This window comes from Lagenorhynchus albirostris, chromosome 2 (genome assembly GCF_949774975.1).
Source record: "Lagenorhynchus albirostris chromosome 2, mLagAlb1.1, whole genome shotgun sequence".
Lineage (NCBI taxonomy): Eukaryota > Metazoa > Chordata > Mammalia > Artiodactyla > Delphinidae > Lagenorhynchus > Lagenorhynchus albirostris.
In genome coordinates this window covers 77,291,192-77,408,318 of record NC_083096.1, presented here as the reverse complement: position 1 = coordinate 77,408,318, position 117,127 = coordinate 77,291,192, and the positions used below count along the sequence as shown (strand labels likewise).

The following is a 117,127-nucleotide window of genomic DNA, read 5'->3' as shown; positions in this document are numbered from 1 at the left end:
GACTTCCAAAGAAAATACTTCCCTGGACTTTCCAAGGAAATTTTGGGAATCTCCACACTTTCCACTCAAGGCTTATACCTAATCAAAAGGGGAACCTCATGCCACAGGCCAGATGGTGAGGCCCAATGGCACCAACGACTGATATTGGAACAAAGGCATCAAAATGGCACTCGTTCTTCTTCACGAGACATTCGGTCAGGTAGCTTTAAGTGAAGAACTTTTAAAAGCCATTTTTACCCTGAACCCTTCTGGATTCTGGAAGGAAGTCACCCATGATTGCTTATTAAGGTAGTTCATGTATGGAAACTTTTTTGAGATGAATAGACTCAGCAGAGATCTTCAATTCAAAGAAACTGTAGACTCCACAATTGTGCTTTTTGCTCCAATCAAGGCTGAGGTGGACTGGCCCAAAGAAATTGCTCTGTCCATTAAAGACTATCCTCCTGTTATTTTTCCTCAAACAAAAACTAACCTCTTTTCCAAGTAACTAAGAAATTTTTTCCTTTATTACCTCCTGAAGTGATGATAAAATTTTAGTATTTTCCTTAGATATTTGAGGATATTGTTGCTCTTTAAGCAATACGCAAATATTTGCTCCAACCCAAATGCTAAATCAAGGTACTTGGTGCAAGACTGGGGAGATGCACAACCACATTTATTCCTTCTCTAGGTACACACTCCAAACCACCAGACGATAAAAATAGGCAGTGGAGGTAAGCATTCCAAATTGTGCACCTGTGGGCATGCACACACCACCACCCATTTTCATCATCCCATTTCATACATCTCAAAAACATGAGAAGGATTTCAACTAGTCATTCTTAGGAAGAACTTTATTACTTGAATTGGAAGAACCACTGAGCCTTCTGAAAATTCTTCTGAAACCGTTCCAGACCTGATCTGGAAAAGCCCATGCTGGGATTATGGAATCAATCATCAAAAGACATTCTGCATGAAGCTCTAATCCTATTTTATGCTTTCCTGCAATAATTCAATTCATTATAATGTCATTTGCCTCTGAAATATTCTTGGTGAAAAATATTTTGGCATGCTCTAAGTGCCAGCTTATGCTCTCTGCCAATGAGCTGCAGCCCAGCAGATTGTACCTTCTACCACTGACCAATCACCATTAGCATACCATACTGAAAATGCATCATGCATGTATTCATTTATTCGACAAATATTTATTGAATACTTGCTATATGCCAGGCACTGTTCTAGATGCTGGGAATGCAACGACAAAGAAAACAAAGTCCCTGAATTCATGAAACTTATACTCTAGTGAGGAGAGACATACAATATACACATAAATTGTTCCAATATCTATTACAGAATAACAAACGGTCCCAAAACTTGGTGGGTTAGCACAACAATTTTATTATTATCTCTCACGGTTCTGGGAGGTGATTAGACTAAGCTAAACAGTTCTCACTTGGAGTCTCATGCAGTGGCTGAGGCTGAAGTCATCTCAAAAGCTTCCTCAAAAGTCTAGAAGTTGATGATGACTATTGGCTTGGACTGAAGCTGGGGCTGTTGGTCAAAACAGTGAGCTGTTGGCCTCTCCATGTGGCCTAGGCTTCCTCATATTATAGTGACTGAGTTCCAAGATTTAGTGCCCCAAGAGGACCAGGCAGAAGTTGTCTGGCTTTTTGTGACCTAGCCTCAGATGTCACATAGCATCGCTTCCACCACAGTTACAGGCCCACTTCGATTCAAGAGGGATGGGAAACATCTCTCAAAGGGAAACATCACATTGTAAGAAAAGTATGTGGAATGTGAAATCTTGTTGTGGTCATCTTGGAGAATACAATCTGCCACACAAATAAATGAATATATAATATGTGATATGGTGATAGGTGCTATGATGGGGAAAAGGGCAGGACAGGGAATTGGGAGTGTGGTACAGGGGTAGAGGGTGGTTGGAGAAGGCTTTGTCATTAAGGAGACATTTGAGCACAGACCTGAAGAAGGTGAAGCCAAGTTCAGGTTTTACTGTTAGTGAAAGTGAAGTCCCTGGAGGATTTTGAGCCAAGGAGTGACATGACCTGAGAAACATCTTTAAAGGAACACTGTGGCCGCTTGGAGAGAATAACTGGTAGGGGCAAGTTTAGCAAGCTATTGCAATTTTCAGGTGAGAGATGATGGTGGCCTGGACCACGGTGGGAGCTGTGGAGCTGCTGAGTGAGTTCTGCAATATGTTGTCTACTTCTCTGTGACCTATTTTTCTGTAGTTGAGTTTGTGCCCTGGGAGACAGTTTTGACCCATAATGGCTAACAAAATGTGTGTGAGTGATGGTGCTATGCCTGCCACAAAAAAATAAAGGAAGGATATCCTGCTGAATGTTAAAATGGGAGTTTTGCAGGGATTGGAGGCATCTTTGAGGAAAGAATTCAGGAAACAAGGGTAAAGATCAACAGATAATCAGGGAATGGAATAAGTTCTTTGACACTGAAAAGATTTCCTAACTATGCCACAGCCTGGGAGGATTGATCAACAGTTGAATGACTGATAGCTGGAAGAAATCGGGGGCAGAGACGTCTATAAGTTCAGAGCATTTGAAGAAAACTCTACCACCTTGCAACACCAGAGCAACATCTCAAAAAAGGCTTTATAGCTAGCGTTCCCATTTCCAGAAACGTATTCTCCTAGCTGAAGAGGGAGAGCCTGTATTCATTTGGACAGTCTTAGAACATTTTGTTGTCATCTGCTAACACACAAGTTTCTAGAGTGAAATAATAGAACTGATACTTGTGGTCTCCTGTATTTGAACCATCTTGATGATGATGGGAGAACCGAAGCAGCAGAACAAATAACCTGGATTAAATCCCTAGAAATCAATTCACATGTACCTGTATAACATATTGGGCTGGGGTCTGAAAGCCAATCCAGTGTGGTATATTGAAGAAATTGGGACCCTAATACTGCTGCTAAAAAGCTACCCAAGTCTTCGGTAGCCAACTTAGAAAAACTGAATCCTCTCCATATGGGTTTCTAAGAAAGGTCAAAAGTTAATGGAAGTCCCAAGTTGGGCATTTCACAGGTAGCAGGAGAGTGTTTCTTTTCAACAGTTTATAGAAACACTTATTTGCTTCCTTGGCTTATGGTTTCTGCCACGAGCTGAAAATTGGAACCATCTGTAACTTGGAGAGTGTCAAGGCAGAGACACAAATGATTTCAACATGTCTTCTGAAGTAGTGAGCCATGGGTGCTCCTCTGCTGTCAGTTTGTTAATGTACAGACCCAATCTCTGACTCCTTCATGGGGGCCAATGCCAGGTTCCCTTAAAAATGAGCATCCCGCTCTTACAGAACACACTTAGGGTCATTAAAACCAAGAGCTCAAAGGGAGCTACTCATTTTGGAAAAGGTAGAAAAACAGTGGAAACATTTTCACCACCTGAGCATCTCCCAGCTCAAAAAGATTGACAACTGATTGCACTGAGCCTGGGAGTCTAAAGAAGTCAACATGTGGAGTGGGAAGGAGACATGGAAATGCCTAGCTTGCAGGGAAATCATCGTGAAATAAAGGACAAATGAAGATCTATGTTTGACAAGTGTCAAATAAAAAATGGGGAACTTGGAGGCTGTTGTAGATTGTATTTAAGAATATTGTTTGTTAACTCCTTATGTTTAGAGGAGCTGAGGACTCTCCTAGGGGCTCAGAAAATTCTAGGGAGGTGAGAAATAGCTGGAGGAAGTTTTCAGCCTGGGTTTCTCAAAGAATTCCTCATTAGCTTTCAGCAAGAAGCAATTGAAGTTCTCTGTCTTCAAAATATATTTTTCAAGAAATGCATAAGCAGCAATCTCATCTGTCATCAAGACTTCTCAGTGAGTTGCTATATGATTTCATGGAAGATAATAATTTAGTTAAACTTTGAATTAAATTAATATTATTTAAGAGATACTCAGAAGCAAACCTATACTTGTTTCATCTAGGTTGTTGCTCTGGAGTTGAGCAGGTATGATTATCAAGTAATTAAACTGATTCCATAAAACTTCATGGAAAAATGAATTGGATTATTTTATGGACACACTTGTTTATGTGGCTTGTTCATTATAAGAGATTGCAAAATTTTTTTTGTCTAGGATACATTCTTTTTCTAATTTAGCGGTGTTTGTATTTTACTGTAGTCATTAATAATTTCCAGAACACAACTGTGGACATTAAACAATGAGTCATTCTTTTGAAGGACGTGAGGATTAATATCATTGTTTTACAGATGAGGAGACTGAGGTATCCTCCAGAATTAAATTAAAAAAAATTTCTGGTGTAGTTAAGTGGTCAGATCCTTTTGGGTCTCTTCTTATTGTTGAGTATGTACAGTAAGAGTTAGGGGTAGCAAGGAGGCTATCTTCTGTGATAGCCAAGGATTCATTTTTTAATGCCGTTTCTATTGCCTGAAACATAAAGGTAATAAAATCTGAAAATGTGAGAGTGCCAAGATTCACCAATTTAAAATCATTTAATAGGAGGAAAATGATTTAACCTTCATTCATCCAGGAAATAATTCTCGCTTCTAGGTTTGTGTGTAAATGCATTGGTGTGTAAGTACTATGAGTCAAGTGCGAATATGAGTTTCCTCTTTCCTATGCACCTGCTTCCTGGCAGCCTCTGATCTCTGCTTCTCCTATTCAGAGAACTTATTCCTAGTCTAGAGAAGTGACTCTTAACCTTTTCCGCATTATGAACCCCTTGAAAATCTCTATGAAAGCTATGGATAATCTGCCCCAGAAAGATGCACATTTGTGCATATACACAAAATTTTGCAAACACTTTCAGGCTTAAAGCCCATTCATGTGCCTGTGCATGAACCCCAGGGAAAGAACCTCAGGCCTGGGCTCATTGGACAAGATGCTTCACTTCCTGTGTTCCCAAAGAAATGATAGCCTCTCAATAATCATATGAACATGTGTGCCCAAAGAACTAGAGATTCTTCTCATTCTGACAAGTGGCTTATTATTATTAATTACTATTGTTACTATTATAATTTTATTTCTTCCTTTACCTTTGCCCAAAATGTTATTCAATACCTGTGAAAGTCCAATAACCTCTAAGACCTGAAAGATTATCAGATAGTCTAGCTACCTCAGCCAGTTGAATTGATACCTTTGGAAATGAGGAAGTTATCTCTGATTCTCCAACACTGCAAATATAGTGACCCTCATGGGATGCCTGGCCCCATTTACCTGATTCATTGGCTGTGGCTCATTGAATATTCATGTACTCTCTGCATTTCCCAGCCTTGAGGTAGGGCTTCAAGATTGAGTCCTGACAAATGGGAATATGAGTGTGATTGGTGACTCCCAGCCCACTTAAAGCACTTAAAGGTTGATGTGGCTCTTCTCTTCCCATTTAGAGAAACGGTAGGACCACAAGATGGAAACAGCCTAGATCCCTGAGTCACCCCAGGGAGGAGAGCTGAATTAGTGAGTTTCCCAAAATACATTGGACTTAACCAGAACAACAACAAAAAACCTTTATTGTGCTAAGTCATTGAGATTCCAGGATTAATTTGTTAATTCAGCATGGCCTAACTATACTGATAAATACATTGGTATAAAGACTGGATTTAAAAAAAAGAAAGAAATTACCCCAGAACACTTTTTTTTTTTTGCGGTATGTGGGCCTCTCACTGCTGTGGCCTCTCACATTGTGGAGCACAGGCTCTGGACGCGCAAGCTCAGCGGCATGGCTCACGGGCCCAGCCGCTCCGCAGCATGTGGGATCCTCCCGGACCGGGGCACGAACCTGTGTACCCTGCATCGGCAGGCGGACTCTCAACCACTGCGCCACCAGGGAAGCTCCCCCCAGAACACTTTTATGGCTAAGAATGGGAATCATTATGGTTAACTGGATAGAGCTTGATATTACCTACATTGCAGGGTTATTGTATAATAGATATGATAGTATATAAAATACCTAGGAGGGCACCTGGCTTATATTAGTTACTCCATAAATAGTGGCTTTTATTATTAGTTCTTTTAAAAAAATATTTATGTTTTTTATTTATTTGGCTGCACCGGGTCTCAGTTGTGGCATGCAAACTCTTAGTTGCAGCATGTGGGATCTAGTTCCCTGACCAGGGATTGAACCTGGGCCCCTTGCATTGGGAACGTGGAGTCTTAGCCACTGGACCACCAGGGACATCCCTATTATTAGTTCTTAAGATATCCTATAGCATACTATAAGTATTTTATGGGACATGATAAAACTGGACTACACTCATGGATGATAGGATCCCTATTCTGATTCTTTTCCAGATTCTCCCCTTAAGGTATCTCTCCTAAATAGTTTGGGTGTTGGGTTCAAGCATCTTTTATAAAATTACTGGAACTAATAACTTCCAAGAAATAAGCTGTATATTGTCTTTAATCCACCAACATTGAGTCAAATCCTTTTATTTCTTCCACACATTAATTAAGAAAACAGCATAACAGGTAACATAATATCGCCAAGTGCTAATTCATGTGATCCAGACAATGAAAGAATATGACATATAAAATTATGCTGTGTGAGACAGTACTTTCTAGGAAGAAAAAGGAAAGCTCTATGCAGGCTCAAGTCTTCAGTGAAAACTTCTTGAAAGGAGTAGGGCTCAGATCTTGTCTTGAAGCACAGGTAGGATGTGGTTAAGTAAGAGAAAGGAAGAAAAACATTCTAAGTGGGCAACAGAATGATCAAGGTACTGATCAAATCCATAAAGGATAAATATCAGGTTGAAACATATAACATTACTGGGGGTTTTTTTGTAGGTACAAAACAATCAAATATTGGCAATTTCATATTGTTCAACCTAATAAAAGTGGCATTTGTGGAGTGATACACTGGAAATTTTAACTGTATTTGTAATGTTTTATTTTTTGTCCTGAGTGGTAGGTACATAGGTTCCTTATATGACTTCTTACTTCTTGTGGTTCTTAAGTATTTCACAATTATTAAAATAATTTAATGAAAAGCAAAAGAGAAAGTAAAGTCTCATCAAATAATTTAAATGATTCCTTTAGGTAACACTCATTCTGTTGATGAAGATAACACTCAGTTTTCTCAGCATTCTCAGACTTTCACCCTCTTCCCCAGCTTTTCTCCAAGTATATCAGGGGACAGCATAGCTTATGCAAACACATGACAAAGGAGAGAATCCAGAGATCCCCCAAGTGTTCTTTGACTCCTCTGGCCTTTGGGGCAATGTGCCTCTCCACCTGGCCACTGCTTGCCCTGCTGGTGTTTGCAGCTGAAATTTGTGGTTCAAGACCATGTGGATATAAGGGACCTGGCCTCCCTTAGAGTGCTCAGGCCTTGTGGCTCTTCCTCTACTCCCCCTCAGCTCTCTGACTCTATGGGTCCTTCTCCCATTTGTCTATGAGGCTCATCTGGCCGTGGCCCCAGTGTGGCAGAGGGGGGTGTTCCCTTTGCAGTCTTCACTGCAGTGTCACCTTGCCCCTTAAGGTCACCCCTCCAGCCAGCTCCTCAGTCAGACATTCAGCCACTATGGCTCTCACTGTGGCTTTCCCAAGAAAGCTACACCTCAAGGCCTCCTGCCTGACTACACCTTTACCTGGTGTGACAGAGGAGAATACAGCGTTCTGGGCCTCCTCACAGGGGCCCAAATAGGATCAGTCCCTGTTATTCCCTCCAAATATACGATACACCTCTGTCATCTCTACACAGAAGCCTGGAGAGGAGAAATTGGGACACACATCTGACAGTTTTCCCCTTCCCCCTATTTCTCGATTCCCCTTCTTCTTCCCAGAATCCCCCCAGGGCCCAAAACACAGGCTTGCCTGCCTTCATCTCCTTCATGTCCTTCTACCACTGAGCACAGGCAACATGACCTGGCAGTCATACCCTTTGGGAGAACTCCCTGGGTTAAGTTCCCCAAGCTGGGCTCTTCAGGGAGGTACAGGAATTTTTTTTTAAAGGGAATTTAGGAAATCCTCTTTCAAGCCACTAACCTGGCTTAGAAAGTTCTTGTCTTGCTATAAAATCCTATGTTGAATGTCAGAAGCCAAATATCTCACTATTTTTTCCCCATTCCTTCTGTAACAAATCGTTATTTCCCCCCGGGGCGGATGGATGCCAAGGGCCAACTAAGGATAAAGTCATTTTCTGAGAAAGGGAAAAAGGAAAGCATGCTATTTTTCAAAAGAGTACTTTTCTGGGCTTCCCTTGTTGCGCAGTGGTTGAGAGTCTGCCTGCCGATGCAGGGGATGCGGGTTCGTGCCCCGGTCCAGGAAGATCCCACATGCCGCGGAGCGGTTGGGCCCGTAAGCCATGGCTGCTGGACCTGCGCGTCCGGAGCCTGTGCTCCGCAGTGGGAGAGGCCACAACAGTGAGAGGCCCGCGTACTGAATAAAAAAAAAAAAAAGAGAAAAAAAAAGATTACTTTTCTAATTGCACTAAAATTCTTCCCATCCCCTGTTCCTCTCCTTCATAGAGCTCCAACCCCGACATGGGTCATGCCCCATGACCCCGACAGGTCAAATGCCAAGGTTTACTGCCAGGGTTGATACTCAGAATGTTGAACAACTAGCTGAATAGCAACCCTGACCCATGATGAACATGTAGAGGAAATAACAACCAGTTAAGTAAGTTCGCAGTGTTTGCTCTTCTTCTCTCCCAAAGCATATCTGTGCACAGCTTTGTAAACAATTTACCCAGGGGCTCCCCTTCCTCCATCCACGTTTGCAATGACCCCCCCCTTGCCTGGTAAACAAGATCTGTGGAGTGTGTCTGGTGCACTTCAGATGCCAGTTAACAAGGCATGACTTCAAGGAACATAAACTATCTCATTGATATCACAATCGCCTTTTAGGCAAGAGGTCTTTGGAGGAAAACACTCAGATCCAATATTCAGGGAGTCAGTGAAACAAAATGAAAGGAGAGACGGGCAGTGGGTAAAGAGTCCTGCCAGGCACTAACTAGCACGTTACTTACCCTTGTCTAAGCTCAGTTTCTTCAACTATGAGGTAGGGTTATTAGGAGAATTCACTGACCTAATGCATGTAATTTGCTTAGCACAGAAAAGTGTTGATAAATAAATGTTGATAAATATAAGTGTTAATAATAATTCTTTTTATTATTATTTTATTGTTGTTATTACTGGGCCAGTGGCCCACTATTGACAATGAAAAGTGTTTCCCTACCATCAGCACCTTCACCTGCATATTCACGTGGGCCTTCTGATCCAACTGCTGAACAAATGAAAATGGCAGGAATGAAGTGAGTGTGTGTAATGGGGGCAAAGATGGAAAATTCAGTCACAGACCACAGCCCTGATTAGCACAAAAGAGAGCTTCCCCTACTGAGAAGGGACAAAGTCAAATTCAATCACTTCAGGCTTTCATATGACCTAAATAGGATGATAAAAAATTTTTAATAAATAATTAGGGAAAAGAGAAAAATGTTTATTTTATTTTATTTTTAAATGTTTATTTTAAAGTAAACATAAATAAAAATAAAATAGATCCACAGGAGTACTTGAGTACATGATATTCCAGCAACCCAAGCTTCCAGGACTGCACTGCAGACAGTGCTTTCAGACACATGTGGAATGTGTCCATGGCCCTGGGGTCACAGGGTAATAGAGGAGCCATAGAGAAAAGAGGAGCTTGGCAGAATTGCCTTCATATTTTAAGCTATAGCTTTCTTTACTGAAATAATAGCTTTCAAGAAACAAATTATTCACAAACCATTAATAGCATATGTTGAGATGGGAAGATGATAGGCAAGAAGGATAATTAATTCTGGCCTATTCTTTAAATAAAATACTGTCTAAGTATAGAGGAATAAATTAGATGACTTTTCAAACCTTTCTAATCAAAGCCTCCTAAAATAATCCCATTGTCTAGTGCAGTGGTTTTCAAACATTTTTTGACCATAACACACAGTAAGAAATATATTCTACATCTAGACTCGGTACATGCACACAGACAGTATTCTTTCTTAATACTGGTTTCACGAAAGAATATATATATAATTTTTATAAATTTCTTTATTTTACTTTTGGCTGCGTTGGGTCTTCATTGCTGCACGCAGGCTTTCTCTTGTTGCAGCGAGCGGGGCCTACTCTTCCTTGAGGTGCGCAGGCTTCTCACTGTGGTGGCTTCTCTTGTTGTGGAGCACAGGCTCTAGGCGCGCGGGCTTCAGTAGTTGTAGCACGCAGGGTCAGTAGTTGTGGTTCGTGGGCTCTAGAGCACAGACTCAGTAGTTGTGGCTCACGGGCTCTAGTCACGCAGGCTCCACCGCATGTGGGATCTTCCTGGACCAGGGCTCAAACCCGTGTTCCCTGCATTGGCAGGCAGAGTCTTAACCACTGTGACACCAGGGAAGCTCCCATGAAAGAATATTGATCCTTAGTTATGTAATGTTTTTCTATTGTTTTATGCCGGTTCCTTCCTTTCTTTTCCTTCCTTTCTTCCCTTGTCCCTTCTTCCCTTTCTTTCTTCCTCCCTTCCTCCCTCCCTAATACTCCTTGCCAAACTGATTTTGCCACTCATAATCTGAAAAATACAGGCCTATTGGGTTTTCCTAATCATTAAATATTTCTGCAGGTGAGTTTACCCATCCAGAATATGGACAGAATTCAGCCAACTTCCCAGAAGAGCAGTTTCTAGGTTTGACTTTTGTCTCTAGGATTTAAGAAGTCATTCCCAGGGGATCATCCCAGTTATGATCTAGCTGAACATAAGGATTTGGGAGGGGGCGGGAAGGAAGGGGACAGATGAGAATCAATAGAAAGAACTGCAAGGTCCGAAGACAAGAACCATTTGTCTAGTGCAATCTATTTTACTATATATTAATAAAAAAAAAAACTCATCTTAAATATTTAGCATCATCGTGCACCTTTTACAATTGACCCAACAAACCAAGCTCTGGCTTGGAGGCGCAATTATTCATTTTCACGGAAGAGTGAACTCTTTTTTAAAATCCAGGACCCCCGCAGCGTCCCAGCCCTTCTCCGGCCTCCAACTTTTCCCTCCAGTTTGGTGGAAGGTTACATTAGAAGAAAATAGTCCCTATAGTGTTGAAACTTTTCAGGGGAAAAGAGGGCGTTTGACGTGTGGGTGGGTGGGCAGCGCCGGCCGGTGCAGCTGGTGCGGCGAACGCCCGGGGCTGGGCGGCACGCGGACGCGGAGGCGCCAGCGGCGGGGGCAGGACGGGGCAGGAGGGACCCGGAGGCGGGGGTGGGAAGAAAGCCCTGAAGTCCTGCAAAGGACAGAGGCCGCCTGCGCTCCTTTGCTGCGCACCCGCCGCCCGGGAGGGGGCGCTGGCTGCCGGGGAGTTGAGGATGGGGCCTTGGTCTCCCGAACCCTAGAGTCGGCTTGGGTTGTCAAGAACCGTCTTTTTTATTGATCATTTCTTTTTGTCATGATGCTCTCTTGGCCTCAGACTGCGTGAAGGGAGCCATATTAAGAGTGCAGAAGAAGAGGTGACCTGGAGGAAAAATTAAAATGCGATATAAAAAAAGAGTTTTTCTTACTTCCTTTCTCTCTCAAATTAATTTAGATGTAAATTACATTTTGAAAGGTCCCAAGATCAGTCTCCAAGGCTGTGTCCTCTACCCTCACCAGATACATAGAATAAGATTTTGATGTGATAGTAATTTTGCCAGTGGAGGCCGACTCCCCAAACCATCACCCTGGTAAGTAATGAACAATTTCCATGGGTTATGACTTTGAGGTTTTGTTTTACTTCATTCTAATAGATGTCCCGTCTAAAAGTGGGTAAGATTATACCTAACTCAGCCCAGGTTTAATTCGGATTATTTTTGAAAACTCTTGATGGGTAGGTAATTTACCTAGTTTCTCCTTATTCAGATTTAGGAAATATTGCTTTATTGCTACATGCATTTTAAGTGTCTTTTGCCATGCTGTTCTTAGTGTGGGTAGAATGTCTCTCTCTTTCCCCGTTGGTACTGTCAACAAACATTCGAGGAGTGCTTAGCTCAGAATACTGTTGGGTATTACAGATTAAACAATCTGACATACCTGTCAATTTCATCAGAAACAGCATTTATGTATACGTATAGTCTGTACCATGCTATATACTAGAAATCTTTGTGAAATGTAAACTCCTCATATGTAGAGACCCTATTTTATTCTGCAGTGAAATGGAGTCGATCTCCTTGCAGTGTTGTGTATTTTAAAGGATCTAGGATTTAATAGGGACTATTAAATGATAGCCATTAGTATTATTTACCTTGATATCCTCCAAAGTGCTTTGCTCATGGCAAACACTCAATAAATATTGGTTAAATGAATGAACATGGCATGTTCCTTACTATGCACATAAGGAAAATACCAGGATACCCTGTAGCACAATGACTTCATTTCACCAATGAAGCTTAGTGTGGAGGTGTCTATCCTACAGCCCTTTTACCAGACGCAGGCTCTCTTGACCTTGGAATGTGGATCACTTAAGATTTTCGGGGGAAAAAAAGTGTACTTACTTAACTAGTAGGCCCTAACCTCTTGTCAGTGTGGAGCTTGAGAAGTTTGCTTAAATATGGAAAAGCTAAGCTTACTTGACACAAATCAGGGGGAAAAAAAGGTTTCTACATGTTATTCAAGTTATTCATGTCAAAAGTGATTAGTGGGCCCCAGCTTCCATTACATCATTCATTAGGAGAGTGTGGGCTGGGAGCTCTGCAAGTCACATGATTCGATGGAGGAATTAAGACTGAATTTTCTTTTGTGTTTCTGCCCTTAACCATATTCAGTGGTAAGCATGTTTGGAAAAGGTTAAAGCAGAACATGGAGATCTAGTTTATTTTAATGCTGTCAGACTGCTAAGCAGTGGAAACTTGTTGAAGAGATTTACCAAGCTGTTTCCTTAGATTAAAGACTTTAGTGAATTAATTAAAAGGGTTCTGAGAGATACAACATGCCAGACCCCTACTGGCTCATAAAATTGTTCTTTCTGATTGATGTGACGTGACAGCTGAGCACAGTGCATGTAAAGCTGCAGGAGAATAAAACAAGAGTAGCGCTGATGTGTTCAAAGACATGTAAGAGTTCCACGTGAACTGGCTGTGACCACGGAGTTAGCTGGACACCGTGCTTATTTCCTTTGGCTCAGGCACCTGAGCTCAGTAGAAGCACAGATTTGGCAAGGTGCTGAACTACTGGGGGAAAATGAAGTCACAGCTTCAGAAGAGCTTCACAGATTGTGATGTGTTGGTATTACGTTTCATGTTTTAGTCATTGCTTTTAGGATGCACGCTTGAAGATGGTCCTCAATTATGGAGTCATGGCTGCGCCACTTGGTTTCCCGAGTGACTGACTGAGCTGAAAGTGAACTACGTTTTTAAGGAGACAGATATCCAAGACAAGTAGATGAATTGCAGAAGTATTCTAAAATTTTTAGCCAGATTCTAGGCAATGTTGGGTCTAACTGGTTTAGAAAATACATTCTTTTTTAGCCAACAGTGTCAACAATATCAACCAACACTGAAGCTGAGAGCCGTCAGCGTTAATACATACCTGCAGTCAGAATTTGAATGTGCCTTGGCCAAATACATTTATTCATTCAACGCATATTTATTAAGTGCTAGGCCTTGGAGATACCTCAGTTCTTATACTGTCTAATAGTGTTGTTCAATAGGAATATAATGTGAGCCCCGTATGTAATTTAAAATTTTCTAGTAGCCATATTAAGACATTTAAGAGAAATCAATGAAATTAATTTTAATAAGATATTTTATTTCCACCAAATATAGCTAAACTATAATTTTAATATGTAATTAATATAGGAGTTATTAATACAATATTTTACATTGTTTATTTTGAATTGTTGTTCTAATTCAGTGTGTATTTTACGCTTAGAGCACATCTCACATTGCACTAGACACATTTCAGCTGCTCAAATGCCACTAGTGATTACCGTATTGGGCAGTGCAGGTCTAGAGGGAAATACAGATGAGTAAAAAGGTAATTTCAATAAGATGGAATAAAGACAATGATGAGAGAAGTATAAGGTACAACGAGAACATGTAAAAAGGGCTTAGTTCCTTCAGTTCTTCCGCCTAAAAATCCCATACTTCTCTCTGCTCCTCTGCATTCTTCCTGCCACCACTCTAATCCAAGCCAGCATCATCTCTCTCCTTGACTTCCGTAACAGCATCCAAAATTGTCTACCTGCATCCGCCCATGGCCCTCTCTGCAGCTAGAGTGATCTTTTAAAAATGCCCATCCAGGTGCTTCCCTGGTGGCGCAGTGGTTGAGAGTCTGCCTGCCGATGCAGGGAACACGGGTTCGTGCCCCGGTCCGGGAAGATCCCACATGCCGCGGAGCGGCTAGGCCCGTGAGCCACGGCCGCTGAGCCTGTGCGTCCGGAGCCTGTGCTCTACAACAGGAGAGGCCACAACAGTGAGAGGCCCACGTACTGCAAAAAAAAATAAAAAATTTAAAAAACAAATAAAAATGCCCATCTGATCATATCACTCCCCTGATTTAAACCTTAACTAGATGATGAATTGAGCAAATGTGAAATGATGGACGTAAAGCACCTGGCACAAGACTTCTGCTCACTAAGTTTACTTCTCCCCACGTCTCCCTTCACTTTCTTGTTTCTGCCTTCCTCTTCCCTCTCTGGCTCTGGAAAAAGCATCTGCCTCCCACCCCCTCCTTCCTCTTATCACCACTTATCAGTCTCTTATTATCTGAATTTTTTTTTCTTGCTTTCCCCTTTCTTCTTTCTTGTCTCTCCTTCATGATCTAGTTTATTACAACATAGAATTTAAATGGTTTAAAATTTTGTGCTGTAGGGAGTTCCCTGGTGGCCTAGTGGTTAGGATTCTGGGCTTTCACTGTCATGGCCTGGGTTCAATCCCTGGTGTTGGAACTGAGATCCCATTCCATAAGCTGCACAGAGCAGCCGACAAAAACAAACAAGCAAACAAAATCTGTGCTATAGTTATGCACTTCTGTGGTTCAAGTTCTTCATTTTTTAAGAAGATGTTGGGGCTAGGAGTTTATTACTTATTTACTTTTGCTGTGTTGGGTCTTTGTTTCTGTGTGAGGGCTTTCTCTAGTTGTGGCAAGCGGGGGCCACTCTTCATCGCGGTGCGCGGGCCTCTCACTATCGCGGTCTCTCTTGTTGTGGAGCACAGGCTCCAGATGCGCAGGCTCAGTAGTTGTGGCTCACGGGCCTAGTTGCTCTGCGGCATGTGGGAGCCTCCCAGACCAGGGCTCAAGCCCATGTCCCCTGCATTAGCAGGCAGATTCTCAACCACTGCGCCACCAGGGAAGCCCCAAGTTCTTCATTTTAAAAGTCAGAAAAGCTTGACCTTGTATCAGGATTAAATTAAAATGCTTTTTACTTCAGCATGGTCTTCAGTTAACTCTTCTTATAGAAAGCTTCTATACAAAAGTACGTATTATCTTCTTTGGGGAGGAAAACAATCCCCTTTCATGTTCTGTAGAGGAGAAAATGGTGCAGCTGTTTACACAGCATCCTCCTCTAGTGATGTGAAACATGTCAGAAGAACCCAGGTACCTGCCCATAGCTGTGCCTCTCTTAGGTGGATTGCTGCTGCCTCTTGGCAGTAGGGCAGTGAGGCAAGTTAATTATTCAGTGTCAGTGGAAGTAAATAAATAAATGAATTACCTAATTAAATAAACCTTCAGGCTGCTGAAAGCTGGCAGTTTCCTTAACTGCACACTTTCTTTGGAGGATCAGATCTCTTGTTTGAAGGAACAGCCAACCCAGGCATATGGGCTCTTCCCTTGTACTTCTGAGAAAGTGGATTTACGACCGTCTGTGTACTCATCTTTCTGTTTACATCTCTGACATAGACAACTCTGCCAGTTGCCAACACTCTTTCTACCTCCACTGAGAACAAGGAGAGATCCTGCCACTGCAGAAGGAAGAAAGTAAGTTATAATTCAAGAAGGATTTCCTGCTGTCAAGACATAATCAACACCCACACAAAACAAGTGAGGGAGTATCTTAGCCTAGAAAAGATGTTTCTGTTATAGAAAAGACCCCCCCTCATCCCAGGCCTGGCCTGAGGGAGGCCCTGCCCCTGGAAAGGCTTGGGCATTCAGAGTCAGAATCAGCAAGCATTTGTTGAATAGATAGATACTACATAATACAAGGCAGCTCCATGTACATCTTTCTACTACACCATTTTACTATTTTAATTTAAGAGAAACCGTTCAGCTTTTTCCCAAATGGAATTTTATCCTGAAATGAGATCCTGCAGCATGAGGACCAGCTACAGAAATACTTTAGTATTAAGGGACCTCCACAACCTGAAACATTTTTCCTAACTTTGACCACTGTTCCATGGGCTTCCAGAGGCTGTACCACATTCTATCCTAACAGCTTGTTCTTAACCTCCCACTACAAAGATTTACTGAGAATTTCTTTCTGAACAGAATTACTCTCATGAAATAAATAGTAGAAGCATGTTGTATTTATTAGGATAAGTGCTATAACAGATCCAAATAAGGAAAATGGCTCCCATACAGTAGTTTATTTCTTGCTTCTAGGGTGGCAGAGCAGCCCTCCTCCATGTAGCCGTTTAGGAACCCAGGTTAATGACGGCCTGCAGAAGGCACGGAGGAGACACATGGGAGGTTTTATGGGCCTTGAAGGAGGGTTCATCCCCCTAAATGGGCTCCACTGATGGGTGTCAGTTTGCAAACAGTTTGTTACTGATGCCTGACAAGATAAGTACGGAAATGGAGAGTAAGCCTTTAGAAAATTTTGTAGCAATTTTGGTAGAGTAATTTTATGTCTGCTGAATTTAATAAAAAATTGGGGCTTAATTTATATCTTTGTTTTTTTTTTTTTTGCGGTACGTGGGCCTCTCACCGTTGTGGCCTCTCCCGTTGCGGAGCACAGGCTCCGGACGCGCAGGCTCAGTGGCCATGGCTCACGGGCCCAGCCTCTCCGCGGCATGTGGGATCTTCCCAGACCGGGGCACGAACCCGTGTCCCCTGCATCGGCAGGCGGACCCTCAACCACTGTGCCACCAGGGAAGCCCTATATCTTCATTTTTAAATTTCATTTTTCCATTAACTTATTGCTAGTATATTTTTTCAAAAGTTCTGATCCACAATGGATTAGAAAGAAAAAAAATCTTGTCTTTTTTGCCACATATGTTATGAGAAGCACTAGTGTACATTCCTTCCCTCTGTGTACCTTCTGCTAGAACTTAGTCTCATGGTCATGTCTCACCGTAGTGGAGGTTGGGAACGTGGTCTAGCTGTATGCAAAGGGAAAAGAGGAGAAGGCAGATGTTGGTGAGCACTAGAAGACTCTGGTACATGTAGCTCACACACCTGGAAACACAACTTGAAGTTTGTAACGGAGAGAGAGGACTGAGCCCCCAGTATGAGGGTGAGCTATGGGGAATGTATCCATCCTGCTTTCGTCCAGGCTGGAGACCACTGACGGCTACTGGCATTAGTTACAATTCAGAAGGATTTGGCTGCTAAGGTCAGAAGGAAAAATGTTGTCTTTATTTGCTAGGCTCATTTCTCTCACACTCGAACTTTTCTTTCCATTCTCCCTGCCATGCCTTACTTAGTTCGTTATTTCTTAAACTATCGAAATAGCCTCCTAACAGAGGCCCCTACATCTATCTTTACCCACCTCAGCCCCATCTAACATGTGAGTCTCACTGTGTTATGCTTCAGTAGTTTCCCTGTCACTCACAGGCCTGAGTTAACTTTTGTCATAAAAATCCCACGAGGGCATTCACATTCCAGTCCCTTCCTACCTCTTAGGCCTCATCTCCTGGCACTGTGCTCTGGGCATTCTGTGCCCAGCCTTACCGACTTCCTCTATTCCTGGCACACTCCATGCACTAACATGCCTCCTTGCCTTGGACGTGCAGCCTCCCTGGGCCCACTCCCACCTGTCCTTCAGCTCTCAGTTTAATGTTACTTCATCTGTGAAACCTTCCTTGATTCTTTTCAGCCTGGTGATGTACCCCTTCCTTCAGGAAAATCATAATTGTTTGGTAAAAAATAGCTATCGCTCTAAAAAATGTATTTCTCCCCATCTTAGACTATAAGCTAAATGAGGCCCAAGAACATGTGTTCTCATTTATGTATCTCAAGTGCCTCCTATGGTTTCTGATAAAGAGTTGGTACTCAGTGAAGATTTGTCAAGTGAATGAGTGAATGGTTTTCGACCTTTGGACAATTCAAGGATGAACCTTTGGACCATTTAAGCTCCTTCTTGTCTGCCCCCTGTCTAAGAATAAAGGGTTTGAGGAAGATAGGACAAGAAGTTGACACAAAAACGGAAGAAACGAAAGTTAGATCTCAGAAAGACTGTCAAATGAGAGGACTCTGAAATGTTGGTGTTGGACTGGATGTGACATCTCAATGCCTAGAGAGGAGACTGCTAGTTGCCTACTCAGCACCCAATATTTCATCCTTCCTTACTAACAGAGCCCTTATGTTATTGAAAGTGGCAATGGGCCTAGCTGAGAAACGACATCTCTTAGACCGTTGTCGCTAGGAGGAGCCATGAGATGTGATGGAATTTCTTGGAAAAGACCTTTAAAGGTGGCTGACTTCGCTGAGAGGTCTCCCTTTCTACCTTTGCCTCAGCCTCATTTCTGCTGCTTAGAATATGGATGTGGTATCTGCAGCTGCAAATCTTGCTACCAGGAGGCAACCTTGAGGATGGAAGCTGTGAGCTAAGGAGAGCAGGATAGAAATGTAGAAGCAGCCTGAGTCCCTAATAGGATGGAGCCACCCTACCTGGCCTGTCTTGCCTATTTTGTATAAATTTATTTATTTATGTATTTTTGGCTGCGTTGGGTCTTTGTTGCTGCGCACAGGCTTTCTCCAGTTGAGGCGAGCGGGGGCTACTCTTCGTTGTGGTGCGCAGGCTTCTCGTTGCGGTGGCTCCTCTTGTTGCGGAGCTCATGGGTTCAGTAGTTGTGGCTTGCGGACTCTAGAGTGCAGGCTCAGTAGTTGTGGCGCACGGGCTTAGTTGCTCCGCGGCATGTGGGATCTTCCCAGACCAGGGCTCGAACCCATGTCCCCTGCATTGGCAGGCGCCACCAGGGAAGTCCCAGTACCCACTCTTAGCCATTACCATATTAGCATATTAGCAATAACATAATCGCATTCAGAGGCCTGACTGTAGTTCAGAAAGCTTCGGTAACTTGTTTAAGGTGACACAGTAAGCGGTAGAGCCAAGATTCAGACCCGGGCCCCCATGAATCTTAAAACTGTGCATTTCTGGGAATTCCCTGACAGTTTAGTGGTTAGGACTCCACGCTTTCACTGCCGGGGTTCGATCCCTGGTCGGAGAATTAAGATCCCGCAAGTCGCATGGTGAGGCCGGAAAAACAAACAAACAAACAAAAACAAAACAAAAACCTAAACTGTGCATTTCCCCATGCATTTTGGAAGGACCCAATGTGGGTAGACTACAGGGTGAAGGGGCGGGATACCAGATGGATAAATGAAATCCTGCCTTTTACTCTCCTGTAACCCTGAGTCTTACCCATGGAGCCGACATCCATCTCGCCTTCTTGTGGCCACATGACCCACTGCTCTTGGCAAGCAGTTAATAGGAAGTCCCACGTGGAGGGCTCAAGTCAACAAAGGGCTTAGCTCAGCCGACCCATGGGAGAAAGATGGGGTATTCAAGAAGGAGGAAGGCAGCTACCAAATAAGGGAACCATGCTTAGCCTGACTTCCCAGTACCAAGTCCATCCCCAGAGCTAGGAGTGTCAGCCTCCCATAAAAATAAGGGCCAAAAAACTCTAGGCAGTTGATAAGACTTTCTTAATCATGATATGGGGCTCTCAAGAGAAGAAATGGAAGATATAGTCCCCTCCCTCAAGGAGCTCATCATATAATTTATCCATTTGCGCAATCAGCAGACAGAATTTTATATGGTTAAGAGCAAGACTCTAGAGTCTGACTGTCTGGGTGTGAATTCTGCCTCTGCTACTTACTGTGTGACCTTGAGCAACTCACTTTACTTCTCTGTGCTCTGATTTCCACGCTTAAAACGAGGGTGATAATACCACCTACTTTATAAGATCATCATGAAGATTAAATGAAGTAATATTTGTAAAGTGATTAGAATAGTGTCTGGCATATAGTAAATGCTTAAGAGACTTATAGATAACCTGTAAATGAAACACTCCTTTTGTGGTTTAACTCCATAACAATTCAGAAATGGGGAAAGTCATAGGAGAAAAGAAATTAAGAAGGGTGTCACTAAAATAGTGAAGCCAAATAATGGACAGGATTTGGGAAGATGCAGAGGTGTGGCCCGGATCCAGGCAAAAATATGGAGGCAGAAACTGGCATGGTCAGGGTTACAGATGAGGTGGGGAGTGAGAAGGCATGCCAGACAGTAGACAGGGTAGGTGCTTGCAAGCCTCTGATCAGAGCATTTTCAACTGATAAATTCATAACCTTGTGTGTGTTTCTGTTTAAAGACACCTTATTTAATATCTATTGTTGATTCATTAACACTGAACTCATGACAAACAGCACTCTAAATCATGCCTGCAAGAAGCTTATCTAACACCCTTTTCCTCTGTAGGGCACATCCCAGCCTTCTTGCACCTGGGAAGCACTTCAGCACTGCAGTTGGGGGCCATTGTAAACAGCGAAATCACCAACAAAAAGCATACACACAAAAGCAAAACACATAGCACTAAACAGACCATGAATAGGACACTTGTTTACCGGATGAGAGCTGAAACAAGGAGGTAGAGCGCTGCCCTGTTGGACCTCAGTTGGTAACGTCACTATCCCATGACTCAAATTTTTTGCTGCTCTGAACACATCTGTGAATGACCATGAAAGCCTTATGATTACTGATTGGGGGGTTACAGATAAATTTTAGCAAGTAGGCAAAATTGACAAATATAGAAACTGTAAATCATGAGGATGAACCATACATAGAGGACCAGCTTCTTGGTCATGTGACCTGTCCAGTCACACAGAGACAACATTCAGAAGGGCCCCAAGCTTGGTTTAATGCTCTGCTGTTGTTACTGTCCTGAATTATTCCTAACTTTTTTTTAAATTGAAGTATAGTTGATTTACAATATTGTTAGTTTCAGATGTACAGTGAAGTGATTTGGTTATATATATATATGTTTTTTTCAGATTATTTTCCATTATAGGTTATTATAAGATATCAAATATAGTTCCCTGTGCTATACAGTAAACCCTTGTTGCTTATCTATTTTATATATAGTAGTATGTACCTGTTAATGCCATACCTTCCCCCCACCCCTCGAAATTCTTAACTTTTGAACAAGGGACCACACATCATTTTCATTTTGCACTAGGCTACAAATTATGTATCTGGTCCTGTATATGTTTGTGTAGGCATATTTTATTTCATAAATGAGATATTATAAATACTCTTCCTTTTTTCTTATATTTTCCTTTTTTAAAAACTCAGTATTATATCTTTGGAGATATTTTCATATTGACATATAGAAGTCTACTTTCCTCCTTTTAACATCCATAGTATAGGTGTATCATGATTTATTTTTCAAGCCTCCTATTGCTGGACATTACTTTATGAATTTTTAAAAATTATACTGAAAAGACCATCCTTGTTATACATACACAAACGCTTTGGCATATCTTCAAATTATATTCATACAGTATACTAGCAGTAGAATTGCTGCTACATCAAAGGATATTTGTATTTCAAATAATGATCATTATTGCCTTGTTGCTCTCTAAAAAGTTTGTGCTGATTTTCACTCATACCAAGAAAGTTTGAGAATGCCTGTTCTCAAATACAGCTTGCCGATTCCATAAGTTTCCAAACTTAAAAAGAATTTGCCAGTCTGATCAGCAAAAAAAGGTATTTTGTAGTTGTTTTAATTTGCATGTATTTAATCATGTGTGAAGTTGAACATTTTTTCTGTATGTTTATTTATTAATCATTTTTTCTCTGTTTTTGAATTTCCTGTTGCTATCCTTTGTTCATTTTCCTATTAGGCTGTCTTTAGTACTTCTTTATATAAATGAAAGAAATTAACCCTTTGCTTATTATATGAATTATAAGTATTATCCCTGACTTATGACTCTTTTGATTTTATTTGCAGCATTGCTTTATTTCCAATACAGGAACAAAGCTTTTCATGTTATACACTGAAACTTCTAGATGAGAGATATTTTAAATTTCAATCAGGGAATTCCCTGGCGGTCCAGTGGTTAGGACTTGGCGCTTTCACTGCAGGGGCCTGGGTTCGATCCCTGGTCGGGGAACTAAGATCCTGCAAGCTGTGCAGTGTGGCCAAAAAAAAAAAAAAAAAAAATTAAATCAATATCACTTCATGATAGCTTAGATATAAAGGGCCTGGGAGAGGAAGACATCAAAGATAACACCAGTGTTTCTAGGTTTGGGGAATAATAATAGTGTCCATACCAGGCTCCTCCAGCAGGAATCCTCCCAGTGATAGGTCTTCCCTGTGAGCTTAGGGAGCCAAAGTTTCAAAATCAAGAATTCATTAGAGTTTACTGCTTTTATTTTTTAATAAATGATTTAGGAATAATTTTAGATTCACAGAATAGTTGCAGAGATAGTAAGCAGAGAGGGTTCTCAGATACCCTACACCCAGTTTTCCCTACTATATATTAAAATACTACATTAACATGGTATATTTATCACAATTAATGAGCCAATATTGACACATTACTATTAACTAAAGTCCATACTTTCTTCAGATTTCCTTAGTTTTTAGTCTCATAACCTTTTTCTATTCCAGCATACCATATAATATTTATTAGTAATGTCTTCTTAGCCTCCTCTTGACTGTGACAATTGAGTTTCCTGCTTTTTGTCATTATCATTCCACATCAATTCACTAACGGGAGCAAAACCCTATCTGAACTAGCCATGCCCAGGATACAGAATCAGCAAATAGCTGACTCTAGATCCTTATCCCCACTCTCCTCCTGCTTCCAATCCCCCTTTTCTGAGTCTCTCAGGCACCCTCCACTTCCCCTACATTCACTCCAGTGCCCTGCGCATTCCTTCTGTGCCCTCTGACTTAACCTCTGACAACTTAGCAATGGTTAAGTCTTCCACTGAAATCAAAGGCTGTTTTCTACCTTCTTTGCCAAAGGTAGGGATTAACCCCCACATAGTCCCATAAATTTGCCTTATTTGTTTAGTTATATAATTATTTGTTTGTTTATCCCTCAATCAGAGTAGCTGGCTGGTTTTCTTAGTAGCTAGTCTCTGGTACAATTCTAAGAAAGAAGGTGCGGGCTTCCCTGGTGGCACAGCGGTTGAGAGTCCGCCTGCCGATGCAGGGGACACGGGTTCGCGCCCCGGTCCGGGAGGATCCCACATGTGAGCCTGCGCGTCCGGAGCCTGTGCTCCGCAACGGGAGAGGCCACAACAGTGAGAGGCGTGTACCGCAAAAAAAAAAAAAAAGAAAGAAAAAAAGAAAGGGGGTGCTCCTGATATTGGAGAGAATGAGGACTACGATCAGTAGAGGCAGGGAAGTTGGGAAGCAGAGCTGGGGTACTGGGGAACTTCGTGCACCTGGTTTGTATGTGTCCTAAGTAAAGGTGAGTTGCACAAGTGCAGAAGTCCTGGAAAAATTTAGAAATACAGATTTCATATACTAATGAGAGGTCAGTGTTTAAAATGGAGCTTGGAGAGATGTCTGCTTTTGGAGGTGGCAGTAGAAAGCATGAGAGTGAGGGAGAAGAGTAGGGGGCAGAGGAAAGAACCTTGTCCACAATTAGGAAACAGGGGAAGAAGTTCCCATGAAGGAGGCAGGGGAGGGGCTGGAGCTATGGAAGACCATGGACAGAGCAGTGGTGTAGGAACCCAAGGAGAAAAGAGTGTGGAAAACCAGGAAGCAGAGGAAGAAAAGCCACTCAGTAAAGGGAGGACTGAGACAAGGTCTTCAGTTTCTCAGCTCACGTGCAGAGGAGGGACGAGAGGACTTGGAACCCTCGTGTGATAAACTGCTTGACTCAGACGTCGTAAATAGAAAGGAAAGAAATCGGAGGGCAGCTTCAAGTTGCAAAAGGATGAGGATAAGTTTCTCTTATACATTTTCAGGGCATAAGGAAAGTAACTCAGGGAGGGAATTATTGAAGATGATAAAGAGGAAAGGGAGATTGGTGGAAGTAAGATTCTAGCTTTTAGTTTCCCTGCTTCACTTAGGATGAAGCTCATGAAGGCAGGGATTTCTGTCTGTTTCGACTTCTGTTATATTCCAGGAGCCTAGAACAGTGTCTGGTACCTGGTAGGTAGTCAATAAATATTGATGAATAGTGGAGAGGAACAGGAATTATTAAGTCTAGACACTAAGAGGAGAGGCTGGTTTTAGAATGAAGGATAAATAAATATCTCTTCCTCTGAGATCATAGGGAAAACTGAGGAGCCAGAGGGGGAGAAGGAACTCATGCCTGACGCCCTAGGCTGAATAATAAGGTACCTAGTGGAGGTGGACTGCAGGAAGGCGGGTCTGGCAGGGAACTGAGGGCAAAAATCCCCTCCTGCTCCCATGCAGGGCAGCCAAGAGCTGGCCTGGGACACCAGCTGGGCACTTTTCCCAGCCCTTGCATTCCAGCCGAGTCCCATACACAATGAAGAAATGGAGCTGACAGTGCAGTGACATGATTTAGGTTAATGAACCTAAATCACCTGCCAAGTGGGTGGGAAGTTGTTTTTCTGTCTGCCCACTTTTATAGAAAACATTTTTTTATGAATGATTCATGTCTTATTACTCAGAGCACAAACTTGTGAGCTGATAACAAGAGGTTAAAACCCAGAGAGAACATAGCTACCCCCACCCCATCCCATTCCCCCCAATTTCTGGTGTATGGGTATGCTCACCCTCTTGATTTTGGTGAGGATTTCACAGATGTGTATATATATATATATATATATATATATACACACACACACATACATATATATATGTGTGTGTGTGTGTGTCAAAACTATCAAATTATATATTTACGTGTGTGCAGTTCACTGTATGTCAATTATACCTCAATCAAGCTGTTTAGAAAAAGGAAAACAGAATCTTTTTATTTTTACCATTAAAAAAAATTTTTTTATTGGGGTATCGTTGATTTACAATGTCGTGTTAGTTTCAGGTATACAGCAAAGTGAATCAGCTATACATATATCCACTCTTTTTTGTTAAATTCTTTTCCCATATAGGCCATTACAGAGTATTCAGTAGAATCCCCTGTGCTATATAATAGCTCCTTATTAGTTACCTTTTTTATATGTAGTAGCATGTATGTGTCAATCCTAATCTTCCAATTTATCCCCCTCCCCATCTTTACCACTTTTAAGCATAAGGTTCAGTGGTAACAAACACATTCATCACATTGAGCAACCATCACCACCATCCATCCCTGTGAACACTTTTCATCTTCTAAAATGGAAACTATACCCATTAAACAGTAACTCTTCATTTCCTCATTCCCTGCCCCTGGCAACCACCAGTATATTCTTTTAAAATATATCTGGACAACCTATGTTTTCACCAATTGATCAAAAGGCAAATTGGATGTCTGTGTTAATGGCATAATAAAAACCTCAAATATAAGAATACTACCACAATCAATCTAGAAATCCTTAACATTGGTGTCAATATGTGGCGAATCTACTTTTTGTATGTGGCTGCAAAGAGGTACAGCTAGACGTCAACTGTGATGCTCATTCACTGGTGGTTAACCTTTCATGTCCCTAAACCTTTCTGTACCATCTTGTTTTCACTGAGACCAATCTACTTTTTATTTGCTTTAAAATATTTTATTGGAATCCTTTGGGTAAGACGAAGTAAAGGCCACCTAATTGATTTTGGTCCCCAAATTTCTAGGCAGTCCCCTCCCTCCACCCCAGGAGATTGACAGCTGCTCACGCGGGTTAATACAGGAAAGACGTGAAGTTCCAAGGATCTGTCCAACACCAGGTAGAGAACATCCTTTGTGTCAGCAAAATTCACAGTACCCAGGTAGAAGGCATGCTACTCTCCACTTCTTGTCACTCTCCACTTCTTGTCACAGCTTGTTGATGAAGTGGCAGGTACCATTACCTGGGCATCGCAGCTATCCCAACAGCACTTCTCCAAGAGGAAAATTCCAAACTTTAGGCCTTCAGCCACCAGACTATCCCTGAATCTCTGTGAAGGGGCACTGCCCCTGCTGGGCTTCCAAAGCTCTCACGCTTTATTCAAAAATAACACACTGGTGAACGTCTTAAACCCCTTTGAGGCGCTGCGGACCCTCCTTCGAGAATCAGGGGCCTGTACGCCGGCAGCTGTGCAAAGATGGCGCAGGCGGTCGCCTTCCTCTTGGAAGGTTGCACAACTGCCGCCAGGCGGATCCCAAAGCCACCATCTTCCCCATTCACGAGTTCACTGCACAAAGACGGAAAACAGAATTTTAAATGTAAATTTTTTTTGATCACAGAGTTTGGAATATATATATATATATATACACACACACATACACACACATATACACAGGTTTATATATATATATATTTTTTTAATTTTTTCAATTGCATATATAAATTTATCTAATTTATCTTTACAATCAAAGAAAAATTTATTTTGAAATAAAATAATTATTTGGGGGGAAAACAAAGGTCAACCCAGGGAGATGAGATACAAAGAGGGTCATTGTAAGATTTCCAGCCACATCTCAGGATAAACTAGCCACTCCCTCTCCTCGGGTGAAAACTGAAGAGGAAAAAGTCTTTGGTTAGCTGGGGTGAGAATGTTGTGTTCCTTTTATAAACTTTTTATAATTCTTTATTTAGCTCTCCTTGAGGCCATGGTCTCTTTGTAACCTTCAATCTATAGAAAACCCTCCCTTTCACAGCCTGGAGAGAAAGATGGCTTTTTCCTAGGGAAGCCAGTTGCTCTGCCATTCTGCTGGTGCCAAGGGTCCCATTTCTTCATCCTCCTGATACACTACAGAACTTGAGAGACACCAGTACAACTTACCGAATAGAGGGATCTGGGACCTGGTTTCCCTGCCCCCAGGACTCAGTGTTGAACCAAATCCTAGCTGAGGCCAGTTTACTTTAAACTTTTCTGAAGAGGTTTTGAAAATCATTTCCAAAGGAATGAAATTTAATTGGGTCAGGACTGAAATTACTCCCACTTTGGGTTCTGCCATCACATTGCAGCCTTAGGGCTTTTATGCCAGACAATATGCATGAAACAGTGCTGGGTGCTGTTCTTAATCCTCAAGAGAAAGGGTTGGTTCTTGATCTTGACTTGAAATTCAGAAAGCCTAGAGAATAAAATCCCTGGGGTGGGGGGGTCACAAATCCATATTTACTTTGTGAGTTGGAACTGGTCTGCTTAATAAAGCTCATTCATAAGTGAGGATGGTAAAAGTCAACACACTTCCTGAACTAACAGGCCCCAAATTCACCAAAAATATCCAAAGGACTCCAAGGGGAACAGAGCCAAGTGTGCTAGTAATTGCCTTATAATCCTTCAGGCTTTAGCTCCAAAGCCAGTTCCTCAGAGGGAGTTCTCTTGGTCAGACCACTCTCCAAACCTTGTCACCATCATGATGCCCTTTTAAAACTGACTTCAGGGGACTTCCCTGGTGGTGCAGTGGTTACGAATCCACCTGCCAATGCAGGGGACATGGGTTCGATCCCTGGTCTGGGAACATCCCACATGCCACGGAGCAACTAAACCCGTGTGCCACAACTACTGAGCCTGTGCTCTAGAGCCTGCGCCACAACTACTGAGCCTGCGCGCCATAACTACTGAAGCCCACATACTCTAGGGCCCGTGTGCCGCAACTACTGAGCCCGTATGCTGCAACTACTGAAGCCCATGCACCTAGAGCCTGTGCTCTGCAACAAGAGAAGCCCCTGCTCGCCGCAACTAGAGAAAGCCCACACACAGCAACGAAGACCCAACACAGCCAAAAATAAATAAACAAATAAAATAAATAAATAAAATTGACTTCATAGCACTTATTAGCATTTTATCAATTAATTTACCTGTTTATTTTCTGTCTCTCCTACACTGGAAGAGAATCTCCATGGGAGCAGGGATCTCACCTCCTGTGTTCATCACTCTATTACCACAATAATGTAGAATAATGGCTTCCCCCAAACGGCCACCTCCTAATTCTAGGAACTCCTGAATATGTTACCTCATGTCATAAAAGGGACTTTGCAGATCTGATTAAGTTAAGGATGGGGACTTAAAAGTGGGGAGAGTAGCCTGGATTATCCAGGTGGGCCCAACGTAATCATGAGGGTCTTTATAAGAGGGAAGGAGGATCAGTGTCAGAGAAGGAGATATGACAACAGCAACAGCAGTCAGAAAGTGGGAGAGAGATTGGAAGATGCTGTGCTGCTGGCTTTGAAGATGGAGGAAGGGGCCACGAGCCAAGGAATGTAGACAGCTTCTAGAAGCTGGAAAAGACAGGGGAATAGAGTCTCTCCTAGCCTCTAGAAGGAACGCAGCCCTGTGACAACTGATTTTAGGATTTCTGATCTCCAGAACTGTAAGGTGATAAATTTGTGCTGTTTTAAGCCACTAAATTTGTGCTAATTTGTTACAGCAGCCATAGAAAACTAATACAAATGGTACCTGATGCATAGCAGATGCTCAACAAACATTTATTGATTGACGAGCTTCCTTATATCTGAGACCCCAGCCTACAATAAAAACAATACTTTGCAACTTCATAGTGTTGTACAATAGCAAAATGAGATCATAATCCTAATCTCATTTTATTTTCACAATTATTATCCTTATATTACAGACAAGGAAAATAAAACTCAGTTGTCAATTTCCCATAGAGGCAGAAGGTAGATTCAGAACCAATATCCTTATTTTCTCCTTATTTTTGTGTAATGTATAAACAATGTTAACAGTAAAGGACAGGTAAAAAAAATTTTCATTCACAATCCTTTTACTCTAATAGATCAACTAGTTTTATTTTTCTATGTCTTCTTCCAGGTCTCATCTATGTAAACGTAAAAAATCTTTGTAATTATAGTATGTGTTACATATATACGTAGTTTTCATTTTTCTGGTTAATATTATTTTACTGCCTGGGTGTGTTGGTTTGGGTCTTTTGGGAAACAGCTGCTGAGACAAAGATAACAATATAAGAAGTTCATTGGGGGTAACACCTGTAAAAGATAAAGAGAGAGGAAGCAGGATTGGGCGTGGAGAGCCCCAAGTCATGATGCAGCTCTGACGGTCTCAGCCAGCCCAACACGGAGATCTGGGAAAAAGATAGCCAGTTAGACGAGCAGAAATGGCCAGTCCTGGTACCCACATCAGGCTCAGTCATTGGCTGGGGGCTGTCTGGGGAAAGTATGGTCTCAACTGGAATATAATAGTGAATCCTGAAGGTGTTGCAACTGGAAGCTGTGAGATCACTGCATTCTGGTAGGTGAACAGAAATAGTTTTCTGAAGGGGATCCAAGTGGGGCACCTCCACAGCTGCTACAGTCCACACCTTGTGTCACGTGGATTCACTTCTCCATACATATTGAGTAAGTGTTCCCTGGACCTCTTCTCAGGAGAAACTCAGTTGAGGGAGGTTAGTGGAATAATGTACAGCTCCATTGCTGCAGTTGGTCTCAGGGCTGCAACTGGTGCTCATTGTTTCCTTCCTCCATTCTAAATCCCCTTTGCCCTTGGCCTTCACCTCTACTGGTCTCAGTGGCTTATCCAGTGGTGCAGCCCAAACACTAATTCCTGAAGGGTCTGAGGTACCTTCTTAGGTCAGGGTTGCTACACTTGTCCATTCATGGTCACAACTAGGCAAGGGAGTACCAAGAGGTGCCCAGGTGGGTCACGGCGCACATTCCTCCCTGTCCCAACTGGGTAACTGAAGGAAGTCTACCTCTTCCCTGATCAGAGCCAATGACCCCTGACCACATGGTAATTTCTTGCCTGCTGCTCTCTGTATACAAGGAGTCCAAAGTGCCCAGGTGGCGGCCACTGCATGAAACTCAATGTTACCCTTGTGAAAAGGATATATCCTTTGGGGGATTAGAACTTCAAACCCTGCAGAGCCCAGAGTTGCAGGAACAGGAAGCACAAAGTCCCCATTGGGTCACTGAGAATGATGGTAAGTAGGTGCTATTGTCTGAATGCTTGTGTCCCTCCAAAATTCATATGTTGAAATCCTAATGCCCAATATGATGGTGTTAGGAGGTAGAGCCTCTGTGAGGTGATTAGGTCCTCAGAGAGAGCCCTCATGAATGGGATTAGTGTCCTTATTAAAGAGGTCCAAGAGACACCCCTCCCTGCTTCTGCCATGTGAGGACACAGTGAAAAGATAGACATCTAAGAACCAGGAAGCCCTTACCAAATACCAAGATGCTGTACTTCCCAGCCTCCAGAACCATGAGAAATAAATGTTTGTTGTTTTTTACCTACCTGATAATGTGGCCTTTTGTTGTAACAGCACGAGCTGAGACTGCGGGGCTACTCCTTTCCTGCTCCAGGCCCCACTCAGCACTGGCACTTTTTTTTGTCACCTAGTATGTGGGCCAGAGCAGTATTCCTAGCGTGGAAAGTATTGCCTTCACAAGCTGAAGAGGCCTCCCAGGTCTGTGATCCTTTCTTTGTGGTAAAGGATGGAAGATGAAGTAGTTTGTCTTTTACTTTGGAAGGGATGTCCTGGCATGTCTCTTAAACACTGGACTCTTAAGAACTTTACTGATGTAAGAAAGACTTTACTGATATAAGACTTGACTTTAGTCTTACTGAGGTAAGACTAACTGATGTAATTTACTGATGTAAGAATTTCTGGGTGCCCAGGCCTGCAGCAGGGAGAGGGAGAAGGAGGGGCAGGGGGCAGGCACTGGAAGGTGCTTCCCACAAAAGTGTTTGTTGAAGCCTTTTGCTAAATCATGCATCCTGTTCAAAATGGAGAAAAATAGTTTTAAAAGCTCGACCTCGGGACTTCCCTCGTGGTCCAGTGTTTAAGAATCCACCTTCCAATGCAGCGGACGCGGGTTCGATCCCAGGTTGGGGAACTAAGATCCTACATGCCGCAGGGCAACTAAGCCCGTGCACCGCAAACTACTGAGCCCATGCACACTGGAGCCTGCACGCCACAACTAAAGAGAAGCCCATGCGCCAATGAAGACCCCACACTGTAACAAAAGATCCCATATGCCGAAACTAAGACCCAAAGGAGGCAAAAACAAAGTAAATAAATAAAATTAAAAAAAAAAGAAAAAGTCCACCTAAGGGGCTTCCTTAAAAGAGAAGATTCCAGGACTTCCCTGGTGACGCAGTGGTTAAGAATCCGCCTGCCAATGCAGGGGACACGGGTTCAATCCCTGGTCTGGGAAGATCCCACATGCCGCGGAGCATCTAAGCCCGTGTGCCACAACTACAGAGCCTGCGCTCTAGAGCCTGCAAGCCACAACTACTGTGCTACAACTACTGAAGCCCACGTGCCTAGAGCCCATGCTCCGCAACAAGAGAAGCCACTGCAATGAGAAGCCCGTGCACCGCAACGAAGATTAGCCCCTGCTCGATGCAACTAAAGAAAGCCTGCGCACAGTAATGAAGACCCAATGCAGCCAAAAATAAATAAATAAAATAAATAAATAAATAAATTTTAAAAAAGAGAGAGAAGACTCCAATCCTCTCTGTAGACAATGTAATGCACTCTTGGTTGATATGCAGAAGTTTCTAAAAGACAAATTGACTTCGGTAATTGCTCTAAAAAAATCTTTACAGCAAGCAAACAGAGTTTGGATCTAACTATTCTTTTGAGTTCACATCTGAGACCTGCCTAAATTTAAAATAAACTATATGTTTTCTGTGTGGAAAAAAAAAAAAGAACTTCTGTAGGGATTATCTTCCACACTCTGGAGTGTGTGTGTCTTTTTTTTTTTTTTTTTTAAGTTTCACTTAATATACAATTGAATTTTACTTTTATTATTATTTTTTTAAATTTTTGGCTGTGTTGGGGCTTCGTTTCTGTGCGAGGGCTTTCTCTAGTTGTGGCAAGTGGGGGCCACTCTTCATCGCGGTGCGCAGGCCTCTCACTATCGTGGCCTCTCTTGTTGTGGAGCACAGGCTCCAGACGCTCAGGCTCAGTAGTTGTGGCTCACGGGCCTAGCTGCTCCGCGGCATGTGGGATCCTCCCAGACCAGGGCCCAAACCCGTGTCCCCTGCATTAAGCAGGCAGATTCTCAACCACTGCGCCACCAGGGAAGCCCAGTGTGTGTCTTACCTAGGCTTTTAGTGTGCTAGCTCCTGTTGCTCATCCTGACTGATCAGCATGATGTCATCAATGTAACGGACCAGAGGGATGTTGTGCAGGATGTCCACACGGCACAGACTGTTTCTGACTAGGTAGGGTGGATCCACTGGAAGCTGGACTTTGGCTAGGACTCTACTTATCACCCGACTCTCACAGGCTCCCACTCCAACACAGGGGTGAGAATGACACTTTGGGTCTCCAGGTGTCAATGTCAACTTAGATTCTGTGTCCAACAGTCCTCAAAATGCCTGGGTGTTCTCTCCTATATCTACAGTTACTTGAGGAAATAGTCCTAAGTCCCTTTTTGGAAAGACTACAGTATATACTTACTGTGCTGTTGCCAGTCTTGGAGACATGGCCACCTCTTTAATCAAAGAATTCTTGGTCTGGAAACTGACTGAGGTTGGGGAACTAGACAAGGGACCATGATTTTTTACTGGGACCTCCATCCTGAGGTTTCTGCTTATCTATTTTTGCTTTCTTTTCATATATGCAGCAATACCCTTGTTTTGACTGCCCATTTATTTTGCCCCTAGGGATGCCATGTTCTATTACTCATCTACACAACTCTTTGTGTCAAGCTCCTGGGCTGTCCCTCTGACCTTGCCAGTCATTAGGATCATTAATAACCCCCAGGCTTCTGGCAGTTAAATGCTGCCACTTGGCCTCTATCGCTGTTGCTATAGAAGAGCGAAACTGTGACAGCATCTCCTCTTGTTAGCTCTGGCTTGCAGAAGAAAGCCAACACTGAGCTTCTTAGTAATGCTGGTACTCCTCTTACCAGCACATTCCTGATGGCACTGGTAAATGGGGTTGTTCTAGACCTTCCATGGAACATCCTTTGGTAGGGTTTCTGGCCTCTTATAATTGACTCTAGCATGGCCACTTCACTGAGCCATTTAATCCTTTCTCCCTCCCAACTGCTGTGGCAATTCAGGCAATTGAACTTCACTCAGCAAAAGTTATCACATCCTCCAGGTTTCTAGGAGCCACACAGGCAGGTCCTTACAAGGAAGTTAAATTCTATTCCAGGGGAGGGGGTCCCAGTCAATAAACTCTTCCTTATTCAGTCTTGTATTTCAGCCCCTTGATTAAGCATCATCAAAAACCCAATCCCAGGGGCTTTCCTGGTGGCACAGTGGTTACGAATTCGCCTACCAATGCAGGGGACACGGGTTCGAGCCCTGGTCCAGGAAAATCCCACATGCCGCGGAGCAACTAAGCCTGTGCACCACAACTACTGAGCCTGTGCTCTAGAGCCCACGAGTCACAACTACTGAGCCCACATGCCACAACTACTGAAGCCTGCGCGCCTACAGCCCGTGCTCCGCAACAAGAGAAGCCACTGCAATGAGAAGCCTGCGCGCTGCCACAAAGAGTAGCCCCTGCTCGCCACAACTAGAGAAAGCCTGAGCACAGCAAGGAGGACCCAACGAGGCCAAAAAAAAAAAACTCAACCCCATAGATACTCCCCAACTCTTACCAGTTCATATTGGTCAGTTCTTGCAGCTACTTTGGGTATGTCCTTTTCTTCCCTTATCAAGACCAGCATGTTCTTACTGGACTATGCTGTCACTTAACCCTAATTAAGATCCTGGCAGTCAGGAGAGGAGGTGGAAGCAAATTCTGAGGGGGAGAGCCCTCTGCAGTGTCTTCACACATGGAGGGAGTGCTAGCTCCTAACAGGAAAGGGTGGGCCCCCTTCTAAGGCTCTGAGGTGCTCAGAAGAGTGTAGGGAGCCAAAATCTTTGGGGGCACCACCTAGATACCTCCCTCCATGTGTCAGGGTCCTGGGTTTTCCTAACCAGGATCCTGACCTTGATTACAGGTCTGCCTCCTGGAACTCTCAAGTCTTGAGTTTGGTCTTCAGCTTTTTTTTTTCCCCCTCTCCCATTGTTATAGATAAGGGCCTCTTTGTAACCCATCAAAGAAGCTCTCTGGCCTTCACAGTCAATTTTCAATGTTTGGTAACTGCTCTCAGCTTTTCATTATCTCTTGGCAGGACTCAATGCAACTTAATAAGTCAGCTAATTCCATTGTCCTTGTATTCGCTGCTATCCCTCCCCCTACCACATATGTCCGAATTGTTGCACCATAGGAATATTTTCCCACTTCACCATCAGTGAAAGTTTTAGCAAATGCGCCACCACCTTGTCCCAGTGACTATCTGTACCCCACATACTATCCAGGAGGGGTTCTTATTGCCAGCCAGGCAGTGAGTAATGCAGTTCCCAAACCCCATCTTACTGCCAGCCTTCTCAGACCACTCCTGGAACCAACTGAGTCAGTTCAGGTGGTCTGGCAAGCAGATGCTGAGACAAAATTAGGAGTGCAAGAGATTTATTGGGTAGCAATGCCTATGAAAGATCAAGGGGAAGGAAGCAGGAATGGGTAAGTAAAGCGTTTGGATAGTAATACAAAATTGGGCAAGGAGAATCTCAAGTCATGATGCAGACAGATCCTCCCAAGTTGCAGTTGACCCAGTGAAAAGTTCCAGAGCAAACAGTGGGCAGAAATGGCCAAGCCCTAATGTCCACATGGTGCCTAGTCATAGGCTGATAGCTGCTCAGTGAGAGTGGGGCCTCAGTGAGAGTGGGGTCTCTAACACTGTAACAAATCCCAAAGGTGATGTAGCTGGAGGCTGACAGCTAACAGCACTCTGGCAGTTGAATGCCAGTGTCTTTTTTTTTTTTAATTAATTAATTTATTTTTGGCTGTGTTGGGTCTTCGCAGCTGCCCACGGGCTTTCCCTAGTTGCTGTGAGCGGGGGCTACTCTTTGTTGTGGTGTGTGGGCTTCTCATTGCAGTGGCTTCTCTTGTCGAGCATGGGCTCTAGGCACGTGGGCTTCTAGTTGTGGCACGTGGGCTCAGTAGTTGTGGCGCACGGGCTTAGTCGCTCCGTAGCGTGTGGGATCTTCCCGGACCAGGGCTCAAACCTGTGTCCCCTGCACTGGCAGGCAGATTCTCAACCACTGAGCCACCAGGGAAGTCCCCAGAGTCCTTCTTAAAGGGAGAGCTGAGCTACATATCTCTGTGGCTGCCATATCAGGTATTTTGTCTTCGAGTCCAGTGCTATTTCCATATATCATCTTGCCTCTGTATTTGAAACATGAACTTTGAGAAACAGAAAAGAACCTAAGTAAATCAGAGTGGGACTCTGCTGAAATTCTTTGCCACAATGGACTGTGAGAGAATGTGGGGCTTCGGGAATGTGTGCATAGGTTTAAGCTGCCTAGTTTCTGCCTCCTTCACCAATGAGGAAAGGAAAGTGGGGTGTGAGGTACAATCAGCTCTTGTTTGGCTGTGTGGAGGAAAGCTGGCTGTCTCCTCAGAATGGCAATTTACCAACTCGGGAAAAGAAATTATTCAGAAGGAATCTGTCCCTTTTAATTACCACTGGAATTGGAAGTACGTAGCCTTCTTGCTCTTTTTTCCTTTTAAATAATACTCATATTTTGAATGTATGCTGGAGACTGAACATGATGGAATTTAGTTGCTCAGAGCATTAGAGGTGGGGCAGCTGGGATCAAAGGGTTAAAGGGTATAGGGTCACCTGAGGAGCTGGGAGAGGAGTCTTTCCCTTGTCAGGAGTGACTCTGATTAGGCTGAAAATGTTGCTTGGAATTCTTTGTCCCAAATAGTTATCTTGTGTCAGATATGGTTACACTTACTCATGTTTCTAACTGATAATAAAAAGAGGAGCTGGAAGACAGAACATGACTTCTGCCCCCAAAGAAGCCAAAGGAAACAATATAATTATGGAATCTGCAATCATCTTTTTTTTTTTTTTAATTTTTAGTTTTGGCCACATTGCGTGGCTTGTGGGATCTTAGTTCCCTGACCAGGAATCGAACTCAGGCCCTCAGCAGTGAAAGTGCAGAGTCCTAACCACTAGACTGCCAGGGAATTCCCATCATCTCCTTAATTTCTCAGAAGAAACTGAGTTCCAGAGATTTTAGGAAACTTGGCTAGGATTACAGCTTTCTCAGAAGTAAAATTAGAATATAGGTCTCGACTCCTGACTCAGTGCTCTACCTCAGTGATGTTCACTCATAAAGTCTCTTGTGGAAAGAGTGGAGGACGTGGGTCAGAAAAAATGAAAGATCATTTGGGGACTTGGAGATCCTGAACCCAAAGATTGGAAGAGTATATCAAGCGAGTACATAACGTGACCATTTCTTATTATCTTCCCTAACAACACCCATAATAAAAATTTTACCCAACCAGGAAAAGCCCCAAGCATTAGTATAATTACAGGTTGTTACTGCTGTTGAAGAGCAGAGTATTTGTAATGGATTTTGTAAAGAAATGGTGAGTAATGTGCTAAAAGGACATCAGGGTGACTGGTCTCTTTCTTTTCCCTCCCTTGGTCACACTCTAGCGTAGGACTTGCCACCTCAATCAAGCCTTGCCATTGCATTTATCATCCCAACCTAGATTAACCTTCTGAAGTACTGCCACTTTCTTGTTCAAAAACCTTCAATAGCTCTCTATGACCTACCAATAAAGTCCACATTCCTTATCCTGATATTCAAGGCCTTGTAAAATTTATCCCAGAATCTACCTTTCCAGTCTATTTCTCAATCCTCACCTGTCCCTGTGCTCAGCCTGTAGAATCTCCTTCTAGTTCCAAAATAAACATTGTGCTTTCCTGCCCCAAGGCCCTTCCCCCCACCTCTCCCCTTCACCTACCTGTTTTTTCAAGGTCCACATTAGATACCACCCCATTCTAGTTGGAAGGAAGACTTTTCAGTACTATTTCATTTGTGCCATTTATTGGGCACTTTTCATATCCTTCTTTAGGCTCATAGGTAATTCCAACAGCTTCAAAACTTGTTTACACAGTCTCCGGCCCTCAGAATCACTCTTATTTTTGGCAGGTCCATCTATCTGGTGAACTAAAGTTACCTGACTCAACTTTCTCAACTCCCCACTCCTTCATACCTGGTCTTCCAATTTAAGTTCTAGAACACAAAATTTACCTTTTCTTCTGTGTCAGGCTTTGAGTGCTCGCTCGCACTCTCTCTCTCTCTCTCTCTCTCTCTCTCGTACTTCTTGAATCTTGCTCACTCTTCTCGCTTATCCTCAAAATACAACCAAGTCTCTCTTTCCTGAAAACAAAACCAAACCAACATACAACTTCCCCTTTCTTTCACCCTGTTTTTCTTTAAGTCAAGGTACCTTTTCTCCTCTTTTCTTGGTATACTCCTGTTACTGCAGTTTGACCTAAGGGTCTGCCACGCTGTTGAAACTGACATCTGGAAGATCAACCATAACTTCTAAATGCCAAATTCCAGTCTCTTCTACTTGAACACGTCCCTTCTATGGACTTTTTCATCTACCTCTCTGACTACTCCATCACTGGCTTTTGTTTTTCTTCCTCTGTCCCATACTTTTCAAGGTTTGTTCTTTGGTCCTCTTTAGAAACTTCCACTTCTGTGGGGATGATTCTTAGATCTGTCTCTAGCCCTAGCTTCTCTTCTATGCTTCATTTCCAGTTGTTTGCTAGACGTGTGTGTGTGTGTGTGTGTGTGTGTGTGTGTGCGTGTGTGTCCCACCTACTTCTCCAAGATGGCAAGTTCCAAAGTTAATTTATTTTATTCTTCCTCTTCCAGGCTATCCCCAAATCTCTTCTGTCTCCTGTCCTTTCACTCTCAGCCAGTGGCATCACCCCCTTTCAGTTATTTGTTTATCTTTAATTACTCTTCCTGTGTAGCTTCCTGCTGCTCCATTTAGGAACTGGCCACAGAATAATAGGTGATCTCTGAGACGATTTCAGTAGAGTTTTTAGTGGTAGTGGTGATAGTCTTGGAGAACTCAGGAAAGAATTGCAGGATAAGAATTTGGCTCCAAATTCACTGCTTTCAATGAAGCTGTCTCCAATTTACTTAGAACATTCTCTCCTACACCATTTCACAAAAGTAAAATTACTCTCTTGAGTACGTATCAATGTAATTCATTTCTTCTTTCTGGATACTATATTTCGCTCTAATTTTCTATCTTTGCTATATTTATAAACTGGTCAATTTTGCCAAATTGTTACATTTCTTAAGGAGACAGACCACAAACTCTGGAAAAGGCATTGGTGTCATCTTTGCCATCTGTACCTGATGATAGTGTCTCTCTCAGATTGAGTACTTCCTCGAGGGACAGATGATGATGACTGTGACTCAGAAGTCTCCTGGTTTTTTCTTGTAATCTGTGTTCATAGTGCAGGGGTGGGGTGTCTCCTTTGCCACTCTAACTTTGTATTTACTACAAATACACGAAATATACTAATTATTGAGGTGTTAACTTAGGAGAGTTTAGGAGTTTCCACTTTTCCAATATTTGGGTCAATTAAACAATCTCAAATTTCAAAAGAAAAAAAAAAACTCTTCAAAAACCACCCCAGTGGGCTGGAGATAACGTAGTCCTGGAGAGACATTTCCTTTTCCGATCCCCCCTGTTCCTCACTCCACCGCCCGCTGTTCCTCCCTGGGGCATGGGCAGGTTTGATGGCTCAGATCCCTACATAAAGCTTCCCTTGGAATGCTGAGACTTTGCGTCCCAGCCTAGGAACTGGGAGGTGGACTTTAATCTCCAGGACCTACATCTAGCCTTCGAAGTTTGGGGGGAGGGGAAGGAAATGAGCTCCCGAGAAAGCACTAGACTGTCAGCAGCATGTAAGAGTCCTCTTCAACCCTAAATAGGTACACAATAAATATCTGTTGAATAAATGAGAACATCAGAACCCAACAACGTAAACTAAGTCAATCTCTTTTTTACATACCTCAACGATTAAAATCTAGGAAGTCAGCTTTACCGCTGTTTACACCTAGTAGATTAGCAGAGTGCCTGCAGTTTGCTGAGCACCCCTGACTTTACTCTTCAGGGCACTGGGATCAATTTCCCCACTTCTTGAAAGGCTAAATCCCAAAATGGATTTATAATCTGGGGTTGAGACCTCCTTCTGTTTAGAATGAGTCATTCCCGTTCCCTGTAAACTCACCCCGCCCCTTCCCATTCATTCATTCAACAAATATTTATTAAGCGCCTAACATATGCCGATCCCTTTGCAGGCGTTTGGGATAAACCAGAGAAAAAAACAAGAGCTCTTTGCCCTGGTAGAACTTAGCGTAGGGCAAGAGACAAACGACGACTATGAATTTTAGATTAAATTATATGATTTGGAAATTGATACATACTACCGAGAAAAAGGTGCCAGGCTGAATGATTTGTGGAGGCCAGGAGACAGGGGTGGAGAATCCAAGATTGGGATCCAGCTCAGGTTGGGGAAAAGGGAGACGGAGCTGAAGTGGAGGAGGTGCTGACGTCGGGGGACCGGGAAGATATTTTCCGCAGAATGCGACGGAAGAGTATTCTGGCTTATGCGGAGGTAGGTGAAGAGCAGAAAGGAGTCTGGACAGAGATTCCCGTCGAGAAGCCGGCAGGCGGGGGACTCTTCTGCAGCTGAGGAGAGAAGATGCTCTGGCTGGAGGATCCTGGTCCAGGGGCCGGGCGGGGGCCGTCAAGGGCGGCCAACCACTAAGTCCCCAAAATGGCCTCCCGATGCCCCTCGCAGCCCCACCCCCGCCCCCGCACTCCACCGCTCGCCGGCCCACGTGACCCGACCGGCCCCTCCCGCCCACCCGGGCTAGCGACCCCGGGTCCGGGTCCCTGCGGCGGTGGCCCCGCCCCTCGCGGGAAACGGACCAACCGAGGAAGGGTAAGGCGGGGCGGGTGGTGACGGCCAATGGAGGTGGAGCTCCGGAGGGGAGTAACAGGTTGGTGGGAGGGGGAGAAAGAAGGAGGGAGCGCCGAGGGACAGAAGGGGAGGGCCAGGGAGCCGCGCGTGCAGCTCTACCCGAGCCCGAGCCCGAGCCCGGGAACGCCGAGCCCGGCTGGGGTGAGTGAACCGGGCGGGCGCAAGGGCACCTGAGAGGCAGGCGAGCCCTCAGGTGTACCCCTGAGGGGCGGGAGTCCAGGCGATCAGAGATACCTAGGGCACAGATGCTGAGTTGGCGAGAGGAGGAGGGGAGGTCAAGTTAGGGTGGGAGTAGTGATTAAGAGCTGGCTCCTACTCTAAGATGCCACACGCAGGTGCCTGGGAAGGTGCCAGGTGAGGGGCACCTGAGGCTAAGGCTATTCCCAGGGCATGGAAGCGTTTCAGGGCCCATATATCTCTGGAGGTCAGACGCCAGTCCCCGGGGCAGAGTTTCTCTTGGAGACCGGAATGGTGGGGGGAAGGAGTCAGTCTCAGTTGGGCAAAGGGAACTGCTGCCTGAGGTTCAGACACGTAAAGGAAAGGGCGTGGAAAGGTACTGTTTCCCTGAGGTTCTTTACCCGACTGCCAGTCTGAGCCGGTGCTGATACCTCCCTCTGGCTTTGAGGTGGAATCTTTCTCTAACCATTCATCTATAGGGCAAGACAGGTGCAATTAATAGACACTGAGAGGTAGAGCGAGAGGGCACCCCCATCTCTTTGCTAGGTGTGAAACTAAGTCTTTCAGTTTTTGTCCTCCTTTGCTTTCTTGCCAGGGAGAATATTTCCTTCTTTCTCTTGAGAGAGTGCTCTACAAGAGAGGGATTTGAGTAAGCCTAGATCCCTAGGCCTACAAAATGTGTAGAAATACTTCTTTCTAATGAGGCCTCTTTCTGGGGGCTAATGTCAAGCCCTTCCCCCAAGCATACATACTTCTGTGGTTCTAGGTGGGGCCATTGGGTGAGGTTTGGGAGCCTAACCAATTTCCTTGATGCCTCTCAGAAATTCCCCATTATTTCCTTAAACCCTACCAGGCATCCCTGACAGCTGGACCATGATGGCTGTCAGACTAGCCATAGGCACTGGTGCAGGAAATAAGCAGGACTCCTCAGGAGACCACAGGACTAGGAGATTCAGCACCTCTGAGTCTCCAAGCTGGATGAGAGGTGCACGTCAGGGCTGAGACAAGATTTCTGAGGCAGATTCCCTTGCCTTAGGCAGGTGAGGGAATCAGAGCCAGCCTTAGCTTGGCCCCTTTGATGCCCTGCCTGAGGAGAGTTGTTGTAATTGGGAAATAATTAGCAACCGCTATGTTGTCGACAGGCTGCCTGCACATGCCTCTCTACCTCTTTTTTCATCCTGGATATTCGGGAATGGGGGGCTGGCTCTAGGGGACTGCTAATCCAGAGATTTGCCTGACCCTAAGAGGATTCTGGCTTCCTAGAACCCTTCCTGCTTTCCCCAGGCTGACCTGCATGCCATCACCCATGTGGGAGGTGAGGAGGGGGTAGGGCTGCTGCTTTCTTCATGCCAGGGAAGGGGAGAACTGAGGGCCAGGGAGGTGGCCCAGGTTAAGTGTGGGATCTGGAATGCAACCTTGGGAACTTTAGAGGGAGGGGTAGAGGGAGACAAAGTCTTCTGTTACACACTGGCCTGTCTGTCAAGTCACCAGGCACACTGTGTATCTGTTCCTGCCTGTTCCCTCCCCACCTTCTGCCTCTTCCTTCAGAGCCTTGGCCTTGGCATCTAAGCTGGATGGAGTCCCTGCCCATGGTTTTGCCCCTCTGCCTCCTCTGTGGTGTGGAATTTCTCTGGTCTGCTTCACAAGCTGCCAGTGGAGTCTCCCCGGCCCTCCCCTTTCCCTTGCCTCTCAAACCAGTCCAGCCAGTTTGCAGGGGCCCAGTTCCTCATTGTGTTTTTTTCCCCACTGGCCAAGCAGCTCTAGTCTGGTGCTCAGGTTTGACTTTTCCAGTGAACTGAGCCAGGAGTACACATGGGGGGGTTCTTTTTTTTTTTTTTTTTTTGCAGTACGTGGGCCTCTCACTGTTGTGGCCTCTCCCGTTGCGGAGCACAGGCTCCGGACGTGCAGGCTCAGCGGCCATGGCTCACGGGCCTAGCCGCTCCACGGCATGTGGGATCTTCCCGGATCGGGGCACGAACCCGTGTTCCCTGCATTGGCAGGCAGACTCTCAACCCCTGCGCCACCAGGGAAGCCCACATGGGGGGTTCTTTTTGGATCCTTGGGCAACCTTATCTTGCTAACTCTTTATGAGAAAATAGGAGCCGAAAGAGCAAGGTCATTGAACTGTCCTTTTCTGTTTTCACCATTTGCTTTCCTTGTTTCCTCCGAGGGGAGTCTAATCTCTGTACCTCTAGTTCACCCATTTTCTGCATCTGCCAATTATATAGCATCTAGCATATTGCCAGGCCCTATGTATACCAGTTCTTCCTGGGCACACCTGGAGCCACCCCACCCCCACTTCCTGCCGGGAGTCCAGAGACCCTGTCACTCCTAGTTGGAAGCCAGCTGCTTATGGTTGGGCCAGAGGTGATGGAATTGGGGCAGGGCAGGCTAATGAGTAACTCAGGGAGAAGTGGCTGCCTGATACAAGTGCTGTGTTCTCCCTCTCCTTACAGGCAGGAATGACAGAGGCAGAAAGATGAAGCTGAATTAACTTGTGGCCTAGTCTCTTCCCAGAGTACAGTTGGTGGGAAAAGCAGGGTCAGGCATCCGGTGAGAGGAGAGGCTCTGGGCTCCCTGTTGCCTGGCACTAGATCACTATTTACCTGCCTCTGGGGCTTACGAAAGGCCTTGGAGCTGCCTTGCTCACCGGGCCCGCCCCGCTGTCCTCTGTAACTGAAGGCGGATAGGTTTCGGGTTTTCCATGTTGAATCATTTAGAGCCCTGCTTTCTGACCCACCCCAAAGATCCCTTTAGCCCTCCTGGCCCTTGACCCATATGTCCTGGGACTGAAGGGGGTTGAGGTTAGGGAGTCACTGGGGCCTCAGGGTACACTTGGTGCCGCCTCTGAGCAGCCTGGTGCTCTTGGGCAGGCAAGGGCTATGCACTCTCCGGGACTAGGCTGGGAACTTCTTGACCTGGATCTGGAAGATCAGTAGATGTACTGTCAGGGTAGAGCTGCATCATGAATAAATCATGTGACTTCTAGGCACATCTGGTTCCAAAATTATGCCTGAATAGGACAGGGAATCCAGGCCAGGAAGAGGTCCTGTTACTAGGACAAACAAGAAATGGCTGTGCACGATCCTTGGGAAATCTCCCCATTGCTGTGTTGAGTCTGCCTTGGTTTGGGATACAACTTCTTTTTGTTTGTTTTTTTGCGGTACGCGGGCCTCTCGCTGCTGTGGCCTCTCCCATTGCGGAGCACAGGCTCCGGACGTGCAGGCTCAGCGGCCATGGCTCACGGGCCCAGCCGCTATGAGGCATGTGGGATCCTCCCGGACCAGGGCACGAACCCGTGTCCCCTGCATCGGCAGACGGACTCTCAACCACTGCGCCACCAGGGAAGCCCTGGGATACAACTTTTAATAGATATATATTGACATCTACCATCTGCCAGGCCCTGGGGACACAGGAGTCAGCTGAGAACAATGTCTTTTTTCCCTCCAGGAGCTTATAACCTAGTGGAGGAGACAGATAGGAAACAAATCATCATTCTGATAAATATATAACTAAACTGAGGCACACTCACTGAAGGCCAACTATGGAGTGTATAACGTGAATCTGATCTAGTTTGTGGGAAGGAATGGTCAAGGAAGGCTTCTCTAGGAAGTGGCATCCTTCTGTAAACCAGGGGAAGCCAGGAAGGTCCTGTTGGAAGGAGCAGCATATGTGCAGGATAACATTTGTTGTCAGCTTTGTGACAGGCTTATGCTGCTAGGTGCATTCATGTTTAATATCTTGACATTTCCCCTCTTTTTATTGAAGTAGAACCTAAGTAAATAAAGTGCAAAAATCTTAAGTGTATAACATGATACATTTTTACAGTTGTGTATACCCACATAGTTGTTATTATCTAATTCTCACAGGTAATTACCTCATGAGGTATTATTATACCCATTTTACAGATGAGGAAACAGGCTGGGAAAAGTTGTGATTTGCCCAAGGTTATATACATCAAGTGAAGGTCAGAAGCTGGGATTCCAAGCCAGATCCTGACTATAGTCCAGTGCCTTTTCTATTGGATGAGTGGCTTGGAGAACTTACGCCTTTGCCTTGTAGCTTCTTTTCTGGTCCCATTTCTTACTTGAATTCCAACATAGGGCTCTGCCAACTAAAAATATTGCTTTCTGGGGTATCTGAGTCAGTGGTTGGTTAAAGTCCTCCCCGATGTCTGCATAGTGGAAGGATCGGGTCCTTGGGTTCATGGGTGGGCCTTAAGGACCTCTTGAGATTCTGTGGTAAAAGTTTGGGTGGGCTGTCTCCTGGGGGAAGGGTGCATTGCTTTCATCATTTTCTCAGACACCAGAAAAGGTGAAGAACCATTGCTGATAAGGTGTTCCTCCCCCCCTGTATCTTCCCCTGTAGGGGAGGGGTTGGGAATGCTACTAGGAATGCTCTTCTTCCAATTCCTTTCTCACCTGGAGCTCCGCCCCTCCCTTCCCCACCCCTCCTGGGTTCCTGAGCTTCCTGGCACTTCTACAATCCCTGAAAGGGGCCTTGCCAAGTTCCCTTGGCCCAGAGCTCCACTGGGAGGTTGAGTTGGGTATGTTTGTGTCTCTGGCACATCAGAGGCTCCTCCTCCAGTTTGGTGCTAGGCCCTGGTGGAGGTTAGCAGAAGGGGTGGGGAAGCTGGATTTTTATTTGCTTAGAGGAGAACCTTTCCCTGCAAGTTCCTGGAGCCAGAGCAATAAGCAATACCTGGAACACATTCCATTTGCTGACTCTGAGCTTAGGCAATGTAGACCCAGGGAGCTGGCCTGTAGGTGGTCTTGGCTCTGGCTCTCAGATGGGACAAGTCTGCCTGTCCTGGGGCCTGATACTCTTTTTTTTTTTTGGCTGCACCATGAAGCTTGTGGGATCTCAGTTCCCTGACCAGGGATGGAACCCAGGCCTCAGCAGTGAGAGCACCAAGTTCCAACCACTGGACCGCCAGGGAACTAATTCCTGGACTGGTACCCTTAAATGTTACTTAAATCTTTTCTTGAATAGGTAGTACATGGTTCCAGATTCAAAAGGGACAAAAAGATATATAATAGAAAGCCAGTCATTCTCCCATCCCTGTCCCCAGCCCTCAGTTCCCCCAACGCTGATGCATCACTGCTATTGGTTTCTTTGAGTATCCTCCCAGAAACGGGATGACATATCTTGGGGTCTTCTGTATTTGAAATGAGCTCTGGGATTGGAGGCCCCTATTCTCCATTGGGTTGGAGGTGTCTGCAGGTGGGGCTTGGGTTCTGCCTTCCCTGGGGGTAGGAGAAGCACATGGTAGTGCTATAGGTGTACGTGTGAAGATCAAGAAAAATCTTTAAACTCTTGACAAAACCAAGCTGCCCAGGACTGTATTAGAGGAAATGGATTCTTCTGGGTCAGTGGGTCTCAGAATGTGGAATCTGGACCAGCAGCATCACATCACCTGGGCACTTGTTAGAACTGTAAATCCTCAGTTTGGGGCTACCTGCTGAATCTGATACTCTGGGGGCAGGGTCCAGCAGTCTGTTTTAACTCGTCCTTCAGGTGACTCTGCTGCTCAGGTAAAGTATGAGAACCACTATTTTGTGTAGAAGGGATTGGCAGGGCAATCACCCTCACAAAAGCTGGGCAAGTGGAGGTTTCTGGGTTTCTACCTGTAGTCTCTCAGCTTAAACTCTTCATCTTCTAGGACCCCTCCTACCCATGGAGCAGGTGTCCACCATGGCCGAGCCCCGGGGCCCTGTAGACCATGGAGTCCAGATTCGCTTCATCACAGAGCCAGTGTGTGATGCAGAGATGGGCACCCTACGTCGTGGTGGACGACGCCCAGCTAAGGATGCAAGAGCCAATACCTATGGGGTTGCCGTGCGTGTGCAGGGCATCGCTGGGCAACCCTTTGTGGTGCTCAACAGTGGGGAGAAAGGTGGCGACTCCTTTGGAGTCCAGATCAAGGGGGCCAACAACCGAGGGGCCCCAGGAGCTCTGAGCTCCGACTCGGAACTTCCCGAGAGCCCCTACTCTCAGGCCAAGGAGTTTCCTGCCCGCTCGCAGGGAAGCACATCTGATGAGGAGCCCGGGGCCCACTGGAATGGAAGGCTACTGCGCTCCCAGTCCCAGGCCTCACTGGCAGGCCCTGCCCCTATGGGTCCAAGCAACAGGAGCACCAGCCTGCTGGAGCTAGCCCACCAAGGAGCTTACCTGGACAGCACCATTGACACTGCCCCCCTGTCTTCGGTGGACTCCCTCATCAACAAGTTTGACAGTCACCATGGGGGCCAGGTCCGGGGCCGGACTGGCCGCCGCACGCGGATGCTGCCCCCTGAACAGCGCAAGCGGAGCCAGAGCCTGGACAGCCGGCTCCCACGGGACACCGTTGAGGAACGGGAGCGCTGGTCCCCCAACCGCTGGACCCCTAGCACAAAGCATGACCAGCACACGGGCAGCATGAAACAGTCAGCCCAGAGCTGTCTTGGTGGCTTTAGCCGTTCCCGTCAGACCCAGGACTGGGTCCTTCAGAGTTTTGAGGAGCCACGGGGGAGAGCACAGGACCCTCCCATGCTACAGGTCAGACCTCACCCCTCTGTGGCTTCCAAGCCCTGGCCCCTTCTCATCAGCCCTGACCTACTTGGGTCTCCATGTTGGTTCAAATGACCTATGGCAGAAAGTCTACTTTTTGTCCTCCCCTTTATCCATCTACTTAATAGATGGTATTCACATGTACAAGACACTTCCATGGGCAAAATGCTGAAGGAAGTGGAAGTAACTGTGAAATCACCATTCACAAGCATGGAGAGTTACTTGTCATTGCCCGACCATTAACTGTGCCTCAGTCACCAGCGTTTGCTAGGTCTGCAGCAAATGTGAGGCAGGCTTGGAAGATATGAGTGGCTCCCTGGTGCTCTTGCCAAAACTCCCCGCTTTGTCTCCCACTCAGGAATGCGAGCGCGTGGGGGAGTGACTTTACTCTGAGACAAAGTTAAGCCCATTCTAAAAGTAAATCATTCACAAATTCTAGTACATTAACTGCCATTAGTGACAAATAACCTGTGACACAGCTCACAACTGGTCGAGATCTGTGTGTCGAGCAAAATCTGGTTTGCAGCGATAGTGAGAGGTGTACCCTGCTTGGACCCCTTCCTGGCCTGTTGCTCCGGCCTCAGAGGTGTTGCCTCTTTACCCCACTTCAGGCTTGTTCGTTGTGCTTGAAGGGCCTCGTCTCCCAACTGCCACGTCTCTTCCATCTGAACCCCACACACGCTTCTGGCGTAACCTTTGTAGTCTTCCTATTGCTCTGGGTTTACTTTTTTTATAGTTCAAATCAACTCCAGACCTTCTCCGAGACCAGCAGGAGGCAGTCCCACCAGGCAGTGTGGACCACGTGAAGGCCACCATCTACGGCATCCTGAGAGACGGGTGAGTGGGGACCCTCCCAATAGCAGAGTCACACACCTCCCTTCTTTTCCTTCTAGCTTTGTTCCCCATCTTCCTTGCTCTTAGCCTTTCCTTCCCTCATCTCTGCTACCCCTTTCCTCCCCTAACCTTTGCATCTGTCCTTTTATCCTCCAGAAGCTCAGAAAGTGAAACCTCTGTGAGGAGGAAGGTCAGTTTGTTGCTGGAGCAGATGCAGCCTCTGGTGGTGAGTGGCCTTCTCACGGTGGGGCAGGGGGCAGGGTTAGGGCCTTGTGGGCCTTGGGATCTGGATGTGGACTCACTTCCTTCCCCCCCGTGTCTCTGGCAGATGGTTTCTTCTGGTTCCACTAAGGCAGGGCAGGGTGAACTTACCCAAAAAGTGGAGGAGCTACAGAAAAAGCTGGATGAAGAAGTGAAGGTGAGGAGAGATTAGAGGTGCAGGAGGGATGAAGGGCCACAGGGGGAAAGAACCTTGGCCTGAGCTGGCCCTTCCAAACAATGGAATGAGCACTTGTGTGTCCTGTGAGACAAGAGTATGTGCTAGTCCCAGGAAGGACTTCTGGGGTTCTCTGGAGCTTAGAGAGGAGGAGCACATTCATCAGGGGTCTAACTACTTCTAATTCCATTTCCTTTGGAATTTCCTGTCCTAGCTCTGCCACTCACTGTGGCTGTATAAATCTTGAGTAAATTATTTACCTCAGTTCTTGGCATCATCATAGTAATGATGGCAGTAATAGTAGCTGTCATTTATTGAGTTTAATTTTTGTAGTAGGTACTATCCCGAGTAATATGTAATAATTACAATGACCCTGTAAAATAGGCATCCTTGACCCTTGTATGATGAGAAAGTTGAAGATCAGAAAGGTTAATTGCTCAAGGTGGTAAGTTGTAGAGGAGTGTTAAAATTCAGGTGAGTCTTATGCTCAAGCCTACGTACTCCTCTTTTTTTATACTGCTTCCACCGGTCACAGTATTGCCTTGTATATAGGTGGTGCTCAGTAAGTGTTAGATTGTAACTCCCCTTGTTTCCTGAAAAGCGGTGTCATGTACTGGTTGAGCGGTGGGCTGTGGAGTCAAACTGAACTCAAATCCTGGTACTCTTACTTGTTGGCTATGTAACTGACCTTGGGCAAATTCTTTAAATGTTCTAAGCCTTTGTTTCCTTAACTGTAATGTGAGGATAATAATTGTGCTGTGTTAGTTATCTCTTGCTGTGTAACAAATTACCTCAAAACAAACATCCCCCAGTATCTGAGTGCCCAGGATCTGGGAGCCACTTAACTGGGTAGTTGTGGCTCAGGGTCTGTGATGAGCTTCCAGTCAAGGTATTGGCTGGGGCTGTAGTCATTAGAAGACTTGACAGGTGTTGGAGGATTTACTTCTAAAACGGCTTACTCAGTGGTTGTTAGTTGGAGGTCTCAGTTCCTTGCTATGTGGACCTCTTCATAGTGCTGCTTGAGTGTCCTCACAGTATGGTAGCTACTGTCCCCCGGAGGGAGTGATCCAAGAGAGAAGGTAAGGAGGAGGCTGCAATGCCTTTTTCTGACCTAGTCTCAGAAGCTACACATCACTTCCCCCTTTTTCTATTTGTTAGAAGAGACAGCCTATACTCAAAGGGAGCCTATATTAAGTCCAGCCTATACTCAAGGAGAGAGGCTTCACCTTTTTAAAGAAATGTCAAATAATTTGTGGACATATTTTAAACCATTACAAGTACCGAGGCTTGTTATGAGGATTAAATGCAGATAATATACATAAGGTCCCTAGTACAGTGCCTGTCATATAGTGAGTGTCAATAGATGTTAGGTATTCCCATTATTCCTGGTCCTTCTGAGAGGCTTTCCCTACTCTCCACCTGTTTCACCCTCTTTTCACTTTCCAGAAACGGCAGAAGCTAGAGCCATTCCGGGTTGGGCTGGAGCGGCAGCTAGAGGAGAAGGCAGAAGAGTGCAGCCGACTGCAGGAGCTGCTGGAGAGGAGGAGTGGGGAAGCCCAGCAGAGCACCAAGGAGTGAGTGCAGCTGATGGTGCTTGCAGGGCTGCATGAGGGCCTCAGCCAGAGTTAGAGGCTCCCCCAGGGCTGGGGGAGACAGGGAAATCTCCAGAAGCTGAAAGGGGTCAACAGAGAAGGTTAAAGATAGGACCTTTCTCTTTACCTTCTCTATCAGTAATGCTGATAGCACATGAGTTAGGCTCCCTAGATTTGCCTCTGTGCATCAGGTTCTTAATCTGTAAAATGGGATTTTTTTTTTTAAATGTGATGGAACTGAACGTTTCTTTTTTTATTTTTAAATTTATTTTTATTTTTTGGCTGTGTTGGGTCTTCATTTCTGTGCAAGGGCTTTCTCTAGTTGTGGCGAGCGGGGGCCACTCTTCATCGCGGTGCGCGGGCCTCTCACTGTCGCGGCCTCTCCTGTTGCGGAGCACAGGCTCCAGACGCGCAGGCCCAGTAGTTGTGGCTCACGGGTCCAGTTGTTCCGCAGCATGTGGGATCTTCCCAGACCAGGGCTCAAACCCGTGTCCCCTGCATTGGCAGGCGGATTCTCAACCACTGTGCCAATTCACAGGGAAGCCCTGTAAAATGGGATTAATAATTGTTGTGAATTGTTGTGAGGATTTAATCATTCATGTAGCAGAAGTTTTTGCAATGAGGACTGTGTAGTAGGCACTGATCTAGATTCCTGGGGTTCATCAGTGAACCATAAAGATGAAGCATAGCTTCTAGGAAGGGGGCACAGACAGTAAACAGTTAACGTATTGTATAAGTAAACGTATTACATATGAGAAGGTGGTAAGTAGAATAGGTTAAAGCAGATCAGGAGGGCTGGGTTGCAATATTAAACAAAGTAGTCAGGGGAAGCCTTGTTAGGATTTGAACAAAGACTTGAAGGAGGTTTATAGGAACTAATATAAGTAAAGTGTTTAGAAAACGGCTTTCCACATAGTGCTCAATACTGTTGTCTATAATTAATTATTAGGCTCCAGAACATGAAGCTTCTCCTGGACCAGGGTGAAATGGTACGGCATGGGCTGGAGACACAGGTGATGGAGCTGCAGGACAAGCTGAAACAGGCCCAGGGTCCTGAGCCTGCTAAAGAGGTGCTAATGAAGGTAGGGAGCAGGATTGGGGTACCTTAGCCTCTGCTTCCTTTCAGCTAGAGCATCCTCAAGTCTGCTCATCTGCAGTTTCCCTAAAGTATGGGGAGTAGGTAGCTGATTACAGGTATCCCTTAGGGTGCTTTCACGCTGACTCAATGACGGCGTGGCACTAGAGCCCAGAATGGTAGATTTCCTTTATCCTAACAGGGCATCTTAGAGGGCAGAGAGCACCTGGTACCATGCCTAACAGATAGGAGGTGCTCAATAAATATTTTTGATTGACTTCCACCTTCACTTTCCCCAGGACCTGGTAGAGACCCGGGAGCTTCTGGAAGAGGTCTTAGAGGGGAAGCAGCGGGTAGAGGAGCAGCTGAGGCTGCGGGAGCGGGAGCTGACAGCACTGAAAGGCGCCCTGAAGGAGGAGGTGGCCTCCCGTGACCAGGAGGTAGAGCATGTGCGGCAGCAGTACCAGCGGGACGCAGAGCAGCTTCGCCGGAGCATGCAGGATGCAACCCAGGCACGTGACAAGAGCAGGGCTGGGAAAAGAGAGCACCCCCAGGGAAGGGGGCTGCCTCGAGGTCTTGGTATTTGGGGATTTTTTCATGGTCATAACCGGAACTCCCCCTAAAAGACACATGTGAGATGTAATGAAAACCTTGCTCAGGAAACCTACAAGGGCAGAGGGAAGGAGTGCAGGCCAGAAGTCCTGTGAGGATGTGTGACCGAAGTCCCATGGGGAAATAACTGGGGGAGGCTTCCTGTAGATGACAGAGGGGCAGACTGTGTCTTGGGAAGAGAGCCTTCTGCTAGCATTGCACCAGGTACCCTGGGTGTCAGGGTGTGCAGTGGGCATGGTGCCTCTGGACCTGAGCCTCCCCTTCTACACACTCACACTTTGGTTTGGAGTGAGCTCTTCCCTCCGAGCCTCCTGGCCCCTGACTCTCCCCTTCCCTAGGATTACGCAGCATTGGAGGCTGAGAGGCAGAAGATGTTAGTCCTGGTGCGGGAGCTGCAGAGGGAGCTGGAGGAGACCTCGGAGGAGACAGGGCATTGGCAGAGCATGTTTCAGAAGAACAAGGAGGAACTTAGAGCCACCAAGCAAGAGTAAGGACATTGCCCCCCAGGATGCTTATACATGATTCTTATATTCCCCCTCTTTTCTGCCAGTGCTGTGCTCCTTCCTTTCCCATTTCTCAAACTGCCCTTCTCCATCCCCACCTTCCACCCTCCTGAGGGTGGGTGCCCAGTGTCCTGCCTCCAGGGAGGTGGTTGTCATTGTCATTGTCCTGCTCACCTCTCCCAGGCAGGCGGCCTCACCCTGTTCCCTTTCCCTTTCGTTTCACCTTTCTGGGCTCAGACTCCTGCAGCTGCGGATGGAGAAGGAGGAGATGGAAGAGGAACTTGGGGAGAAGATAGAGGTCTTGCAGAGGGAATTAGGGCAGGCCCGGGCTGATGCTGGAGATACTCGCCAGGTGGAGGAGCTCAAGAAGGTACTTGGGAGTTGGGGGGCAATAGGGCAGGTTGGGGTGATGGGCATCTGCCTCACCTATCCACGAAGGCCTCCACACTTGTGTGGCTGTCTCCCGTGTGCTTGGTTTTCAGGCTTCATCCTGCCTGTTCAGTCTTATCTCTTCCCAGCACACACTCTAGCAGGACTGGTCTCCTCACTCAGTATAGAAGTTTCTAATGGAACGGGCTCTCGGCGGCCAGGTTGGGTTATAGCCAGAGGCTGCTGGCTGCCTCCCAAGAGACCTCATGGGTAGCAGCATTGAGGTGGATTTGTGAAACTCCAGGGTCATTTTTGCAAGCTTGGAAACCTAATTTGGTCAGGATAGCAAAAGTTGCTCTGTCTCTCAGAGGGGACTCATTAACTACACTTATGAAACAAACATTTACAGTTAGAATGCCAGTTTATTAACTTACAATGAGTAGTGTTGTCACATGGACTGGAACACTTGCAGTGGCATGGCCAGCTGACCTATATGGGAAGCCAAATTGTAATTTGAAGGCTGCTTAGAGAGTATAGAATCTAGACACAGGTAGCTAAATGTTTTATCATGTATGGATATTTTATGAATAATAAGGTCATAAAATTGAAGTGAACACAAATAATTTCTTCATATTCCTGGTATCAGTTTATGAAGGACAAGAAAGCAATGAATTATTTCAGATGATTTGAAAATTAGAAAATATTTTCATTAATTATAGGGAACTGGCATTTGTGGCCTCCTGAGAATCCTTCTGGGTTTATATTCTTTCATTTGCTATGCTGTATATGTAGTAGGTGCTCAGTTAACAAGTATTAATTAATCAATTCTTGTTTATCATGCTTTTACTATAAAACTACCTAATTGTAATCAAGGTAATCATATTTTTAAATGAGTAAAGAAATATAGCTCTGAATGATGATTTTCCAGATAAATAAAAGCCTGAGCTTATGCAAAATATTTGGTGGAGAAAAAGATAATAAATGTTAACCAAACATACTTTGGTTGTGAAATCAAAAGTACTCCTAATTTTTACTATACTGTTTTTAAGTTAACAAATATCAAGGATAGTCTGAGGTCTGTTAAATATATTGGCTGATACAGTGAACTTGGATATTTCTCTGGACAATCTCAGTTGACTTATTATTCTGGGTAAAGCTAAAAAGCAAAAAAGTAATAACTAGTGTTCCATTTATATATTAAGCTAATTTTATTAAGTATTTAGTAAATCAATAAGATATATATTAGGAAAATAGACTAACCCAGTCCACTGTAGACCATACACTGTGCTATTTTTCTTTTTTTTCTTTATTTAAAAAATTTTGAAAATTTATTTATTTTTGGCCGCATCGCACCTCATGTGGGATCCTACTTCCCCGACCAGGGATCGAACCCTCACCCACTGTGGTGGAAGCATGGAGTCCCAACTGCTGGACCACCAGGGAAGTCCCCTCTTTTTCTTTGTAATTAGTATGTTAGTGTCTTACACTGAAGACTCACGATATACATATAACCTTTCAGCCTAATTATACTTTCTGAATTTCAGAAGTAGCTAATAGATAAAGAATTAGAATGAGAAATCATATTTTGATTTTTTAAAAAAGAAATCAGAGCAGCACCAATATTTATTGTGTCACATATTTTGGTTTTCAGCATTTAAAAAAAATAGCCAATCCTGTTTTATGCATACCCTCATCTGTTCTCACTCCATGTAATTTTTTTTAATGGAGATTTAGTTCACATACCATAGAATTCACCCTTTTAAAGTATACAATTTAGTGGGGTTTTGTATACTCACAGAGTTGTACAACCAACACCACCACCACTATCTACTTATAGAACATTTTCATCACCCCAAAAAAGAACCCCGCATCCATTAGCGGTCACCCTCCCCACTCCTGGCAGCCACTAATCTACTTTCTCTCTCTATGGATTTGCCTATTCTGGACATTTCATATAATGGGACTCCTATAATATGGGGCCTTTCATGTCTGGCTTCTTTCACCTAGCATAATGTTTTTCAAGGTTTATCCATGTTGTAGCAAGTATCAGTGCTTCTTTACTTTTTATGGCTGAATAATATTCCACTACATGGATATACCACATTTTTTATCTGTTCATCAATTGATGGACATTTGGGTCCTTTCTGTATTTAGCTGTAATGAATAATGTTGCTATGAGCATTCACTTACAAGTTTTTTGTGAACATATGTTTATACAGTTCTCTTGGGTATATGCCTAGGAGTGGAATTGCTGGGTCATATGGTAACTTTATGGTTAACTTTCTGAGACCTTGCCAAATTGTTTTCCAAAGTGGGCATACCATTTCACATTCTCACCAGCAGTGTACGAGAGTTTCAGTTTCTCCACTTTCTGTTATCCCAGGCTGGCTCTCTCTGCCCTGTCACCATTTCCCTTCCCTTCTAGGAGCTGCGCCAGACACAGGAGGAACTTAAGGAGCTGCAGGCAGAGAAGCAGAGCCAGGAGGTGACTAGGCGACACCGGGAGCGGGAGTTGGAGAAGCAGCTGAGGGTAGAGGCTGAACGAGGCCGGGGGCTGGAACTGCAGAACCTCCAGCTACAAAAGACCCTCCAGCAACTGAGACAAGACTGTGAAGAGGCTTCCAAGGCAAGGGGAGTGGGCACAGGGCTTAGGAGGTGGAGGCTGAGGGGTCTGGAGGGCTGAGGAGCCAGAGGGCGTGGAAAATTACCTATCATGGGTATGTATAGACCAAATACCTTGGTCCTAGGTGTGTGGTTAAAAGTAGCCAGGATGTGGCAGGGGGGGAGGTTGGGTTGTACCTGGTGACACCCATTGCATCTCTGTAGGGGTGGGATTCTCAGGGAAGCCTCTGGCTGGTGGCACTACCCCTTTTCACACCTGGGTTCGTGTGAGCTCCCTTTGGGGTGGCTTTCCTGGGAGTCGCCAATGACCTTGAGCCCTGGGGTCTGAGCCACCTCTCCCTGAACGGCCTCAGGCTCAGATGGCAGCAGAGGCAGAAGTGGCAGTGCTGGGGCAGCGTCGGACAGCAGTGGAGACGACGCTTCGGGAGACCCAGGAGGAAAATGATGACTTCCGAAGGCGCATCCTGGGTCTGGAGCAGCAGCTGAAGGAGGCACGAGGCTTGGCGGAGGGTGGGGAAGTGGCGGAGGCTCGGCTTCGGGACAAGGTGCAGCGGTTAGAGGTCAGTGCTTTTGCTGACATTGTTGGCTTCCTCCTGGCCCTCTCTCCTCTCATCCCTGGCTAAATACTCAGCCATCACTTTGATTTTGCCTGTAGCGTGCTTCTGTTTGCCTCCCTAGTCCTCTGTTAACCTCGGGTTTATTTCCTGGAGTGCGCTTTAGTGTGAACGTCTCAGCCTTTGCACTGGTATTTTTGTCCATTTCCCACTCTTCGCATGTTCTCTGATCTTTGCTGGTTCCTCTGAGCCTGTTTTCATTGCCCACCTTTTTCATAAACATCTCTTCCTCCTCCCTCCCACCTACTCACCTCCAAATGGCTTGAGCCCAAGCTTTGCATCCCCTCAGTCCAGCGTCCCTCACCTTCCCCACTCCCAGGCAGAGAAACAGCGGCTAGAGGAGGCCCTGAACACAGCTCAGGAAGAGGAGGGGAGCCTGACAGCAGCCAAGCGGGCACTGGAGGCACGGCTGGAAGAGGCCCAGCGGGGGTTGGCCCGCCTGGGACAGGAGCAGCAGGCTCTGAACCGGGCCCTGGAGGAGGAGGGGAAGCAGCGGGAGGCGCTCCGGCGCAGCAAGACTGAGCTGGAGGAGCAGAAGCGCTTGCTGGACAGGACTGTGGACCGGCTGAACAAGGAGGTGGGGCACGGTGGCCTGGGCTCAGGAAGAGGCTCAGCTCATACAGAAGCTTGCCTGGGGGGCAGGGGGGAACAGGGGAGGGAATGGGGTCACAACGTGTGGTGTTTGCTTTCCTCAAGTTCATTGTTGGGGAGGCCAAGTCTACATCTGCAGAGTGGCATCCTTCCTACTTCCCCTCAGTGTTCTTGACCTCCCCCTACCTCCCATTCCTTTATGATCTTGATCCTTGGAGAATGTCTCCTGGAGTTCCTCTTAGAAGTCTGTAAGACCTAAACATAAGAATCTTCGTTGGTAGAGTTTTATATTTAGGGGAAGGAAAAAGGCCTATAATCCCTCCTTAGATGTCTATAAGACCTAAAAACAGGAATTTTCATTGGTAGAATTTTATATTTGGGGGAGGGAAGGAGAAAGGAAGAAAAGGAGATAAATTGCTTTTTTTCAGGTAAGGTTCTCCTCCTAATCGCTTATTTATAAAACCGGAGCAAACACCTAAAATATTTCATCAATTCTAAAATGTACGTTTTATCGTCTCTGAAATTGATTTGTGTCTTATAATTGACGGTATGTTATAGTTCAATTGGCAAATTTTTCTTTTTCTTTGTAATAATCATTGGTATCTTGGGTTTGCTGAAATATGGTCATTTAAGGTTTACTTTGTATCAGGCACTATTGTAAGTACTTTACGTAATTAATTAACATAATTCTCACAACAACCTTGTGATATAGGTGCACTGTTATTATCCCATTTTACAGATGGGGAACTGAGACCCAGAGAGGGTAAATAACTTGCCTGTGGTCACACAGCTAATAAGTGGTAGAACCAGGATTTGAACCCAGGAAATCTATATATTACTCCCAGCCATACTAGGGACCTAGGTCCAGGAAAGAGCAAGAGAGGGCTACATTGGCAGGAAGGAGGCTCTGGGAGAGTCTTGGGAGTCTGGGCCCAGAGAAGAGAGAGAGGCATCCGTTAAAGAGATGCAGTGCTGAACAATCTCTTTCCTCTGTGTCTCAGCTGGAGCAGATTGGGGATGACTCTAAGCAAGCCCTGCAGCAGCTCCAGGCCCAGCTGGAGGATTACAAGGAAAAGGCCCGGCGGGAGGTGGCGGATGCCCAGCGCCAGGCCAAGGAGTGGGCCAGTGAGGCTGAGAAGACCGCTGGAGGGCTAAGCCGGCTTCAGGATGAGGTAGGAGCCTAAATGGCAGTAGTCCCAACGTCCTTGGTTTGAAGGTCATTACCTCTTAACCTGTGACCAAGGGATCCTGGGACCTGGGTTTAGGTCTAATCACTTCGGTGGGGGAGGGTGGGGGGAGTTGTCCACTGTAGGCAGAGACAGTAGAGGATGCACTGTCTGCACAGTAGTGATTTTCAAACTCTGCTGCACACTAGGGTCACCTGGGGAGATTTTTAAGATCTCAACACCCAAGATGCCTCCTGTTACACTTAAATCATAAACCCTGGGGCTTGGATCCAGGATCAGTAGTCTAGAAGCTCCTCACGTGATGTAAACTTGTGTAGAGAATTTTAAGACGATAGAGAATATGGGCTAAAAGTCAAGTCTTTTTATCATCACCGTGCTCTGGCAATTCTAAAGAATGTCAGAGTTGAAGAATTTTCCCCCACGGGGTGGACTGCTTCCACCCTTCAACCCCCATCTTACCTTATCTGAGCTGCTGCATTTTTCTCTTCTGACCAGACTCAGAGGCTGCGGCAGGGCCTGCAGGCATCCCAGGCTGAGCGGGACTCTGCCCGGCTGGACAAAGAGCTGCTGGTCCAGCGACTGCAGGGGCTGGAGCAAGAGGCAGAGAACAAAAAACGCTCCCAGGATGACAGGAGCCGTCAGCTCAAGGGCCTTGAGGTGAGGACAGTGAGGGGGTGACGGGTGGTGGGTGGGATGGGGAAGGTGAGGGTGTCTGGATCCTGGCACAGGTGGGACTAATGTGGGGAAAAGAGCCAGGACACTCCAGCCTCTGGGATAGGAAACTGGCAGCCGACAGCTGATGGGTTTTGTTTGACTGCAGTGTTGTAAACAACTTTGAATTAATTGCCACTGTTTAGAAATTTATAGATGTCACATAAAATTTTGCATTTCTGGCTTTTCTCATACACTTGGAAAATATACTAACACTGGGCTTTGAGTCTTGAGTTGTCCGCATGGCAACAGTTGGCTGGAGCTGAGCAGTGGCTTCTCCCCTTTAGAGTCAACAGTGGTCTTCAGTTTGCTATATTTGGCAATAACAACAACAACAGTAATAAGAGCAGCAGCAGCAGCAAGCAAACACTTACATATTGTGCTGTGTGCCAGGTACTTAAGAATTATTTAATCCTGAGAATAACCATATGGCATGAGTAGGCTTGTTTTCCCCATTTTATAGATGAGGACAACTGAGACACAGAGAGGCCAAGCAACTTGTCCGTGGCCCCTTTGCTAGGAAGCAGTCGATCTGATTTTCAAATCCAGGCTGTCTTGTCTTAGCCTCTACATGGTACTGCTTGACTTGAATTTGCTTCCCCAATCTGTACCCTGATGCTTCAGTTTCTGACTCTCTTTATCTCAGCCTTGGCCTGGGCACTTGGGTTTCTCTCTATTCTCCCATTTGGGAAATAGGGCTGCACCAGTGAGAAATAGATTCTGGGGTTTTTCATCCTGCCAAGGCGCCAAGGTCAGAGCGGGCCCACCCTTTTCCCTTGATGCCTCACTTGGGCAGCAGAGGGCGCTAGCTCCGTGGTGGCTCTGGGCAGGGGCAGGGACCAATAGGTTCTGGGATGTGGGAGAGAGAAGAACCTGTGGAGGCTGGTGTCTGAGAGGCTCCTGGGCAGAGTTTGGCGTTCTGGTGTCCAGCATTTGGGGCAGAATTAACCTGTTGGCCCTCTGCCACAGGAAAAAGTCTCACGGCTGGAGGTGGAGTTAGATGAGGAGAGGAGCACTGTGGAGCTGCTGACGGAACGGATGAATCGTGGTCGGGACCAGGTAACCCCTTCCTTATGCCTTATCCGTGTCTACCCCGATGACAGAACCTCTTGGCCCTTTCAGAAACAACCCTACCTTCCCATCTTTCATATATGGAGTTCTGGCTGCAGAATCGGTGCGTGGCCGGCTCTACTGCAGGGTCTCATCTGCTTTCGGGAGGGGTTGGCGGGTTTCCTCAGGTGGAAAGAAGCTGGGAGTTTGAATGGAGGAAGGAATCCTGGTGGCCTGGGCTGTGGATCTGAGTCTGGGCTGCTTGCATTCAGAAGGGACGTTAGTCCCTGGTGAGACTGAGGAGGCCCTGTTTAAATTCTGGGGCCCCTCCCGTCTGAGTAGGCTGTGATTTCTTAGTTGCCTGGGAATTTGGGGGATTCAGAGAGCACCCTCCAGCTACTCTGCTCCACTTGGTTCAACTTGCTGGTTCATCATCAGTCCTCCCTAAGTCTGGTTCCTCTGGCCCATCCCCACTAGGTGGACCAGCTGAGGACAGAGCTCATGCAGGAGAGGGCTGCTCGGCAGGACCTGGAGTGTGACAAAATCTCCTTGGAGAGACAGGTGAGGTGGGGGGGGTCTTGGGGATAGGCCTCAGGAGGTGGGTAAAATGACCATGGAAGCAATCGCAGGTTGAGTGCTAACCAAGGAGGCTTCCTGTCCCTCTCAGAACAAGGACTTGAAGAGCCGGCTGGCCAGCTCAGAAGGCTTCCAGAAGCCCAGCGCCAGCCTCTCTCAGCTTGAGTCCCAGAATCGGGAGTTGCAGGAGCGGCTGCAGGCTGAAGAGAGGTGACATGAGCCCATCCTCTCTCTCTCCCTCTGGGCTTTTCTCCTCTGGTGTCCCTACATCTTCTGCTTCAGACATGGCCAACCTGGCTTGATCTTTTGGGAGACCTCTTCTCTTGATGGGGAGAAGAGAGAGTTGCAGAAGTTCTGAAATGTGAATGACCTCTATCTACCTGGTTCTTTGCATCTGCCCTGGATCCTCCTCAGTCTAATGGTTGGGCTCGTGGCTGAGCCCTTGGAGTTCTTGGATGCAGTATGGGGCCAAGTAGGAGTTTCTTTAGAAATGACAACAGCCATAGACATCCCCCTACCCCACCCTCTTAGGGAGAAGACAGTTCTGCAGTCCACCAACCGAAAACTGGAGCGGAGAGTTAAAGAGCTGTCCATCCAGATTGATGATGAACGACAGCATGTGAATGACCAGAAAGACCAGGTAAGGATGGCAGCTAGGGCCAGGCAACCATATGGCAAGTATATACTATGCATTTGCTTGAAGGCCAAGAGAGGTCCCATCTCATAGGTCTTCTAAACTTAGACTTTCCTTCTATAAGGTCAGAGAGACTAGAGTGAAAGGACTAGATTAGAGCAGTCATAGTAAGCATGGGTATCGAGTACTTATGATGTGCTAGGCTCTCTTTCTAAGTGATGTATTAACTTATTTAATCCCCAGGACAAACCTAAGAGGTTAGGGTACTGGCCCATGGTCTCAACATTTTCCTAGGGGCAACTGTATATACCTTGTCAAGATTGCTGCAGGGGAGGATCCCAGGCCACGGTAGCAGCAGCTTCTTTTCTAATGTGGGGACTTGGTATCCTGCCTAGCTAAGCCTGAGGGTGAAGGCTTTGAAGCGGCAGGTGGATGAAGCCGAAGAGGAAATTGAGCGACTGGATGGCCTGAGGAAGAAGGCCCAGCGTGAGCTGGAGGAACAGCATGAGGTCAATGAACAGCTCCAGGCCCGGATCAAAGTCCTGGAGAAGGACTCCTGGTACGGGCTCCTCTTCTGACCCCTGTTCCATCGGGATAGCAGAGCAATAAGGGAATGGGCTCTCCTGAACTGGATGGGGAGGAGGATCTCTAAGAAGGGACTTCGCAGGCACTCATTCCTGGGTGAAAGCCAGTGTGACTGTCTTTTAGTATCTCAGCCCCCATCCTGTACCCCATCTCCCCATATCTCTAATTAGTGGGGGAATCTTGTGAATAGCTTTAGGCCTTAGGAGAACTGGGAGTTTCCTTAGCATGAAAAGGGAGGCTGTTTAAATCTTTCTGTCTCCTTCCCTGACCAGTATTTCTCTTTGACTCAGGCGCAAAGCTTCCCGCTCAGCTGCTGAGTCAACTCTCCAACATGAAGGGCTGAGCTCAGATGAGGAATTTGACAGCGTCTACGATCCTTCCTCCATCGCCTCACTGCTTACGGAGAGCAACCTGCAGACTAGCTCCTGTTAGCTCATGGTCCACAAGGGCCCATGAACCACACTTGAGGCCTATCCTGGCCAGTCCTGCTCTGCTCTGCCCAGCCTCAGATTCCTCATCCCTGTGGGGGACGCAGTTATTCAGACCTAAGACAGGGAGGGGTGTGAGTGAAGGTGATAAAAAAGGCATCAGCGCTAAGCCGGTAGACAGACTTTCCCTTTCCTCTGGAGGAGTGGGCATTTTAAGCCAACAGAGCCCCCTCCTTAAGTGCCGACCCCCTCTTCTGCTCCCTCACAGCAGTAGGTTGGTGAGCATATAGGCTGAGAGGGATTGAGCAGGATAGGAAGGGATAGAAATTGCCATGTATATAAAGCTTTATTTCTTTAGCCCTTAACCCCAGGCTCAGGGAAATACCCTATGTGATTCTGCCCCCTTGACTCCTGCAACTCATTTCCTTCCCATTCTGGAGCACTGTAAGGGGAACATTATGGGTAATGGACATGCTGGCGTGGCTCTACCCACTTCTCAGAGGCTCTTCTTTGCACAGTCATGGGGCCCATGTGGTAGTCCCCACCTGTCTCCATTCCTGTATTTTTCGTCTTCCCCAGGCCAGGATCCAAGGGACCCTTTCTCTTTCTCTTCCTATCTTTACCGTTTCTATGTTCCTTCTTTCTTCTCAGTGCCTTAGCTGGGGTGAGGAGATAAGGATGCTCTTCTTGCCTTTTATTACCTGCACATTCATACCTCTCCAAGGACCACCCTTTCCCCAACCGGGGCCTTCTGCCTTCCCTGCTGCCCCAATGACTGGTCGAGAGACCCACCGGCTTCCCTGCCTATGAGGCCCTGTGAGAGGGACTTTGGGAGGGCCATGATAAGGTGGTGGGGCTGCTTCTGCTCAGGGTTTCCATCCTTCCTCCTCTCCCTCCTTGACTATGGATGTGCTTATAAGATGGTTGCACCTGGGAACCCTGACCACTGTCTACGCAAGTTTGAAAAGCAAAGGTTTTGGTCTCCGGGGCCTTAACTTGTGGTTTCTCTGATCAGATGTGCCCAAACTCAGTAGGGAACCGAGGGACCCTCATTATCTCAGGAGCTTGGACCTGATACAGAGGGGCTAGAGGCTGACTCTTGGTAGAAATGGGAAGAGGCAATGGTGGACTTATTCCTCCTTTGGGATTTGGGGAGAGCCACGTTCTGGTGGGAGGAGGTAAGGGAGATGATTCACCTCTCTTATTTTCTAAGCAGACTCTGTAAGAAGCCTAGAGGAGGGAGAAGCCTGTTCTCACCAATGACTTGTAATTTCGTGATTAAAAAAAATTTCCTTTATTCTGCAAATCATATATTCTCTCCCAATCCAATCCAGCATTGAATTTATTTTAAATTAAATATTAAAATTATATATCTATACTGAAATCCTTGACTTGTCTTCTCATTCTTTTTCCTGACTTATTTGGAGGTCTAAATTTTATGAAGAAACCATTTTACTGTACAGCTTAGAGGCTGAAGCTGGGGTTTTCTTCACCTCACTTTTAGAGGCCTTTTACAACAGATCAGATGGAACTTAGGGAACCGAGAAGTGTTTATAGCAGCTCCATTCTTTCCTGAGGAAACTTTTGGGAATAGCAAGGCCAGTAAATGCCTTCTCTGAGGGTTAAAGGAGACAGACCAGAAATGGGTTTTATTCCTTTGGGGCATAGGGATAGCCCAAGCATGCACCTCCCAGGCGCAAAGATACCCATCCATTCTTACCAGGCATGGGACCCAGTCCCTCCATGAGAGGTGGGGAAGTTTCTGTCATCCCTGCCCTTGTGTTGCCTTGAAGAGAGCTAGCTGTTCACCAGAGCCTATTGCCAGATTTAGGGGTTCTGCCCACTCAAGAGTGGGTCAGACCTCTTCTTGTCTGGTGTCCATGTGGACCATAGCCCAGTGGAGAAGCCACCTGCTGAGAGCAGTTGGGCTGGAGGAGGCTCCAAGGTCCTGCTTGGCCATCCTCTATTCTAGGCCCTTAAGATGCTAACCTGGGCTTAGAGAGCAAATGCCACTGGAGAAGTTGAGGTTCATCCCTTCTCAAGAATGCAAATTCCTTTTAAGGCAATGTGTCCCACCTCTCCCATCCATATTAGGGCAGCTTTGGTATAATAGCTTCTGCAAAACAAGCCCCACCCAGAGCCAAGCTAGCTTTGCCTTTGGCCTGGGCTTCCTGCCAGGGAAGGGCACCTGCCAGACTGGCTTAGGCCAGTCTGAGTGAGCTGGTCTTGGGAGCCTGTACAGTGGAGGAAATATTTGCTCAGCTCCACAAAGCCTACAGGCTGGCCTATGTATAAGGAGAGGAGAATGTATGGAAGCTTTTTTCGAACTCCTCATCCTCTAGGGGCAGGCAGGGTGATTCTGTCTTACCAATACTGGTCTTGGAGTTGAAAGGAGAGGGCAAGACTAATGTTTAAGGTACAACCATACATAACGCTAGGCAAAACTTCAGTTAAGCAGAAAAGCAGCTCCTAAGCCCCACCTTTAGGTAAATCTGAGAGAGCGCAGATGGGCGTGCCCTGAAACGTCTAGGCCACGCCCACTGCATCCCTTTGCTCGCTTGTTGGCGAACGGCGTCCTAGGGGCGTGTCCTATCGTGCCTCCGCCCGTGACGTGCCTATACAAGGAAAGGTTCGGCGCGCGCCAGTCTGGGAGAAGTCGGACCGCAGGGCCCAGGTTTGGGGTCCCAGCTGCGACCCCAGCAGAAGATGAACGGGACGCATAGCTGGTGTACACTGGTGGATGTGCACCCGGAGGGGCAAACCGCGGTAAGAAAAAGCGTCCGCACCGCCTCCCCTCGCGCGGTATTCTCGGTTTCTAATTCCGCCCTTCCAGTGCCCAGCGAGGAGTTCGCTGACATCACCTGGTGCAGCGCTCGGTGCGGTCAGCTCCTCGCGGCGCTTCTCTTTTTCTGCCGCTTCTCGGCGGGAGGTGGAATCCTGGGGAGTTGCGGGATGAAGACTGTTTTGAGGCTCAAGGACAAGGGGCGTCCCTGCCCTTTGGGAGGACACTGCGGCTCCTGCCCGAACTGAGCGCGGATCTCCAGGTGCGCGCTGCTCGGGCGTCCTGTGCGCTGCTAGATTGCGTCGTAGGAGAATGAGCTCCAGGGACGGGATCCCTGTGCTCTTTTGAAGTTTGGTTCCCAACGAGGGGGATTAGGCTTTTCTGTGGGTCCTGGTGACCTCAGGGGCCCTTCAAAGAACTTCATGGGGCTTTGGGTGAGCAGTAGCAAGACAAAGGGTAGAGAGTGAAATCCTAGGGCTTGGACTGGAGGGTGGGGGCGGTAGAACTCCAGGTACGTTGAGATTGGCCAGGGACTCTTACCTTTCGCTAGGTGGGGATAGGGCTGTCTGCTTGGGGGTCACCTCTCTGCTGAAAGAGGATTTGTCCTCTTTCCCCCCATGGAGGGTCTCCTGCTCCCCACCCCCCGTCGGCCAACCGATAGCTTCCTGAGACGTGTTGTTGGTTTTGCTTCCGTCTCCAGCCTTCAAGCCCGGGGCAAGTGGATGGAGGGGATGCCAGAACCTGGGCTGAGAAGGGGAGGGAAGTGACTTACGCGAGAGCTTCTGGACGGAGTGAGAGTGGAGGAAAGAGGAGTGCTCACCCGTCTGCTCCAGTGCTAACCGATCTGCCCAGCTCCCCTCACTGCCTTGGCTCCCAGTACCTGGTCTCCTCCCCACCCCAGCAGACTGTATGATTCTTCCTCTCCAGAGGCAGAGGAGGGTAACTTGTGGCTGAGTGTTTCTAGGTCTGCTGGGGAACTTAACCCAGAATGGGTGTGTATTATTTCATCAATTTCTAAGCTATTGTGGGGGGGAGTGAAATGAGAGACAAGGTGATGGGGCGTTTGTATGCCTCCCTTTCCCCCACTCCACTCCGATTCTGATTCCCTTCCCCTCTTCCTCTCAGCATGCCCTTGAGATAGAGCTAACCCATGTGCACCTGAATTATGGCTCTTCAAAGAATATTTGTTGACTAGTTTCTCATTTCAAGTTTAGGGTATACATGATCACTTAATTCTGTTCACAGTCCCCTCTCTGTTTCTGCCCAGGCTGTGAGAGTTTCCACCACATTACAATTCAGGTTTTGCTACTGCCCAACCCCAGTACCTCCATGCCTCATCTTCAGTAGATAGAAAAAATCCATCCTCTATCGTGTCAGCCCCAAGTCCTACTCCATGAGCTTGCTCACTGTTTTGGGATGGTTGAGGCAGGGAACGGGGTATGAGGAAAATAAAGGAGAGGGGTGTTTGCACTTCTTTTTGCTTGCTGTAGAAAAGAGATCCAGAAAAGTCTTAAGTCTAAGGCATTGGCAGTGTTGAGAATGAATTGACACTCTCTTCCATCCCTTGATGTTTTGCTGCTTGTCTGGCGGGGGAAAATAGTGGATTGAAGAATAGCAAGGAATTCAGACAATCTCCAGCCATAGATTAGTTTGAAGCTTATCGAGACCTCTAGAATGAGGGGGAGACAGAAATTCCCTTTTATTCTTTCTTTCTAGGCTGGGCTTGAGAGTTATTTGACTTCAAAGGTGGGAATGACATAACTATTGCTGAGATCTGGTGTTAAGAGACATTCCTGAGCTCTTAAGGAAGGGGAGGAGATTGTAAACAATCGATCAGTCAGGAGACAAGCTTTTTCCTGGATTCCTCTCCTCTGAGCCATCCTGCAGATAGAATTTATGGCTCTGGACAGTCTCCAGGAACCTCTTGTATATTCACACCATTGAAGGAGTGCTCAGTGCATGTGTAAAGTGAGTGAGTGAATAAATAAACGAACAAATGTTTCTTCTGGTGTCTGCAGCGTAGACAGTTTAACTGTCTGGTGTGTCCTAGTGAATGTCAGGACCCTTGGACTGTGTTGGTATTTCTCCACCAGCCAGGCCATATGCCTCAGTGCACTGCACATGGACATGGAAATATGGCTAATGCATTCTCTGGGTTGCTTTTATTGTTGGAGGTAGATGTGGCAGGTACAGGGAGCCAGTGTTTTTTTTTTCAAACTGCTGATCATAATCGCATAATCACTGAGATCAACTTAGTGGGTCAGAAGCAGCGTTAAAAAAGAAATAGATGTGCTCAGAGCAGGAAGCCGGAAGAAATGGTTCCTATGTTTACAACACACCCAACAGGAATCATTGTAACAAGGGGCTCAAAACTTGTGGCCTTCCTATAAATAAATACCCTACAGGTGTCCCCCTGTACCTCTACTGGGCAGGACCAGTGGGAAGGGCTCAATATTAGACGAAAAGTTGCAGTATTAGAAGAGTTTGCCTTTTTTAAAAATTTTATTTAATTTTTTATTTTTGGCTGCGTTGGGTCCTCGTTGCTGCGCGTGGGCTTTCCTTTTAGTTATGATGAGCAGGGGCTACTCTTCATTGCCACGCACAGGCCCCTCATTGTGGTGGCCTCTCTCATCTTGGACCACAGGCTCTAGGTGCGTGGGCTATAGAGCGCAGGCTCAGCAGTTGTGGCGCACGGGCCCAGCTGCTCCGCAGCATGGGGGATCCTCCCGGACCAGGGCTCGAACCCGTGTCCCCTGCATTGGCAGGCAGACTCCCAACCACTGCGCCACCAGGGAAGCCCCGAGTTTGCCTTTTAGATCCTGTCTAGTCCATGCATGGGTGGGCCATGAGTGGTCTTATAGGCATAAAGGCTTTGAACTCTCTTTTCAAAAAGGAAGAAAGAGATTCCAGCTATATGCCATTCTGGAAAAGGTAAAACTATGGCGACAGTAATGAGATCAATGGATGCCAGGAGTCTGGGGGGAGAGGGGAGATGAATATACAGAATACAGAAGTTTTTTAGGGCAGTGAAAATGCTTTGTATGATATTATAACGATGGATATATGTCATTATACCTTTGTCCAAACCCATAGAACGTGCAGCACCATTCACTTCGTTAGAGTGAACCCTAAGGTGATCTGTGGATGTTGGGTAATTACAATGTATCAATGTATGTTCATCTTTGGTTAAAAAGTACCATTCTGGTGAATGATATTGATAATGGCTATGCATGTGTGTGGGGAGGTATATGAGAAATTTCTGTACCTTTCTGCTAATTTTGTTGTAAACCTAAAACTGCTCTAAAAACAATAAAGTCTTAAAAAAAAGGAATAGAATTAACACTCTCAGAGTGTTAGGGTAGACATTTTGGCAAAACTTTTGTTTCAGTTATGTCTGTGTATACATATTATATATATGTGTGTGTGTGTGTTTATTTGATTGTGATGTAAAATGTATTTTTTAGGTCAAAAAAGTTTGCAAACCACTGTAGTGAGTTACACTGGCAAATAAAAGCACAGATAAACCTCAAACTCATTTTTTTTAGACATTCCCATTTAAGTTCCCTTATTATAAGCAATAGAGAGTGGCTCCAGCTAACTTAAGCAAAAGAGGAATTTATTAGACGGAAATGGGCAACACAGAGGATTTAAGGGAGAGCTTAAAAAGTCCGAACCAAGGGAGTCCTGGGGCCTGGGTAAGTGGAAGGTACTAATGGAGGGCTTCTGCTTCTGGGTGAAGTGTTTCCAGCTGTTTTAGGTCTTTTTGCCATTCTGCTCAAGATTCCAAGAAGGTGTCACTGGCCCCTTCTCCCCCTTGGCCAGGGCATGTTGGGGTTCCTTGATTGACAGGCCCACCGGATTGCCCAGTGAAGGAGGGAGATTCTCCAAAGCCAAACCCAAGTGCTGTTATCAGTGGAGGAGGATGGAAACTGTGGCAAGAGCAACAGTAGACTTTGATTGGTATGATCTCTGATTTTCTTTCTTTTTCCTTTTTAATCATTTTTTATCAAAGGAATACATGTGTATGATTTTAAAAAGATCTATTAATATCAAAAGGCCTTTAAAAGAAAATTGTAAGCAGTTCCCTACCCAAGGCCTGCCCCATGGAAGTTACCACTTTTAACTCTTTTAGCTCTTTCTAGTGTTTACTGCCATGTTTCTAAATAGTATGCTTATGATTTATCAGTTTTAGACATCATTGACCTCCTATTGTAGGAATTATAGGAAGGTTTATACTCCCACTCCTTACATGCTCCCTTTTCCTTCTCTCATCTTCCCAAAGAAATTATATCACAATTTTTTTTTTTTTGCGGTATGTGGGCCTCTCACTGTTGTGGCCTCTCCCGTTGCGGACCACAGGCTCTGGACGTGCAGGCTCAGTGGCCATGGCTCACGGGCCCAGCCGCTCCGCAGCATGTGGGGTCTTCCCGGACCGGCGCATGAACCCGTGTCCCCTGCATCGGCAGGCAGACTCTCAACCACTGCGCCACCAGGGAAGCCCCACAAATTTTTTTATATCATTATTGGAGTATAATTGCTTTACAATGGTGTGTTAGTTTCTGCTTTATAACAAAGTGAATCAGCTATACATATATATATATCCCCATATCTCCTCCCTCTTGAGTCTCCCTCCCACCCTCCCTATCCCACCCCTCTAGTTGGTCACAAAGCACCGAGCTGATCTCCCTGTGCTATGCGGCGGCTTCCCACTAGCTATCTATTTTACATTTGGTAGTGTATATATGTCAATGCTATTCTCTCACTTTATCCCAGCTTCCCCTTTCCCCGTGTCCTTAAGTCCGTTCTCTATGTCTGCATCTTTATTACTTCCCTGCCACTAGGTTCATCAGTACCGTTATTTTAGATTCCATATATGTGCGTTAGCATGCGGTATTTGTTTTTCTCTTTCTGACTTACTTCACTCTGTATGGACTCTAGGTCCATCCACCTCATTACAAATAACTCAGTTTTATTCCTTTTTATGGCTGAGTAATATTCCATTCTATATATATGCCACATCTTCTTTATCCATTCATCTGTCAATGGACATTTAGGTTGCTTCCATGTCCTGGCTATTGTAAATGGTGCTGCAATGAACATTGGGGTACATTTATCTTTTTGAATTACGGTTTTCTCAGGGCATATGCCCAGTAGTGTGATTGGCTGGGTCATATGGTAGCTCTGTTTTTAGTTTTTTAAGGAACCTCCATACTGTTCTCCATAGTGGCTGTAGCAATTTACATTCCCACCCACAGTGCAGGAGGGTTCCCTTTTCTCCATACCGTCTCCAGCATTTATCGTTTATAAATTTTTTGATGATGGCCATTCTGACCAGTGTGAGGTGATACCTCATTGTGGTTTTGATTTGCATTTCTCTAGTGATTAGTGATGTTGAGCATCTTTTCATGTGTTTGTTGGTAATCTGTATGTCTGCTTCGGAGAAATGTCTGTTTAGGTCTTCTGCCCATTTTTGGTATATCACAATTTTTGACTAAACTATGATTCTATTAATAACATTGTGGTTAAGAGCCTAGTTCTGGGAATCTGACCCAGTGGACTAGAGTCAGGGCTTCAGCGTTTGCTTTGCCCAAGATCACTTTGGTAAATTACTTTATCTCTTGTCTCAGTTTCCTCCTCCTTAAAATGGGGATAATAATTGCACCCTTCTCATAAGGTTGTTGTGAAGAATGCATATGAACCATTAAGCACAATGCCTGGCACACGGTAGGTGCTCAGATGTTAGTTGTTATTTTCTGTTACTTACTGGCTAGTGTTTTATCTTCTCCCGGTCAAGGGATGGAGAAAGAGTCTGGGAACTCTGTGGTCTGGTCAAGGTTTGCTCCTTCTCATTATGTTGATGTTTGCTCTTACATGTTCCTTTCCCCTTTCCTCTACCAGTGGAGGGTCTTGAGGATTAGAAGACACCTATAGGTAGACCCAGAGTGAAGACCTGCGTAACCTTCGCTAGTCCCAACTCAGCCAGGACTGTCTTAGAGTGATATAGTCAGGGTTCATATTTTAGCATCCCACTCTGGGCTCCTTTCCTCCTCCTCCTTTTTCAGAAATCATGGCCAAGGCAGCTGGTATCCCATGATGCACTGGACTCTGATAAAGTGATTCCCTTTAAGTATCCTATCAGTGTTACCCTTCCTTAGAATATTTGCTCTCCCCTCCCCCACCCACCACCAGTCCTCTCTACATTTTTTTATGTTGGTCAGTCTAGGCCAGAGAGGTTCTCTCAATGCCTGAGTGGATTTGAAATTTTATATCAGTTGCAGTCTGAACCTTTGTCTTTACCCTGGAATAGGTGTCATTCCTTTAGGACCTCAGAAGCTGCATTAGTTACATACCAAGTCTTTCCTGAGACCAAGTCTTTCCTGAGCCCGACTCTTTTTTTTTTAAACTAAAGCTGTAATTTACTGAACGCTTACTATAGGCCTCATTTTCTTTTTATAACAGCTTTATTGAGATATAATTCACATACTGTACATATCACCCATTTAAAGTATACAGTTCATTGGTTTTTAGTATATTCACAGTTGTATAGTCATCAGCACAACTGATTTTAGAATACTTTCATCACCCCATAAAGAAATCCTGACCCATTAGCAGTCACTCCCTGTTTTCTTCCAACACCCCCCCAATCCCATCAGTCTCTTTCTCTATGATTTGCTTATTCTAGATATTTTATCTAAAAGTAATCATATAACATGTGATCCTTTGTGACTGGCTTCCTTCAATTAGCATGTTTTTAAGGTTGATCCATGTTGTAACATGAATCAGTATTTCATTACTTCTTATGGCTGAATAATATTCCGTTGTATGGATATATTATGACATGTTCATCGTGAATAAATGTGAGTGGACTTTAGGGTTGTTTCTTCTTTTTTTTTTTTAACTTATTGGAGTATAGTTGATTTACAATGTTGTGTTAGTTTCAGGTGTACAGCAAAGTGAATCAGTTATACATATATGTATATCCACTCTTTAGATTCTTTTCCCATGTAGCCCATTACAGAGTATTGAGTAGAGTTCCCTATGCTAGACAGTAGGTCCTTATTAGTGGGTGGTTTCTTCTTTTTGTCTATTGTGCATAATGCTGCTATGAACATTTGTTTACAAGTTTTTATGTGGATTTACATTTTACTTTCTCTTGGAAAGAAATACCTAGGATTGGAATTGCTGGGTGAGAATATTTGCGTTTTAAAAGGGGATTCATCTGGAGTCATTGATGCTTACTCCAAAGGAATGAATGAATTCTAAAATGGTGGAAGCCCTGGCTCTGTGACACCTGGGTGGGGAAGAAACTCCTGGGCAGAGGAACCATTCAAGTTTGGTGACTGCCTGTTCCTTCCACTCATGAGACCTGCCTCAAGCTCAGCCCATAAATTCCTCCTCACTCCACTCCATCTCCCCCATTCATTGCCAAGTTCTCACCTTCAGGAGCACTACAGCTGATGTCTCCAAGCCTGCCAGGAATTTGGGGAATCCTGGGCTCTGTGGGAGGATCTGGGTGAGGAGGCTTACCCAGTCACCAGGCTTTGGGCGCCAAAGTTTGCCCATATTTCTCCCGGGTGGGAGTAGTGGGGCGGTGTGTGCACGCAGATGGTTTTGGTTCCACACACGCGTGCTCAGAGCAGGTGGGACAGGTTTCCTCGCTTGCTGGTAATTGTGGTATGTGCCTCTTTGGGTCATGATGCAGAGTCTTGTGAAACACCTTTGTCTCCTAGGGGTGGGGATGTTTAGTTGAGGGAACAGGTATGCGCCAGGGAGGCTGCTGGCCCAGATTTAAGCCTAGCCAGCAGGGGCAGGAAGAGGAGAAGAAAATACAGGGGAAAGAAGAGGAAATGGTCTTCTAGGGCCTGGAGGCAAAGAAGCAAAAATCACAAAGCAAGGTAATCAGAGACTAGAGAGGGGAGAGGGTGCTGGGGACCTGGGAATTCCAGGCTGGCTGGGCACTAGGTGGGTTTCGTGAAGGGAGATTGGCTGAGCAAAAGGGTGTCTTTCTCAGAGTGGAGAGTTCAGGAGCCCACCTCCCTCTATGTACACACTCTCACTTCCAGGCCCTGGTGTTTCCCTGTGCTAGGGATCCAGGGAATGAGAAAGGCTGCCCCATTTAGGGTGCCACCCTAAATCCCTTTTTCTCATTTCACCTCCCAGTCATCCTGGTCAGCCCTCTGCATAGAGCTTGTCCAGCCCATGCCTCTGGGCGGGTAGCCAGATAAAAAGCAAATACCTGTTCTGTTGGCTAATCTGTGGGGAGGAGCAGGACTGATTCTTTGTGCCATCCCCAACAAAGCACCATCTCTGACCTGGAGAGCCCTGCAAAAGGCAGGACCAAGGGTACCTGAGATCTGTGAGCTGAGTGGGTTAGCAGTCTCAGCCAGGAGAGGGTCATCCCCCAACCACTGCATCCGGCCTCTTTGACTTTATTGGGGCTTTCCTCATCCTGACCTCTTGGGAACCATTGTTTCGAGGTGCTGGCTATTCCCATTTCTCAGAAGGGGAAAATTGAGGTGGCTGCTGCTGTAGCAGCTTGAGAGACCATGTACATTCCCGGTGGGAACAGGGAACAGGGTTGAGGGACAAAGTGGTGGAAGAGTGGGTTATATAGGGAGAGGATAAATTAAGGATGCTGGTTTGCAGCTCAGGGGCAATCTTCCACTTCCCTTACTTCCTTCTCGGAGTCCCTTGATCCTCACCTGCCATCCAGTCCTCATGGCCCTCATAGCAGCCTGGGGAGTGGGAGCTGGGGAAACGTATTTTCCCATAGATCTTTCCCCTATTCACATGAGCCAGTGATGTGAGAACCTCCGGGGCCTCCCTGATATATCTCCGTATCGCTCCTCCTCAGCGTCTTGATCTCTAAGCCCTCAGCTCTGTGTTGACCCCCTCCCCACTCTGAGGAGTGAGTCACAGCTGCAGATTTGTTTGAACAGAGTGGAGAGGCTGCCTATAATTTGGAGTTGGCTGGGCTTCTCCCCAGGAATGTTTATGAGGTTAGAGACTGCTTACCTTGTGATTAGCTCTGCTCCTTTTTCCTTAGAGAAGATGGCTCCCCTTCCTATCTTGCCGTTCAGAGAGCACCCAGTGGGGACCACCCTGCTAGACATCTTGGGGTATTCCTAAAGCTCCCTGGAGCCTGCTCGCAGCCTCGGGGTCACTCCAGCCCCAGAAAACGACCAATGGCACCAAGCAGAGAGGGGCCTGGGTTTTCCTTCTTGGCTATGGTTTGGGGTCGTGGGGTGAAGTCTGTGGCCTTACAGACCGGATCCTCTGGTCCTAGAGGATGAGGTGCCAGAGAGAACCCTAGATTTAGTCACAGGCTTCTTTTAGACAGTTTGTCTCACCTACTCTCCTCCCTTGCGGTCTTTCCAGAGCTCCTTGGGAAAGTTAATGCTGCCTTACTTTTGTGAAGTGATTTATGGTTTGCAAAGCACTTTCACACTGTTCCTACACATCTACCTACCCTGCCTAAAGTGTAGGCAAGGTAGGTATTATTACCCCCATTCTGTAGATGGAAAATTGCCCGGAGAAATAAAATGATTTGCTCAAGGATTAGTAGGGGTCGGACTCAGATCCCACCTCTAAGTTTAGTACTTTTTCTTTCCTTCTCTTTATTTTATATATTTTATTATAGGAATGTCACACAGATACATTTTTGTTGCAGAAGTTTAAATCACTATAGAAGTATATGGACTGAAAGTCCCTGGACTCCCTTGACTTTCTCTAGCTTAGTGTATATGAATTCAGTGCTTTTCTGTTGTGCTTACTTTCAAGAATTGCCAACGTGGCATGGTGGGTAGGAGCACAGACTCTGGAGCCACAGGGCCTGGGTTTGAATCCTGGCTCTGCTCCTTACTAGTTATATGACCTTGGGCAAGATACTTAACTTCTGTGCCTCAGTTTTCTTGTCTATAAAATGGGAATTTATACCTACCATATAGTTGTGTCGTGAGGATTAAATGAGTTAATACATGTAAAGCACTTAGAACAGCGCCTAATAGGGCTCAGCATGTAGTAATTGCTTTATTTAGGAACCGGCAATTACCAATACTATGAACATATGTGTGTACTTAAATAAATAAGAAGTCACATTTTATGAATGAATTTGTGACTTGCTTTTTTTTCACTTAATATGTCTTGGAGGTCTTTTCCTGTCCATTTATAGAGGTTTATTTATCAGCAGTGTAGTATTTCATGGTGTGGATGTTACCATACTTGACTCACACACTCACTTACTCAAGAATATTTATGCTGTTTCCACGTCTTTAACTATTGTAAAGAGTATTGCAGTCAACAGTTTTACACACATATCTTTGGGCAAATGTGCATGGATTTTCATAGGCCATATTCGTAAAAGTTGAATTACTCAAAGGGTTTATAAAATATGCAAACTGTTTATTAATATCACCAAATTAGTTTCTAAAAATACTTTTATAATCTCCAACGATATACATGGGAGATTAGTCTTTTTCCCTGCATCCTCACCAACCCTAGGTATTATCAGTATCTTTAAAATTTGCCAGTCACTTGATCTAAAAATGATATTTCTCGACTTCCCTGGTGGTCCAGTGGTTAAGAATTTGCCTTCCAACGCAGGGAGCCGGGGTTCGATCCCTGGTTGGGGAACTAAGATCCCACATGCTGCTTAACTAAGCCGGTGCGCCACAACTACTGAGCCTGCACGCCACAATTAGAGAGCCTGAGCACTGCAACTATTGAGCCTGCGTGCTCTAGAGCCTGAGCGCCTCAACAAAGAGCCCACATGCTGCAACGAAGATCCCGCATGCTGCAACTACGACCCCATGCAGCCAAATAAATAAATATTTAAAAAAATAAAAATGATATTTCTGTAGGATTCACATGAAGTAACTCACTCGCTTTACTGAAAAGCAAGAAAGGATTCTTGTGTATATGTCAAGTTTTTTTCTTTTTCTTTTTTTTTTTTTTTTGGCCACACCGTGTGGCCTGTGGGGTCTTAGTTCCCTGATGACCAGGGATCGAACTGTGCCATGCGCCCTGCAGTGGAAGTACGGAGTCTTAAACCACTGGACCACCAGGGAAGTCCCTATATGGGAAGTTTTAAAGCAAAGCAATAAAATGGTCCTGGTGTACTGAACAACCAGGTTAAGAAACAGAACATTACCCATACTTTTGAAGCCCCCTGGGGTCCTTTCTGGATCATAACCCCTCTGCTTCTTCCATAGAATTTGTGAATTTTGTGTTTATTTTCTTGCTTTTTATTATGCTTTTACTGCATGCTCAAGTGATATCTTGCTTAGTTTGACACGTTTTGAACTTTGTATACATGGTATCTATATTCTACTGCTTACTTTTTTATATAACATTAATTTTGAGATTCCTTCATGTCAAAGCGTGTAGCTGTAGTTCATTGTACTAATATGCCATATTGCATTCATCCGTTTACTTGTCAGTGCACCATTTGGGTTGTTTCCAGTGTTTTGCCGTTGCAAGCAGTGCTGCTGTGAGCATACTTCTATGTGTCTCATCTTACACTTTTTAACTCAGAATTTAATGAAATTCCCCCCAAATGATAACTCATTATTATTTTCATTTGCATTTCCTTGATTACTGGTAAGGTTGAGCATCTTTCATATATTTATTAGCCACTTATATTTCTTCTTAGTGTTGCCTTTCTTGGTCTTTGCTCTTTTTTTTTTTTTTCTTGTTTTCCCCTTTTCATGTCTGCTTTTTTCCAGTATTCCCTACCGCCTCTCTAAACTGAGGAATCTAATGTTCTCAAAAGAAAGAGAATTGGGAAAATCCTGGACCACATTACCTGAAATTCACACAACATATATTCTTTGATATGCCCGCTCTAAGCAAGGCACTGTACTAAATAAGCCATCGAGGTCTTCAGAGAGCTTATGATTTTATTGGGGAGATGAATGAATAAGTAGTTATGAAGGAAGGGGACCAGTGTTACAGTGTAGGATATGTAGGGTGCAGTGGTTGCAGGAGCAGGCTCTGACTAAGGAGTGCTAGGGTCGGACCCTTAGAGCTGAGCCTTCAAGGTTGACTGGGAATTCTCCAAGGAGGCAAGGGAGGGAAGCGTATCCCTGGAGGAGAAAACGACATGTACACTTGTGGGGAGGTGGGAGTGTGTATTGCATTGGAAAACTCATCAACAGAAATAGAAATTTGGATTTGGATGCCTTCCTGCAATTGGATCAGGAACGTTTGGGATAGCTAATGTAGGGTACAGGTGGGGTACTGGTGGGAGTCAAGACATTATGTGATATACACTGTGATAGGTCTGATCATGCAGGGACTTTAATGCTACAATAAGGCGTTTTAAATTTTTTTGTTTGCTTTTTTTAAAAAAAGCATACATTTATGTATGTTAAACAATAACATACATACATAAAAGTGCATATATCATATATGTACAGTCAAGTAATTTTCACAAACTGGATGTATTTCTCTAACCATCACCCAGATCAAGAAGCACATCGTCAAGAAGCCCCCTCTTGTCCCCTTCTAGTCATTACCTACCCTCCACCCTCAAGGGTAACCACTGTCCTGACTTCTGAAGCATGTATTAGTTTTGCTTGCTTTTATACTTTTTAATACAAGTGGAATCATATAGTATACTTTTGTGTGTGACTTCTGTTGCTTAACATTTCTGTAAAGTTCATCCATGTTGCATATTCACTCTTTTTCATTGTTGTGCAGTGTTCTGTTGTATGACTGTATCACAGTTTATCCATTCTACTCCAAAAACATTTGGGTAATTTCTAGCTTTTGGCTATTATGAAAAATGCTACTATGAACATTCTAGTATATGTTTTTTATGGGGAAAGTATGTATGCATTTCTGTTGAGTAGATAACCAGGTGTGGAATTGCTGTGTTATAAGGTACGCATGTGTTCATCTTTGGTAGATACTTCCAAAGTGATTGTGATAATGAGCAAACCCACCATCCGTTCTGATTTTTCCACAGCCCCGGAAACTTGGTATTTTTTTTTTTTCATTTTAGTCATTCTGATGAGTAGTTTGTGGTTTCGCCTTATGGTTTTAGTTTCTAGTTCTTTGATGATGATGACTAATAAGGTGGAACCCTTTTCATATGTTTATTGGACATTTGGATATCCTCTTATGTAATGTATCTGTTGAAGTCTTTTGCCCATTTTTCTGTTGGGCACCACTCTGTCTCCCTCTCATGTTCCCTCCCTCCCCACTTTCTTTCTTTAATTATACTTTTTATTTTGAAATAATTTTAGATTTACAGAAAAGTTGCAAAGATAATACTCATATACTCTTCACCCAATTTCCCCCAATGTTAGCGTCTTAATAACCATGGTGCATTTGTCATAACTAAGACATTAATGTTGATACAATACTATTAACTAAATTATAGACTTTATTTGGATTTCACCAGCTTTTCCACTAATGTCCTTTTTCTGATCCAGGATTCAGTCCAGGATACCACATTGTTTTTTTGTCTTTTTGTTTTGTAGGAATTCTTAATGTATTCTGAATATCCTTTGTCAGATAGTCATAGAGTGAATATCTTCTACTCTGTGGGTTGTCATACTCTCTTAGTGGTGTCTTTTGATGAACAAAAGTTCAGAATTTTAATATAGTCCAATGTATCAGTTTTTTATGGGGAGGATTTTTTTTGTGCTGTGGTTAAGAAAAATTTTGCCTTTCCAAGGCCATGAACGTGTTCTCCTATAAAACCTTTACTGGGGCTTCCCTGGTGGCGCAGTGGTTGAGAGTCCACCTGCTGATGCAGGGGACGCGGGTTCGTGCCCTGGTCCGGGAAGATCCCACGTGCCGCGGAGCGGCTGGGCCCGTGAGCCATGGCCGTTGAGCCTGCGCGTCCGGAGCCTGTGCTCCACAACGGGAGAGGCCACAACAGTGAGAGGCCCGCGTACCGCGGAAAAAAAAAAAACAAAAAAACCCACCTTTATTGTTCTGCTTTTCACATGTACATCTATAATCCACTTGGAATTAATGTTTGTATATAGTGTGAAGTAGGAGTTAATATGCATCTTTTCCCATGACAAGGCATATTACTTTAACCTATAAGCATATGGAATATGCTTATGGAAAATATTTTAAAGAGGAGCATTATGTCAAATTTGAGGAACTGGCATTTTTGTATGTCTATTAGTCACTGTGTATTAGTCACTGTGTTCTCACTGTGTATTAGTCACTGTGTTCTCACTTAAATGTTGTACTATCCATCTTACCTAATACTAAACTAAGGCTGAGGGAGAATAAAATTAATACACACAACAAATAAAAGCTGGAGCCAGTGCTTGAGCCAAGGTCTAACTGTTCCAAATGCTATTCTTTTTCTGCAAAGAAGAGAGAAAATCAAGTTAGGCTTGAGGAGTAATGGACCAGGCAGTAAATCTGGTGGTGATCTAGGTACTGCTGTGTATCATGTCATTCTATCAAAATAAAATATATTTTCTAAAATAAAAAAGTAAATATATAAAAAATAAAATGCAAAAAGTTGATAGGAACCTATACTGGGGTGGGGGTAGGCTGAATAAATTAGTCTGATGTATTCGTGGAATACTAGTAGCCATTAAAAGCAAATTTTGAAGAATATTTATTTATTTTTAAAATGTTTATTATTTGGTTGTGCTGGGTCTTAGTTGTGGCAGGCAGGCTCATTAGATGTGGCACGTGGGCTCCTTATTTGTGGCCCAAGGGCTCCTTAGTTATGGTACACAGGCTCCTTAGTTGTAGCATTCAAACACTTAGTTACAGCATACATGTGGGATCTAGTTCCCTGATGAGGGATCGAACCCAGGCCCCCTGCATTGGGAGTGCAGAGTCTTAACCACTGTGCCACCAGAGAAGTCCCTGAAGAATGTTTAATGTGATGGAAATTCATGATGAAATATTAAAGGGGGAAAAAAGCAAGTATATAACTGTATATAGTAGTATGCCTTTCAAAAATATACATAGAAAAATTATAAGGAATACACTAACATTTTAATAGTGACTATTTTGGAGTAGTAGGATTATAATAATTATTTTTTAAAATAAATGTATTTATTTATTTTATTTATTTTTTGCTGCATTGTGTTCGTTGCTGTGCACAGGCTTTCTCTAGTTGCGGTGAGCTGGGGCTACTCTGTTGCGGTGCATGGGCTTTAGGTGCATGGGTTTCAGTAGCTGTGGCTCGCGGGCTCAGTAGTTGTGGCTCGCGGACTCTAGAGCGCAGGCTCAGTAGTTGTGGCTCACAGGGTCTAGGGTGCAGGCTCAGTAGTTGTGGCACACGGGCTTAATTACTCCACAGCCTGTGGGATCTTCCAGGACCAGGGATCGAACCCATGTCCCCTGTATTGGCAGGCGGATTCTTAACCACAGTGCCACCAGGGAAGTCCAGGATTGTAACTATTTTCATTATATTCTTTAATTTTTATCTCTGGAAGTATTACTCTTTTTATTTATTTATTTTTTTTTTGCGATATGCGGGCCTCTCACCGCTGTGGCCTCTCCCGCTGTGGAGCACAGGCTCCGGACGCGCAGGCTTAGCGGCCATGGCTCACGGACCCAGCCGCTCCACGGCATGTGGGATCCTCCCGGACCGGGGCACGAACCCGCGTCCCCTGCATCGGCAGGCGGACTCTCAACCACTGCGCCACCAGGGAAGCCCTGGAAGTATTACTTTAAAAAAAAAAAGACAGTTGTAGATTCACATGCAGTTAAAAGAAATAATAGAGATCTCTGTACCCTTTACTTAGCATTCCTCAGTGGTAACATATTGCAAAACCATAGTACACTGTCACAATCAGGATAGTGACATAAATACAGTCAAGGGACAAAATATTTCCATCACCACAAAGATACTTCAGGTTGCCCTTTTAGAGTCACACCCACTTCCTTCCCATCTCCATCTTCTCCTTAACTCCTGGCAACCCCTAATCTGTTCTCCATTTGTATAATTTTGCCATTTCAAGACTATTATCAATACATAAATGGAATCGTATAGTATGTAACTTTTTGTGATTGACTTCTTTCATTTAGCACAATTCTTTGGAAATTGTTGTTGCATGCATCAATAATTTGTTCCTTTTTATTGCTGAATGGTAAGCATTCCATGGTATGGCTGTACCACAGTTTGTTTAACCATTCACCTACTGAAGGGCATCTGGGTTGTTTCTAGTTTTGAGGTATTACAAATAAAGCTTCTATAAATATTAGTGTGCAAGTTTTTGTGTGAACATAAGTCTTCATTTCTTTTGGATAAATGCCCAGGAGTATAATTGCTGGGTCATATGGTAGTTGTATGTTTAGTTTTTAAAGAAATTGCAAACTATTTTTCAGAGTGGTTGTGTCACTTTGTATTTCCACAAGCAATGTGTGAGTGATCCAGTTTCTCTGCCTTCTTGCCAGCATTTGGTGTACTTTTTGTTTTAATCATTCTGATAGGTGTGTAGTGGTATCTCACTGTGGGTTTAATTTGCATTTCCCTAATGACTAATGATGCTGAACATTATTTTATATGCTTATTTGACATGTGTATATCTTCTTCAGTGAAATATCTTTTCATGTCTTTTACCCATGTTCTAACAAAATGTTAGAGAGTAAAATCTCTGTATTCATGAGAGATGTTGGTTTGTAGTCTGTTTATTTGTTTTTTTCTTTTTAAAATTGTCTTTGTCTGGTCTTGGTGCCACACAATAAGAATAGATTGATGAAATGAATTTGTTCCCTCCTCTTATTTTCTGGATGAGATTATGTAGAAATAGAATTGGTGTTAATTTTTTAAATATTTGGTAGAATTCTCAGTGGAGCCATCTGGGCCCGGATAGTTCTTGAGAATATTTTTTTTTGGCCTCGCCACACACTTGTGAGATCTCAGTTCCCCCACCAGGGATTGAACCTGGGCCACGGCAGTGAAAGCCTGGAATCCTAACCCCTAGGTCACCAGGGAACTCCCGAGAAGTTTTAAATTATGACTTTAATTTCCTTAATAGTTATAAGGCTATTCATATTACCCATGTCATATTAGATGAGCTGTGGTAGTTTGTATTTTTTGAAGAATTGATTCATTTTGTCTAAATTGTCGAATTTATGTTCATAGAGTTTTTCATAGTATTACCTTATACTTGCAATATGTGCAGGATCTGTAGAAATATCCTATTTCATTCCTGATATTGGTATTTATGTCTCTCTCTTTTATTCTTTGTCAGTCTTGCTAGAGGTTATGATTTGCATCGATCTTTTCAAAGAACTGCTCTTTGTTTCATTGATTTTTCTCTATTGTTGTTCTGTGTTAAAGTTTATTTATTCATGCTCTTATCTTTATTAATTCCTTCCTCCTGATTGCTTTGAGTTTGGTTCTTTTTCTAAATTCTTGTAGTGAGAGCTTAAATTATCTGATATTAATACAGCACTCCTGCATTCCTTTGATTAATATTTGCATGATATATCTTTTCCCATTCTTTTACTTCAACCAGCCTTCATTTTTATATTTAAAGTATGTTTCTTATAGACAGCATATAATGAGTCATTTTTTTTTAATCCATTCTGCCAATCTGTTTTTTATTTTATTTATTTATTTATTTTGGCCGTGGCCAGGTGGCTTGTGGGATCTTAGTTCCCCAACCAGGGATTGAATCCAGGCCCCCTGCAGTGGAAGTGTGGAGTCCTAACCACTGGACTGCCAGGGAATTCCAGCCAATCTGGTTTTTTTTGTTTTTGTTTTTGTTCTTGTTTTTGCGGTACATGGGCCTCTCACTGCTGCGGCCTCTCCCGTTGCGGAGCACAGGCTCCGGACGCGCAGGCTCAGCGGCCATGGACCACGGGCCCAGCCTCTCCATGGCATGTGGGATCCTCCTGGACCGGGGCACAAACCCGTGTCCCCTGCATCGGCAGGCAGACTCCCAACCACTGCGCCACCAGGGAAGCCCCAATCTGTTTTTTAATTGATGTATTTAGACCATGTACATTTAGTGTAATTATTGGTATGGTAAGTCTGCTATTTTATTTTTGTTTGTTGTTTGTTCTCTCTGTTCTTCATTTCTCTGTTTTCTTTTCCCTGCCTTTCTGTGGGTTACTTGAACACTTTTTAGGATTCAATTTTGATTCATTTATAGTGTTTCTGAGTGTTATTTCTTTGTATAGACTTTGTAGTGATTGCTCTAGTATTACCAGTTTAAGTGAGGTATAGAAACCTTGCCTTCCTTTACATTCCTTTACGCTCTCCCATTTATAATTAATTTAAATATTTCCTGTGTATGCATTTAGGATAACATCAGATGGGGTTATAATTTTTAGCTTCAATCATCAAACATAATTTAGAAAACTCAAGGAGAGAGGGAAAGCCAATTGGATTAACCCACGTTTTTGCTATCCATGTTGTTTCTGTCTTCCTAATGTTCCAAGATTCCTTTTTTATTGTTTCCTTTCTGTTTAGAGAACTTTCAAAGCCATTCTTTTAGTGTAGGTCTACTGGTAAGAAATTCTCTTAGTTTTCCTTTACCTGAGAATGTCTTGATTTCCCTCTCATTCCTGATGAATATTTTTCCTGGGAAAAAATTGATTGAGAGGTTTTTTTTTTTTCCCCAGCACTTGAAAAATAGTGTCCCATTTTCTTCTGGCCTTCATGGTTTCCGATGACAAATCTGTTGTTATTCAAAGTGCTTTCCCCCTGTAGGTAAGGTGTCATTTTTCTCTGGCTGCTTTCAAGATTTTTTCTTTGTCTTTAATTATCAGAAGTTTAATTACAATATATCTTGGCATGAATTTTGGGTTTATCATGTTTGCTGAGCTCCTTGAATCTGCAGATTCGTCTTTTGCCAAATTTGGGAAGCTTCAGCCATTATTTCCTTGAATACTTCTTCAACTTGTTCTCTTTCTTGTCTGCAACTGGAATTCTGATGACATGAACAGAGGAGATGACCTCTCAGGGCCCAAATCCAGCCTAGTTGTCTGTGCTCTTCCAATTAGAATACCATGGTTGAACCCAGGCCACAGCAGTGAAAGCGCCAAATCCTAACCACTAGACCACCGGGGAACTCCTGAGATTGTGTTTTAATCTGAATGCATGCCTGCGTCCTGGGGAAAAGGAGTTGGCAGCCACTCTGGCTATTTTGAAATTATTTTTTCTTCTTTCTTTTGTAATGTTCTTTTGACCTAGATGTCATGGAACACTCACTATGCATTCGGAAAATACTTACCTTTGTTAGGGGCTGTGGCAGACAGCTGCCAACAAGGAGTTAACAGTTAGAAGGGGTAATTCCTCATGGATCACAAATAAGTTAGAGGCACGTGCCACCAGAGGCCCTGTGATACAGAGGGAGCTCAGGGAAGGGAGTATGTGTTTCCCACAGGATGTAGGGAAGTGTCATGGAAGATGTGGCAATTGAATGCAAGCTCTTGAGGGACTTGCAGATGCCCCTGGTGAAAATGGGAGGAAAGAACTTTTTTTTTTAACATCTTTATTGGAGTATAATTGCTTTACAATGGTGTGTTAGTTTCTGCTTTATAACAAAGTGAATCAGCTATACATATACATATATCCCCATATCTCCTCCCTCTTGTGTTTCCTTCCCACCCTCCCTATCCCACCCCTCTAGGCGGTCACAAAGCACTGAGCTGATCTCCCTGTGCTATGTGGCTGCTTCCCACTGGCTATCTATTTTACATTTGGTAGTGTATATATAAGTCCATGCCACTCTCTCACTTCATCCCAGCTTACCCTTCCCCCTCCCTGTGTCCTCAAGTCCATTCTGTACATCTGCATCTTTATTCCTGTCCTTCCCCTAGGTTCTTCATAACCTTTTTTTTAGATTCCATATGTATGTGTTAGCATACAGTATTTGTTTTTTTCTTTCTGACTTACTTCACTCCGTATGACAACTCTTGGTCCATCCACCTCACTACAAATAGCTCAATTTCATTTCTCTTTATGGCTGAGCAATATTCCATTTTATATATGTGCCACATCTTCTTTATCCATTCATCTGTCGATGGACACTTAGGTTGCTTCCATGGCCTGGCTATCGTAAATAGAGCTGCAGTGAACATTGTGGTACATGACTCTTTTTGAACTATGGTTTTCTCAGGGTATATGCCCAGTAGTGGGATTGCTGGGTCGTATGGTAGTTCTATTTTTAGTTTTTTAAGGCACCTCCACACTGTTCTCCATAGTGGCTGTACCAATTTATATTCCCACCCACAGTGCAAGAGTGTTCCCTTTTCACCACACCCTCTCCAGCATTTATTGTTTTTGTTGTTGTTGTTGTTGTTTTTGTGGTACACGGGCCTCTCACCGTTGTGGCCCCTCCTGTTGCGGAGCACAGGCTCCGAACGTGCAGGCTCAGCGGCCATGGGTCACGGGCCCAGCCGCTCCGTGGCATGTGGGATCTTCCCGGACTGGGGCACGAACCCGCGTCCCCTGCATCGGCAGGCGGACTCTCAACCACTGTGCCACCAGGGAAGCCCTCCAGCATTTATTGTTTGTAGATTTTTTGGTGATGGCCCTTCTGACTGGTGTGAGGTGATACCTCACTGTGGTTTTGATTTGCATTCCTCTAATGATTAGTGATGTTGAGCATTCTTTCATGTGTTTGTTGGCAATCTGTGTATCTTCTTTGGAGAAATCTCTATTTAGGTCTCCTGCCCATTTTTGGATTGGGTTGTTTGTTTTTTTGATATTGAGCTGCATGAGCTGCTTGTAAATTTTGGAGATTAATCCTTTGTCAGTTGCTTCATTTGCAAATATTTTCTCCCATTCTGAGGGCTGTCTTTTCGTCTTGTTTATGATTTCTTTTGCTGTGCAAAAGCTTTTAAGTTTCATTAGGTCCTATTTGTTTATTTTTGTTTTTATTTCCACTTCTCTCAGAGGTGGGTCAAAAAGGATCTTGCTGTGATTTATAATGTCATAGAGTGTTCTGCCTCTCTTTTCCTCTAAGAGTTCTATAGTGTCTGGCCTTACATTTAGGTCTTAAATCCATTTTGAGTTTATTTTTGTGTATGTTGTTAGGGAGTATTCTAATTTTCCCATCACCACTTATTGAAGAGGCTGTCTTTTCTCCATTGTATATTCTTGCCTCCTTTCTCAAAAATAAGGTGACCATATGTGCATGTGTTTATCTCTGGGCTTTCTATCCTTTCCATTGATCTATATTTCTGTTTTTGCAGCAGCACCATACCATATTGATTACTGTAGCTTTGTAGTATAGTCTGAAGTCAGGGAGCCTGATTCATCTGGCTCCGTTTTTCTTTTGCAAGATTGCTTTGGCTATTTGGAATCTTTTGTGTTTCCATACAAATTGTGAAGTTTTTTGTTCTAGTTCTGTGAAAAATGCCATTGGTAGTTTGATAGGGATTGCATTGAATCTGTAGATTGCTTTGGGTAGTATAGTCATTGTAAAGAACATTTAAGGCAAAGGAAATGATGAGAGCACTGTTACAGAAGTGGGAGGACATGGGACGTATTGGACCAGGGGCAATGAAGAGCAGTAGCAGGAGATGTGAGTTGACTCAGACTGTGGAGAGCCTTAAATGCCACACTAAGGGTCTGGCTTTTATTTGGTAGGAATTAAGTGTTTTTGTAAAACTAGCTACATTGCCAGGATTGGGAAGGCTTAAGGGCCATGTGGAAGTGTCTTCCATTTTTCTTAAATTTGGGTTCATTCCGAGAAGTGGGAGGAGGCTAATATTTGAGTACCTCCCTCTTATGTGGCAGAGAACAACCTCCATACATTTTCAGTTACTCTTCAACCAAAAGCCCTCAGTTGGATGGTATTCCCATTTTATAGCGAGAACACTGAGAGTTAAGTAGCTGACCACAGAGACTGATTACTTCTCCACCAATTCACTCTTTCTTGTGTAGGAAGGACTATTGTCTACCCAGAAAAGCTTCTCCCAACTCTCTGGGCAGAGTCCATTCTTTCTTCTTTCTTTCTTTCCAGCAGACATGTGGAAGGTTAGGAGGGTTCCTTAAAATGTGTTAAGAGTAAGATGGCATTTATACTTCTGGACCTTATGGCAGGGTATGACCAGATGACCTCAAGGTCACTTTCATCTTGGCTAGTTCAGCACCCATCTTCCCATCGTTGGATGGGAGAGGCATATACTCCTCTTTTATGCTGCCATAATATCAAGGCTGGAAGGAGCCTTAGAGATGCTTATTCCAACCGTTATTTTTCCAGTGAGATCCAGAGGCCCAGAGTGGCTAAGCCTCTTGTCCACCTGTACACATAACATGGGTTATTGGCAGGATTTGGTCCACTCTGCCTTGCTGATTCTCTCTCAATGTTATTATCTCTCCAAATCTCCAGCCCCCCACTTTTCCCTCTTATTGCATGCTTTCCCTCTCGGGTTTTCTATCTTGCTCACAATGTGTGTTTTTTTTTTTTTAACATCTTTATTGGGGTATAATTGCTTTACAATGGTGTGTTAGTTTCTGCTTTATAACAAAGTGAATCAGTTATACATATACATATGTTCCCATATGTCTTCCCTCTTGCGTCTCCCTCCCTCCCACCCTCCCCACAATGTGTTTTTTAAAACTTCTTTGAGTTATGAAAGAACATCTGCTTTTCCCTTTGAAGTTAGGCTGATCTATTGTATTGCCTGCTTTCATTTGGATAATTTCTGTGTGGCTTATAGAAATAGGGGTTTGGATTCATGTACCTTCCTATGGTTTGGTTCTGGAAGGATATCTTAGTCTTATATATCCATAACTACCTGGTTGGCTGTCAGGTGCAGAAATTCTGGATTGGGGATGACCAATCCAGGGATGCTGTCTTCAGGGTTGGGGAAAGGAGAGTGCATGCAATGTGCTTCCTGTAATCCAAGGACCAGGGTAGCCCCTCTGCAACCACACAGAGCAGGGTGCTGTGTAGTCTCTGTGCATTGTAAAGAGCACTGTCAAAGTCCCCGGAGACATCCTTATCACCTAAGAGTGAACTGATCTTGGATAAGCTGATGTCACCTCCCCGGACCTCAGCTTTTCTTGCCTGTAAAATGCTGATAATAAGGCCCACTCCACAGGGCTGGCAAAAGTGCGTGTGTACTGGTAGTAGACTATAAAGGTAAGAGGTTATTGTTGCTGTCATTGTCATTATTAGGGCAGCGTGGACATTCTCAGGCTGACTCTCCAGGGTGAACTGACAGGAGATGAACTTGAACGCATAGCCCAGAAGGTATTGAGGTTTCTGGTGGGGCAAGGCCTCCTCCCCTGCACCAGTTCTCCTTCCTTGCTGCCGACTCCTCGTCCCAGTGCTGGCTGGAGCCATCTCCTCTGCTGCCCGGGAGCATCTCCTTTCAGACACCCCCAGCTGACCTCAGCATTGTGCACTGCTTTGGGGGATAGAGAGACCCCTATTAAAATTAAAACTAACCTGCAATTTCAACTAATTCTCCCCGTCCTGTGTTCTTGTTGCTGCTGTGTTCATCCTGTGGCTTCTGGTAGAGGTTCTGAAATGAATTTTTGGAGGGGAAAATCGGACTAACCCTTCAAGTCTTTTGAGGAGCAGTTCTTCTACGTTGGTTGAGGGGCAGAAGTTCTGTGCTTGTCGTACGGTTTCTGAGCCACTTTTCTCTCTCTCTCCGGTAGGCCGGCAGGAAGACCTATGCCATGGTGTCCAGCCGCTCATCTGGTCATTCTCTGGCCTCAGAACTGGTGGAGTCCAACGATGGACATGAAGAGATCATTAAGGTAAGCTTAGTTCACCTCCACTGTTTCTCCCTCCTCTCTTTCTTCCTACAGACATGGGAGAGGGAACGGCTGACTTCGTCAAAGGGACCTTGTGGTTTGACTAGGAAGAACCAGACCTGCAATGCTAGCTCCTGGCCATCTCCTGGAAGGATCTTAATCAACACCAGGAGACCACAGTCAGTCTGTAGTGACTTTGGTGCAACTCGGCCCCGGGCATGGGGATGGATGGGATGACCTTCCTAGGTGCTTATCCACTGTCCATGTTTAGCTGCTGGAAGTTGTGGAGACCGGTGGGAAGTGTGTTTATGGAACTTATTTTTAAAAATTAAAACAATTTTTGTTATTTCTTTTTTAAAAACAGATTTTTGAGATGTAATTCACATACCATACAATTGACTTGGTTAAAGTGTACAATTCAGTGGTTTTTAGTATATTCACAGAGTTGTGCAACCACCACCACTACTAATTTCAGAACATTTTCAGTCACTCCTTCTAGCTCCTGGCAATCACCAATCTACCTTCTGTCTCTATGGATTTGCCCCTTCTAGACATCTCATATAAACAGAATCACACAACATGTGGCCTTTTGTGTCTGGCTTCTTTCACTTAGCACAGTATTTTCAGGGTTCAGCCACATTGTAACATACATCAGTACTCACTGCTTTTAACGGCTGAATCATGTTCCCTTGAATGAATATACCACATTTTGTTACCCATTCATCAGTTGACGGACATTTGCGTTGTTTCCACTATCTTTTATGAATAATGCTGCTCTGAATATTCATGTACAGGTTTTTGGGTGAACATATGTTTTCAGTTCTCTTGGTATATACCTAGCAGTAGTGAAATTGCTAGCTCATATGGTAATTCTATATTTATATTTAATCTTTTGAGAAACTACCAGACTTTTTCCCAAAGCATCTGCTCCATTTTATATTCCCATCAGTGATGTATGAGGGTTCCAGTTTCTGTACATCCTCATTAACACTTGTTATTGTTCATCTTTTTGATTATATCCATCCTAGTGGATGTGAAGTGATATCTTGTGGTTTTAATTTGCATTTCCCTGATGACATCTTTTCTTATGCTTATTGCCCATTTGTATATCTCATTTGGAGAAATATTTATGCAAATCCTTTGCTCATTTAAAAATTCAATTGTGTTTTAATTGTTAAGATTTAAGGGTTCTTTCATATATTCTGGATAATAGACCCTTATCAGATATATGATTTCGAAAAAAATCTTTAATTTTTTCCCATTCTGTGGGTTTTTCTTCTGTTTTTACTTTTTCTTTCTTCTTCTTCTTTTTTTTTTTAAAATATTTATTTATTTATTTGGTTGCACCAGGTCTTAGCTGTGGCAGGCAGGCTCCTTAGTAGTGGCTCACCGGCTCCTTAGTTGTGGCATGCAAACTCTTAGTTGTGACATGCCTGTGGGATCTAGTTCCCTGACCAGGGGTCGAACACAGGCTCCCTACACTGGGAGCGTGGAGTTTTAACCACTGCACCACCAGGGCAGTCCCCTGCTTGCCCCACCTTTAATGGTAGTTTATAACATCTTTGTATCCATAAATGGGTGCTTAGTGTTCTAGTATACACATACCATAATTTCTTTAATCCTCCATTGTTGGACATTTTGTCTATTTCCATGTTTTACAGCCATAAACAATATTTTGTCGAGCATATATGTTACTAATTTGTGAATGTGCTTTAAAATACAAGTGATAAAGAACTACTTTCTCAATTGTTAAAGATTCAAGCATGGTATACAGAGAAAAATGTGTAAATCCCCTTTTACAACCCCCTTTCCATGAATTTGCATATATGTACGGGAGTATTTATGCTAGTTTAGCTAAATTTATTTCATTAGGATGAATTTCCAGAAATAGATTTGATAGGTTAAAGAGTAAATATAGTTTATTTTAAAATTTTTATTTATATTTATTTTTGGCTGAGTTGGGTCTCAGTTGCTGCATGGGCTTTCTCTAGTTGCGGTAAGCAGGGGCTACTCTTCATTGCCATGTGCGGGCTTCTCATTGCGGTGGCTTCTCTTGTTGCGGAGCATGGTCTCTAGGCACGTGGGCTTCAGTAGTTATGGCACAGAGGCTCAGTAGTGTGGCTCACGAGCTCTAGAGTACAGGCTCAGTAGTTGTGGTGCACGGGCTTAGTTGCTCCGTGGCACGCGGGATCTTCCCAGACCAGGGATCGAACCCACGTCCCCTGCATTGGCAGGCGGATTCTTTACCACTGCGCCACCAGGGAAGCCCCCAAAGACTAAATATAGTTTTAAGTCTTCTGATCGGAATTACCAAATTGCCACCCAGAAAGGTGGTGACAATTTACCCTTCCACCAGCAGTGTATGAGGCTGCCTGTGTGGAGTTAATTTAACTGGAGTTTTCTTTTTATTGAAGTAGAGTTGATTTACAATGTTGTGTTACTTTCAGGTGTACAGCAAAGTGATTCACATTCTTTTTCCTTATAGGTTATTACAAAGTATTGAGTATAGTTCCCTGTGCTATACAGTAGGTCCTTGTTGGTTATTTATTTGTGTATTTTGTCTGTGTTAGGTCTTTGTTGCTGTGTGCCAGCTTTTCTGTAGCTGCGGCGAGCAGGGGCCACTCCTCGTTCCGGTGCGCAGGCTTCTCACTGCAGTGGCTTCTCTTGTTGTGGAGCACGGGCTCTAGGCACTCAGGCCTCAGTAGTTGCTGCACATGGGCTCAGCAGTCGTGGCTCGCGGGCTCTAGAGCGCAGGCTCAGCAGTTGTGGCACACAGGCTTAGTTGCTCCGTGGCATGTGGGATCTTTCCCGACCAGGGGTCGAACTCATGTCCCCTGCATTGGCAGGAGAATTCCTAACCACTGAGCCACCAGGGAAGTCTTCTGTTTTATATAGTAGTATATATATGTTAATCCCAACCTCCTGATTTATCCCTCCCCCCCACTTCCCCTTTGCTAACCATAATTTTGTTTTCTATGGGTCTATTTCTGTTTTGTATACAAGTTCATTTGTATCATTTTATTTTTCTAAATTCCACATATAAGCAGTATCATATGATATTTGTCTTTCTTTGTCTGGCTTACTTCACTTAGTAAGCTAATCTCTAGGTCCATCCATGTTGCTGCAAATGACATTATTTCATTCTTATGGCTGAGCAATATTGTATTTTGTGTGTGTGTGTGTGTGTGTGTGTGTGTGTGTATGTATGTGTATATATATACACCACATCTTCTTTATCCATTCATCTGTCAATGGACATTTAGGTTGCTTCCATTGGAGGTCTCTTAATTAGTGTTGTTTTCCTTATTTCAGGTGTACTTGAAGGGGAAGTCAGGAGACAAGATGATCCATGAGAAGAATATTAACCAGCTGAAGAGTGAGGTCCAGTATATCCAGGAGGTGGGCACCCCTTCCCTTCGTGGAAATGACCTAGGTCATTTCTCTGAACCTCACATTTATTTGGCTCCCTTCTTTTGTAGGTTCTGATTTTCTCCCTTCTGCTCCCTTCGTATCTCCAAAGCACCATGCCCCCTCATGTGTAAATATCATTTCTGACCCTTCCATTCATCAACCAATCCATTAATCAACAAATACTTATTAAGCACCATGCACCTAGCACTGTCCCCCCAGTCATCCTACCTAAAGTTGCCAGCCTTGCTTCCTTACTTTTCTTTTTTTTTTAACATATTTATTTATTTATCTTTTGTTTATTTTTTTGGCTATGTAGGGTCTTAGTTGCGACACACGGGACCCTCGTTGTGGCACGCAGGATCTTTCGTTGCGGCGCGTGGGCTTCTCTCTAGTTGTGGCATGCAGGTTTTCTCTTCTCTAGTTGTGGCGCGTGGGCTCCAGAGCATGTGAGCTCTGCAGTTTGCGCCACGCAGGCTCTCCAGTTGAGGCGCATGGGCCCTGCAGCGTGTGGGATCCTAGTTCCCCAACAAGGGATCAAACCTGTGTCCCCTGCATTGGAAGGCGGATTCTTTACCACTGGACCACCAGGGAAATCCCCTCCCCACTTTTCTTAACCCTCACCCTGGCTCATGTTTCTCCTTGGCACTTGTCACCATGACATATTACATGTTTTACTTATTTGTCTTTTGGGTTGTGTGTCTCCACAACTAAAATGTTAGATACACCAGGGCACGGTTTTTGTTATCTTGTTGCTTGTATAGGAGGGACTGCGTTGCAGCCCCACTTGACTAGAATCTCTCCTTTCCCAGCCGGTACTTAGAACAGTACCTGACTCATAGGAGTATGGGTTGTGGATAGGCACAAAGTTGGGTGAGTTGGTATGCTCTCTTTCCCAAAGCTAAAGCCTCTTGCCCTCTCCTCCCAGGCCAGGAGCTGCCTGCAGAAGCTCCGGGAGGATATAAGTAGGAAGCTCGACAGAAATCCAGGAGATTCTCTCCATCAACAAGAGATACAGGTAATAGGAAATGGTCCATGGTTGGGTCCCCACTGAGGAGGTGGGGTTGTACCATTTACCAGTCACCCAGTGGGTGCCGAACCTAATGCCGCTGCCAGGAAAGGCGAGAATACAAGTGATGCTGGCCTCTCTGAGCACTCACAACATTGTTAGGGCTCTCCAGCAGATGGACACTTGTATTCACACTAATCAGCCTACATACAAGCACACCTGTTCCTAAAACGTGCAAAAATTGAATTTATATCAATAAAATTATTAAGTTAATGGCAGGCCATCTTATATATAAGGATTCTGTGATCAATCTTCTTGTAGTACAAAGTCTTATAAAGAGACAATTAACCTATAAATCCGAACTTCTCATAAGCTGATCTTGCTTAATTTGGTGATGCTTGTGGTGTAAATTGGAAGTCTTGGTCCTTGTCTATTATTACTGTCTGTGTCTATAGCTATCTCTACCCTGGGACAGGAAGCTCCTCCAGGTTAGGGTTCACCCCCTGACCCTCGTCTCTGTGTCCCCACACCTCAGCCCAGGGTCTGGGATGCACAAGGTCATCAGTAAATGTTTGTCAGACCAAACTGATTGGAGAATCCCTCTTGGGGTGGATGATCCTGGGATCCTGTTTTTCAGTTCTTCAAAAGTTTGAGGATAGAAATGTCCCCAGGAGAGCAGAACTATCTCTTCCATGACTTCACCCTCATCTTCCCTTAGATTCCAAGCTGTGTCTCCTTCATTTGCTTTTGGTTTGGTTGCGGTGGTCCTTCTCCAGTAGATCCTGCCCTCGTTCTCCTAAGGGGAAGAGTGACCTAGCAGCTAGTGCCAGCAAAATTACCCTTCGTCTTGGGCATGTGCTAGGCTTGTGTGGTGGATTCTCCCTAATTCATTTTGCTTTGGCTGGAGGTAAGACTTTCACTGCCTGAGCTCACATCTGGCTGGTGGGAGGTGCTTTGTCTAGTGACCGAAGAACCTAATGTGGTCAGAGCCCGGAGGTCCAGGCACCTTGTTTACACAAAACGGCAGTCGTATGATGACTAATCAGGCTTTGGGTTGGAAAGAACTGCAGCAAATGCTTGTTCCCCTTTTGATTTATGTTGTGTCAGACCTTGTCAGGATCCCCGAGGGGCAAAGGAAACTCTTTGTTTATGGCAGACAGCAGCTTGTATTTCCTGGGCTGCGAGGAATGTGTCTGCACATTTTCCAGTCTGCTGAAAGGTTTTAGCCTGGGGTTTCTTTCCTCCTCCCAACAAGGCTAGATAGAGTATTCCCCCTCAAGGCTGCACATGTTTCTCCACTCCCTCTTTTCTCCATTTTCCCACAGAGCACTAGATGTCTTTTTTTCTTTTCTTTTCTCCCTTCCTTCCTTCCTTCTTTTTCTTCTTCTTCTTCCTCCCCGCTTCTCTCTCTCTCTCCTCTTTCTTTCTAAGATTTGAACTCTTAGAAGAATAATGTTTCAAAACTATATGATACTAAAAAAAACGATACAAATGAACTTATATACAAAACAGAAATAGACCCACAGACATAGAAAACAAACTATGGTTACCAAAGGGGAAAGCAGGGAGGAGGGATAAATTAGGAGTTTAGGATGAAAATATACACACTACTATATATAAAATAGATAACCAACAAGGACCTACTGTATAACACAGGGAACTATAATCAATATTTTTTAATAATCTATAAGGGAAAAGAATATGAAAAAGAATAGATATATATATGTATAACTGAGTCACTTTGCTGTACACCTGAAACTAACACAAGATTGTAAATCAACTATACTTCAATTAAAAAAAAAAAACAAGGAGAAGAATGTTTCAAAGTTGATTGCTTGGGATTGTTTTCACTACCAATTTTATTTTTCTTTGAATAGGTGGTGCTAGAAAAGCCAAATGGCTTTAGTCAAGGTCCCCTGACCCCACATAGCAGCCCATCCGAGGTAGGTAACAGGGAAAATAGTGGTAACTACTGCTTGGCCAAGAGGCAGGAAATAATCCTTCCTGATCCTTTTGTTTATTGCTTTCTCTCTCTCACTAAATATGAGAGTAATATTTACTTGCTGTAAAAATTTAAACAAAGGAGAAATATATAAAGTGTAAATTTTCCTTCCCCAATCCCACTCCTTGAAAGTATTCAAGGTTAACAGATTGAAGTGGGTGGGTCCTTTTATTTATTTATTTATTTAATTTTTATTTTTTTGGCCTTGCTGCGTGGCTTGTGGGGTCTTAGTTCCCTGACCAGGGATCGAACCCACACCCTTGGCAGTGAAAGCGCAGAGTCCTAACTGGACCGCCAGGGAATTCCCGTGGGTGGGTCCTTTTAGAGCAGTGCTTCTCAGCCTTCATTGCCCATTAGGATGGCCTTGGGAGCTTTAAAGGGTGAGTGCCATCCCTAGAGACTGTAATTTAACTGGTCTGAAGTGTGGCCTACGCATCAGGACTTTTAAAAGCTCTTCATGTGATTCTAATATTTAGCCTATTAGTTCTAATATTCTAGTCTAAAGTTCTAGAGTGTTTTTCTATACACAGACAACCATATTTAAAAGCCATATGTATCTGTGTGTATACACTAATAGATACACATGCACCATACATACATACATGGATAAATGTCTGTATATAATATGCACATACTTTTCACAATTCCAGTTGTGATAAATACATTATTTCTTGCTTGCTTTTTTATTTTTTTAAGCTGAAAACTATATGTAGTCTTCTTTCCATATTTGTATGTGTAAAACTATCTCATTCTCTTGAATGACAAAGTATTTCCTTCCGTAGCTGTACTTTCTTTCCCAGCCCCAACTTTGTTGAAGTATAATTGACAAATAAACATGGCTGTACTTTTTTTTTAAATGACATTTGTTATTATATATTTTGTGATTACATAATAATTTAAGACACACATATTGTAGAAAATTAGGGAAATTCAGAAACACAGAAAAGTTGAAAGAAGAAAAAAATATCAATTGTAATCTACCCAGAGAAAAACCAGTTTGGTGAAATTTCCTTTGTTTTTCCTTCAGTGCAAATATATACTTATGATATTGAGATTAGACTGTATATAGCATTTCGTTGCATTTGTTTCTTTGCTTGGGCAGGTATATTTTTGGATTAGGTTTGTTTGGCTCTCAAGTGCAGAGCTGAATCAGACCTTCCCATCAGGTCAGGGCTCATTATCATCATTGGTCCCATAAAGACCTCTCACTGCTTTCACTTTTTTTTTTTTTTGTCTCTCCCACCAAAAGGTACTCACTCTAACATATTCAATATATGATTTAAATATGCCTATTAAATATGATTTTTTTAATTAATTTATTTATTTGTTTTTATTTTTGGCTGTGTTGGGTCTTCGTTGCTGCGTGCGGGCTTTCTCTAGTTGCGATGAGCAGGGGCTACTCTTCGTTGCGGTGCACGGGCTTCTCATTGCGGTGGCTTCTCTTGTGGAGCACAGGCTCTAGGCACGTGGGCTTAGTAGTTGTGGCACGCAGGCTCAGTAGTTGTGGCGCACGGGCTTAGTTGCTCCGTGGCATGTGGGATCTTCCCGGGCCAGGGATTGAACCCGTGTCCCCTGCATTGGCAGGCGGATTCTTAACCACTCCACCACCAGGGAAGCCCGTTTTTAATTTTCATAATGGACTTGTGCTGTATTTCTGTTTTTTCCTTTTTTTATCCAACACCATGTTTTTAGGCTCTATCTATGTTGCTGTGTTAAAATCTGGTTTGTTGTCTCTAGCTCCTGCAGGTAAAGTTTTATAACTCCCTTTTTTCTCTTCATACTATATCATTAAATTTTTCCTTGTCATCAGAGAGTCTTATGAGAATGCCATTTGAAATAAACACATAACAGTTGTGCTCCAGGAGGAGCCTTTTCAAACGTTCTCACCTGCCCAGCAGCATAGGCGCAGACATAGGGGAACTGACCAGATAACTTACTGACGGCTGGATTTGGAATGTTGTGATTCTAGCCACTTACTTTAGATGTGCAGTTTGGATGTTTCCCTTCCCCGAATCACCATATTTGGCAAATATGCTGTTGGCAACAAGTTATAATAACACCTGGCACTATCTGTTCAGCCTTTCTTCTCACAGGCTCCAAGCCCTACCGGATATTATCTTAGTTTTGAGGCAGGCTGTAAGGCAGGGCGTGGTAAGGAGTCTTTTCCCTGCTTCCCAGATAGAGAAACAAGGCCCACAGGACTCAGTGATAACACAGCCACCCAGGGACCCTGTCCGCTCCTCCCAGCTGAGCTCTGTGCTCTGGTTTGAAGGTGCTGCTATTTCCCCGCTGTGCAAGACCGGGAGGGACTTTTCTGTCAGACTCAAGGGAGCTGGTAACTGAAGTGAGCAGAGATGGAGGCGAGAGCATACATGCCAGTTTGGGTGTGCCTGGGGGAGAGGCTCACAGTAACCTCAGTGAGACACCTTTTCCTCCATCGAATCAGATTCCTGGACTTATTGGGTGCTTTTGCCTTAAGCTGCCCATCTGTCAGTAACCCTTTATCTGCTGATCTTTGTGCTAAGTGCAGAGAACCACAAAAGACGTGCCTTTGGGACATGCCCCTCATGATGAATGTGGCACAGTCCCTGCCCTTGGGGAACTGTAGTCCAAAGCGAAACATGGTCCCTGCTCTCAGAGAGCTCTAGTCTGATGGAAGCAGGACAGACACATGAGAACAGCATAAACATACCTGTTCCTTAATCAGTTGATACATGTATAAAGATTACTACAGTGTGTCCTAAAATAATCAGGTGATTGGAAACTAGTTGAGTTCTTTAAGGTATGAGAGTGTTTTCATATGAATAACTCAGAACTCCTTAGTGCCTATGACTGACTAACTCTCCCCTTGTGCGATGTGAATTCTTTTGTGAGGGTGGTCTGAGCAAGATGGTCCAAACAAGTGTGCGTTGTCGGGGGGACCTTGTCTTACCAAGTCACAAACATAGTAACTTCACCTTCCCTTCCCTCCTCTGGCTGCAGGTGGACACCTATCTAGATGAAGATGTCGAGAGCTTGAGGAGGACCGTGCAGGACTTGCTTGTCAAGCTGCAGGAGGCTAAGCGGCAGCACCAGTCAGACCGTGTGGATTTTGAGGTGAGATTTGGGATCTGGGGAGAAGGTGCCCTAAGGGTTGGGCCACTGGATACAGGTGCAGATGAAGTCTTCCTGGCTGGAGTGCCATCAACTGGAAAGGCTAGGCTCTGCGGCCTGGAGCACTTCCTGTCTGCTTTGCCCTTTCCTGGATATTTATAGTTTTTGTTGTCTAAGGCTAGCTCTTGAGTCTCTGCTCTACTGGAGCAGAGTGGTGATGCTGGTCTGGGAGAGCAGGTACTTCAGAAGTCCTTTCTATAAGGACTGCTGGGCTCTAGGCACCATGCAGGCAAGGACTGTTGCTGTCCAGTTCACCACTGCATCCCCAGTGTCTGGGACAACACTTGGCATCAGGTGGGTGCCTCTTAAGTGTGGACAGGGTGAGTGGATGAATTGGTGTGGCCTTAGGAAGAACTGTGCCCATGGAGTCAGGGGACTTTAGATCAAGACTTGGCTTTACAACACAGAGCTCTGTGATCTTTTTTTTTGAAATTGAAGTATAGTTGATTTACAATGTTTTTAGGTGTACAGCAAAGTGATTCAGTTATATACACATATATATATTCTTTTTCAGATTCTTTTCCATTATAGGTTATTTCAAGGTATTGAATATAGTTCCCTGGGCTATACAGTAGGTCCTTGCTGTTTATCTACAGTATATATAGTAGTAGTATCGGTTAATCCCAAATTCCCAATTTATCCCTACTCCTGCCCAGAGCTCTGTGATCTTGAGTGAGTATCTCAATTATTGTTATGAAAGTAATACTAGGTTATTGTAGAAGATTAAAAAAAATACAAAAATCTCTATATAGAGAAAGCCCCCCACTTTTAAAAGTATGTGACGTCTTCCATGCTTTCCAGACAATTCTTTGGGTATAAGATGAGGTACACTGGGCAAACAGAGCAGTTTTCCTAGCTGCTCTGTATGAGAGTAACCTTCTGTTATCTGGTATTGTTCACCCACACGTAAAGTACTTTTTAGGTCAGAAATATGTAATCATAGGATTCTGCCCTGCCCAGGCTTGCCAGGGTCTGGTGGAAAGAGGAATCCCAGCCTGAACTCTTCTGTTTTATGGACTAAGAGAGAGAATTTTTTTTTTAGGCCACACCACGCGGCTTGCGGGACCTTAGTTCCCTGACCAGGGATCGAACCCGGGCCCCCGGCAGTGGAGGCGTGGAGTCCTAACCACTGGACCGCCAGGGAATTCCCTAAGAGAGGGAATTTTGAGAGGTGTATTGAGGGTGAGGACGAAGGGCAGTGAGAGTGATCAACTGCCTCAAGAGTAGTCGAAGTCTTACCTGAGTGAGTAGTTTAACCTCCCTAACCATCAGTTTCAACTTCTGTACAAAGGGGTCATGAAATATACCTCACAGGTTTGATGTATGGATTGAGTGAGGTAATATATGTAAGTATATTTATTATTCAGAAGGGTTTTAGAAATAAAAAATATCCTATATTTTTCTTAGTGATCCATTTAACACATGGGTTTTCTTATCCTAAATAATTTGGGCTTAGGGTAATACTAAGATTAGTTTGTCTCAGAACAGAGTAGCTGTGCAGTAAAGGAGTTTGTTGTATCTATTTCAGATTCCACAATTTGTATAATTAGGTTGACAATGAATTGGTTCAATGACCAGCTGTTCCTTACCTTATTGGAGTAGAACAGGAGGAAGGGGAGGTCGAGGCTGTAGCACTGACCAGACTGTGAATTTTAGAAAGAAATTTCTACATTGAGAGACACTGTGAAGTACTGGTTGGTTTTGGCAGCATACGGGGGGCTCTGCTGGCCCTGGGTTTCAAAGCTTGAGCAAAAGTGTCCTGAGTAAAAGCCCAAGGCTAGAAGACCCCTGACAGCTGTTAACCACACGCCCATGGCTTCTTACAGGGGGCTGCCCTTTAACCCCAAGGCATGCAGCACCCACCTACGATAGGAGATGCTCCTTGGGTTTCTCCCACTGTTGGGGTAGGTCACCACACCCTCTTATGATTAAGAGGTTCCCTTAGGGCAGAGCTGGCTGGAGCTATGGGACTGATGTGGCAGAGGAGTGTGCTTTTTTCCTTTGTGATCCTACAGCTGGGTGTGAGGATCATCTGTGGCCCGTTAATGCTGTACTCCGAGCACACATCAACCTGGGTGCGATGTTTGTGTACAGAAATGAGAGGCCTTATTTTTTTTTTTTGTGGTATGCAGGCCTCTCACTGTTGTGACCCCTCCCGTTGCAGAGCACAGGCTCCGGATGCGCAGGCTCAGCGGCCATGGCTCACGGGCCCAGCCACTACGCGGCATGTGGGATCTTCCCGGACCGGGGCACGAACCCGCGTCCCCTGCATCGGCAGGCGGACTCTCCACCACTGCGCCACCAGGGAAGCCCGAGAGGCCTTATTTTTACATTCCCGCCCATGGGGCTGGCCTGTTCCAGGCTAATATGAGACATTTGAAGGCTTTTCTCTGTCTCTCCTGGTGAATTAGACTTTCTGGTCTCCTTTTCTGAATATGCGGGGTAGGAAGGGCAAGGTTGTCAGTTACCATGAGGAAAACCTCATGGTTTCCCGTTCTACTGGCTCCTGGCCGTTAGGAGGGATTTGCCGTGAGTTTGCTCTGGACAGAGCTGTGTGCAGCGTGGACACATCCCATCACACATCATCCCGTGCTTTGCTTTCTCCTCCTTGATTCTGACTTGGGAGGTGCCAGACAGACTGGTTGCTGGTGTTCTGTTTCACCAGGTCTGGTTAGGCTTTCCGGAGGCTACTTGGATTCTTTTTTAGTAACTGACTGGGGAGTCAATATGGGGTGTCTGGGAAGCATTGAAATGGATGACGAGGTAACCGGGTTCTGTCATTCTTTGGCTGTGTAACCTTGACTAGGTCAGTTGATCTTTAGTTGTGAAAGGAGAGGGTTGGACTAGATGACCATCAGTTCCATTCATGATGTTAGGGAGCGGTGGCTGTGTGCTCGGTGTTGTGCTGAGCTCTGGAAAGGTACCAGTGCCCAAGGTCTCCGCCATCATGAGGTTGATGGTCTCCTGGGGGGTGCACACAAGTGACCGGACAAAATCTGCTCAGTGCTGTAAGAGGGAAGGGCTGTGTCTTCTGTGGACACACAAGGAAGGACTCCTTACCCGAGCTCAGAGCTCCCTAGAAGAAGGGGTGTCTAAGCTGAGACCTGAAGGATGACTGGAGTTGGCAAAATGCACGTGGGAGGAAAGGAGGCAAGTTCTTACTTTTTCACTACAAGTGCTGCTTCTCTCCTTTCCAAATTGGCTTATCATCCTTGACAAAGAGCGAATGCTTCCTGGTGCTAGTAGCCCTTCCGGGTGCCATTTTGGCCTTTCCGGTATTGCTGGAAGTGAGGACGAGGAAGAGTGGGAGACAGAAGGAAGGACATGGAGATCTCCTCCCCTGGATTTTTTGTGTTTGCACGAGGAGGAAAGCTGAAACACTGGGTTAAGCTTGGGTGGCACTGGAGGGCTGGTGGGGATTGTTGACGAAGTCATCCATCTGGAAACCGGTGCTTGTGGGTTCCAGGTGTCACTCTAAAGTAGAGCTTGATCAACTCTGTGACAATTAACCCTGCAAGTGGAGTTAATCTGCTAGTCTCCTGAGTGGTCCTGGAACAGTGAGTGGGAGACAGCGGTGTGCTCATCAGGGTTGCCTCCCTCCTCCCATCACTGCACCCAGATTCCTGTTTTTTTTGTTTTTAATATTTATTTATTTATTTGGCTGTGCTGGGTCTTAGTTGCGGCGTGTGGGATTTTTAGCTGTGGCGTGTGGGATCTTTAGTTGCGGCATATGAACGCTTAGTTGCAGCATGTGGGATCTAGTTTCCTGACCAGGGATTGAACCCGGGCCCCCTGCATTGAGGACACGGAGTCTTAGCCACTGGACCACCAGGGCAGTCCCCCTCCGGGTTTTTTTTCCCTAAGGTTTTTATCCATGTTTGTCCCTCTGCCTGCTTAACGCATCCCCATCCTGTGTCACAGGTCACACTCAATCGGTACCAGAGAGAAGCAGAACAGAATCAGGTGGCCCTTCAGAGAGCAGAGGACAGAGTGGAACAGAAGGAGGCGGAAGTCGGGGAGCTGCAGAGATGCTTTCTGGGAATGGAGATGGTAACTGTTGGACTCTTGCTCTTCAGCACTCAGACTCCTGGGCCGGAAGGCGCCTGGGGATTGACTGAGGTGGTCGCAGGGACTGTCCTTCTCTGAGCAGCTCCAGAAAATCACATTTCATAGCTTCCTTTGGCAAATACCTTCGAGGACCTTTCAGCCCTTAAGGAATGGGAAGGTCTTTCTCTGTCTAACTTAGCCCTTGACAACTAGAGTTGAACCCATTTCCATTTCGGGCGGGTTCTTGTATAGCTGCCCTTTGGCCTTTGAAGATGGTTCTTCAGGAGCCACTCAGCCTGGTTTCTTGGGGACTGGTAGCCATAGTTGGCAGGGGGGCCTGGATAATGCAGGGCCGGCCTCTCCCTCTGGGCAGCTGGGTGAGGCTGAGAAGTTTCTATGTGCTGGGGTGGGAAGGGTTATCCCGGACAGGGGAGAGTGCCCCATCAAACCAGCTTGGGCTGCTGCTCTTTGGCAGCTGTCCCAGGCCCAGCAGGGGCTGACTGCCAGCCCTAGCGCCCATCTCACCTCAAACGCAGGAACTGTCGCCATCTCCTCATCTTAGATTTTCTTCCCTTTGGCCCATCCAGGAGCATCAGGCCTTACTGGCGAAGGTCAGGGAAGGGGAGACAGCTCTGGAGGAACTTCGGAGCAGGAAGGTTGACTGCCAAGCAGAACAAGAAAAGTAAGGACTCTGGTTCACTGTGAGGTTGGGGTGCAGGGAAGGGAGGGCACAGACCTGGGGAGGAAGCTGGTGCTGATGTCAGATTTTCCAGCTCTGACTCACCATGTGTCTGCTCAGTGTGGGGCCTTGCCCAGGGAGACACTGTTGGGGAGGCTCCCATCTCCAAAGAGCTCATTTTCCAGGGAGTAATAACCTGAAGAAAGGGCTTCTACAGTTTTAGAGCCAGGGTCAAGCAGGAGCTGGTAAAGTGTCTGCCGTTGTGGCACATCATTCCTTGGTTGTCATACTGGATGTGGAAGTGGTGTTATTACACCACAGCTTACTCCCCCCCTAAACAAAAACCAACTGTAAACTATCTGAGGGTAAAATTGAATACTTTCCTCACAAGTTGTGCTGATGAAAATAAAATGAGCAGCTTCGTGGAGAGCTACTGAACTTCTTTCATCTGAACCATCTCAGAAACTGAGACCCACCTGTCAGCAGTGGCATCTAGGGGATCTCTGAGATCCTTTCTACTCCAGGCTTAGAGGATTTTGCAAATTCTCTCTGATCAGAGGGGATCAGAGGCCCCAGACCAATGAAACCTACAGGGCAAAGATTGAGCCATTCTTGGACCTTCACAAATTTAGAAATTTTTTACGCTGTTGGCAAGTAATATAGAAGATCTCAGATGGTAAATCAAATTTTTTAAAATAAATTTTTTTATTTTGGGCTGCATTGGGTCTTCATTGCTGCACGTGGGCTTTCTCTAGTTGCGGCGAGCGGGGGCTACTCGTCATTGCAGTGCGTGGGCTTCTCATTGCGGTGGCTTCTCTTGTGGCGGAGCATGGTCTCCAGTTATGGCAGGCGGGCTCAGTAGTTGCGGCTCACAGGCTCTAGAGCGCAGGCTCAGTAGTTGTGGTGCACAGGCTTAGTTGCTCCGCGGCATGTGGGATCTTCCTGGACCAGGAATCGAACCTGTGTTCCCTGCATTGGCACGTGGATTCTTAACCACTGCACCACCAGGGAAGTCCCGGTAAATCAAATTTAACATTAGTATATTGGTCTGGACGTCATTGTATAAGTTGGACCTTTCTAAGTTCAACAGACATTACCTGAAGGGCCTTCTAAGGAATTCCAAGATAAACCGACACAATCCTTGCCTTCTTGGACCCCTCAGTCTTCTGGGGGGTCCTTTTCTCTCCTTTGGGATATCCTTGATCTAGGCCTGCCTGACATGAAAAATGCAGACATCTTATTGTAGCCTTCTTTCAGACTTCACAGCAGAATTGCTTGATTTTTTTTAAAAATTTTTATATACATTTATTTATTTATTTTTGGCTGCATTGGGTCTTTGTTGCTGTGCGCGGGCTTTCTCTAGTTGCGGCGAGAGGGGGCTACTCTTCATTGCGGCGCACGGGCTTCTCATTGTGGTGGCTTCTCTTGTTGCGGAGCATGGACTCTAGGCGCACGGGCTTCATTAGTTGAGGCACGGGGGCTCAGTAGTTGTGGCTCAAGGGCTCTAGAGTGCAAGCTCAGTAGTTGTGGTGCACGGGCTCAGTAGTTGTGGTGCACAGGCTTAGTTGCTCCATGGCATGTGGGATCGTCCCGGACCAGGGCTCGAACCCGTGTCCCCTGCATTGGCAGGTGGATTCTTAACCACTGCGCCACCAGGGAAGCCCCAGAATTGCTTTAAATTACTCAGCGCTCCCTCCTCAATGGTGGAGGTGCTCATGGGCAGGAGACTGAGTGGAAGGAGCAGGAGAAGCACAAAAGACCAGATAATCCAAAACTGAGGGGCTTCCCTGGTGGCACAGTTGTTGCGAGTCCGCCTGCCGATGCAGGGGTCGCGGGTTCGTGCCCCGGTCCAGGAAGATCCCACACGCCGCGGAGCGGCTGGGCCCGTGAGCCATGGCCGCTGAGCCTGCACGTCCGGAGCCTGTGCTCCACAACGGGAGAGGCCACAACAGTGAGAGGCCCGCGTACCGCAAAAAAAAAAAAAAAACAAAAACAAAACTGAGACTTGGGGATGGCAAATGACAGCTATGCATCATAAATGCTGATTTTCTAAATAAAAGGAGACTGAGTAATAGGGCACTGGAGAGCTGAGGGTGACAACTTAGAATGTTTGAAGCTTAGGAAGTATGAGTTTGGAGGCTCAGATTGCAGTGTCCCCCACGCCGAGCACTGCCCATCTTCTAGCAGTGGGCGCTTGTCTGTTTCCTCAGGCAGACCCCGAGGGTAATGGGTACCAGCAATTCTTCAGCGCTCTGAACTCCTGGACTCCCCAGCCTCCTGACCTTTGGAGATCTTGGCCCAGTTTGCTTAGAAGAGGCAAAGGAAGCAGCAGTGGCTGGGAATCAGGAGACTTAGAAATGGACTTGTGTGAAGAGGCTTTAAGGGTCCTCAAATCTTATCTCCCTCCTGATATAAAATCCCTGCCAAAGCTTGAAGGTCTAGGGTATCATAATCCCAGCTTGTACTTGAATCTTTCCAGGAAGGAGGAGTTCATTACACACGAGGCAGTCCACTTTCTGACAACTTTAATACTGAAAAAGTCTTTCCTGTGTTAATATAAGAACTCCTTCCTTGAAACATCTACCTATTGGCTCTAGTTTTATCCGTAGAACTATCCAGAATGACTTATCCTTTCTAACCTTTCCGAGCCTCAGTTCCCTTATTTGGACTAGATGATCTCTAGTGATGCTTCTGATGTGTTGTTCTAAGGTGTCCCACCACCTCCTCCTTATAGCAGACCACTGGGGAATCAGGCAGAGGGAATCATGCCTGATCAAAAGCCCCTGAGCCCAAGGCCCTTACTGTGACTGGGTGGAGAAAGCATCTTTTCCCCTTGTCTCAGCCTTCTGGTCTTAATCCCCAGAGCTGCTAACCTGGAAAAGGAAGTGGCTGGGTTGCGGCAGAAGATCCACCACTTGGATGACATGCTTAAGAGCCAGCAGCGGAAAGTCCGGCAGATGATAGAGCAGGTAAGCAGGGTTAGATCTTACCCTGCTCTGGGTTACCCCCTCTGGAAGTTTCCACATTGTCTAGCCCTGTTTTCCTGTCAAGTCTACACCTTTATTGATTTATTCGCTTGGGTATCTTGGCTTATATTCATTAAGTGTCCCGTAAAACATTTATGGCAACCGATTACTAGGTTAGGGTGATTGGGATTTGCTTTTCTCCCATCTTTCCCCTACTTGTTTGGTTATTTGCCTTGTGCATTCCCATGGGAGAAGAAGGACAAGGTTATTCTCGCCCACACGTTGAAGAGTGCTGGTAAATGAGTAATTAAGTCCCAGTAAACTCACTTATCTGTGTGTAGATTTTCAGCCTTTGCCCCTCATGCACATTTTCTGCCTTCCCTTGCCTGAGCTAGGGTAGCACACTCAGAATATGCCATTTTGTAGAATCGTTTTGAGAATTTAAGATACCCTAATTGGGAGGGCATAGTTGCTGCATGTCAGCTCCATGAGGGCTAGGATTTTTCTGTCTTGTTCACTGCTGTTGCCCATTCTCTAGAACAGGGCCTGTCATATGGTAAGCACTCAATAAATATCTCTTGAACCAATACATAATTTGTATTTCCCAAAGTCAAATGGAAGGGGTTTTGAATCATCCATTACTTTGGATTATCAGGGTGGTGTTCCCCTCAAACCCCTGCCCCCACACCTGGGGTAATCAAGAGTTTAACACTCACTGAAACAAGGCTTTTATAGAAAAGCTAAGCGAGCCACGTGAGAGGTGCAAAACTCTGCCCTTTGTCTCTGCTGGCTCCCCCGCCCCGGCGGCAGCGGGGCGAAGTGCGATGAGTATGTAATGAGTCATTTCAGAACAAGCTTCAGTGTCTGCCATAACTTTGCAGCTCCAGAATTCAAAAGCTGTGATACAATCAAAGGACACTGCCATCCAGGAGCTCAAGGAGAAGATCGCCTACCTGGAAGCCGAGGTGTGTGTTCTGGGCAGCCCTGGGAAGGGAGCAGACTCTTGAAGAAAAAACTGGACATAGGGAGGGGGAGATTCTGGAGGGGGTCTCGATCCTGTCTAGCTGCTGCTCGGAAGTGAGTAGCTGGGGTGGTTGGATGATCTTCAGTTCCGCTGAGTGAACATTTTCTAAGACTCTTCAGGGAGTTGCAAACAATGGTAAGACCTGTCCCCACTCTGAAAGGATATATCCTCATGGTGCAAGCCCTGTGCCACATAGCAGCATGGAGGCCGGCCCTTCATTCTGACTATATGGGCTTGGCAGAGGAGCTGACAGTGGAGCTGAGCTTTGAAGGAGGATGCATTCTACGGGTGGAGTCTTCTCCTTGGCTAAGGCGATGGGCTCGATTAGCTAATGAGTTCTTGGTCTGATTTCTACCATACCTCAGGGCCCCTCCTGTCCATTGACTGACTACCTGAGATTGCTTTGCAGCCATTGTGTGAGGGTCCCAGCTAGTGGGGGAGATAAAAAGAAATGGGAGACAGGGTTGTTTATCTCCGGGGAGATTGCAGTCTAGATTTATAGATAAAATACATTTAAAAAATACCTAAGAATACTTTATAGAAAAGCATATGGACAAACATAAGTAAATATCTCAGCAGACTATAGGAAATTATATGCAGGAAATGTATAGAGAGGATTTACAGGAGAGGATCAGTGCTGCACAGTTATTGAGAGAACGCGCCTTCAGGGAAGGAGGCTGGAGCAAGTAAGTACTGGAGGGAGAGGGCATCCTGGTGGCACACACGGTAGGGGTTGGGGTGACAGCAGCGCACAGGGGTGGAGACCAGAATGAGCTGATTAAATGTGGCACGGGGCAAACCAGAGGAAGCCCAATTCTGATCTCATAACTTGTGTTACAGAATTTAGAGATGCACGACCGGATGGAACACCTGATAGAGAAACAGATCACCCATGGCAACTTCAGCACCCAGAACCGGACCAAGACTGAGAACCTGGGCAGGTGAGTGGGCATGAATGGAGTGGGCCCCAGGTAGGAAGTGAAGGAAAGAGGGACAGAGCCGTGGGAAGGAGACCTTTAGTGCCAAGGCCAGGATGAGGCTCTTCTAAATCCAGCTTCCTTCTCTCAGTCTCGAATCTGACCCATTCTCCACCTGAGCCACTTTCTAACCAGCTTAGAGTAGAGCCTGATACCAGAACCCCAAAGAGGCCCGTGAACAGTGCTAGAGGCGCCTGAAGCCCCTAAAGTCGTATGCAAAAATTGTGAATGTATAGTAAGGGCATATTTCCAGGGAGAGGGCCTTTTGTTTCCAAGAGATTCACAAAAAGGTCCAAGACTGAAAAAAAAATCAAGAATCACAGCCATACCCACTCCTAAGGTGTTCAGCTGCACCTTCTCTTTTCCCCACCCCTGCCACCAGACAAAAGTACCAGTCCCCTAACCTCTTAGCATTGACAATTACTATTTCAAGGCATGAGAACCGAGATCAGCGGGCCCTGCAGGATAGAATCCAGAGGCAAACTGGAGGGGCGGCTCTGTGAAGGGTGGGCAACAACAGGGCACTCAGCGTTTCCGACTTTCTTTTCAGCGTTAGGATCACCAAGACCCCCAGCCCAAAGCCCATGCCTCTCATCCGAGTGATGGAAACATGAGCTGAAGGAGACCAGATGCTGCTGTTGCTGGTGCCTCTGGCCTGAGGAGCAGCCCACCACCCCTGGAGGCTGCCGGCCCTGACTTTGACTTCCCGACTGCTCCCTTCATGGTTCCGAACGCCAATCCTCTACGCTGGGCGGACGGGGGATGAGCTCCCCCTCTGGACACTGCAGCCTCTGGAGGCCGGCGATATCCTGCCTACAGGACCCAGGGCAGTAGCCTTATTCCCATAGTTAATATTTTTCTCTGTAGCAGAGCCTCCCTTCTGTTGTAGACTGGAGTTTGTAGCAGGGGCCGGTTATTCTGCCCCAGAAGCCAGGCCCTCCGCAGGTCAGGAGAGGTGACAAGATCTACCTCAGCCCTAGAGGCTGGAGGCACAGATGTCAGCAGTGATTGGAGAGTGGCCCCGGGGCATGAAGTTCCTTCCTTAAACACAGCTCAGTTCTTAGCAACAAACTGTTTGTTTTTCTAATTGCTCCACCCTCAGCCCATGCTGACCTGGGACTCCTGCAGACAGACAATGGGGCTACCTGTCATGGCCTGTGAACCTCAACTTTGACTGGACGGCCTTGTCTTTTGGGGAAGGGGAATGTCCTTCAGGGAGTAGCTCATAGCAGAAAGGTTCTGTGAGGCCACGGACAGTTACGGGCGACTTCTGTCTGTTGTGAGGACTCCCAGAATCTCTTAGGGTTTCCCCCTAAGTTACGGAGCAAGATACACCTCATTCTTCTCGACTCAGAGCCTAAAAACTGTTTTCACTGGGTTACATCAGTCTCAGCGAAGAAACTCTCATGGTATTTATTTGGCTAAGTTATTGGTGTTTTTGCTTACAACTGATTAAATACCAAGAGTTCAGAGTTCTGCAGCCTTCTCTTGCGGTGTTTGGATTTGCTCTGACAGAGGGAAAAGAGTGTTCCCAGTGGACTTGTCGATTTCAGAATGATGTCATAGTCTTTTTCTCTCTTTCCTGCTGCTTTTCCCTTCCTCCTCCAAACCTCAGGAAGGCAAGTATTGATATATTCGCCCTGAAGCATCTGGGTCTGAGTGTCTGTTGTTTGGGGGAAGAGAGCAATCAGGAGGGATTGAATTCTTCCCTTAACCCCTCTGCACCCCTCTGCTCCACAGTCAGTTTGTTACCCTGGCTCTGAGTGAACCTGCCACTCATCGAGTTTCTTTAGGGCTCTTCCTGCAGCCTTAAGGAGGAGATAAGCGTCAGAATGTGGTACCGTAGGACACAGAAAAATGAAAAATAAAAATTAAGTCTTTAAGTTCTACTTGGCTCAAAACCAGAAGCCTTAAGTCTGTGGTTTCTGTGCATCAGGCCTGAGCTCCCATGCTGGCTTTGTCCATCGTGTTCTGGTGTTCTGGTGTTCTTCTCGCCATTCCCATTTGTGAAACGAGGGGGCTGGACCAGATAATCTCCATGAGCCCTTCCAGTTCTGATATTCTTTCCTGTGGCATGTTCTTTGTGGGGTGAATTTAATAAATTATGTTAATGTGTCTCTTTGAGCTCCTGGCCTGGTTTCTTTTCACTTTTCAGGGAGGATAAAAGAGCATAATTTTAGTGCCTCTTGCAGGTGGGCACCCTGCTGTCCACATCTGGGAGGTATGGAGACATCCCCAACACGATGATGTGGGGACTTTGTGGCATTCAGAGGAGTTAGCCTGTCTCTGTTAAACAGCTCAGCTCCATAGTCTGAGTCTGCATTGCAGGAGGTAGCCCCTAACTTGAGCTCTGACCCTGTCTGGGGTGGTGGCCTTGTGGGATCCCTAAGGTTGGCCACTGCGTGTCTTCCTCAGTTGGAAAAGATCTGCTGACAGACAGAGGTCCTGTGATTACTTAGAGATTTACCAATCAGCACTGGAGGGAGACGACTAACTCCATGTGATTCGCAGAAATGAAAAGTACTCTGGAAATGCTGACTGCAGCTGTTTGAGGCTTTAGTTTTTGGCTATCTCTAGGCATCATTCAGTTAATCCACTGATCATCTTTTTCTTTCTGCCAAAAAATGTAGTTGACTGCAGGGCCCAACGGGGACATAGCTAAATTTACACGAATCTTCCCTGTACCAAAGAAACTAGAAATGGAACCCCTGTCATCCCCGGCTGCATTTCCTCTCTAGTCCCCTTTCTCCTTCAATCAAAAGAATGTACATTTTTCTCTTGTGACTTTTCTTCCCCTGTCTGCTTCTCAGCTAATTCACATCCAGGCTTCAGGATGCACTGGATACCTCCTTCCATTCCGGACCTGGGTTTGTCTTCTGACAGCCTGGGTTCTCTTCCTTCTCTGGAAGTCTTGCTTGGCCTGGGTGTATCTAGACTGTGCTTGTTCTCCGAATATTAAGAGGGTGGAAGCAGGGTGCGGTTACCTGAGGTGCCAAGGCGACTGACTTGCGTGGCTGGAAGGAGACAGGAGCGAGTGAGCCACCGCACAGGAGAGGGAGGCTCTGGGCTGGGTCTCAAGGACGTGGTTGGATGAGCAGAGCTTCCATCTGGAGATAATGAGGTGGTCTGGAAACGTTCTGGAGATTAGAACTAGAGCTCTAATGGCAGTTCCCTGGAGGTCCAGTGGTTAGGACTCTGCGCTTTCACTGCCTCAGGCCCGGGTTTGATCCCTGGTCAGGGAACTAAGAGCCCACAAGCCACGTGGCACGGCCGAAAAAAAAAAGAACTAGAGCTCTAAGAGATTCCTGGGACCAAAAAGTGCCCCTGGTGTATATTTCCCCGAGTTTAGTTGTACCACTGCTGAAAGGAACAGGGGCTAAGAAGGGTCTATGGGAAGAAAAAGTAGCTGAGGGAAAGGTAGTTTATATCCTGGCAACTTTTCCATTAGAGATGGAGAATAGCCCAGGGCCTGAGAAAGGGCGTGGTGAGAAGCTGCTCCTGACTTCAGCGGCCTGTTTATTGCCTGAGTTATGTCATTTGTAAGCCAACTCCTCTGTGCTCCTTGAATATGTCGCAGAGGGAAGATTGAGTCTGACTCCCTGGGACCTTTGCCATGACGGCCTGTTTATTTGAGCTGGGTGTTGAGAGCTGCCCGGACACGCAGCCATCATCAGCAGGCTGCTATAAACCCGGAGCATCACCCCAACATGGGAAAAGCTTGCAGAAGCACTCCTTGCCTCTGTCCTCCCACCTCTTCATTTGTCCCCTCCCTGAGTAGAAAAAATCCTGACAGGGACATGGTATTTCAACCAAATGGTACATTGGACCTCTTTTTTTTTTCAGTTTTTAATTTTATTTTATTTTTTACTTTATTGAAAAAATATCTTTATTGGAGTATAATTGCTTTACAATGGTGTGTTAGTTTCTGCTGTACAACAAAGCGAATCAGCTATAGGTATACATATATCTCCCTATCCCCTCCCTCTTGTGTCTCCCTCCCACCCTCCCTATCCCACCCTCTAGGTTTTCACAAAGCATCGAACTGATCTCCCTGTGCTATGCAGCAGCTTCCCGCTAGCCATCCATTTTACATTTGGTAGTGTATATATGTCAGTGCTACTCTCTCACTTCCTCTTTTTTAAAACTAAGTATCTAAAGCCAAAAATTGATTGGCTTATTTTCAACTCTATTTAAAAAAAATTTGTATTATGAAATGTTCCAAGATGTACTCTGTAAAGATGATTTGACATGACATGGCTTAAAGCAACTTAATTTGACTGAGGAGGGTAATATCCCTTGGGGTAGAAAAGCAAATTTCTGTCTTTAATCAGCTCTTCAATGTGTGTTGCTGTTTTTTGTTGGGCCTCTGCTAATCCCGTGGGCTCCCTCATTCCTCATTGCCAAGCGTTGCGGAGCTTGGGCCTGAGTTTTGTTCAGGCTCTGACCCAACAGCAGATGTTAGCCTAGGGCCCTTGGCCTCTTTTCCATGCTTTGATTTAGGACTCTCACTTCCGCAAGGAGAAAGTGTTTCCTATCTTCCCTGTCCCAGTTCTAAGCCCCATGACCTTGAAACTCAAAGTTGGAGACCTAAATATTCTCTAGCCCCTCTTTCTCCAAGGAAAATCCTTATCTAGCCTGAGGCTAAAGGAGATGTGTTTTTAAAAGGTGAGGAATTTCTAACTCTGTGTGCTCTGTGGGTGGGCAGTGAGACCTACTTTGAACTCTAAAATGTGTGTGGCCTTTCTTCTGGAATCTCTCTTCCTCTGGAGCCCTCTGGGACATGGGATTGAGGGTAGATGGTGGCAGCTTAATTAATTTCCTGACCAGGTATTGGTCGCCAAGTCTTAGACCACAGGATCTCACAAGCTGAGGGGAAGGAAGTCATTTGTCCTCTTGACTTAATCTGTCAATTCAGGGGGGTATTCTAGGCCAAACTCGCATATGTCTGCAGGAGTTTGAGGACACTTATATCTGTTTTATATCTATTTCTATGTGTGTGTGTTTGAACTGGCCTGCTATGTAAAACATATGATTGTGGGGGAAAATTGGAAAAACACTGATGTTTAGGAAAAACTCAGTTTTTCACCTGTATGTCTCCTTTACTGCATACACAGAACACTTCACTTCTGGTCACCAAGTATGTGGGGGGTTTTCCCCCTATAACAGGCAATTCTCTGCAACACCAGCTGGGTGTCCTACAATTTAACTCAATTCTGACACCATCTACCTGGAGATAAGGTTAAGGGCTCAGTCTCAAGAGACTGTCCCTCCCCAACCTCAGATGCCAACTGCAAGTAGCAGGTCCCTAGCTGGACTTTTGTCTGACTTGCCTGCAAACCAGAGGTTCCCACAACCCCCTCCTTGGGTTCGATTAATTTGCTAGAGAGGCTCACAGAACTCAGGGAAACACCTACTTACCTTTACCAGCTTATTAAAGGATATAATAAAGGATGCAGATGAACAGCCAGATGAAGAGATCCATAGGGCAAGGCCTGGGAGGGTCCCGAGTGCAGGAGGTTCAGTCTCGGTGAAGTTGGAGTGCATCACCTTCCCAGTATAAGGATGTGCTCACCCACCTGGAAGCTCTCGGAACCCCATACTGTTGGTATTTTATGGAGTCTTCCTCATGCAGGCATGATTAATCGTGAACTTCATTTCTAGTCCCTCTCCCCTCTCTGGGTAAGTGGGGGACAGGGCTGAGAATTCCAAGCTTCTAATGGTTTGGTCTTTCTGGTGACCAACCCCCATCCAGGAGCCCGGCCGGAGTCCCCTCATTAGAATGAAAGATGATCCTAGTGCATTTATCACTTAGGAATTGACAAGGGTGTTAGGAACCCTGTGCCAGGAACCCAGGGCACAGACCAATACATATGTTTTCTATTATCTCACAACTAGGCTGTAGATCTGTCTCCTTGGATATATTGTAATCTCAGGGTCAGGAGGACCAAAATTGACTTCCTTTGAAACTACCTTCCCTTTTCAATTCTCATACTTCCTCTTAGTAGAGAGAATCACTTTCTTCAGTGATTTAGAGCCATCTTTGACTCTTTGCATTTCTTTATTCCTTATATCTAGTTTGTCAATATGTCCTGATGTTTCCTCTTTTGAGATATCTCCCAGACTTGCCCCTTCCCATGTTCACAGCCTCATCTTAGCCCATCTCTTTAAGCCTGGATTACCACAGAAGCCAGTCCTCACTGGTACCCCACCTCTAGCCTAACCTGCCCCAAATCCACCCACCTCACCACTGTCATTTGAATTACTCCCAGATACATTTTCATCCTATCAGCGGGGTTATTTAGCCAGGACAAAAGAAGGCTGATGGAAACATGATAGCAGTCTCCAAGAGATGAAAATCTGTCCTGTAGAAGGAGGTGCAGTTTCACTCCACCTAGCTCCAGAGGGGAGAACTCAGGCTTGTGGGTGGTACCTGCAGGGAGATGTCTAAGAAACAAAAGGACAGTTAGAGTGTCAGTTGGACTGTCTTGACGAGTTAGCAAGTTTCCCTACATATGCCAGTAATATCCCAGTTAGAAAACAATCTAAAATAACAAATACAAAATACCTAGAAATAAACTTTATTTGAAATGTCAGTAATCTATGTGAAGAAAATGACCACATTTTGTTGAAAAATATGGGAAACTTAATGAAGAAAAACTTTCCTGGATGGCAAAGTTTAAAATCGTAAAGATGTCAATTCTTCCTTAATTTATTTTTAGGCTTCGTGTACTTACAGTGAAAATTCCAAGAGTCCTTTTAGAATTAGATATAATTATTTTAAAAATTCATCTGGAAAAATAAACAAGGGAGATGGCAAAGAAAATTTTGAAGACAGACCTTAATTGGAGGATTATTAGCCTTGGCGAATAGTGAAATATTACATAGCTAGGCAGAAATAGACTCAATTTTATATAAGCATTAAAAAAAGGATAAAAGAAGCATTGCAACTCAATGCGGGAAAAGGCGTTTGAACAGTTGGTTAAGAATTTAGAAGATGAAAGAAAAAAGAATTCTAACCTTAAACCTTAACCTGTTTAAGGTTACCTGAATAAATTCTAGGTAAATGAAAGAAATTAAATACTACAATTTAACTGTAGAAAAACTAGAAGAAAATACAAATGAATATCAACTCTGAGAGGAGATCCATTTAGAATTTTAGTATTAAAGGTCATGAAGGTATATGTCAGTTATATCCCAATAAAAAATAAAAATAAAGGTCATGAAGGAAAATATTTTAGTTCATAAAAATGTAAACTTTCTAAATTGAAGAACTAAAGAAGGCCAAAAAATGGGGAATTATTAGTGGCAAATATGATGAAGAGGCAACATTTTTGTTGATAAGCTCATATTGATAAAAGTACTAAGATCCTTCTAGATCACTGGTCAGGATAAGAATGGATAGTTCAGGGCTTCCCTGGTGGCGCAGTGGTTGGGAGTGCGCCTGCCGATGCAGGGGACGCGGGTTCGTGCCCCGGTCCGGGAGGATCCTGCATGCCACGGAGTGGCTGGGCCCGTGGGCCATGGCCACTGGGCCTGCACATCTGGAGCCTGTGCTCCGCAACGGGAGAGGCCACAACAGTGAGAGGCCTGCGTACTGCAAAAAAAAAAAAAAAAGAATGTATAGTTCATACAAGAGTTCATATTCTTTTTTCTGCACATGTTTATTAGGCTCCTACTCTGTGCCTTGGACTGAGGATTCAGGTGGGTTTACGACAGTGAGCAAGACAAGCTCAGTCCTGCCATTGGAGCCCTTATGTTAGGTGGGATAATGTGGGTTGCAAATCAGAGAAAATGCAGCTCCAATTGGCTTAAGCAATAATGGATCAGTCTGACTGGCTCAGGTGACTAAAAAGTCCAGAGATGCTTTAGGCTCACGTGAGCCTTCATAGAATAATTTGAGGTTTCACCAAAGACCCAGTTTTGTTCCATTTCTTCTCTGCACAAGAGATCTGTGCTTCTTATAATAGCGTAAAATGGGAAACATGTGTCCAACAAAAGAGAAATGGATAGGTACATGCAGATGCATTCACTACAAATGGCCTTTATGAAGACTATGTCACATCAGGGAACTGTGCTTAGAATGTTAAGTGAAACAAAGTAGGACACAAAATTTTATGGACACTTATTACAGCTTAGCAAAAGAAAAAAAATATTTCTAAAAAAAAGGCTAGAAATAAATACACCTAACTGCTAACCATGTTAGTGTTAAGGCAGGATTTATTTTTCTGTTGGTTTTTGTTACCTTTATCCTTCAATTTCCAAATTTTCTACAGTGTTCACTCTTCCCTCTCCAGCAGGGTTGTGTTCCCACACTGCCTTCTGTTCATGCCAGGATCATTCCTTTCTTTGTACCTTTGCTAGTGTTATTTCCTTCGCCTGGAATGCCTTCCTCTTTTGCCCTATTAATCCATCAAATATTTATTGATAATTGATACAGGCGTATAGTGCAGCTTGTGGAATGTAATGTACATGAAAACACTTTGTAAACTGCTTTACAGATGTTAGTTGTTATTGTTAGGAGAAAAAAAAAAGATGAGGAGGATAAGGAAGAGAAAAAACTATTATTTGTACAAAAATGTGCCAGGTGCTAGGGGAGGCCAGGATGGAAAAATATAGAACAGGGTTGCAGTCCTCCAGAAGTTTAGAATCTTGTCAGGTGAGTAGAGGAAAAAAAATACCACCATGTAGAATAGAAATCGATAGAAATGAAATGAATAGAAATAGATAATGGAACATGTGAAATGCGAATGTGAGAGAGGCAGACAGTGATATAAAAGGAAACAGAGAAGGGTGGGGAGGATGTGGAGCTAGAACCAGGCCCTGAGGGATTTGGGCAGGTAGGTTCAAAGAGAAAGGACATAAAGAAAGCTTGCGTTGGGATAAAATGTGGCATGGGGTGGGGTGGGGGGATGAGCCCAGCTGAAGATCCTGCTGGAAAGTGGTAGGAGGTTAGGGGGAGGGGGAGATAAGTAGGGTGGGCCTTGCCACAGGTCTCTGCTGGAGTTTTTAAAAACTAGTATGGAAGTCCCAGGTGGATGGTGGGCAGAGTTCTTCCTTGCCTGTCTTGTTCGATACTGAATATCTTAGTACATAGAAAAGTGGTGCCTGGAACACAGTAGATGCTCAATAAATATTAGTTGAAGGGAAGTTGGAATGAATGAATCATAGGAGTGACATCATAAAATAGGAAGGCTAATCCGAAAGAGGTGGATGACATGGACTGAAAAGGTAAAGGCTGACAGCAAAGAGACAAGTTAATAGATTGTTAGGGTACTTCCAGGCAGGAAATAATGAGGGACTGAATTGGGATTATGGCTGCTGGACTTGAAAGTACAGGACTGGTGTGAGAGTCATTTGGAAAGAACCAATAGGCCTTGGTGACTAACCAACCAGATCTACAGAGATGGAGAGAAAACAATCAGAGCTAACATCAAAGAAAGTTAATCATGCTTCAAGACTTGGCCTGAGTTCCTCTTCCAGGAAGTCTTCCCAGAATTTTCAAGCCTGTGCTGTGTGTTCCCTTTCTGAAATCAATTCACATAAATAATCTGTATCGCCCTGTATTAGGATGTAATAGTTATGACATTATAATTCAGACTTTGCATATGTTTGTTTCCCCAACTAGATTGCAAGCTTTGAAAGGTCAGGGAAATATCTAATCCCCACAGTGCCTGGCCCTGGTACTGCCACAAAGTCCTCACTGATTTAGAAGAAACCTGTATTCTCCTCTGTGCTGAAGAGGGCACTTACCTCTGTTTCTTGTTTTGAATTGTTTTCATCTTCTCTCTTAATTGGTCCCACGTACTATGGAAGAGACCAATTTGGAGTATTAGTATCCTCCCCATGTAAGAGCCGAATGCCAACTATTAGCATTGTTTTCAGCAATAAAGAATTTTATTTATTCCTTCATTCATTTGTCAGTCATTCAACAGTAGGGAAATAATGTAGCATAGAGCTTAAGAGTCCATGAGCTTTGGATCTTGCTTCTAATCTTAGATCTGTCATTCACTGGGCCATGCCGGTTTGGAAAAGTTATTTAATCTCTCTTAGTTTTAATTTCCTCATCTATAAAATCAAGATAATAATGTCTACCTAATAAGAACATTTACTGAGTGCTTACTGCCATTTACTTCCCATTTTACAGATGAGGAAATTGAGACACAGAGAAAGGATGCACAGGTAGGAAGTGTGGAACCAGGAGTCAGTCATAGAAAATCTTGTCCCAGAGTCCTTGTGAAATGGGAGGGAAGCGGGCAGGGCACAGCCTTTGAAAGAACAACATAGCCCGAGGACATGACAT

General features: G+C 45.0%; 2 protein-coding genes, 1 long non-coding RNA gene and 1 pseudogene across 5 annotated transcripts; 3 read left to right on the top strand and 1 right to left on the bottom strand.

The window, feature by feature from the left end:
* Positions 1-25,035: 25,035 nt before the first annotated feature.
* LOC132515978 (uncharacterized) lies at positions 25,036-39,788 on the bottom strand. Its single transcript, XR_009539225.1, has 2 exons — positions 39,414-39,788; positions 25,036-26,360 (listed from the first exon to the last, which is right to left on the bottom strand). It is a non-coding gene; the product is annotated as an uncharacterized LOC132515978 (long non-coding RNA).
* A 251-nt stretch (positions 39,789-40,039) lies between these two features.
* Positions 40,040-62,447, top strand: CGN (cingulin). Its single transcript, XM_060142357.1, has 21 exons — positions 40,040-40,114; positions 45,813-46,687; positions 47,436-47,536; positions 47,690-47,759; positions 47,862-47,951; positions 49,416-49,543; positions 50,511-50,643; positions 50,936-51,148; positions 51,587-51,735; positions 51,989-52,121; positions 54,546-54,746; positions 55,096-55,302; positions 55,676-55,933; positions 56,949-57,119; positions 57,630-57,791; positions 58,815-58,904; positions 59,373-59,456; positions 59,563-59,681; positions 60,003-60,111; positions 60,501-60,664; positions 60,981-62,447. Exons 2-21 carry the CDS (start codon positions 45,827-45,829, stop codon positions 61,120-61,122), a joined length of 3,585 nt encoding a protein of 1,194 aa, XP_059998340.1. The 5' UTR covers positions 40,040-40,114; positions 45,813-45,826; the 3' UTR covers positions 61,123-62,447.
* A 1,282-nt stretch (positions 62,448-63,729) lies between these two features.
* On the top strand, positions 63,730-116,736 carry TUFT1 (tuftelin 1). 3 transcript variants are annotated; one of them, XM_060138682.1, is made up of 13 exons: positions 63,730-63,884; positions 86,976-87,050; positions 87,464-87,565; positions 90,875-90,961; positions 91,899-91,988; positions 93,857-93,922; positions 96,964-97,077; positions 101,056-101,184; positions 101,769-101,863; positions 104,724-104,829; positions 105,708-105,791; positions 106,691-106,791; positions 107,378-116,736. In XM_060138682.1, the coding sequence occupies exons 1-13, from the start codon at positions 63,825-63,827 to the stop codon at positions 107,439-107,441; spliced, it is 1,173 nt and encodes a 390-aa protein (XP_059994665.1). In that variant the 5' UTR covers positions 63,730-63,824; the 3' UTR covers positions 107,442-116,736. The 3 variants fall into 3 exon arrangements, with proteins under 3 accessions (XP_059994665.1, XP_059994682.1, XP_059994676.1); XM_060138699.1 differs by lacking the exon at positions 86,976-87,050; XM_060138693.1 differs by lacking the exon at positions 93,857-93,922.
* LOC132516621 (small nucleolar RNA SNORA11) lies at positions 66,185-66,307 on the top strand (annotated as a pseudogene).
* Positions 116,737-117,127: the final 391 nt, after the last annotated feature.

What these genes read in the sequence shown, in the direction of transcription:
- CGN (XM_060142357.1), top strand. Translation starts at nt 45,827, where the DNA reads ATGGAGCAGGTGTCCACCATGGCCGAGCCCCGGGGCCCTGTAGACCAT. An exon ending in TAAGCCGGCTTCAGGATGAG is followed by an intron (nt 57,120 to 57,629) that starts GTAGGAGCCTAA and finishes TCTTCTGACCAG; the next exon opens with ACTCAGAGGCTGCGGCAGGG. An exon ending in AAATCTCCTTGGAGAGACAG is followed by an intron (nt 59,457 to 59,562) that starts GTGAGGTGGGGG and finishes TGTCCCTCTCAG; the next exon opens with AACAAGGACTTGAAGAGCCG.
- TUFT1 (XM_060138682.1), top strand. Translation starts at nt 63,825, where the DNA reads ATGAACGGGACGCATAGCTGGTGTACACTGGTGGATGTGCACCCGGAG. An exon ending in TTGAACGCATAGCCCAGAAG is followed by an intron (nt 87,051 to 87,463) that starts GTATTGAGGTTT and finishes TCTCTCCGGTAG; the next exon opens with GCCGGCAGGAAGACCTATGC. An exon ending in CAGACCGTGTGGATTTTGAG is followed by an intron (nt 97,078 to 101,055) that starts GTGAGATTTGGG and finishes CCTGTGTCACAG; the next exon opens with GTCACACTCAATCGGTACCA.